The sequence below is a fragment of the Arachis ipaensis genome, chromosome B2, assembly GCF_059453495.1.
Source record: "Arachis ipaensis isolate K30076 ecotype BB chromosome B2, ASM5945349v1, whole genome shotgun sequence".
Classification (NCBI taxonomy): domain Eukaryota; kingdom Viridiplantae; phylum Streptophyta; class Magnoliopsida; order Fabales; family Fabaceae; genus Arachis; species Arachis ipaensis.
Genome location: NC_142437.1, coordinates 8,398,233 through 8,533,279, shown reverse-complemented (window position 1 = coordinate 8,533,279; position 135,047 = coordinate 8,398,233). Strand labels below are relative to the sequence as shown.

Below are 135,047 nucleotides of genomic sequence, written 5' to 3'. Positions count from 1 at the left end.
TAGAAGTCATAATCATCATTAAGTGTTCCGATATCTCCATCATAAACAGGTAATCCAAAGCCAGCATCTTCAGAAATACCATCAAAAGAAGTATTTGAGGATTCAATTACAACATCAGGCATATCCACTTCAACTTCCATGTCTCCACCATCTAATAAAATAGAAAGAAAACTCAATAAGAAATCAATGTTAATGACATGTATCTTTATGGAAGGAAACAAAGTTTGCTATGTCACTCACCATTAGGATACGAAGGCATAGCATTATTAGTGTATATTAAATTTTCAATGCCTTCAACATCTCCATTAGTAAATTCAGGATCATCCTCATTTGCCATTACCCAAAACTCTACTGTGTCAATGCTTTGAATGTCAATTGGATCATAATTCCTCTTCTTTCGATGCAACCTAGATTGAAGGCGTAGGTTATAGGTGACATAAATAATGTCACTTAGCCTTTGATGCTCTAACCGGTTCCTCCTCTTTGGATTTGTTCAAAAAGGCTCCAGTTCCTCTCACATCCAGATGAAGAAGAGGTTTGATGAAGAAGACGGACTGCCATTTTTTGCAAATTAGGAGCACTCCCACCGTGTAGCCTCCACCATTCACCTACGTAGATATAAAAATAAAATACTTTTTAATGTTTATCAATTATCACCCAACATATTAAACTTTGAAACTAAACTGAACTTGGATATGAAATAAGTCAAATAACTTACCAGGTTCGAGTCTTGATTTCGCTCTCTTAGCACTTTCCCTCCCAAAACTTTCTTTACAATCTCGATACAGCTGTATCTCTTGCATTGCAGCAACTGAGTTATCACAAAGTGTTTCAACATCAAGCAAATCAAGTAAAGATCTCAAAACATTTGCCTTATCAACAAAACCCTCACTGTAAAAAATGCCCGGATTTAAAAAGTACGCTGCCGCATGGAGATCACGCTTCAAATGCTTATCCCACCTCATTTTCAAGATACTCGTGTATGGCGTATAAGCAACTTTCCGATTTCTGAACATGGTCTTGATAGCATTTTTTGCTCTTTGCATGCCTTCATACACGATTCTCAAAGAGGGTTTTTCATCAGCATCAACAAGTCTCAACAACTTAATAAGAGGACCAACAATTTTCACAGTGGTAAGACAGTCTTGCCAAAACTTACTGTCCAAGACAATTGAGCTAACAATCTTTTCATTAGCAATTTTGGATAACTTATGAGAAGTAAATTTTGGATAACTAATTAATTAAATTCTAATTAATAAAATAAGAGATTTGTACACTAAAATTAGCCGCTAATGTATTTATGTATAAATACGTGTGATTTGATTTATTTTATTTATTTTCAATGTATATTTATATTTTAACATGTATTTTATACTGGTGTTTGATTTTACTTCCTGACTTTGGTAACTGATTTTGGCGTATACTTAGTGTTACGCCTGGCCCAGACCATTTGCGGGCCGGCCCGACCCGAGGACCACCCGATCCGAACGGTCGGGAGTGAGGCGCTCAGTCACCGACTCGGACACGCGTCCCTGACAGCTCTGCTACAGCTGTGCAAAGGAAGCTTCGAGGAAGGTGGGCCTGCCCTTGTGGGACCCACCTCTAACATGGTATATATGGGGAGGGTCCTACCCCTCCCCCAAGGTATGTCACATACCATTCTCACATCATTCACCTGCACACTTGACTGACTAGAGCATCGGAGTGTCTTTACAGGTGACACCCCCCCTTTTTCAACATAAAGAGCTCAGAACGTCGATTACTCCAACCCAGTAACCCGGAACCAGTCAACCAGGCGAGACTCCCTCTCATCAATCGAAGTATCTACCCGAGTCGTCCGGTACCCGACCTACCGTACATTGGCGTCGTCTGTGGGGAACGCCTGAATGGACGTTGTATTGGACCCAGGAGGAATAGGCCGCGAGACCGAGCGCAGAGGGGAAGCCTCTGTGGCTTCCTCCCGGGAGCGCACGAGGTCCCCTCCACGATGAACCTCACGATCTCAAGAAAGGCGCCCCTTCGGGGGAACTGGCGATAACAACGCCAGAATAATGCAGGAGTTGCGTCACAAGTTGCAGGACCTGGAGCGGCTGGAAGATCGGGAACATCGCCAACAAACTCCCAAATCAAGCTACTCCCGTTCCCCTCCGAGAAACCACTCCCGGCGAACAGCTAGCCCATGATCTGAGCCCGAGAGCGCCAGGGAGGAAGGACGCCCAAGAAGACGCCGCGACCCCATCATCTACACCAGGCGCGAAAAGAGACGCACCACAGATCGAGACCGGGAAGACGGTCGACGGGAAGACGGCGAGGGAAGAACAAGGAGAACGCAGGGACCAGTGATAATGGGCGCAACCCCATTTCATCGTTCCATCCTCGAAGTCCGGCTGCCAAAACACTTTGACAAGCCGACGGACATGAGGTACGACAGAACCCAAGACCCGCAGGAGCACCTTACCGCCTTCGAGGCCAGGATGAACCTGGAGGGAGTGGGAGACGAGGTAAGGTGCCGCGCTTTCCTGATCACTCTCGCGGGACCTGCAATACGATGGTTTAACAGCCTTTCACAGGGCTCGGTGGCCAGGTTTTCGGATATTAGCCACGCCTTCCTAGCCCAATTTACTACCAGAATCGTAAAGGCAAAGCACCCGATCAATCTGCTCGGGGTGACACAGAGGTCCGGCGAACCGACCAGGAAATATCTAGACTGGTTCAACGACGAGTGCTTGGAGATCGACGGGCTGACTGATTCGGTTGCTAGCCTATGCCTGATGAATGAACTCCTAAACGAGGACTTCAGAAAGCACCTCACCACGAAGCCGGTGTGGACAATGCAGGAGATCCAAAGTGTAGCTAGGGAATACATTAACGATGAAGAAGTCAGCCAGGTCGTGGCCGCCAACAAACGGCAGCCCTCCTACAATCAAACCCGGCAGCACGGAAGTGGAGAAAGACAGAAGGAACACGCCAGAGACGGCGGTTCGAGCAAGACACTCAGGCCGTTTCCTCGAGTCAGAAAATTCACCAATTACACCCCCTCACCGTCCCCATCATAGAAGTTTATCAAGAGATAGCAGAGAAGGGAATTTTGTCGAAACCCCGACCTCTGAAGGACTGAACCGGGGGAAACAAGAGCCTCTATTGTGATTATCACAAAGGCTATGGACACAAGACACATGACTGCTTCGACCTGAAGGACGCACTAGAACAAGCGATCCGGGACGGGAAACTGGCCGAATTCTCCCATCTCGTCAGGGAGCCAAGGAGGCGAGATCGCGACCGCGAAGGAGAGGACAAGACCCATGTGGCAAAGCGATGTCACGAGCCGGAGGACAACGAACACGGCCTTACCATAGTGAACGTGGTAACGGCAAGAGACGCACCTCCAAGGTCGAGGTCGGCACACAAGAAAGACGCCAAGGTCCTAGCGGTTTCCTCATCCTCTGTGCGAAGCTCCAAAAGGCTCCCATCCATCTCATTCGGTCCAGAGGACCAATGGATTGATGAGGCCGCGAAAAACCTACCCGTGGTCATCACGGCCAGAGTGGGAACCGGCCTCATCAAACGGATCCTCGTGGACACCGGGGCTGACTCGAATATCATGTTTCGCAACGTGTTCGATGCCTTGGGCCTACAGGATGCCGATTTAAAGATGCACCAGCATGGTGTGGTAGATTTGAGCGACCACTTCATCAAGCCAGATGGGATAATCCCCCTACCAATATCTATAGGATCAGGATAAGGGCAAAGGTCGGTAATGGCCGAGTTCGTGGTTCTACGAGACTCCACGGCCTACAATGTCATCCTAGGGAGGAAGACTATCAACGACCTCGGAGCAATGATTAGCACAAAGATGTTGATAATGAAGTTCACAGCTGACGACGGATCCGTGGGATCCATAAAAGGAGACTTGGAAATGGCAGTCGCTTGCGACAATGCCAGCCTCTCCTTAAGGAAGAAATCTAAAGAGGCATTGGGGGTGTTCCTTGCCGACTTGGACGCCAGAGTCAGCGACAAGCCGAGACCCAAACCGGAAGGAAACTTAGAGAGGTTCAGAGTCGGGGACACTGAGGAGAAGTTCACCTACGTAAACAGAAACCTCCCACATGACCTAAAGGGACCTCTAATGGAAATGATCAGGGCTAACGGCGACCCATCTGCATAGACACCAGCCGACATGCCGGGGATAGACCCCCAACTCATGTCACATCACTTGGCCGTGATGGCCGAGGCCAGACCTGTAACAACCGCCCCTTCTAGAAACAAAATTAAATTTGAAGTTTGAAAATCAGTTAGGAGATAAGTTTAGAATTTTGAAATTTTGGATAGGAACCTGGTAACCACCCTCAGTTTGAAATTTAAAATATCCCAACCACCCCATCCCCAAATGTATATAAATAGGGGAGCACCCATAGGTAGAAAATCACTTCTCTCAAACACTTATCCTCTCCCTTCTCTCTCTACAAAGAAGTAACATTCTGTGGGCAAACACAAGAGGCAAGCTCAAAGAAGCGTTAGAAAAGAAGGTAGGGAATTATGCCTTTCTTACTTATGTTGGCATGTAGTATGCTTTATTTTGTTTTCTTCCATCCATGCATGGCTATCACCTTTCATGTATTTTATGGCATGAATTATTCTTTGCTTATCTCTCATCTACATTGAGCATGATTATCTATTTTGTCAATTATACCCTCTTGAAATCCATTAATATGTATCCCATATCTTTTCTATGTGCATTTACATGACCCTTTAATTATTATTCCTTTTATGTTAAGAGTACATGCCCCTTTATAACATTTTATTAAATTATTTAACATTTCCTAATTTTACTATGTGCCCTTACGTGACCTTTGATACCGTTACCTTATTATTATTCCTTTTATGTTGAGAGTACATGCCCCTTTATAACATTTTATTAAATTATTTAACATTTCCTAATTTTACTATGTGCCCTTACGTGACCTTTGATACCGTTACCTTATTATTATTCCTTTTATGTTGAGAGTACATGCCCCTTTATAACATTTTATTAAATTATTTAACATTCCCTAATTTTACTATGTGCCCTTACATGACCTTTGCTACCGTTATATTATTATTATTCCTTTAATATTGAGAGTACATGCTCCTTTTTATATCTTGTTCAAGGAACCCTATTTTATTATATGCAACTAAGTGACCCCTTATATCATTATTGCTCCTTTATTTTAAAGATCAAGGGTACATACTTTTTATAATATCTAATCCAAGTATTTCAAATACTCACTTTCTTACTATATGCACTTAGATTATACTTTTTACATTATATCATTAATATCTTCTTAGGGTCAAGAGTATATGTTTTCTTATAATTGTTTTATTCAGCTAATTAATATCCTATTTTCTTTAATGTACATTTATTTTATACCCCTCTAGGGACGAGAGTACCTACTTTCGTATAAAATCTTATTCAAACATGCTTATTTTATCATGATATATGCCTCTCCTCTCGCATGGTTCATTCTTGTATATGCCTAAATAACCGTACTTGTTAAAGAACTGAGGGAATGATCCTTCGGTAAGGGAAGGTGACCCCCAAAGACAAGATATCGATATGATCCTTCGGTAAGGGAAGGTGATCGATCGAGATGATCCTTCGGTAAGGGAAGGTGATCGAAAAACGTTTGGGATAAGAACCTTCGGTAAGGGAAGGGGACTATCCCATCAATTTTATATAATAATATACCTTTTTATATGACTCTCTTCTTGTGTATGTCTAAATAACCTTGATTGTAAATTAAACTGAGGGAATGATCCTTCGGTAAGGGAAGGTGACCCCCCAAAGACAAGATATCGATATGATCCTTCGGTAAGGGAAGGTGATCGCCAAAACGTTTGGGATAAAAACCTTCGGTAAGGGAAGGGGACTCCCACTTATACCGGTTTGAGCTCAATACCCTCCATATAAGTTATAAATTAAGAAAGAAAGAAGGCACGGATGAAAGCTTGAGTTCTATGTTTTCCTTAGATTTAATTATGATTATGTTGATGTTACCCTTCTATTTTCCTATATGTTTCCCCTTTCTTTTACACACATGTTTTACAAAAAAAGAAGATACATATTACATGCCATGTTATACGCTTGTTTTTAAAATCCCGCACGTGGGCTGGAGATGGATATGGAGGTGTTACATAGCACTCCTACTGAGACGTTAGGTTCTCACTCCCTTTCTTTTCCCATACTATCTTCAGAGGAACATGGCACAGCGGATAGAGACGACGCAGTGCCCCCTCGAGGGTAACTTCTGAGTATGACCCCTCGAAGTACGCGTGGGTAGTTGCGACCACTACTACCGTGCTCCAAACTATCTACTTAGGTCGAGAACTCGTGGAAGAAGAACCCCAGCTACCCGTCATAACCTTCCTAGATAGGGACGCTTCAACATCTAGGAAGCGGTCATCCAAGGTGGTACACCTTGAGTCCGACCCCGAGACCGAAGAAGAGAAATCCGACAACCCTGGTCAGAAGGAAGACACCATGGAGGAGGACCCAGAGGAGAAGTTGAACCCTTGTGGAGGCCCAAAGGTGGAATACGTGCCCTACTCCCCTATTTCGGCACCCCGTCGAGTTTTGGTTCATCCCACGCAACGGAACCAGGTCTTCACTGTGCGAAAGGGTGTTGGAGGGAGACCCCTGGTACCTCGATTTGTGAATAACTAAAGACTCCTGATCAAGGATAGGATAGGATGCAAGTAGGGGAGCCTCTTCGACGAGATTAGCTTAGAACGTAGTTAGCTTCTTTTCCTGTTTTAGTTCCCTATAAGTATTTTGAAACGTACTCATGGTTAAGATGTTTATTTCACTCTAAATTCAAATTCCAACGTTTTAGCGCTACTCGTTTTCCGCTCTACACGTATTTACTCCTGCCTCGCATAACGATTAAGTCATTCTTTTTCTTGGATCAAGTGTGGCACCTTAGTTTAAAAACCTCCACGATAGTATAAGAACTTAGGGTGTTACATTATTGGTATCAGAGCAAAGTCGATCCTAGGAGATATGACTAATGAAGCCTCTTCCTATGGTTATCCATAAAAAGGGAATGTCCAGCAGTTCCCCCACCCTCTGCCGATGCACCCCAACGTCAAGGACGAGTCTTTGCCCTCAGCAGGTCTGTCAGAGGGTGTGCATCCTCATTTCAGGTAGATCATACCTTGCTAACCTAAGTTTTATGGATGCTTACTCTGGCTATAATCAAATACCGATGCACCGGCCCGACGAAGAGAAAATAGCGTTCATAACGCCGGGAGGGATATATTGCTACAAGGTAATGCCATTCAGCCTGAAGAACGCTGGGGCAACGTACCAAAGGCTAATGAACAAGATATTTAATGACCTCATAGGCAAAACGGTGGAGGTGTATGTAGATGATATCCTCGTTGACCTGAGGACCTCATAAGCGACGTGGGGAATGTGGTCGCCTCCCTCCGACAACACGGCATGAGGCTCAACCCACTCAAATGTGCCTTTGCCATGGAAGCAGGAAAGTTCCTAGGGTTCATGATAACCCAAAGGGGGGGTTGAAGCCAACCCGGAAAAGTGCCAAGCAATACTCTAAATGAAAAGTCCGGGCTGTGTCAAGGACGTTCAGAGGCTGTCAGGTAGACTCACCGCCTTATCCCACTTCCTTGGAGCGTCGGCTGCTAGGACGCTGCCATTTTTCAACCTTATGAAAAAAGGGATAGTGTTTGAATGGACCCTAGCGTGTGAGGAAGCATTTAAGCATTTCAAAGAGATCCTCGCAACATCACCCATGCTCGGGAAGCCCAAAGCTGGGGAACCGCTCTACCTGTACCTGACCATAACGGAGGAAGCGATGGCGGCAGTCCTGGTACGGGAAGAAGGGAAGGTTTAACAACCAATTTACTTCGTGAGTAGAGCATTGCAAGGAGCAGAACTAAGATACAGCAAATTGGAGAAGCTGGCTCTGGCACTGCTAACCTCTTCCCGAAGACTACGGCAATACTTCCAAGGTCACCAAGTGGTCGTGAGAACGAACCAAGGAATTCGACAAGTGCTCCAAAAACCTGACTTAGCGGGAAGAATGATGACTTGGGCCATCGAGTTATCTCAGTACGATTTGTGATATGAGCCCCGACATACGATTAAGGCACAAGCAATGGCAGATTTCTTAGTAGAAGTAACGGGGGACCCAATTGAGGAGGTGGGCATACGGTGGAGGCTCCATGTGGACGGGGCCTCCAACCAAACGTTCGGAGGTGCCGGGATCATTCTGGAAAGCCCTGCTGGGGTTATATACGAACAATCAATCAAGTTCGAGTTTTCTGTATCGAACAACCAAGCGGAGTACGAAGCCCTCCTGGGCGGCTTGATCTTAGCTCGGGAAGTCGGAGCTACGAAGCTGGAAGGGTGCAGTGACTCACAGGTCGTCACCTCGCAAGTAAATGGAAGCTACCAAGCTAGAGACTCGCTGTTGCAGAAGTACTTGGAGAAGGTCAGAGAGCTGAGCAAACAATTCGAGGAGGTCGCGGTCCAACACGTTCCAAGGGAAAGGAACACACGGGCAGACCTCCTATCCAAGCTAGCGAGCACGAAACCGAGAGTCGGCAACCGGTCACTCATTCAAGGCATGATAAAAGAACCAACGATTGTCCTCCACTTGACAAAGATAGGCCCCTCCTGGATGGACCCCATCACTGATTTCCTAGAAAATGACAAACTCTCCGACGACGAAAAGGCAGCCAAGGCGTTGAGAAGGGAGGCAGCCAAATATGCAATCATACAAGGTCAACTGTTTAAAAAAGGGCTCAGTCAGCCCTTACTGAAGTGCCTGCATCCCGATCAAACAGACTACGTACTCAGAGAGGTCCACGAGGGGTGTTGTGGTCACCACATTGGGGGCAAAGCCCTAGCAAAAAAGCTCATCCGAGTTGGATATTACTGGCCATCGATGATGATGGACTCCAAAGAATTCGTAAGGAAATGCGTCAAGTGCCAAGAGAACGCCAACTTCTACAAAGCGCCGGCAACCGAGCTAAGCCTATTGACGTCCTCCCGACCTTTCGCACAGTGGGGAGTCGACCTACTAGGACCTTTCCCGGTCGGCCCGGGGCAAGTCAAATACCTCATAGTTGCTATCAACTACTACACCAAGTGGATAGAGGCTGAACCACTGGCCAGCATATCCTCAGCCAATTGTCAAAAGTTTATGTGGAGGCAGGTGATAACTCGATTCGGCATCTCGGAAGATGTTATCTCTGATAATGGGACACAGTTCGCTGACAAGAAGTTCGCGGAATTCCTCACCGGCCTGGGCATAAAGCAGAAGTTTTCCTCCGTAGAGCATCGCCAGACGAACGGTCAAGTCGAGGTTGCAAACAAGGTCGTCTTACTGGGCCTCAAGAAGCGGCTGGATAACAAAAAAGGTGCATGGGCCAACAAACTCGCATCGGTTCTCTGATCTTATTGAACAACCAAGCAGTCGTCCACAGGAGAAACCCCTTTCCGCCTGACGTACGGGGTGGACGCAATAATACCTGTAGAGATTGGCGAGCCGAGCCCACGGTTACTCCTGAAGGGAGTAGAGGAAGCGGTAGAAAAGGACCTAGCAGATGAGGCTAGGGAGATAGCCCATTTGTCAGAAATAGCACTAAAGCAAAGAATGGCCCTGCGCTACAACACCAAAGTGCTCAAAAGGGAATTTCAACAAAACGACCTCGTCCTGCGGCGCAACGATATTGGGTTACCAACTCAGGGAGAAGGTAAGCTGGCGGCAAACTGGGAAGGCCCCTACAGAGTCAAAAAGGTGATTGGCAAGGGCGCCTACAAATTGGAGAAGCTCGATGGTAAAGAGGTCCCGAGAACATGGAATGCAGGTAACTTGAGAAGATTCTATTCCTAGCTCAACCACGCCGATCAGGCGATCTGATGAGCTCAGTGATTTACTTTTGTTAAGTACTCATTATGACAATAGACTTGTTTAGTTATCGATTAATGTTTTACTTGTTGAAATTACCCTCTCATTTACTTTCGGCCATTTATGCGTCCCACGACAACATGTTCCTTATAACGCATGGTAAATGGGACAACGATACGGTGCCCCGGGACTGATCAACCTGGGAGCCAACTAAATTAAAGGCATAACAAATGGATACAGCAATAGCAAAGCCACGACTTGGCTTCGCCGAGTTACCAACATAACGGTAAACGAACACGAGCGACAAGCCTACACCGACAAACGGTAACAAAACAAAACGAAAATGCTACCAGATAAGCAGAGAAAGATGATAACCACAAGCCCACCAAGTGACTATTAAAGTATAACAAAAGTAAGTTCCACAAAGTTCTACAACATAATCACAGATCCATACAAAAAGTACAAAGAGATCACATTTTGGGCATGTCGATAATCTTGCCATCCTTGATTGTTTAAAAGACCCCAATTGCCAACGTGTCGAAATCAGGAGCCACGATCTTCACCTGGGCTTTGAGATCCTCTTCAGTCATGAAGATCGCGCTTTTTTCCTGTTTCACGGTCTATTTATGCTTCTTCTTAAGTTCCTCGGCCTCAGCTTGAGCAGCCTTAGCTGACGAGACGGCCGCATCGCGTTCCTTCTCCAAAGTGACCACCCGACCTTGCGTGGCATTGAGCTGGCTCTCCAAAGTCATCTCCCGCTCGGTTAGACGGGACATGGTGGCATCAGAGGTCTTCAATTTCTCCTCAACAGACGCAGTTTTCTCCTCGGCAGCCTTAAGCTTCTCCCCCGTCTTGGACAACTACTCCCGAAGCGTTTCAACTTGAGTCTTGAATTCATTATTGGCCTTGGCAACAGATTCGAGCTTCCTGCGCAGTGACTGCATCCCCGACAGCTCGAACTCGGCCTTCCGAGCTATCGCAGCACCACGGAGAAGGGTACGGTACATCCACCTCGCCTGCCCCGCAAGCCCGGTGCCAAGGAAGTGATCCTCCATGCCAGGGAGCAACTGGGAGTCTATGAAGGCCCCAGCATCGAAGTTCCTCTCCATCACGGTGAGAGCTCCTTCAGGGCTGGAGGATGCCCTCTGCCTTTTGGGGGTGGGGATAATCTTCAAGTCATCATCCTCTTGTTGAGTGGAAGACGAATGCCCGATGTGGGCCGTCTCCTCGCAAACAGGAGAAACGTGCGTCCCGTCAGGATTTCTGTCTGACATCTCGGTGTCACGAGGTGAAGGCACCGCCTGATCCTTCTTGTCCTCAGGAGGGTTCTCCGGCTTCCCATCAGCCTTCTCGTCAGCCTTCTCCTTATCGCTGTCCGCCAAGAAAGTCTTGAACAAACCCTCAAGCCCTGTCACTGAAGCAGACATCTCCACTACAACAAATAAGTAAACAAGTTAGTCGTGAAATCGGCATAACCAATCGATGCAACAATGATGCAAGAAATACAAGTCAAAACTACTCACAAATATAATTTCTGGTGACCTCCCGGTCACCCATTAGGAGGTGGGGATTCACATGATTCCTCCCAAAAATGGCCAACAACAAGTCAGCAATCTTTCTGTCCACAACGGACATCCCCTTGTAAGTCACCTTGATAAAGGTGTTGGACCCCGTCCCGAAACTCCAATATGTCGAGATGAGGCGTTCCCCCTCCAACGACAACCAGAAGGGATGGCGACCTTTGACTGGACGCACCTTGAAATACTTGTCCTTAAACCCATGATAAGAGTCCTCAAACAAGCCGAAGATCCTCCGACCCTGGGCAGATCGAAAAGACATGAACCCTTTCCTCGCTTTCCCCTCCTTGGAAGGATTCGTAAAGTTGAAGAAAAAAAGGAAAACGTCGACGGACAGCGGCAACTCTAAATATTCACACACCATCTCAAAACGGTGGATGGAAGCCTAACTGTTCGGATGCAGCTGCGACAGCGCCACGAAGATCCAGTTAAGGAACGCCATTTGAAAAGCAGAAAATGGAATACGAACCCCCACTTGGGTGAACATATATTTATAGAACCAAATCCAATCAGCAACCTGGGGAGAATGGAAATTAAGCTCATATAGTCGTTCGTTGGGGGCAGGAACAAACACGTCGTAGTTGGCCTCCTCGTCAGTCCCGCCGCACAAGTACTCGGCTTGGCGGAACTCGGTAAGCTCCTCCTCGCCCATCTGGTTCGGGGAGTCCTTTACGTCAGAAGTCACCCAAGCGTATGGGTCGTAACCCCCGTCGGAGGTGGAAGCCCGTGAGACGACGCGAGGCATACCTACAGTGGGGGTACCACTCGGTTAGTCTATGAGGTCGGGAGTTCGGAAAAAGCCCAGAAACTACATTTAGCCTATACAATAACTAAGATCAGGCATGGCTAAGGCAGAATCCAAGCAAAAGCCAAAAAAGTTAAAGCCTTGGAATAGTAACCCCCCTAACGCACCTACTTAACACTGAGGTCATCTAGCATGCAAATCAAACAAGCAACATGCATACAAAAGAACTGACAATAAAGATAAAACGAACATAAAGCAGAGAGAAGAGAAAAAGGAGAAGAATGTTTACCTGATTGATTGTGATGGCTAAGAAGAAAGCAGGAAGGGATGAATGCTCAGAAATGCGGGTATTAAAGTGAGAAATTCAACGAGAGAGAAGGAGAAAGCAAGGGGATGAAATAAAGATGAGCAAGGAAATGGAATGAAAATGGGGTGTGAAACTGATCAGGGGATTAAGAAACTGCTTAGAAGCGCGAAAGGAAGGGGGTAAAAGAGTCTTTACTCGCAGGGTTTGAAACAACCCATTATGAGTATTAAATGCTCGGCGCGAAGAACGAGGCGACGAGCGGTTATCCCAGTAGCGAACAGACACACGCGTAAGAGACACGTCCTCTCCACGAGCGGCCGATCTAGCGACAACACTCAAAGAGGGCATAACACGCCACCAATAGTCCTCACGATCATTGCTGGCGCATTGGGGGCACTGTTACGGCCTGGCCCAGACCATTTGCGGGCCGGCCCGACCCGAGGACCACCCGACCCGGACACGCATCCCTGACAGCTCTGCTACAGCTGTGCAAAGGAAGCTTCGAGGAAGTTGGGCCTGCCCTTGTGGGACCCACCTCTGACATGGTATATATGGGGAGGGTCCTACCCCTCCCCCAAGGTACGTCACATACCATTCTCACATCATTCACCTGCACACTTGACTGACTAGAGCGTTGGAGTGTCTTTGCAGGTGACACCCCCCCTTTTTCAACACGAAGAGCTCGGAACATCGGTTACTCCAACCCAGTAACTCGGAACCAGGCGAGACCCCCTCTCATCAATCGAAGTATCTACCCGAGTCGTCCGGTACCCGACCTACCGTACACTTAGCATAACCGACGACTATGTTGTTATCCCAATGAAAAAAGTTCACATTAAAAAAGTGATTAAAAAAATCAACTCAGATTTGTGGAGTAGTCACCTCACTCTTTTGTCGCAGATAAGGAATATTGTGAGGAATAAAAAGTGATTGTTACGTTATATATATATATATACACACATCTATAATCATGTTTACTATCTTAAGATATAAGAGATTCTACGGTTCCTGAAATTTAAATAAAGATAAAAAGATTGAGTTTTAGATAACAAAAAAAAAGATTAGATATCTTAATACTCAACCGTGTTTTTTAATTGATTTTTAAAGGATGATTATGGATACATTGTTTCATAAAAAATAAAAACAGTTCAAAAGGATAAAATATATTATTATCAATTTAAAAAAAATATTTAAATATAAATATATCTTTTTAATTAGTTACAAATATCGTTATCAATTTTTAAAATACCATATCAATCAAATAAATTAAATAAACAAGTATAATTTAATAAAAATATAATATTTATCTCATAAGATTTAAAAAAAATTAAAAATTAAATTAAGACTAATTTAAATATGTTCATAAATAATTTTTTTTGACTTATAAAAAAATAAGTTATTAAAATGAAGTATTTGCATTTCAATTTTACCGGATTATAACATCTTAAGATTATATACGCAAATACAATTTTTACATTATTACGCAAATACGATTTACATTTAAATACAATACAAAAGAAACTGCGACCTTCCAACGATTTTTTTTTTACAAATTCCAAAAATATATAAACCGTGATAGAAGTACAGTGATTTATGGTTGAGTCAGATAAGTTAGTTAATTAGTCGATCCATATAAAGAAGAGGGAGATACCATGGGAGCTTCTGAGGGAGCACAGACTGAAACACGGGCTTTTCTCATGGTGGCTTCAGAAGAGGATTGGTCCATGGTGGGGTTGGGTTTCTGGAGCTTGTTGGGAATGGGACCCCAAGCTTGTGATTGTGAATCTGGACTGTCTTCCCTCTCGTTCTTTCCATTGCTATTATTCCTGATTCCAACTTGGGCGTGAGGTGTGCTGGATCGTGTTCTTTCATCAGAAGAAGAATTTGATACCTGAATCAAGCAACTGTCTGGCTTCCCCTCCCCCCTATTACTTTTCCTTCAACAACCTCATCATCTATTTGTTCTTGTTGCTGTTGTTGCATTAATGTGAACCGTATGAGATCATATAATTAACACATAATTATTATTACCACATAATTAATTATCTTAATTAAATGGGAAAAAACTATGTTAATTAATTAATTACATAAACTTTGTTGACAGAAGGCATATCATCATGGTGAGGAATCTCCTTCTTGACGGAGATGTTGGGCTTAACATGCTGCTGCTCTGTGCCTTGTTAACATAAGTACTTTTTTTTTAACTAAAGATAGGAAGACTCGAACCCACAACTTCTTAATGAATATGAAGAAATTATGTTATTTGAACTAAAATTCATTAGCAGAAAACATAAGTACTTAAAACGAACATAATTAACAACAAAATTAGTATGCATTATAACTATACAACAAATTTTAACTAATGAAAATAGTAAATCTGCCACTTGCAATTTAAGTTATTGAAAAATATTAAAATTCCTAGTGATATCTATTTATGTACAACCATGGTACTGAATTACTGATTCCATGGCTTTCCACAAGCATAGCAGAAGCGATGGCCACACCTACAAAACAAGAAATTAAAAAAATTATATCAAAATATAATAAAATAAAATTAGAGTAATTTGCAAATTAAAGTTAATTCAAATAAAAAATATAGTACTAATTAGATACTATATTGTTAATTAGTCAAGTTCAAAGTATAAAATATAAGATTATGATGTTATAACAAACATGAGCTAAGTTCAAATCTAAAGAATAGCCATTTTTTTTATGAATTATATATTAATTTTAAATTTTATTTTTTTAGACTAAATCATAAATTATAAAACTTATATCCTAATACTAAAGAATAAATTCTAAAAAAATGTTTAAAACATAATTTAACCATATAAAATAATTAACATTAACTAACTAAAAAAATTAACTTCCTACACTTATTCTTAAAACAAACGCCATCATTTTTCATTAGGAATGCTCAATCAACAAATTTTGAACATAAACATAACTAAAAGATATAAAATTGAGAAAAGAGTAACATTAACATTATAAAATTGTGCAAAAAAAAAAAAAAACGATTAATTGTTCATTAGAAATTAATAAACCAAACCTGCAAGAAATGTGTGAACATCCCTAATTTTTTTTAACATAGAATCTGCATTTAGAACACCTTCTCCATCTCTTATCCTTTGCAAGATTCATCACCATAAGATCTTCCTTCTCTCTTTCATTTTCATTCAAACCCATAAACTCACCACATTCCATTCCACCATGCCATGCAATTTTACACTGTGCACAGAACAATCTATGACAATTTGGATACTCAGAACAAGTCACAACTTCATTCCCATCATCATTCACCAACATTGTTGAACAATCCTTGAAAGAGCAATAGAATTTCTTTGATGTTGCAAGAACAAGATTCTCACAAAGTGCATTCTCCCATCTTTCAAACACCTCCTTTGGAATTATTGACATGCAATTCTGAGGCTCCAATATTTCTCTGCATTTTGGTTCAGGACACTTCACATTTGATATATTCTCTTGAATCTTTGCAGCTACATATTTTGCAATGCATTCATCACAGAATGAGTGATTACAGTTTTGGTTGATGAAAATCTCTTGGAATGGTTTTGAATCCATGCAAATAGCACACAAGACTACTTGAAGATCATGAAGATAACTATGGTTTTTATTAATCAAGTCTAATTAAATTAGTCTAACATAACAAAAATCAGTTAATTATGACTAGCATTATTTCAAGTTTTATTGTTTAAGTTGATTGAACTTGTTTTATAAAAAAAAAAAACTTAAATGTGTAACATTACTCTTAACTAAAGATAGATTCTGCCAGTTCCTAAAATTTAAATGAAGACAAGAAAGATTTAGACTTAAATTCTGATAACACAAAAAAAATTAGATATATTAATAGTCAACCATGTTTTCTATCTGATTTTTAAAGGTTAGTTATGGATACATTGTTTCCGTTAAGTTTTTTTTTTTATTTAAAAAATAAAAACTAATTCAAAAAGATAAAATAGATAATACTATCAATTTAAAGGAGAAAATATTTAAATATAAGAGAAAAGGATAAATCGATCATTGATTTTTTGGTTTGCGGACTTTTAAATTTCTAATGATATAAAAATATATTTAAGTCTCTAACTTTTTCAAAATCTGGACATATTGATCTTGAGCAAGGTTGCGAGAACCAGACCGGTCATCGAACCGATCAAGTGACTGGTTCAATGGTTCAATGGTTCAACCGTGGTTGAATCGATTTAATTAAATATAGAGTGAAATTATAAAAAATTCAATACATAATTTTAAAAAGTTAAATTCAATAATTTTTAAACTAATAAGATTCAAAATTTAACAATTTCACAAAATGAACAATACATAATTTATCATTAAAAGGTCATAAACAACTTCAAATGACAATATTCAAAATGTACATAAATGACAAACGACAAACACAATGTTTTGCAACCAAAAGAAACAATATTCAACAAGCAATACTTCAACTAAACAGAGACACTACTCATTAGAAGTCATAATCATCATTAAGTGTTCCGATATCTCCATCATAAACAGGTAATCCAAAGCCAGCATCTTCAGAAATACCATCTAAAGAAGTATTTGAGGATTCAATTACAACATCAGGCATATCCACTTCAACTTTCATGTCTTCACCTTTTATGGAAGGAAACAAAGTTTGCTATGTCACTCACCATTAGGATACGAAGGCATAGCATTATCAGTGTATATTAAACTTTCAATGCCATCAACATCTCCATTAGCAAATTCAAGATCATCCTCATCTGCCATTACCCAAAAATCTACTGTGTCAATGCTTTGAATGTCAATTGGATCATAATTCCTCTTCTTTCGATGCAACCTAGATTGAAGGCGTAGGTTATAGGTGACATAAATAATGTCACTTAACCTTTGATGCTCTAATCGGTTCCTTCTCTTTGGATTTGTTCAAAAAGGCTCCAGTTCCTCTCACATCCAGATGAAGAAGAGGTTTGATGAAGAAGACGGACTGCCATTTTTTGCAAATTAGGAGCACTCCCACCGTGTAGCCTCCACCATTCACCTACGTAGATATAAAAATAAAATACTTTTTAATGTTTATCAATTATCACCCAACATATTAAACTTTGAAATTAAACTGAACTTGGATATGAAATAAGTCAAATAACTTACCAGGTTCGAGTCTTGATGCTGCTCTCTTAGCACTTTCCCTCCCAAAACTTTCTTTACAATCTCGATACAGCTATATCTCTTGCATTGCAGCAACTGAGTCATCACAAAGTGTTTTAACATCAAGCAAATCAAGTAAAGATCTCAAAACATTTGCCTTCTCAACAAAACCCTCACTGTAGAAAATGCCCAGATTTAAAAAGTACGCTGCCGCATGGAGATCACACTTCAAATGCTTATCCCACCTCATTTTCAAGATACTCGTGTATGGCGTATAAGTAGCTTTCCGATTTCTGAACATGGTCTTGATAGCATTTTTTGCTCTTTGCATGCCTTCATACACGATTCCCAAAGAGGATTTTTCATCAGCATCAACAAGTCTCAACAACTTAATAAGAGGACCAACAATTTTCACAGTGGTAAGACAGTCTTGCCAAAACTTACTGTCCAAGACAATTGAGCTAACAATCTTTCCATTAGCAATTTTGGATAACTTATGAGAAGTAAAATATTCGTCTACCATCAATGACTGCAAATCTTCCTTGTGATCATATATACTTTTCAAAGTAATGAAAACAGTGGCAAAACGTGTGATTCCTAGTCGAACAATTTCTGTCCAGCTTTTTCTTTTTCTAAGCCAAGACAATAAGATCATATGATTGTAGACAAACACAGTCACTTTTGAAGCACGGGAAGTAAGGTCAGCTATATGGGGAATACTTGCAATATCTTTCAAAATAAGATTGATACAATGAGCAGCACAAGGAGACCAAAATATATTTGGGTATTTTTCATGAATAAGTTTTCCAGCAGATACATAATTAGCAGCATTATCAGTGACCACATGCACAATGTTACTAGGCCCAACCCACTCAATAACATCAGCAAACAAATTAAACAATGCATTGGCAGTTTTTATCACATCAGAAGCATCAACAGTCTTAACAAATGACATACCAGCAGGACAATAAACTAGAAAGTTAATTAAAGTTTGTTGCCTTTGATCAGTCCATCCATCTACCATCAGTGTACAACTGGTGCTTTTCCATGAGCTACTATACTTTTCAACCAGCAACTGACACTCTCTCTTAAGATCAGCCAGCAAATGAACTCTCATTTCATCATATGACGGTCCCTTAAAACCAGGTCCAATTGCAGCAACACCATCCAATGCAGGTTGAAAGTAAGGTGATTGAATTGCAATAAAAGGAATACGTGCATCAACAATCCATTTGGCAAGTCCCAGCTTAGCCTTGTGCACAATTTCTTTACTAGCCAAAACACTTTTCAAAGTTGGTTGAGATCCTGGAGTAGTTCTTTCTTTAAAGTAACTTCCAATTTGTGTAGCTACTACAGCTCTTCTCTTTCCTTTGTCTCCCGTTGTTGTAGGAACAACAGCTTGTATAGGGTTAGGCGATTCAGCCTCTTGTGCAGGTGCTTCCCCACCATAAGCCTCCTCCTCAAATTTTCTTTTCTCCATCTTATTTTTTTCCCATCAGAATCCTTTTGAATTGAAGTTCAACTTCTTCAGTTACTTTGCTACATACTTTGATTTGTCCAGAAATTTTTGCAAGATGATATTTCATCCTATATATCCCCCTCCATTATAAGTATTCAAACAAAAGATACACGTATATTGTGCCTTATGATTTTTATCATATTTCACAGTGAAATATTCCCAAGCCGGGTCATATTTTCCTCGAGAGGAAGCTGTCTGAGATTCTTGTCCAGTATTATGTTGTTGTTGTTGATCATTTTGTGACTGTTCCATCTAAATTCAGAATGCCACCAACCTAGAATCCAGACCAACATATCAATTCATAGTTCATAGTTCATACAATTCATATGACATTCAACAGAGCAGAATTGAAGAAATAAAAAATTGAACATTGTAGAATTGAAAAGATAAAAAATTAAAGAACAGAACATAGCAGAATTCTCAAATTCAACATACATCAAATTTATTCTCAAATTCAACATACAACAAATTTTTTCACATTTGATTAATCATATAAAAAACAAAAAAAAAGAAGAACGGAAGAACTGAAGTCTGAAGAACACAAGGCTAGAACAAAAAATGAAAACAATGCTAGAAACCCAGAACTTACCCGCGATGGTGAGTGACCCGCGACGTTGAGTGACCCGCGACGGTGAGTGACCAGCGACAGTGAGTGGCCCGCGACGGTGAGTGGCCCGCGACGGTGAGTGACCCGCGACGGTGAGTGGCCCTAGCTCCGGCGTCGGTTTCGATTCAGGTCGGTTGTCCTTCGACAGGGAGTGGGAGTGTTCTTGGATTAGCAGATTAGGGATTAGGGTATGGTAAAGTGGCTGGCTGAATTCATCAATTCAACACGCATTTTTCACCCTTTTTTAAAAGCAAAACGGCGTTGTTTCATTATCAGGAGAGAAAACCGGTACCTGCAGGAACCGGCCCGATTCGCCTGGTTCACCGGTTCGGCCGGTTTTTAAACCATTTTTTGCAGGGCAATTCTGTTGGTGGACCGGACCGACTAGGTGACTAATTTCCGGTTAACCCGGTTGAACCGGCCAAAAAGCCCACCGACGCGCACGCGCACTTGGCGCGCACGCGTACGTGGCGCACACGCGCGACAAGCTGCACGTGACCTCATTAAAGGAAATCGTGCCTGGCGATTTCTGAGGCTCAAGAGGCCCAATTTCAAGCTGGTTCTGCATGAAAAAGACCCAAGGATGCTAGGGGGAAAGGGGGGATCATTCATACACTTAGACATAATTTTTAGCTAGTTTTTGGTTCTTTGTTCTTCTAGAGAGAGAGACCTTTGTTCCTCTCTAGATCTAGCTTTGAATTGATCTTCCCTTGTTGGATTCTGAATTGGATCTTGTTAATTACTAGTTTTAATTGCTTAATTTGAATTCCTTAGTATAATTTTGCTTAGATCTTGTGTTAGTTTTATGATTTCTTGTCAATTGTCATTTTATACCCATTTCATGAATGTTGTGAATCTTGACTTGTTAATGTTACATTGATGATTTTTATGATTAATTGTGTTGTTTGAGTGATTGTATGTTGATAATTGTTAGTGGGTACTTGTTAATTTCAATTTAGTTACAATTTGAATATGTCTTTTGTTAATTCTTACCATGTGTTTGATGAATTGTTTCCTTTAATTATGGAGTAGTTTTCTTTACTCTTGGCATAAGCTAAGGGAATTGAGTGACCTTGAGTTATTGGGTCTCATTGAATTGGTGATTTGAGAGCCCTTGGTGATCAATTTGATACCCATTGACACTAACCCACCACTAATCTAATTAGTAGATAGGTTGGGACTTATGGGTTGATGTGATCAAACCTACTTGACGTACTTCAAGCCTAGGAGTAGACAATACGTACTTAAGGCTTTTGAGAAGTAGACTTAGTGGGTTGGCACCTCACAATTGTCAATATTTGATATGGAGATAAGGATGGCGATCTCAATTCCCATGCTTAGCCAAGAGTTGCTTTTATCATTCATATTTGAAAACCCAAAAATCTTGATTGTTTTGTCTTAGTTATAGTTACTTGTTTAGTTTAGAATAGAATCACATTGGATGTTACTTTGTTAGTTTGGAATTATTTACATCTTGCTTTATTCAATTGAATTAGTTTCTTGCATTTCCAGAATGCTTGCTCATTAAGATTCCTAATTTAACTTCTTGCTCATGACTTGCAACCCCGAATTTCTAACCAATGTTGAAGCACATGTTTGCCCATTCCTTGTGAGACGACCCGAGGTTTAAATACTTCGGTTACTTTTATTGGGGTTGAACTTGTGACAACCAAATTTCCTTTCTAAATTTGATACTCGAGGATTGTTGTTGGGTAGAGCTATACTTGCAACGGGACTTTATTAAGAAATTCCATATCGACATAGTCCACGGGCTCATCAAATTTTTGGCGTCGTTGCCGGAGAATGGTTGCAACATATGCCTTGATATTGGTTGTGAATATGTGAATATTGTAGATAGTTTACTTGCTTTCAATATTTAGCTATAGTTTAGATTTCTTTTGTATTTGTGCTATGACTCTCAAGTTTGATGACTCGGTCTCAACCGAATTCTAGCTTAGCCGAGTTTGACCCTGAGATTGAAAGAACTTTGTTACACACTCGGCAAGCTAGACGGCGGTTGGATTATACGGCTAGTACTTCGGCCTCTTTTGAGGAACATACCGAATCACTAGACGGTGCCGAGAGCGACTTGGAGTCCGTTACTTCCTATTCTTCTGTTGACACTACTAATACATCTTTGCATCCTACAGCTGAGCCATACATGGCGGAGCCATGACGGATCACTTTGCATGAGCAAGGTATCCTAACCTTGATCCAAACTTTGAGTTGAAGAATAGCTTGATAAATCTACTTTCTAAGTATCATGGGTTGCCGGGTCAAGACCCCATCCGACATCTAAAGGATTTTCAAGTTGCTTGTTCTACGGCTCGAAGGCATGGAGCCGATGAGGTGGCTATTATGGTTTTTGCCTTCCCTTTCTCTCTTGAAGGGCAAGCGAAGACATGGTTTTATTCACAACCGGATGAGATTGTGACCAATTGGGATTTCTTGAGAAGAGAGTTTCTTGATAAATTCTTCCCACCGGAGAAGACCGACTACATCCGGAAGGAGATATCGGGTATAATGCAAAAGGACCAAGAGAGTTTGTATGAGTATTGGACTCGGTTCAAGAGGCTATTGGAATCTTGTCCACACCATAGATTGAACACTCACTTGCTCATTAGTTACGTCACCGGAGGTCTTTGTACGGAAGATAGAAGATTGCTCACCGCTTCTAGTGGCGGTTCCCTTTCAAAGAACAAGACGGAAGGAGAAGCTTGGAGTTTGATAAATGATGTTGCTGAAGCTACACAACACGTAAGGGTGACAAGTAATCCTCTTAAGTGTGTGATAGAACCATCACCATCCGAAGCAAGCTTGACTAAAGCGCTTAATCAACAAATTACGAACATAAACATAATTAAAAGAAACAGAACCGAAAAAAAAATTATTAACATTAAAAATTTGTGCCAAAAAAGAGCATTTTCCTAATTAATTAAATCTCTAATCCATAAGATAATAAGACTATGCTGTTATTACAATCAAGCAAGTTCACATTATGAACATCCTTTATCTAATTGTTCATTAGAAATGATATTATATTGATAATTAGTCAAGTTTAAATTATAAAGATAAAATTATGATGGTACAAGAAACATGAGCTGAGAAACAGAACCATGATTTTTCATTAAGGAACGATCAATTAATAAATTGTGAACATAAGTATAATTAAAAGAAACAGAGTTATAATCAGAGAAAAGAGAAACATTAATATTATAAGATTGTGCAAAAAAAAAAAAAGACTAATTGTTCATTAGAAATAAATTAACCAAACCTGCAAGAAATGTGTGAAATCCCTCATTCTTTTCAACATAGATTCTGCATTTAGAACACCTTCTCCATCTCTTAGCCTTTGCAAGATTCATCACCATAAGATCTTCCTTCTCTCTTTCATTTTTATTCAAACTCATAAACTCACCACATTTCATTCCACCATGCCTTCAAATAAAAGAGACCATACCCTATACAAATGAAAAACTATAAGCTTAAAAAAAAAATCCATAAAATTCATAACTCACATATGAAGTAAAAAAGCTAAATTCAGAATATCTTTTTGAAAATTGACCATAGCCTATACAAATTTTAATAAACATTCCTACCACGTTTTTTATTTTTCTTCTTTTTTTTTGTCGACTATATTTTCATAATCAACATCATCATCATCCGATTCAATCACTACTATAGCATCTTCTTTGACATCGTTATTCTCTTCATCATCAGCAACATGAATAGGGTTCTTGTCTAATTGTTTATCCAAAATTGGAGTGTTACAATCTTTGATCACTTTCTGCCATCTCTTGAGCACTTCAAATGGAAGAAGAGAACAAAAGTGTTCAGGTCCATATTTAACCTTGCATTTTGAATCAGGACAAGGCACAATCATAATATTGCTCCTGAGACATGAAGCAACGTATTCATGCATGCAAAACCTACAAAAATTATGGCCACATTTTAGAGTCTCAAACATCTCCCAGGATGGCTTGAAATCACAGCATATTCCACAAAAGGGTAGCTCTATGCCATTCTTCTGTAGTTTCATCATTTTAACTTTTGGATCTTCATTATTAATATTGTGATTATTGCCGTCAATACTTAATGCCATTCTTGACCTTGATGCAAAAAATTGGAATTAAAAAAATCAACTCAGATTTGTGGAGTAGTCACCTCACTCCTCTGTTGCAGATGAGGAATATCGTGAGGAACAAAAAGTGATTCAAGAATTGAAGAAGAGAGAATGCCTATACAAGAACTAAACTAAGAAAGAAAATAATTCACTTGAGTGATTGTTATGTTATATATATACACACATCCATAATCATGTTTATTATCTAAGATATAAGATAGATTCTACCATTCTAAAATTCAAATAAAGATAAAAAGATTTAGATTTAGATAACACAAAAAAATTAGATATATTAATACTCAACCGTATTTTCTAATTCATTTTTAAAGGATGATTATGAATACATTGTTTCATAAAAAATAAAAACAGTTCAAAAAGATAAAACATATTATTATCAATTAAAAAAATATTTGAATATAAATATATTTTTTAATTAGTTACAAATATCGTTATAAATTTTTAAAATACCGTATCAATCAAATAAATTAAATAAACAAGTATAATTTAATAAAAATATAATATTTGTCTCATAAGAACGGGATGGTTGGAGACTCCATACCTAGTTGCGGTTTATGCATTTTTGTAATTTGTAAAGAAATCGCTGGAGGTGTGTGGCGATTTCTTTTTTATTATGTTTGCGGTTTATGTGTGAACCTAATCCGCTAATTTTTTATTGTGATTTTTATAATAATATAAAAATTATATTTGCATATATAATCTTAAAATGTTATAATTTGATAAAATTAAAATGTAAATAATTTATTTTAGAAAATTATTCTTATAAAAAGATAAAGTATAAATTTTTAAAAAATTATTTAATTGTTTATAAAAAAGTTTAAAAAAAATTATTAATTTTTTTATTATTTCTTTTTAAATAAATAATTTTAAAATTAAAAAATTAAATACAAAATAATTTATTTACAAATTATTTTTAATATAAATATTTATTATTTAAGTTATTTTTAAAAAAAATTAATTAAGTTGTTTGTTGGATCTTAGTTAGATAACATATAAGTACTTAAAACGAACATAATTAACAACAAAATTAACATGCATTACAGCTATACAACAAATTTTAACTAATGAAAATAGTTAATCTGCCACCTGCAATCTAAATTGTTGAAAAATATTAAAATTTCTAGTAGAAGTGATGGCCACACCTACAAAATAAGAAATTTAAAAAATAAATCAAAATATAATAAAATAAAACTAAATTAATTTGCAAATTAAAATTAATTTAAATAAAAAAGATAGTACTAATTAGATACTATACGGTTAATTAGTCAAGTTCAAATTATGAAATATAAGATTATGCTAGCTGTAATGAGAAACATGAGTTATTTCTAAGGAAGCACAACTCAAGGAAGCTGAAGTTACATGGGCTCTGGCGGTGGAATCTGCCACTGTGTTATATGATGACGAAGTGGATCTTATGAGTATATTGCAAGCTGAGAATGCAAAAATAGCGGAGAAGCGAAAACTGGCGAAACAAAAAGAAAAGGCAAGAAGGAGTCGTCCAAAGAACAAATGTAAGGTGAGTAATAATTTGATTAAATGATTGTGAGCTGTTGGAATGTTAGGGGATTGGGGGGAGATGGAAAACTGAGCATGTTAAAAACATTAAAGAAAAAATACAATGTGAACATGTCAGGCTTGATTGAAACAAAAAGGGAGGCTATTTCGAAATATGATGTTGCAAGGATTTGGGGAAATAGTACTGTAGGCTGGGAGTTTGTGGGATCTGTTGGAGCAGCCGGTGGACTTTTGTTGATGTGGGATGATATGATGTTTAAACAAAGTAGTTGTTATAAGGGAGAGAGGTGGTTGTGCATTGAAGGTGTGTTAACAAAGAATAATTTTAAGTGTGCCTATTGTTTGGTGTATGGGGCACATGGGAGGGAAGAAAAGCGGTTGGTGTGGGAGGAATTAAGTTATATAGCAGGATTGTGCCAGGTTCCGTTCTGTTTGTTGGGGGACTTTAATGAGATTTTACAAGTTGAGGATCGCAAAGGAGAGATGAGTTTGTCGGTATCAGCGGAAGAGTTTAAAAGTTGGGTTCAAGACATGCAACTAGTAGATTTACCCCTTACTGATAGGAAGTACACATGGTTCAGGGGTCAGTCTTGTAGCAGAATAGATAGGGTGCTGGTTAATATTGAATGGGTGGAAGAATTCCCCGACATTAGGCTGAGAGGTGGTCCAAGGGGCTTGTCTGATCATTGCCCGTTGATTGTGGAGGATACAATGGTAAGAGAGGGTCCTCGACCGTTCAGGAGCTTGGATTCTTGGTTTACTCATGAGGGTTTTCTAAGGACGGTAAAAAATGAATGGCGAAAGTTGGGAGGTACTCCGTTCCTTGGTAAACTGAAGGCCTTGACAACACCTTTGAGGCAATGGCACAAGGATAATTTTGGTGATATGGATAATAGGCTTATGAAGTTTGAAGATGAGATTAGGAAGCTGGATGATCAGGTTAGTGATGGGATCTATGACGGTACAACAGAGGCTAGACGGAAGGCGTTGGTGAGATTTTGCGGAAAGTGGTACGCTAGGAAGGAAATCCATTGGAAGCAGTTGTCTCGGTCCAAACATGCTAGGGATATGGACAGGAATACCCGATATTTTCACAACATTGCCTCAGCTAGAAGGCAGAATAACAGGATTGATGCTCTGATGATCCATGGGAGGCTGGTAAGGAATCAGGTCAGGATAAAGCATGCAATACGGGGATTCTACAAGGAGTTGTATCGACAGGAGTTTGCTCCTAGGATTGGTGTTCGGGATGGGTTGTTAAAGAAAATTGGTAGGGATGAGGCAGACGCTTTGGAGGTTCTACCTTCTGTGGAGGAGATCAGAGAGGCAGTATGGGATTGTGAATCTTCTAAGGCCCCAAGGAGTGATGGGTACAATATGAATTTTATAAAGAAATGCTGGGAAGAGATTGGTCAGGAGTTCACTGAGGCAGTGATGGACTTTTTTGAAAGGGCTAAGTTACCTACAGATGTAAATTTAACTTGGGTGACGCTGCCCCAAAGTTTGTGGGGGCTAAAGAGATCAAGGATTTCCGACCGATTAGCTTGGTGGGTTGTGTGTATAAAGTGGTTTCGAAGGTGCTGGTGAGAAGAATGAGATCGGTTATGCTAGGCTTGGTGGGTGAGACTCAGACTGCATTTGTGAAAGGCAGAAAGATTCATGACGGTGCTCTCATCGCTTGTGAGACAGTCCATTGGCTGAAGTCACGAAGAAAGAAAGCGGCAATTATTAAGCTGGATTTTCATAAAGCTTATGATAGAGTCAGATAGAGCTTCGTGGATATAGTGTTAGAGAAAATGGGATTTGGACAGCGTTGGAGGAATTGGGTGAAGGAGTGTCTTACTACGGCCACTATGTCGATACTAGTAAATGGGTCGCCATCCAAGCCGTTTAATATGGAGCGAGGCCTACGACAAGGGGATCCTCTCTCTCCATTTCTGTTTGTGCTAGTAGTTGATGTGTTGCATCGGATGCTGGGCGAAGCTGTCAGGAATAGCCGCATTGATCCGCTGCTGGTTGGAGGAGAGCATATCGCATTGTCGCATTTACAATTTGCTGATGATACGATATTGTTTTGTCCCCTGGTAACAGAGACAATTGTGAATTATAAGAGACTGTTGCAGTGTTTTGAGTTGATGTCGGGGTTGAGTATTAATTTTGATAAGTCAAGTCTGATAGCGGTGAATTGTGAGCAGGATTGGATAGATCATGCGTGTGGTCTGCTGGGGTGTCAGCAAGCGGTATTACCAGTAAGGTATCTCGGAATTTTCTTGGGGGCAAATCCGCGTTTGGTGAAGACTTAGAAACCGATAATAGATAAGGTGGAAGAGAAACTCAGTCTGTGGAAAGCAAAGGTCTTAAACAAAGCGGGTAAGCTCGTGCTCATAAAATCAGTGCTAAATAGCCTTCCGATATATTACCTTAGTCTGTACAAGATGCCAAAGGCGGTTGCGGATAAGCTGATATCATTGCAAAGAAGATTTATGTGGTGTAAGGGGGATGGTAATGAGGGTATCCCGTTAGTTAAGTGGGAGCTGGTTCAGGCACCGAAAAAAGCTGGGGGCCTGGGGATTGGGGATGCATTGCTTCGAAACACAGCGCTCCTATTTAAGTGGTGGTGGAGGTTTTCAACGGAGGAGTGCCCATTGTGGAAGAAGATTGTATGCTCGTGTAACAACTTGAACCCTGAGATAATGCTCGTAAATCAGCAGTTACCGGTTAAAGGAGGGCCTTGGAAAGATATTTGCCAATTAAACATCATAGAGCAGAGAATAAAAGACAAAATGCTTACTGGCATGGTGATGGAGGTAGGTAACGGAAAGAGGATTCTGTTTTGGGAGGATAACTGGCTGCAAGGTGGACCCCTGAAAGTGGCTTTTCCAAGACTCTATGCTATTTCAAACCAACAAGGAACTATGATAGGGGATTGTGGGTTTTGGGATAGGCTCGAGTGGATTTGGAATTTCCAGTGGCGAAGGCAACTGTTCCAATGGGAGATGGAACTTCTCCGCCAGTTTCATGAGAGGCTAAGGCCGATGAAGTTGGCAGATGGTGCAGAGGATCATGTGGTGTGGAGGTTTGATAGTAAAGGGGTGTTTTCTACCAGATCTGTTATGCAGGTTCTTCAATCAGAGACTCTGTCAGATGAGATCACAAGCTACAGCTTTACAAGTTCAGTCTGGCGAGGTGTGGTACCTTCGAGAATTGAGCTGTTTGGATGGTTTGTGCTGGTTGGTCGAGTGAATACCAAGGAAAGATTGAGTAGGCTAGGCGTTATTATTCCCAATGATAATATATGTGTTCTGTGTAAGAAGGAGATAGAATCGGTCAAACATTTATTCCTTCTATGTGATCTAACATGGCAGGTGTGGTGCAGTTGGTTGAGGAGTTTTGGTGAGGCGTGGGCTATTCCTGGTACCATTAGGGAACTGTTTGAGAGTTGGACTGGTAGGCATAAGCAAAAACAAGAGCAGAAAAAGTGGCTGATTGGGTTTTTCACAGTGATCTGGAATATCTGGGTGGAACGTAATGCTAGGATCTTTAATCATAAGGAAGCAGGTGTTGAGATTATAATAAGGAGGACGTTTCTAAGCTACAAAGAATGGACCGATAGAGATCCTTTTGGCAGTTGACAGGATTTATTTAATTCTATGTAACACTTGTTATTAGAATCCTTTGCTCCACTTTACTGTGTTGAGCTTCTTTTGTTTCAAAAAAAATGAGAAACATGAGTTGAGTTCAAATTTAAAGAATAGAACCGTAATTAATCAAGAGTTCAATTAGTAATCAGCTTCTATCCCACCTCCCATCCTCCAAATAGCCATTTTTTTATAAATTATATATTTTTAACTTTAAATTTCTAAATCTTATATCCTAAGACTAAAGAATAAATCTAAAAAAAAAAGTTTAAAACATAATTTAGCCATCTAAAATAATTAATATTAACTAATTAAAAAATTAACTTCCTATGCTTATTCTTAAAAGAAACAATGCCATCATTTTTTTATTAGGAATGCTCAATCAACAAATTACGAACATAAACATAATTAAAAGAAACAGAATAAAAAAATAAAGAAACATTAACATTAAAAAATTATACCGAAAAAGAGCATTCTCCTAATTAATTAAATCTCTAATCAATAAGATAAAAAGACTTGGCTGTTATTACAATCAAACAAGTTCACATTAAAAACATCTTTTATCTAATTGTTCATTAGAAATGATATTATATTGATAATTAGTCAAATTTAAATTATAAAGATAAATTATGATGATACAAGAAACATGAACTGAAAAACAGAATCATAATTTTTTATTAAGAATCGATCGATCAATAAATTGTGAACATAAACATAATTAAAAGAAATAGAGCCAAAAAAAAAGACTAATTGTTCATTAAAAATAAATTAACCAAATCTACAAAAAATGTGTGAACATCGCTCATTCTTTTCAACATAGATTCTGCATTTAGAACACCTTCTCCGTCTCTTTAGCCTTTGCAAGATTCATCACCATAAATCTTCGTTTGCTCTTTCATTTTCATTCAAACTCATAAACTCCCCACATTCTATTCCACCATGCCATGCAACTTTACACTGGGCACAAAACAATCTATGATAATGTGGTGTCTCTCATATTTTTTGATGTCTGATCTAGGTGATTGTTATGTTATATATATACATATCAATAATTATGTTCATTATTTAAGAAATAATACTACATATTTAAGTTTTTTATTAATAAAGTCTAATTAAATTAGTCTAACGTAACAAAAGTCAATCAATTATGATTAATATTATTTCAAGTTTTATTGTTTAATTTGATTAAACTTGGTTCATAAAAAACTTAAATGTAAAATATTACTCTTATCTAAAATAGATTCTATCGTTCTTAAAACTTAAATAAAGACAAGAAAATTTAGATTTAGATTTAGATAACACAAAAAAGATTAGATATATTAATAGTCACTCATGTTTTCTAACTGATTTTTAAAAGTTAGTTATGGATACATTGTATTTAAAAAATAAAAACTAATTCAAAAAGATAAAGCACTATCAATTTAAAGGAGAAAATATTTAAATATAAGAGAAAAGAATAAATCTATCCTTAATTTTTTGGTATGTGAACATTTGATTTCTGATGATATAAAAATACATTTAAGTTCCTAACTTCTTCAAAATCTAAGTCTAATTTGTTCTATTTTAAAAACTCTCCCACGTGTGTATCCGTATCGATCAGGTCATACAACGGGAGTCACGTTTGATTTTTCTATTAGGTCTGATAGATCCAAGTGAATATGAGGGATCCATATGTCTAGATTTTGAAAATGTCAGGACTTAAGTATATTTTCAAATCCTAGAGAACTCCAATGTCCGCAGATTAAAAGATCAAAGATCTATTTATCGTTTTTTCTAAATATAAATATATCTTATTAATTAATTACAAATATCTTAATTAAATTTTAAAGAATAATACTATAATCCAAGTCTTTTTTATGAACTAAGAGTTCGTACTAGTTTGGATTGGTTTTTTTAGTGAAAAAATATTTTTTTTTTAAATAAAGTACTATTATTCAATTTAAAACATATTTGGATACGTCTTTTAAAAAAGTACTTTTATTAAAAAAAAAGCAAAAACAAAAGCGTTTTTAGGGCTTGCTTGGCACCATTCTCGAAAAAGATCTTTTTTCAAACGATATTTTTTTAAAAGATCTTTTATAAAAGTAAAAGTGATTTTATATTTGGATATCTCATGTAAAAATATCTTTTTATCAATTAATTATGTTTGAGTAAAATAAGATAAAAGTTTTTTTTTGTTCATTTATTATGTGAAAAATATCTTTTTTTAAGGAAGAAAGGTCTTTTAAAAAAGATGTAAATTGTAACTTTTTGAAAAAGATGTTTTTTTTTCTAATACTTTTACTTTTACTATTAGAATTTGTCAAACACACTAAAAAATAAAAAAAAAACTTTTTCATTTATCGATTTAATAGCGTCAAAACAAGTACTTAATACTTAAAAACTCTTTTTAAAAAGTCTGTCCAAATATAAAATAATTTTTGTTGGTTAAAAAAAGATCTTTTTAAAAATAAAAAATAAATATTTTTTTCAAAAGCTAATCCAAACTGACCCTTGGTTTGGGAAGTAGCAAAAGCTATTTTTTTTTTTTTTACTTTTAAATTATGAAAACTCATGTTACGCATGTTTCGTACCATCTTTAAAAAATCCTTTTGACTTTCAAAAAAGTTAATTCAAAATATTTGAAGAAATAGAAAAATATGACTTCTCTCTTTCTTAAAAGTTATTTTTTATCACTTATATTAAAAAAAAATTTACTTCAAAATAAAAGTAAAAGAGACCATGGCCTATGCAAATGAAAAACTATACTAAGCTTAAAAAAAAAAAAAAAAACTAAAATTCACAACTCAAATATGAAATAAAAAAGCTAAATTTATAATATCTTCTTGAAAATTGACCATAACTTATACAAATTCTAATAAACATTCCTATCACATTTCTCTATTCTTCTTCTTTTTCTTGTCGACGATATTTTCATAATCAACATCATCATCATCTGATTCAATCACCACTATAGCATCTTCTTTGACATCGCTATTCTCTTCATCATCATCAACATGAATAGGATTTCATAATCAACATCATCATCATCTGATACAATCATCACTGTAGCATCTTCTTTGACATTGCTATTCTCTTCATCATCATCAACATGATTAGGGTTCTTATTCAATTATTTATCTAAAATTAAAGTGTTACAATCTTTGATCATTTTCTGTCATCTCTTGAACACTTCAAGAAGAAGAAGAAAGCAAAAGTGTTCAAGTCCATACTCAATCTTGTATTTCGAATCAGGACAAGGCACAATGACAATAATGTCCCTAAGACATGAAGCAATGTATTCTTGCATGCAAAACCTACAAAAATTGTGGCTACATTTTAGAGTCTCGAACATCTCTTACGATGGCTTAAAATCATAGCATCTTGAGAGCTCTATGCCTTTATTATGTGGTTTCATCATTTTAACCATTGGATCTTCATTATTAATATTGTGATTATTGCGGTCAATATTTAATGCCATTCTTAAATTTGATGCAAAAATTTAGAATTATAGAAGTAATTAAAGAAACCAACTCAGATTTGTCAGTAGTCACCTCATTCTTCTGCAGATGAGGAATACGTGAGGAAAGAAAATTGATTCAAGAATTGAAGAAGAGAGAGTGCATATACAAGAACTAAACTAAGAAAGAAAACAACTCACCAAATTGATTGTTATGTTATATATATACAGTTATACACATCTATAATCATGTTTATTATCTATGATTTTTTTTCTCAACGGTAATTAAATTTCATTAAGAAAGAGAAAGGTTCAATTAGACTACACACAAAAGGGAAGAAAAGGAAAAGTTCCACCAAAAGACAAAACCTGTGCTATTACAAGGGACTCAATTTTAGGGATTTAACATGTTCTTGGTCTCTCACTTGCTGTCTTTCGAGCTTCTTCAAGACATATCCATGGAGTCTTCCTTCGCTGCTCAAATATCAACTCATTTCTAACTTTCCAGTTCTGCCAGGTAAGATTCACGGCCAATTCCTCCTTCTCCACTGTGTTATTGCCTCCTTTGATGCTGTTTTGAAATTCAAGCCACCATTTCCATGTTTCTACTTCGTGAGTCGGCGATGGAAGTCTAGCTAGTCTCCATGCTTTCCTTCGAGTCCGGGCACATCCATAAACAATGTACCACTGTTTCTTCTTGCTCGTTGCACCGAGGACAAATTAGACTGATTGAAGGGATTCTTGAGTGGAGCTTCACTTTCACAGGTAATCCTTCATGGAGGGCTTTCCATATAAAGGTTTTTGTCTTCGGTTGACTCTTTGAATTCCAGATTTCTAACCATAGCTTTTTGATTTTACACTGTTCAGGTAGAAAATCAATTGGGGGATGATTGAATTGAAAGGCTATATGGTAACCTGAGGACACAGAGTAGCAGCCATTCTTTTCCTTCATCCAAGTAACAGTATTTTTTTCGTTGTGTATATTGGTATGTATAATTGCTTGAGAAATTTCTGGACTGAACCATTCTCTGATTCCATTGTCTGTTTGGTAATATGAGGTCTGAAACCCAAATTAGTCTTGGTTCTGGTCTGACATTAGAATTAGGAGTAATTGTAGTAAATTCCTTGACCTAAGAATCTTCTCTGATCCTTACTGAGATACCTCTTCCAATTTTTCACAGTAGGCCTTTTTCTAAGACTTTTCTTCCTTCTAATACACTTTCCAATCCCATGATGGGTTGTTCCCTGCTTCTCCTCTTAGGAAATCAGTGTATTTATAGTATTTACTTTTGTACATCTTTGATAGCAGGGAGTTTGGCCGCTTTAAAAGTTTCCACCCTTGCTTTGCTAACATTGCAAAGTTGAAGGCCTTTAAATCTTTGAAATTCAGTCCTCCTTGAGCCCGCAGTCTGCATGTAATTTTCCACCCAATGCAATGTATTCTTCTTTCGTCCCTTTTTTGGCCCTACAAAAAATTGAGCATAGAACATTTTATATCTTCCATTAGGGTGTCTGGTAGCTTGAAACAACTCAAAGTGTACAATGGAACCGCTGTGGCTACTGCCTTGATCAAAACCTCTCTGCCACTCGGAGACAAGAGAGCTCTCTTCCAGTGTTGTAGTTTTTGATTTACCTTGTCTCTTATGTAATTAAATGTTGCTCTTTTCGATCTCTGAACAACCAAAGGCAAGCCAAGGTATTTGTTCTGATTACCGACATGGGAAACTTGTAATATCTCTGCTAATCGGTCTCAAGTCCGAATTAGAGTGTTGTTGCTGAAAAAGACTGAAGATTTATCTAAGTTAACCACTTGTCCACTGACTTCTTCATATACTTGCAGAATACTCAGTAAGTTCTGACAATCTCCTTTCGAGGCCCAACTGAATGGGATAGAGTCATCTGTAAAAAATAAATGACTAATTCTAGGGCATCTGTGATTGAGTCTCAATCCAGAAATATTCTGTCTCTGTTCTCCTCTATGGAGCAGATGGGAGAGTCCCTCTGCACAAAATAGAAATAGATAGGGAGAGAGAAGGTCACCTTGTCGCAGCCCTCTACATGGCTTAAAATAGCCATGAGGTTGACCATCCACAGTAACAGAGTAAGAAACCGTCATCATACATTCCTTCTAATACACTTTTCAGTCCCATAATGGGTTGTTTCCTGCTTCTCCTCTTAGGAAATCAGTGTATTTATAGTATTTACTTTTGTACATCTTTGATAGCAGGGAGTTTGGCCGCTTTAAAAGTCTCCATCCTTGCTTTGCTAACATTGCAAGGTTGAAGGCCTTTAAATCTTTGAAATTCAGTCCTCCTTAAGCCCGCGGTCTGCATGTAATTTTCCACCCAATGCAATGTATTCTTCTTTCGTCCCTTTTTTGGCCCTACCAAAAATTGAGCATAGAACATTGTATATCTTCCATTAGGGTGTCTGGTAGCTTGAAACAACTCAAAGTGTATAATGGAATCGCTGTGGCTACTGCCTTGATCAAAACCTCTCTGCCACTCGAAGACAAGAGAGCTCTCTTCCAGTGTTGTAGTTTTTGATTTACCTTGTCTCTTATGTAATTAAATGTTGCTCTTTTCGATCTCTGAACAACCGAAGGCAAGCCAAGGTATTTGTTCTGATTATCGACATGGAAAACTTGTAATATCTCTGCTAACCGGTCCCGAGTCCAAATTAGAGTGTTGTTGCTGAAAAAGACTGAAGATTTATCTAAGTTAACCACTTGTCCACTGACTTCTTCATATACTTGCAGAATACTCAGTAAGTTCTGACAATCTCCTTCCGAGGCCCGACTGAATGGGATAGAGTCATCTGTAAAAAATAAATGACTGATTCTAGGACATCTGTGATTGAGTTTCAATACAGAAATATTCTGTCTCTGTTCTCCTCTGTGGAGCAGATGGGAGAGTCCTTCTGCACAAAATAGAAATAGATAGGGAGAGAGAGAGGGTCACCTTGTCACAGCCCTCTACATGGCTTAAAATAGCTATGAGGTTGACCATCCACAGTAACAGAGTAAGAAACCGTCATCATACACAATAATTTAATACACAATACTTTAGATGGCAATAAAATATTTTATTTTTAAATAATTAAATATAAAATATATAAATACAAAAAATATTACTTTATTTTGGTGTTATTTTATCAATTGCAAAATCTTTCCGGTACCGATTCGTTATTTACCTAAACATAGTGTATATATACTTAAAAAGATGTTTAATTACTTTGTTGGTTCCTATCGTTTCGCAAAATTCCGAATTAGGTCTCCATACTTTTTTTCCTTTTAATAGAGTCCTTGCACCAATTTATTTTTTAATTCGGGTCCCTATACTTTATTTTCCTTTTCATTGGGTTCCTGTACCTATTTCTTTTGTTTTAATTAGATGCCTATACAATTAAGCCAACTACTGTAAAGAGACCTGAATGAAAAAAAAATGGATGCAAAGAGCCAATGACCCAATTAAAAGAAAAAAAAAAAAGTATAGAGTTCTAATTGAAAATTTTTCCAAACTATATGCCTCAACAGAGTAATTAAACCTTAAAAATATTCCGAACGTATAATGCTATGTCTTATTCTCTATTTCCATATTTTCACTGCATTTTTTAAAAGAAGATTTAATTTTTCTGATGGTCTCTATAGTTTTGCAAAATTTGTAACTAAGTCTTTGTACTTTTTTTTAATTGAGTCCTTGCACCGAATTTTTTTTTAATTGGGTCCTTCCTTTTTTTATTTGGGTTCTTGCACTAATTTTTTTTAAGTTCGATACCTAAAATATTAACATAATTACTGCTAAAAAGGACCTACTTAAAAAAAATTATTTGGTGCAAGTCTCCAGTTAAAAGAAAAAAAGATATACACACCTAATTGAAAATTTTACAAATAACAAAATGATTAAACCTTAATAGGATGTTTACAAATTATTAACATTTTCACCACCATAAAAAACGGTCACGTTGACATGGAAGTGTTGAATTTATCATTCCATTTACTTTTTTTTTTTTGGGTTACAGTCCCCTAGCACCAAAATCTCCTAGAGAGTCAACCTAACCCCCGGCCCACCCATAGTATTTCAAGATAAGGGGCCCAAAAAGGCAAGTTTATTCATCATATCCGTTCAACGGATTTCTTCTGCTGACCCGGAATCACCATCCCCCACCAGCTTAGCTACAATCTGGACCAATTTAAACCAGTCCTGCAGCTTCTGCAAGCCGTTCAGTAACGTCAGCGAGCTGCTCCCCCAACTACCGGCAGAGATCCACGCGTCAACTATGTAACGAACCAAAGAGCATATCTGTATCTTCACATTTGTACGCTATAATTTCTCTTTATCTGATTGTTCATTAGTAATGATATTATATTTATAATTAGTCAAGTTTAAATTATAAACATAAATTATGATGGTACAAGAAATACGAACTGAGAAACAGAGCCATGATTTTTAATTAAGGAATGATCAATCAATAAATTGTGAACATAAACATAATTAAAAGAAATAGAGTCATAATCAAAGAAAAGAGAAACATTAACATTATAAGATTGTGCCAAAAAAAAAAAAGAAGACTAACTGTTCTTTAGAAATAAATTAACCAAACCTGCAAGAAATGTGTGAGCATCCCTCATTATTTTCAATATAAATTCTGCATTTAGAACACCTTCTCCATCTCTTAGCCTTTGCAAGATTGATCACCATAAGATCTTCTTTCTCTTTCATTTTTATTCAAACTCATAAACTCACCACATTCCAATCCACCATGCCATGCAACTTTACACTGTGCACAGAACAATCTATGATAATGTGGACACTCAGAACAAGTCACAACTTCATTCCCATCATTATTCACCAACATTGCTGAACAATCCTTGAAAGGGCAATAGAATTTCTTTGATGTTGCAAGAACAAGATTCTCACAAAGTGCATTCTCCCATCTTTCAAACACTTCCTTTGGAATTATTGACATGCAATTCTGAGGCTCCAATATTCCTCTGCATTTTGGTTCAGGACACTTCACATTTTATATATATTCTCTTGAATCTTTGCAGCTACATATTTTGCAATGCATTCATCACAGAATGAGTGGTTACAGTTTTGGTTGATGAAAATCTCTTGGAATGGTTTTGAATCCATGCAAATAGCACACAAGACTACTTGAAGATCATGAAGATAACTATGATTTTTATTAATCAAGTCTAATTAAATTAGTCTAACATAAAAAAAATCAGTTAAGAGTAAAGTATCGTTTTTGTCTCCAATGTTTGGGGTAAGTCCTATTTGTGTCCCTAACGTTTAAATCGTCCTATTTGTATCCCTAACGTTTATAAAAGTTATTCAATGTTATCCTACTATCAATTATACTAACAAATCAGATTATATTTTTCAATTATTCTCATTTGGATGTATTCATTTTCAATTAGGCCTCACTTAGATGTGTTCGATTTTAATATTATACCTACTATTTGTGTTTAGATTCAATTATGTCCCTAAAAGAGTGAATTATGTAAATGTTGTAGGAATTAGTTTTAACTTTTAATGAGTTATTTTTCGGAGTGGATCATCGATTCTATCCCAGACATTTGTATTCTAAGTTCAAGAAGTGATTTTTAAAACTCAAACTAAAGCGTTCATGATGTGTAATTGACGGCAGGATAACATTGAATCACTTTTACAAACGTTAGGGATAAAAATAGGACGATTTAAACGTTAGGGATACAAATAGGATTTACCCCAAACGTTGAGGACAAAAACAATACTTTACTCATCAGTTAATTATGACTAGCATTATTTCAAGTTTTATTGTTTAAGTTGATTGAATTTGTTTTATAAAAAAAACTTAAATGTGTAACATTGCTCTTAATTAAATATAGATTCTGCCGTTCCTAAAATTTAAATAAAGACAAGAAAGATTTAGATTTAAATTTAGATAACACAAAAAAAATTAGATATATTAAATTATTAATAGTCAACCATGTTTTCTATCTGATTTTTAAAGGTTAGTTATGGATACATTGTTTTCGTTAAGTTTTTTCTTTTATTTTAAAAAATAAAAACTAATTCAAAAAGATAAATCAGATAGTACTATCAATTTAGTTAGATAATATAAATACTTAAAAGAGCATAATTAACAACAAAATCAGCATGCATTACAACTTCACAAAAACTTCTAACTTCTGAAAATAGTAAATCTGCTACTTCCAATCTAAGTAGTTGATTAAATATTAAAATTGCTAGTGATATCTATTTATATACAACCATGGTACTTATTCCATGGCTTTCCACAAACATAGCAGAAGTGATGGCCACACCTACAAAACAAGAAATTTAAAAAATTAAATCAAAATACAATAAAACAAAACTTGAGTAATTCACAAATTAAAATTAATTCAAATAAAAAAGACAGTACTAATTAGATACTATACCATTAATTAGTCAAGTTCAAATTATGAAATATAAGATTATGCTATTATAAGAAACATGAGCTAAGTTAAAATTTAAATAATAAAACCGTAATTAAATCAAGAGTTCAAAACACGCCCCTCCTTCCATTAGCCAATTTTTGATGAATTATATATTTTTTATTTTAAATTCCATTTTTTTAAACTAAATCTTAAATTATAAATATTATATCCTAAGACTAGAATATAGAGAGTTACCAAAAAAAAAAGTTACCAAAAAAAATATCCTAAGACTAAAGAATCAATTCTAAAAAAAGTCTAAAAAAAATTTTAAAAATTTAAAATAATTAATATTAACTAATTAAAAAATTAACTTCCTATACTTATTCTTAAAACAAACAATGCCATTATTTTTCATTAGGAATGCTTAATCAACAAATTACGAACATAAACATAATTAAAAGAAACAGAACCGAAAAAAAATTATTAACATTAAAAAATTGTGCCAAAAAAGAGCATTTTCCTAATTAATTAAATCTCTAATCAATAAGATAATAAGATTATGCTGTTATTACAATCAAGCAAGTTCACATTATGAACATCCTTTATCTAATTGTTCATTAGAAATGATATTATATTGATAATTAGTCAAGTTTAAATTATAAAGATAAAATTATGATGGTACAAGAAACATGAGCTGAGAAACAGAACCATGATTTTTCATTAAGGAACGATCAATTAATAAATTGTGAACATAAGCATAATTAAAAGAAACAGAGCTATAATCAGAGAAAAGAGAAACATTAACATTATAAGATTGTGCCAAAAAAAAACTAATAGTTCATTAGAAATAAATTAACCAAACCTGCAAGAAATGTGCGAAATCCCTCATTCTTTTCAACATAGATTCTGCATTTAGAACACCTTCTCCATCTCTTAGCCTTTGCAAGATTCATCACCATAAGATCTTCCTTCTCTCTTTCATTTTCATTCAAACTCATAAGCTCATAAACTCACCACATTTCATTCCACCATGCCATGCAACTTTACACTGTGCACAGAACAATCTATGACAATGTGGACACTCGGGACAAGTCACAACTTCATTCCCATCATCATTCACCAACATTGCTGAACAATCCTTGAAAGGGCAATAGAATTTCTTTGATGTTGCAAGAACAAGATTCTCACAAAGTGCATTCTCCCATCTTTCAAACACTTCCTTTGGAATTATTGATATGCAATTCTGAGGCTCCAAGATTCCTTTGCATTTTGGTTCAGGACATTTCCTTTACATTGTAACCGCCCTTATTAGACATCTCATTTGTAGTTGTATGTCAACTCGGCCATAACCCATGATTGCTATGGTATACTGCCAAAAAGGGAAGAAGAGAAGCCATTAAAATATCAGAGTGAAGCAAACACAGAACAGGTTGATTCAAGAGCAACATTGAACCTTACAACAGCTTAGAATTCAAAAGCACAATAAACATAAATAAGTAATTGATCCAAAAAGAAAATAAGATACAAGACTATAAACCAACATGAAATTGCATAAGATTCGATGGATCGATTAAGATCACCCACTCGAAGCATTAAAGGTTCGTGAGAGAGAACCCTTTCCAGAAGTTCAAATTTATAACCATCAGGATCTTCAATGAATGCAATTATTATTATCTCTTACAATGTCCACTATGCTTGAAATCTAGTAACAAATGAGATGACATCATCATAAAGATTGGCCAAAAGACAATAGAGAGGATAATCAAATTATTAATCAAAACAATCAAATTATTATGCAAAGATGTTTATAAAAATCACAGCACATGGTAGTTGACACAAAAGTTAGGCAAACTTACATCACCAAAATGGCCAAATCCATTTCCAATGTCATAAATCTGAAAGAGAGAGAGTTGCACTGGAGCAAGCTCCTAGTGATTTTGGATTGCACAATAAGGATGTTGAACATTTTAAATCAGACAGATTAATTAGAAGATTAGATAATATGATTTTTCACCAAGACATGAATGCCATGTATGAGATTATTGTATTCCAGTCTCACCAAATTTTGAAAGGGATTCAACAAGGTCATAGAGAGCCTTGTAAATATCAAAGATCAGGAAGTTGCTTTTGGAGATTTTTTGCAGCTGAGTTGATTTTCTTGTTAAATCCTTGGGCATCATTGTTGATTCTCGAGACACAACCGTTCTCATGGAATCCGAACAAGGTTCTTGCAGCAAGTAGGCAACCCAATGGTGGAAGGGAAGTCACTCCAATTTTTTATTAATTAAGTCTAATCAAATTAGTCTAATATAACAAAAATCAGTTAGTTGTGACTAGCATTATTCTAAGTCTTATTGTTTAACATGAATGAACTTGATTCATAAAAAAACCTTAAATGTGTAACAATACTCTTATCTAAGATAGATTCTTCGGTTCTTAAAATTTAAATAAAGACAAACAAGATTTAGCTAACAAATCACTAACAAATTGTAGCCAAGGTTCAATCACTAACAAATTCAAGGTTCAATCATTAACAAATTCAACTCAGTGATGATTTTCAACAACAAAAAGATTTAGCTAAGTAATTATTTGAGTAAAACAGTAACAAAATCAAAGTTCAGTTACGATAATTAGGAACCAATTCATCTCAGTGATGAGTCTCAGCAACAAAAAATCTATCTCAGTGATATTTTCAACAACAAATTATGGATGGTTCAGTGATAATCAGTAACAAATTCACGTCGGTGATTATTTTCAGCAACAAAAAGAGTAGTTCAGTGATATTTTCAGCAGCAAAATCAAACCCAGCAACAAAACAGGAAAGGAAAGAACAGGGGAATTTGTTGGGACTCACCAAATCGGGACCAGCTTCTGGTTGCGCTAAGCAAGCTGACGGCGAGAGTTGCTGACAGCGAGGAGGAAGCCCCGGGACCTGCTGCTTCTGCCGCCGGCAACGACGAGCGCAACGAAGGCGTGGGACTGACTGCGAGACGGTGACGAGACAGGGAGAGACGATGACGACCAGTCCCGGGATCTGCTGCTTCTGCCGTCGGTGACGACGAAGGCAGGGAAGGCGAGCGAGCGAGACTGAGTGGGAGACCAGAGACCGTGAGAGAGACCGGAGCCGAGAGAGCAACGATGAGCTTGAGTGCCAGTCCGGAGACAGTGAGGGAGACCGGAGACGAGAGAAGGAGAGAGCTGGGTGCGAGAGCAATGAGCGACAGCGAGAGAGATGAGAGAGCTCGAGAGCTTCAGTGAAGAGTGACGTTGAGGGAGGAGAAGGTAGAGTTTAGGATTGCTGAACGACGTCGTATCAGCAATTTAAAAAAAAATTAAGCATGATCCGGTTCGGTTTATGTGAACCAAACAGAGTTAAACAGAATTTTCACGCTTCACTTTTTAAAATAAGCTTCACTTTTTAAAATAAAATTCAAATTTTAGAGGATCCAAATTCTTTATGCAAGTATTTTCCATTCGAAAAAGTAGAAAAATATGACTTATCTCTTTTTTAAAAATTATTTTATCACTCCTATTAAAAAAAATTGACTTCAAAATAAAAAAAGATTATGACTTATACAAATGAAAAACTGTAAGCTTAAAAGCATCTTCTTTGACATCGTTATTCTCTTCATCATCAGCAACATGAATAGGATTTTTGTCTAATTGTTTATCTAAAATTGGAGTGTTACAATCTTTAATCACTTTCTGCCATCTCTTGAACACTTCAAATGGAAGAAGAGAGCAAAAGTATTCAGGTCCATACTTAACCTTGCATTTTGGATCAGGACAAGGCACCATGATGATATTGTCCCTGAGACATGAAGCAACGTATTCATGCATGCAAAACCTACAAAAATTATCGCCACATTTTAGAGTCTTAAACATCTCCCACGATGGCTTGAAATCACAGCATCTTCCACAAAAGGGTAGCTCTACGTCATTCTTCTGTGGTTTCATCATTTCAACTTTTGGATCTTCATTATTAGTATTGTGATTATTGCCGTCAATACTTAATGCCATTCTTGACCTTGATGCTAAAAATTGGAATTAAAAAAATCAACTCAGATTTGTGGAGTAGTCACCTCACTCCTCTATTGCAGATGAAAAATATTATAAGGAACAAAAAATGATTCAAGAATTGAAGAAGAGAGAGTGCCTATACAAGAACTAAACTAAGAAAGAAAATAACTCACTTGAGTGATTGTTATGTTATATATATACACACATCCATAATCATATTTATTTTCTAAGATATAAGATAGATTTTACCATCCTAAAGTTCAAATAAAGATAAAAAGATTTAGATTTAGATAACACAAAAAAAGATTAGATATATTAACACAAAAAAGATTTAGATAACTGTTTTCTAATTGATTTTTAAAAGATGATTATGAATACATTGTTTCATAAAAAATAAAAACGGTTCAAAAAGATAAAACATATTATTATCAATTAAAAAAAATATTTGAATATAAATATACTTTTTAATTAATTACAAATATCGTTATAAATTTTTAAAATACCGTATCAATCAAATAAATTAAATAAACAAGTATAATTTAATAAAAATATAATATTTATCTCATAAGATTTTTAAAAAAATTAAAAATTAAATTAAGACTAATTTAAATAAGTTTATAAATAGTTTTTTTAACTTATAAAAAAATAAGTTATTAAAATAAATTATTTGCATTTTAATTTTATCGGATTCCAATATCTCAAAATTACATACGCAAATACAATTTTTACATTATTATAGAAATCGTGATAAAAGATCACCAAATTAGGTTCATATTTAAATTGCTAGAGAGATGCAGTAATTTACGTTTAAACACAATAAAAAAAAACTGCGACACCTCTCCAATAATTTTTTTACGAATTCCAAAAATACATAAATTGTGATAGGAGTATAGCGATTTATGCTTGAGTCAGACAAGTTAGTTAATTAGTTGATCCATACGAATAAAAAGAGGGAGATACCATGGGAGCTTCTGAGGGAGCACGGACTGAAACACGGGCTTTTCTTATGGAGGCTTCAGAAGAGGATTGGTCCATGGTGGAGTTGGGTTTCTGGAGCTTGTTGGGAACGGGACTCCAAGCTTGTGATTGTGAATCTGGACTGTCTTCCCTTTCGTTCTTTCCTGATTCCAACTTGGGCGTGAGGTGTGCTGGATCGTGTTCTTTCATCGGAAGAAGAATCTGATGCTTGAAGCTTGATCGTTTTCTGAATCAAGCAACTGTCTGGCTTCCCCTTCCCCCTACTACTTTTCCTTCAACAACCTCATCATCTACTTGTTATTGTTGCTGTTGTTGCATTAATGTAACCGTATGAGATCATATAATTAACACATAATTATTATTATTACCACATAATTAATTATCTTAATTAAATGAAAAAAAAACTATGTTAGTTAATTAATTAATTACATAAACTTTGGTGACAGTCATCATGGTGAGGAATCTCCTTCTTGACGGAGATGTTGGGCTTAACATGCTGCTGCTCTTGTGCCTTTTTTCTGTTATCGGAGAAGAAGTCAACAACCACCTTGCTGTTACTGTCATCGTTGTTATGATCATCGGTGGGGCGAGTAAGGTTGACGGAAGCAGCAGCGGCGGAAGAAGAATGAAAGAATAGGATGGTTGGAGACTCCATACCTAGTTGCGGTTTATGCATTTTTGTAGTTTGTAAAGAAATTGCGGCAGGGGTGTGGCGATTTCTTTTTTATTATGTTTAAATGACATGTCAAGAAACTATTCATCTCAAAAGCTGACAAAAAAATGTAACACTAATGGTTATATTTCTAGAATAAATCTCTATTGTACATATTGTACAAAATTTTCATTAGCTCCCTATACTCGTAAATCATTATATCCCTGTGGCGGTTTATGTGTGAACCTAATTCGCTAATTTTTTATTGTGATTTTTATAAAAATATAAAAATTGTATTGGCGTATATAATCTTAAATGTTGTAATTCGATAAAATTAAAATATAAATAATTTATTTTAAAAAATTGTCCTTATAAAAAGATAAAGTATAACTTTTTAAAAAGTTATTTAATTGTTTATAGAGAAATTTAAAAAAAAATTATTAAATTTTTTTTATTTTTTTTAAATAAATAATTTTAAAACTAAAAAATTAAATATAAAATAATTTATTTATAAATTATTTTTAATATAAATATTTATTATTTAAGTTATTTTTTTTAAAATTTAATTAAGTTGTTTGTTGGGTCTTAGTTAGATAACATATAAGTACTTAAAACGAACATAATTAACAACAAAATTAGCATGCATTACAGCTATACAACAAATTTTAACTAATGAAAATAGTTAATCTGCCACCTGCAATCTAAATTGTTGAGAAATATTAAAATTTCTAGTAGAAGTGATGGCCACACCTACAAAATAAGAAATTTAAAAAATTAAATCAAAATATAATAAAATAAAACTAAATTAATTTGCAAATTAAAATTAATTTAAATAAAAAAGATAGTACTAATTAGATACTATACGGTTAATTAGTCCAGTTCAAATTATGAAATATAAGATTATGCTAGCTGTTATGAGAAACATGAGTTGAGTTCAAATTTAAAGAATAGAACCGTAATTAATCAAGAGTTCAATTAGTAATCAACTTCTATCCCACTTCCATCCTCCAAATAGCCATTTTTTTATAAATTATATATTTTTAACTTTAAATTTCTAAATCTTATATCCTAAGACTAAAGAATAAATCCTAAAAAAAAAAAAGTTTAAAACATAATTTAACCATCTAAAATAATTAATATTAACTAATTAAAATTTTAACTTCCTATGCTTATTCTTAAAAAAAACAATGCCATCATTTTTCTATTAGGAATGCTCAATCGACAAATTACGAACATAAACATAATTAAAAGAAACAAAATAAAAAATAAATAAAGAAACATTAACATTAAAAATTTGTACCGAAAAAGAGCATTCTCCTAATTAATTAAATCTCTAATCAATAAGATAAAAAGACTTGGGCTGTTATTACAATCAAACAAGTTCACATTAAAAAAATCTTTTATCTAATTGTTCATTAGAAATGATAGGTTTAATTATTCTGTTGGTCTCTATAGTTTTACGAAATTTTCAATTAGGTCCCTATACTTTTTTTTCCTTTTAATTGAGTCCTTTGCACCAAATTTTTTTTTAATTGGATCCCTACACTTTTTTTTCCTTTTATTTAGGTCCCTATACCAATTCTTTTTTTTTTAGTTGGGTCCCTATAAAATTAAGCTAATTACTACTAAGAGGGACTTAATTGAAAAAAAAAATTAGTGTAGAGATCCAATTAAAAAGAAAAAAAGTATAGAGACCTAATTGAAGGACTAACAGAGTAATTAAACCGAAATGATATTATAATGATAATTAGTCAAGTTTAAATTATAAAGATAAATTATGATGATACAAGATGAACTGAAAAACAGAATCATAATTTTTCATTAAGAATTGATCGATCAATAAATTGTGAACATAAACATAATTAAAAGAAATAGAGCCATAAAAAAAAGACTAATTGTTCATTAAAAATAAATTAACCAAATCTACAAAAAATGTGTGAACATTTCTCATTCTTTTCAACATAGATTCTGCATTTAGAACACCTTCTCCGTCTCTTTAATCTTTGCAAGATTCATCACCATAAATCTTCCTTTGCTCTTTTATTTTCATTCAAACTCATAAACTCCCCACATTCCATTCCACCATGCCATGCAACTTTACACTGGGCACAAAACAATCTATGATAATGTGGTGTCTCTCATATTTTTTGATGTCTGATCTAGGTGATTGTTATGTTATATATATAGTTATATACATATCAATAATTATATTTATTATTTAAGAAATAATACTACATATTTAAGTTTTTATTAATTAAGTCTAATTAAATTAGTCTAACATAACAAAAGTCAATCAATTATGATTAATATTATTTCAAGTTTTATTGTTTAATTTGATTAAACTTGGTTCATAAAAAACTTAAATGTGTAATATTACTCTTATCTAAAATAGATTCGGTCGTTCCTAAAATTTAAATAAAGACAAGAAAATTTAGATTTAGATTTAGATAACACAAAAAAGATTAGATATATTAATAGTCACTCATGTTTCCTAACTGATTTTTAAAAGTTAGTTATGGATACATTGTATTTAAAAAATAAAAACTAATTCAAAAAGATAAAGCACTATCAATTTAAAGGAGAAAATATTTAAATACAAGAGAAAAGAATAAATCGTTTCTTAATTTTTTGGTCTGTAAATATTTGAATTCCTGATGATATAAAAATACATTTAAGTTCCTAACTTCTTCAAAATCTAAGTCTAATTTGTTCTATTTTAAAAACTCTCCCACGTGTGCATCTGTATAGAACTTCAATGTCCGCATATTAAAAGGTCAAAGATCTATTTATCCTTTTTTCTAAATATAAATATATCCTATTAATTAGTTACAAATATCTTAATCAAATTTTAAAGAATAATACTATATATCCGAGTCATTTTTATGAACTAAGAGTTCGTACTAGTTTGGATTGACTTTTTTAGTGAAAAAGTATTTTTTTAATAAAGTACTTTTATTCAATTTAAAACATATTTGCATACATCTTTTAAAAAAAATACTTCTATTAAAAAAGCAAAAGTAAAAACGTTTTTAATACTTAAAAACTCTTTTTAAAAAGTCTATCTAAATGTGAAATAATTTTTGTCGATTAAATAAGATCTTTTTTAAAAACTTAAAAAAAAAAGTACTTCTTTTAAAAGTCAATCCAAACTTACCCTTTATTTAAGAAGTAACAAAAGCTATTTTTTATTTTTAAATTATAAAAAGTCAGATTACGTGTGTTTAGTACCATTTTAAAAAAATGCTTTTGACTTTTAGAAAAGTTAATTCAATATATTTTAAAAAGTATAAAAATATGGCTTCTTTCATTTTTAAAAGTTATTTTATCACTCTTATACAAAAAAAAAAAAATTTGGCCTCAAAATAAAAAAGACCATGGCTTATGCAAATGAGAAACAATACTAAGCTTATAAAAAAAATAAAAAAAAATCTAAAATTCATAATTCATATATGAAGTTAAAAAAGCTAAATTCAAAATATCTTTTTAAAAATTGATCACGGCCTATGTAAATTCTAATAAACATTCTTACCCCAATTTTTATTTTTTTATTTTTTTTATATATTTTCATAATCAACATCATCATCATTTGATTCAATCACCATTATAGCATCTTCTTTCACATCGCTATTCTCTTCATCATCATCAACATGAATAAGGTTCTTATTCAATTGTTTATCTAAAATTGGAGTATTACAACCTTTGATCACTTTCTGTCATCTCTTGAACACTTCAAGTGAAAGAAGAGAACAAAAATATTAAGGTCCATACTCAACCTTGCATTTTGAATCATGGTAAGACACAATGACAATATTGTCCCTGAGACATGAAGCCACAAATATCTCCCACAATGACTTGAAATCCCAGTATCTTCCACAAAAAAGTAACTCTATGCCATTGTTATGTGCTTTCATCATCTTAACCTTTGGATTTTCATTGTTAAAATTAATTATTGCCATCAATACTTAATGTCATCCTGACTTTGATGCAAAAAGTTGGAATTAAAGAAGTGATTAAAGAAAACAACTCAAGTTTATCGAGAATTTAGATTCTTTAAATTTTGAATTTAATTTTAGAGGATAAAATATGATCTATCACCATTTATTTTTTAGGTCAAGAGAATATATAAAAAAAAAAAATTCAATGATAAGAGATCAAAGATTCAAAATCGTTTATCGAATAGTCACCTCACTAGTTTGAGGTAGATGTAAAATACCACGAAGGATAAAAAAAAATGATTCAAGAATTGAAGAGAAAGTGACTATACAAGAACTAAACTAAGAAATAAAACAACCTAGATAATTGTTATGTGATATATATACACATCAATCATATTTATTATCTAAGATAAATTCTACTGGTTCTAAAATTTAAGTAAAGATAAGAAATGTTTAGATTTAGATTAAAAAAAATTAGATATATTAATAGTCAACAATGTTTGGTAACTAATTTTTAAAGGTTCCGGATCCAATGTTTCAGTTAAGGTTTTTTTTTTTCTTTAAAAAAAAAACTGATTCAAAAACATAAAACAGATTATATTATTAATTTAAAAGAAAAAAACTTTAAATATAAATATATCTTATTAATTAGATACAAATATCTTAATTAAAATTTAAAATACCATATCAAAAAAATAAATTAAATAACCAAATATGATATCTTGTGAGATTTAAAAATGACAGAGTCAAATTAGTTAGATAATATAAGTACTTAAAAGAGCATAATTAACAACAAAATCATTATGCATTACAACTTCACAAAAACTTCTTAACTTCTGAAAATAGTAAAACTGTCACTTGTAATCTAAGTAGTTGATGAACTATTAAAATTCTTAGTGATATCTATTTATGTACAACCATGGTACTGATTCCATGGCTTTCCACAAGCATAACAGAATTGATGGCCACACCTACAAAACAAGATATTTAAAAAATTAAATCAAAATATAATAAGATAAAACTTGAGTAATTTGCAAATTAAAATTAATTCAAATAAAAAAGACAGTACTAATTAGATATTATATTCTTAATAATTATTCTTCACATACAAGTTATTTACACATACAAGTTTATACAAGTCATTTATATTATATTGTTTAAAAATTTTTGGTGTATGTGTATTGATAAGTTTTGTATAATTCAAAATTCTTCTTCTTCTTTCTTGCATTATAAAAGTGAATTTTATTAAGTTAGGGTTAACTTGTATAAACTTGTATGCCAAAAAGACTTGTATGTGTAGCAAGTCTCTATTCTTAATTAGTCAAGTTCAAATTATGAAATATAAGATTATGCTGTAATAAAAAAAACATGAACTAAGTTCAAATCTAAATAATAAAACCGTAATTAAATCAAGAGTTTAAATCTAAACAGTTTAGACCGTAATTATACTGTTTTATGAATTATATACTTTTAACTTTAAATTCCATTTTTTTGGAACTAAATCTTATATTATAAATCTTATATCCTAAGACTAAAGAATAAATTCTAAAAAAAAAGCTTAAAAAATAATTTAAAATTTAAAATAATTAATATTAACTAATTAGAAAATTAACTTCCTATACTTATTCTTAAAACAAACAACGCCATTATTTTTCATTAGGAATGCTCAATCAACAAATTATAAACATGAACATAACTAAAAGTGCAACATTAACATTATAAGATTGTGCCAAAAAAGAAGACTAATTGTTCATTAGAAATTAATTAACCAAACCTGCAAGAAATGTGTGAACATCCCTGATTTTTTTCAACATAGAATCTGCATTTAGAACACCTTCTCCATCTCTTATCCTTTGCAAGATTCATCACCATAAGATCTTCCTTCTCTTTCATTTTCATTCAAACTCATAAACTCACCACATTTAATTCCACCATGCCATGCAACTTTACACTGTGCACAGAACAATCTATGACAATGTGGACACTCGGGACAAGTCACAACTTCATTCCCATCATCATTCACCAACATTGCTGAACAATTCTTGAAAGGGCAATAGAATTTCTTTGATGTTGCAAGAACAAGATTCTCACAAAGTGCATTCTCCCATCTTTCAAACACTTCCTTTGGAATTATTGATATGCAATTCTGAGGCTCCAAGATTCCTTTGCATTTTGGTTCAGGACATTTCCTTTACATTGTAACCGCCCTTATTAGACATCTCATTTGTAGTTGTATGTCAACTCCAGAACAGCATTTTCATCTTCTGGGCCATAACCCATAATTGCTATGGTATACTGCCAAAAAGGGAAGAAGAAAAGCCATTAAAATATCAGAGTGAAGCAAACACAGAACAGGTTGATTCAAGAGCAACATTGAACCTTACAACAGCATAGCATTCAAAAGCACAATAAACATAAATAAGTAATTGATCCAAAAAGAAAATAAGATACAAGACTATAAACCAACATGAAATTGCATAAGATTCGATGGATCGATTAAGATCACCCACTCGAAGCATTAAAGGTTCGTGAGAGAGAACCCTTTCCAGAAGTTCAAATTTATAACCATCAGGATCTTCAATGAATGCAATTATTATTATCTCTTACAATGTCCACTATGCTTGAAATCTAGTAACAAATGAGATGACATCATCATATAGATTGGCCAAAAGACAATAGAGAGGATAATCAAATTATTAATCAAAACAATCAAATTATTATGCAAAGATGTTTATAAAAATCACAGCACATGGTAGTTGACACAAAAGTTAGGCAAACTTACATCACCAAAATGGCCAAATCCATTTCCAATGTCATAAATCTGAAAGAGAGTTGCACTGCAGCAAGCTCCTAGTGATTTTGGATTGCACAATAAGGATGTTGAACATTTTAAATCAGACAGGTTAATTAGAAGATTAGATAACATGATTTTTCACCAAGACATGAATGCCATGTATGAGATTATTGTATTCCAGTCTTACCAAATTTTGAAGGGGATTCAACAAGGTCATAGAGAGCCTTGTAAATATCAAATACAACAATCTTAAGATCAGGAAGTTGCCTTTTGGACATTTTTTGCAGCTGAGTTGATTTTCTTGTTAAATCCTTGGGCATCATTGTTGATTCTCGAGACACAACCGTTCTCATGGAATCCGAACAAGGTTCTTGCAGCATGTAGGCAACCCAATGTTGGAAGGGAAGTCACTCCAATTTTTTATTAATTAAGTCTAATCAAATTAGTCTAATATAACAAAAATCAGTTAGTTATGACTAGCATTATTCTAAGTCTTATTGTTTAACATGAATGAACTTGTTCATAAAAAAACCTTAAATGTGTAACAATACTCTTATCTTAGATAGATTCTTCCGTTCTTAAAATTTAAATAAAGACAAAAAAAGATTTAGCTAACAAATCACTAACAAATTGTAGTCAAGGTTCAATCACTAACAAATTCAAGATTCAATCACTAACAAATTCAACTCAGTGATGATTTTCAACAACAAAAAGATTTAGTTAAGTAATTATTTGAGTAAAACAGCAACAAAATCAAAGTTCAGTAACGATAATTAGGAACCAATTCATCTCAGTGATGAGTCTCAGCAACAAAAAATCTATCTCAGTGATATTTTCAACAACAAATTATGGATGGTTCAGTGATAATCAGTAACAAATTCACGTCGGTGATTATTTTCAGCAACAAAAAGAGTAGTTCAGTGATATTTTCAGCACCAAAATCAAACACAGCAACAAAACAGGAAAGGAAAGAACAGGGGAATTTGTTGGGACTCACCAAATCGGGACCAGCTTCTGGTTGCGCGAAGGAAGCTGACGGCGAGAGTTGCTGACAGCGAGGAGGAATCCCCGGGACCTGCTGCTTCTGCCGCCGGCAACGACGAGCGCAACGAAGGCGCGGGACTGACTGCGAGACGGTGACGAGACAGGGAGAGACGATGACGACCAGTCCCGGGATCTGCTGCTTCTGCCGTCGGTGACGACGATGGCAGGGAAGGCGAGCGAGCGACCGAGACTGAGTGGGAGACCAGAGACCGTGAGATAGACCGGATCCGAGAGAGCAACGACGAGCTTGAGTGCCAGTCCGGAGACAGTGAGGGAGACCGGAGACGAGAGAAGGAGAGAGCTTGAGTGCGAGAGCAATGAGCGACAGCGAGAGAGATGAGAGAGCTCGAGAGCTTCAGTGAAGAGTGACGTTGAGGGAGGAGAAGGTAGAGTTTAGGATTGCTGAACGACGTCGTATCAGCAATTTAAAAAAAAAAATTAAGCATGATCCGGTTTGGTTTATGTGAACCTAACAGAGTTAAACTGAATTTTTAAACCGAGTTTAAAGAATAATTTATTAATTAGTTTTTTAGATACAACCAATTAAAATGTGACATATCAATAACTTAAAAAAAGATGTTTGGAATATTTTTATGGGAGGATTTGAATCTTTTAAAGTTTGAATTTCACTTTAGAAAATAAAGTTTGATCTTTCACCATTTATTTTATAGATGGGACTAAAAATAAATATGAAAGAGAAACTAATCAAGAGTAGAAGATCACACTTCACTCTCTAAAGTAAAATTCAAACTTTAGAGGATCCAAATCGTTTATAGGAGTATCCCCCATTCGAAGAAGTAGAAAAATATGACTTCTCTCTTTTTTAAAAGTTATTTTATCACTACTATTAAAAAAAATTTGACTTCAAAATAAAAGAGACCATGACTTATACAAATGAAAAACTATAAACTTAAAAAAAATAAAAAACCCACAAAATTCATAACTAATATATGAAGTAAAAAAGCTAAATTTAGAATATCTTCTTGAAAATTGACCATAGCCTAGGCAAATTCTAATAAACATTCCTACCACGTTTTTTATTTTTCTTCTTTTTTTTGTCGACTATATTTTCATAATCAACATCATCATCATCCGATTCAATTACTACTATAGCATCTTCTTTGACATCGCTATTCTCTTCATCATCAGCAACATGAATAGGGTTCTTGTCTAATTGTTTATCCAAAATTAGAGTGTTACAATCTTTGATCACCTTCTGCCATCTCTTGAACACTTCAAATGGAAGAAGAGAACAAAAGTATTCAGGTCCATACTTAACTTTGCATTTTGAATCAGGACAAGACATAATGATAATATTGCTCCTGAGACATGAAGCAACGTATTCATGTATACAAAATCTACAAAAATTATGGCCACATTTTAGAGTCTCAAACATCTTTCAGGATGGCTTGAAATCACAGCATATTCCACAAAAGGGTAGTTCTATGCCATTCTTATGTGGTTTCATCATTTTAACTTTTGAATCTTCATTATTAATATTGTGATTATTGTCGTCAATACTTAATGCCATTCTTGACCTTGATGCGAAAAATTGGAATTAAAAAAATTAACTCAGATTTGTGGAGTATAGGGCTGGAAGTGAGCCGAGTTGAGCCGAGCTAGACCAAGCTCAAGCTCGGCTCACGAAAATTGAGCTTGGCTCACGGCTCGACTCATTAACAATCGAGCTTATTTCTTAAGCTCAAGCTCGGCTCACTAAAAACTCACGAGCTGGCTCGAGCTCACGAGCTGGCTCAAATAAGAGAAACATAAATACATAATCTATAATTCTATATTAATAAATTATAACTTATATATTTTAAAAAATATTTGAAAAGATCAATTTTATATATTGTTTATCTATCAATAAATTATAAATTTTTTATTTATGTCCTATATTAAAATTATATGTAAAAAATAAATATAAATATTAAATAATTAAGATTCTTATTATATATATATATATATATATAATCGAGTCAGCTCACGAGCTAATGAGCTGAGCTTATCCAAGCTCAAGCTCGGCTCATTTAATTTATGAGCTCAATTCCAAGCTCAAGCTTGGCTCACCAGCTCACGAGCTTAGCTTATCGAGCTGTTAACGAGTCGAGCTCGAGCTGGCTCATGAGCTGGCTTGACTCACTTCCAGCCCTAGTGGAGTAGTCACCTCACTCCTCTGTTGCAGATGAGGAATATTGTGAGGAACAAAAAGTGATTCAAGAATTGAAGAAGAGAGAATGCCTATACAAGAACTAAACTAAGAAAGAAAATAATTCACTTGAGTGATTGTTATGTTATATATACACACATCCATAATCATGTTTATTATCTAAAATATAAGATAGATTCTACCATTCTAAAATTCAAATAAAGATAAAAAGATTTAGATTTAGATAACACAAAAAAAATTAGATATATTAATACTCAACCGTGTTTTTTAATTGATTTTTAAAGGATAATTATGAATACATTGTTTCATAAAAAATAAAAACGGTTCAAAAAGATAAAACATATTATTATCAATTAAAAAAAATATTTGAATATAAATATATTTTTTAATTAGTTACAAATATCGTTATAAATTTTTAAAATACCGTATCAATCAAATAAATTAAATAAAAAAGTATAATTTAATAAAAATATAATATTTGTCTCATAAGAATGGGATGGTTGGAAACCCATACCTAATTGCGATTTATGCATTTTTGTAGTTTGTAAAGAAATCGCTGTAGGTGTGTGGCGATTTCTTTTTTATTATGTTTGTGGTTTATGTGTGAACCTAATCCGCTAATTTTTTATTGTGATTTTTATAATAATATAAAAATTGTATTTGCATATATAATCTTAAAATGTTATAATTTGATAAAATTAAAATGTAAATAATTTATTTTAGAAAATTATTCTTATAAAAAGATAAAGTATAACTTTTCAAAAAATTATTTAATTGTTTATAAAAAAGTTTAAAAAAATTTATTAGTTTTTTATTATTTCTTTTTAAATAAATAATTTTAAAATTAAAAAATTAAATATAAAATAATTTATTTACAAATTATTTTTAATATAAATATTTATTATTTAAGTTATTTTTTTAAAAAAATTTAATTAAATTTTTTGTTGGGTCTTAGTTAGATAACATATAAGTACTTAAAACGAACATAATTAACAACAAAATTAGCATGCATTACAGCTATACAACAAATTTTAACTAATGAAAATAGTTAATCTGCCACCTGCAATCTAAATTGTTGAGAAATATTAAAATTTTTAGTAGAAGTGATGGCCACACCTACAAAATAAGAAATTTAAAAAATAAATCAAAATATAATAAAATAAAACTAAATTAATTTACAAATTAAAGTTAATTTAAATAAAAAAGATAGTACTAATTAGATACTATACGGTTAATTAGTCAAGTTCAAATTATGAAATATAAGATTATGCTAGCTGTTATGAGAAACATGAGTTGAGTTCAAATTTAAAAAATAAAACCGTAATTAATCAAGAGTTCAATTAGTAATCAGCTTCTATCCCACTTTTCATCCTCCAAATAGCCATTTTTTTTATAAATTATATATTTTTAACTTTAAATTTCTAAATCTTATATCATAAGACTAAAGAATAAATCCTAAAAAAAAGTTTAAAACATAATTTAACCATCTAAAATAATTAATATTAACTAATTAAAAAATTAACTTCCTATGCTTATTCTTAAAAGAAACAATGCCATCATTTTTTTATTAGGAATGCTCAATCGACAAATTACAAACATAAACATAATTAAAAGAAACAGAATAAAAAAAAATAAAGAAACATTAACATTAAAAAATTGTACCGAAAAAGAGCATTCTCCTAATTAATTAAATCTCTAATCAATAAGATAAAAAGACTTGGCTGTTATTACAATCAAACAAGTTCACATTAAAAACATCTTTTATCTAATTGTTCATTAGAAATGATATTATATTGATAATTAGTCAAATTTAAATTATAAAGATAAATTGTGATGATACAAGAAACATGAACTAAAAAACAGAATCATAATTTTTCATTAAGAAACGATCAATCAATAAATTGTGAACATAAACATAATTAAAAGAAATAGAGCCATAAAAAAAGACTAATTGTTCATTAAAAATAAATTAACCAAATCTACAAAAAATATGTGAACATCGCTCATTCTTTTCAACATAGATTCTGCATTTAGAACATCTTCTCCGTCTCTTTAGCCTTTGCAAGATTCATCACCATAAATCTTCCTTCGCTCTTTCATTTTCATTCAAACTCATAAACTCCCCACATTCTATTCCACCATGCCATGCAACTTTACACTGGGCACAAAACAATCTATAATAATGTGGTGTCTCTCATATTTTTTGATGTCTGATCTAGGTGATTGTTATGTTATATATATACATATCAATAATTATGTTCATTATTTAAGAAATAATACTACATATTTAAGTTTTTTTATTAATAAAATCTAATTAAATTAGTCTAACGTAACAAAAATAAATCAATTATGATTAATATTATTTCAAGTTTTATTGTTTAATTTGATTAAACTTGGTTCATAAAAAATTTAAATATAAAATATTACTCTTATCTAAGATAGATTCTATCGTTCCTAAAACTTAAATAAAGACAAGAAAATTTAGATTTAGATTTAGATAACACAAAAAAATTAGATATATTAATAGTCACTCATGTTTTCTAACTGATTTTTAAAAGTTAGTTATGGATACATTGTATTTAAAAAATAAAAACTAATTCAAAAAGATAAAGCACTATCAAGTTAAAAGAGAAAATATTTAAATATAAGAGAAAAAAATAAATCTATCCTGCCTTAATTTTTTGGTCTGTGAACATTTGAATTTCTGATGATATAAAAATACATTTAAGTTCTTAACTTCTTTAAAATTTAAGTCTAATTTGTTCTATTTTAAAAACTCTCACACGTGTGCATTCGTATCGATCAGGTCATACAACGGGAGTCACGTTTGATTTTTCTATTAGGTCTGACAGACCCAAGTGAACATGAGGGGTCCATATGTCCAGGTTTTAAAAATGTCAGGACTTAAATGTATTTTCAAATCCTAGAGAACTTCAATGTCCGCAGATTAAAAGGTCAAAGATCTATTTGTCATTTTTTCTAAATATAAATATATCTTATTAATTAATTACAAATATCTTAATTAAATTTTAAAGAATAATACTATATATCCAAGTCTTTTTTATGAACTAAGAGTTCAAGTTTGGATTGGTTTTTTTAGTGAAAAAGTATTTTTTTAAATAAAGTACTATTATTCAATTTAAAACATATTTGGATACGTCTTTTAAAAAAGTACTTTTATTTATAAAAAAAAAGCAAAAACAAAAGCGTTTTTAGGGCTTGCTTGGTGCCATTTTCGAAAAAGATATTTTTTCAAACGATATTTTTTTAAAAGATCTTTTACAAAAGTAAAAGTGATTTTATATTTGGATATCTCATGTAAAAAGATCTTTTTATCAATTAATTATGTTTTAGTAAAATAAGATAAAAGTACTTTTTTGTTCATTTATTATGTGAAAATATCTTTTTTAAGAAAAAAAGATCTTTTAAAAAAAGATGTAAATGATAACTCTCTCGAAAAAGATGTTTTTTTTCTAATACTTTTACTTTTACTATTAGAATTTGTCAAACACACTAAAAAATAGAAAAAAAAAACTTTTTCATTTATTGATTTAATAGTGTCCAAACAAACACTTAATACTTCAAAACTCTTTTCAAAAAGTCTATCCAGATATAAAATAATTTTTGTTGGTTAAAAAAAGATTTTTTTAAAAATAAAAAATAAATATTTTTTTCAAAAGTTAATCCAAACTGACCCTTGGTTTGGGAAGTAGCAAAAGATATTTTTTACTTTTAAATTATGAAAAATCACATTACGCGTGTTTGGTACCACTTTTAAAAAATACTTTTGACTTTCAAAAAAGTTAATTCAAAATATTTGAAGAAATAGAAAAATATAACTTCTCTCTTTCTTAAAAGTTATTTTATCACTTCTATTAAAAAAAATTTACTTCAAAATAAAAGTAAAAGAGACCATGGCCTATGCAAATGAAAAACTATACTAAGCTTAAAAAAAAAAACTAAAATTCACAACTCAAATATGAAATAAAAAAGCTAAATTTATGATATCTTCTCAAAAAATTGATCATAGCCTATGCAAATTCTAATAAACATTCCTATCACGTTTCTTATTCTTCTTCTTTTTCTTGTCGACGATATTTTCATAATCAACATCATCATCATCCGATTCAGTCACCACTGTAGCATCTTCTTTGACATCGCTATTCTCTTAATCATCATCAACATGAATAGGATTTCATAATCAACATTATCATCATCTGATTCAATCACCACTGTAGCATCTTTTTTGACATTGCTATTCTCTTCATCATCATCAACATGATTATTAGGGTTCTTATTCAATTATTTATCTAAAATTAAAGTGTTACAATCTTTGATCATTTTCTGTCATCTCTTGAACACTTCAAAAAGAAGAAGAAAACAAAAATATTCAGATTCATACTCAATCTTGTATTTTGAATTAGGGCAAGGCACAATGACAATAATGTCCCTAAGACATGAAGCAATGTATTCTTGCATGCAAAACCTACAAAAATTGTGGCTACATTTTAGAGTCTCGAACATCTCTCACGATGGCTTAAAATCACAGCTTCTTGATAGCTCTATGCCTTTATTATGTGGTTTCATCATCTTAACCATTGGATCTTCATTATTAATATTGTGATTATTAATATAGAAGTAATTAAAGAAACCAACTCAGATTTGTCAGTAGTCATCCCATTCCTCTGCAGATGAGGAATACGTGAGGAAAGAAAATTGATTCAAGAATTGAAGAAGAGAGAGTGCGTATAGAAGAACTAAAGTAAGAAAGAAAATGAATTGAAGAAGAGAGAGTGCGTATAGAAGAACTAAAGTAAGAAAGAAAACAACTCACCAAATTGATTGTTATGTTATATATACATTTATACACATCTATAATCATGTTTATTATCTATGATTTTTTTTCTCAACGGTAATTAAATTTTATTAAGAAAGAGAAAAGTTCAATTAGACTACACACAAAAGAAAAGAAAAGGAAAAGTTCCACCAAAAGACAAAACCTATGCTATTACAAGTGACTCAATTTTAGGGATTTAACATGTTCTTGGTCTTTCACTTGCTGTCTTTCGAGCTTCTTCGAGACATATCCATGGAGTCTTCCTTCGCTGCTCAAATATCAACTCATTTCTAACTTTCCAATTCTGCCAGGTAAGATTCATGGCCAATTCTTTATATTGGTCTGTATAATTGCTTGAGAAATTTTTGGACTGAACCATTCTCTGATTTTATTCTGATTCCATTGTTTGTTTGGTAATATGAGGTTTGAAACTCAAATTGGTATTGGTTCTGGTCTAACATTAGAATTAGGAGTAATTGTAGTAAATTTCTTGACCCAAGAATCTTTTCTGATCCTTACTGAGATACCTCTTCCAATTTTTCATAGTAGGCCTTTTTCTAAGACTTTTCTTCCTTCTAATACACTTTTCCAGTCCCATGATGGGTTGTTCCCTGCTTCTCCTCTTAGAAAATTAGTTTATTTATAGTATTTACTTTTGTACACCTTTGATAGCAGGGAGTTTGGCCGCTTTAAAAGTCTCCACCCTTGCTTTGCTAATATTGCAATGTTGAAGGCCTTTAAATCTTTGAAATTCAGTCCTCCTTGAGCTAGCGGTCTGCATGTAATTTTCCACCCAATGTAATGTATTCTTCTTTCATCCCTTTTTTGGCCCTACCAAAAATTGAGCATAGAACGTTGTATATCTTCCATTAGGGTGTCTGGTAGCTTGAAACAACTCAAAGTGTACAATGGAACCGCTGTGGCTACTGCCTTGATCAAAACCTCTCTGCCACTCGGAGACAAGAGAGCTCTCTTCCAGTGTTGTAGTTTTTGATTTACCTTGTCTCTTAGGTAGCGTTTGGTGGAGAAATAGAGACGGAAAGGCTGAGACTGAGAGACAAAGACTAAGAGACAGAGATTGGAATAAATCTCAGTATTCTGTTTGATGCAAAATGGGAGACAGAAATTGAAACAAGAATGAAACTCTAATTTAATGTGCACAAAGGGTAAAATTGGAATTAATTAGTTGAAATGAGGGTATTTTAAGTATAAAATGTTATTAAAGTTTTGGTCTCCATCTCAAAAAAATTTAGTCCCCTGTGTCCCTACTTCTTGGAGGTACTGAAATACTGAAATTGTAGAGACAGAGACAGAAATTTTAGTACCAGTCTCTGAACCAACAAACATGATACTGAGTCTCAGTCTCCCAGTCTCTGTCTCAATACCTCAAAACAAACGCTACCTTATGTAATTAAATGTTGCTCTTTTCGATCTCTGAACAATCGAAGGCAATCCAAGGTGTTTGTTCTGATTACCGACATGGGAAACTTGTAATATCTCTGCTAACCGGTCCCGAGCCGAATTAGAGTGTTGTTGCTGAAAAAGACTGAAGATTTATCTAAGTTAACCACTTGTCCACTGACTTCTTCATATACTTGTAGAATACTCAGTAAGTTCTGACAATCTCCTTCCGAGGCCCGACTGAATGGGATAGAGTCATCTACAAAAAATAAATGACTGATTCTAGGGCATCTGTGATTGAGTCTCAATCCAAAAATATTCTATCTCTGTTCTCCTCTGTGGAGCAGATGGGAGAGTCCCTCTGCATAAAATAGAAATAGATAGGGAGAGAGAGGGTCGCCTTGTCGCAGCCCTCTACATGGCTTAAATTAGCCATGAGGTTGACCATCCACAGTAACAGAATAAGAAACCGTCATCACACATTCCTGAATCCAATCTAACCATTTTTTATAGAAACCCAACTTCTTCATGACATTCCAAACAAAAGACCATTCCACCCTATCATATGCTTTGCTCATGTCCAGCTTCAGAGCTAAATCCCATTCTCTATACCTCTTATTTTTCAGAGAGCTATAAGAACATTGTCGCTTATTAACCTTCCTTTAACAAAAGCACTTTAATTGTCACTGATTATTCTGTTCATAACAAACTGCATTCTATATACTAGAATCTTAGAGATGATTTTATAAAAGACACTACTAAGACTAATAGACCGAATTTGCTTCGTACATCTAACATTAGGAATAAGAGTATAAGACATATGTGTATGGTTAAAAGCCTTTAACAATTTATCGTTTCAAAAATCTAAATAAAGATAAAAAAAGATTTAGATTTAGATAATACAAAAAAAGATTAGATATATTAATACCCAACCGTGTTTTCTAACTAATTTTTAAAGGTTGGTTATAAATACATTATTTCATAAAAGATAAAAACTTATTCAAAAAAATAAAATATATTATTATCAATTTTAAAAAAAATATTTAAATATAAATATATGAATTAGTAACAAATATCTTAATGAATTTTTAATATTCCGTATCAATCAAATAAATTAAATAAATAAATATAATATAATAAAAATATAATATTTATCTCATGAGTTTAAAAAAAAACTAAAAATTAAATTAAGACCAATTTGAATAGGTTCATAAGTAACATTTTTTTCTAACTTATAAAAAGGTATAATATTTACGTTTGGTACCACTTTCAAAATTAAAGTGTAACTTCTTAAAAAATTATTTAATTGCTTATAGAGAAGTTAAAAAACAAAGAATTCTTATAATAAAATTTTTTTTTATCTTTTTTTTTTTAAATAAAGACTCTTAAAACTAAAAAATTAAATATAAAATAATTTATTTATAAATTATTTTTCATATAAATATTTATTATTTAAATTATTTTTTTAAAAAAAGTTTAATTAAATTGTTTACAGAGCCTTACTTAAATAACAGAAATACTTACGACGAACATGATTAACAACAAAGTATGTGTTTGGATTACAGTTTACAAACGGGAGTTTGTATAAAATTGATTTTGCAAACTTGATTTCGATGAAAAGTAAGTTTGTGTTAAAGTATTTTATGCTTAGTAATCTTTATATCAAAATGGATTATAGTAAAATAAATGTTGTTTGAATTACACTACTTAAAATCACTTTTAGATAAAAAAAATTACTAAAATAGACATAGACTTAAATAATTTTCTTATATTATTCTATCATTTTAATTTAGATATTTGAATAGATCTTATTAATTAATTATATAATAAAATTAATATTTATTTACTAAAATAAAAATAACATATCAAAAAATTAGTAAATATATTTTTAATTTAAATTATAAAAATATAAATTTTAGATATATATATATATATATATATATATATATTATATTTTTCTTAAATTTTAAGTATTAACATCAAAATATTAATTTAGTATTCTTTTACATCATACTCTTATTCTAATACTCTCAATAATCTTAATATTATTTTAGAATTCAATATTTATGATTTTATTATTACCTATGATTAATTTTTTTATTTAATTTGTCTTTTTTAATGAGATTATAATTTATATTATACAAAAATTACACTAAAATATAGTACACATAGTACACGAGAATTACAACTACAAAAGAGAGTACTAAAAATAATAAAAATTAAATATTATCTTGATAGTGATGGAAATAAATCTAAAAAATTTTTTATATTGTTTTTAGGAAAAATATAGGGGCCAGCAACTTTTGTGTTTTCTGGCCAGCACTTAACCATAAAAATAAAAGTGAGTGATCTCCCGCCATTAGATGTAATCTCACACCATTAAAAATATTATTGATGGTCAATTGATGGTTACAAAACACCAATATTGCTGGCTCCCTAACATTCCTTTTGTTTTTATATAGTTATTCTGAGTACTCTTAGTACTTTTTGTAGTACGCTATAATTTTATTATTATTATTCCATACAAAAATAACAAGTAAAAAATTTATATAAACAAAAAATAATAAGAATTCTATAAAGAGTAATAATGCCCATGAGAGAGTATTAGAAAAAAAATATTATAAAAAAAATAATAAAATTGATCATATTATAAAAAAATAATAAAATTGATCATATGAACAATGAAGAATAAAATTGGTAAATAGAAAATAAATTTTAATCTAACATAAAAATATAAACACAAAAGTTATAATTTTTAGTTTTGGCTAAATTTAAATTGGAGAGTATGTTTAGAAGAAAAAATAGTCAAACTACAAAGTGAAACTTTCAAAAAAACTAAATATACGTTTGAAATAAACACACCCAAAATCAGCATGCATTCCAGCTATACAACAAATTTTAACTAATGAAAATAGTAAATCTGCCACTTGCAATCTAAGTTGTTGATAAAATATTAAAACTCCTAGTGATATCTATTTATGTACAACCATGGTACTGATTCCACGGCTTTCCACAAGCATAGCAGAAGTGATGACCACACCTACAAAACAAGAAATTTAAAAAATTAAAACAAAATATAATAAAATAAAATGAGTAATTTTCAACATTTTTTTAAGAATGCTCAATCAACAAATTATGAACATAAATAATTATTCTAATTAATTAAATTCTAATTAATAAAATAAGAGATTTGTACACTAAAATTAACCGCTAATGTATTTATGTATAAATACGTGTGATTTGATTTATTTTATTTATTTTCAATGTATATTTATATTTTAACATGTATTTTATATTGGTGTCTGATTTTAGTTCCTGACTTTGGTAACTGATTTTGGCGTATACTTAGTGTTACGGCCTGGCCCAGACCATTTGCAGGCCGGCCCAACCCGAGGACCACCCGACCCGAACGGTCGGGAGTGAGGCGCTCAATCACCGACCCGGACACGCGTCCCTGACAGCTCTGCTACAGCTGTGCAAAGGAAGCTTCGAAGAAGGTGGGCCTGCCCTTGTGGGACCCACCTCTGACATGGTATATATGGGGAGGGTCCTACCCTTCCTCCAAGGTACGTCACATACCATTCTCACATCATTCACCTGCACACTTGACTAACTAGAGCGTCGGAGTGTCTTTACAGGTGACACCCCCCTTTTTCAACACGAAGAGCTCGGAACGTCGGTTACTCCAACCAGTAACCCGAAACCAGTCAACCAGGCGAGACTCCCTCTCATCAATCGAAGTATCTACCCGAGTCGTCTGGTACTCGACCTACCGTACATTGGCGCCGTCTGTGAGGAACGCCTGAATGGACGTTGTATTGGACCCAGGAGGAATAGGCCGCGAGACCGAGCGCAGAGGGGAAGCCTCTGTGGCTTCCTCCCGGGAGCGCACGAGGTCCCCTCCACGACGAACCTCACGATCTCAAGAAAGGCGCCCCTTCGGGAGAACTGGCGACAACAGCGCCAGAATAATGTAGGGACTGCGTCACAGGATACAGGACCTAGAGCGCCGCCTGGCAGATCGGAAACATCGCCAACAAACTCCCGAATCAAGCTACTCCCGTTCCCCTCCGAGAAGCCACTCCCGGCGAACAGCTAGCCCACGATCTGAGCCCGAGAGCGCCAGGGAGGAAGGACGCCCAAGAAGACGCCGCGACCCCATCATCTACACCAGGCGCGAAAGGAGACGCACCACAGATCGAGACCGGGAAGACGGTCGACGGGAAGACGGCGAGGGAAGAACAAGGAGAATGCGGGGACCAGTGATAATGGGCGCAACCCCATTTCATCGTTCTATCCTCGAAGTCCGGCTGCCAAAATACTTTGACAAGCCGACAGACATGAGGTACGACGGAACCCAAGACCCGCAGGAGCACCTTACGGCCTTCGAGGCCAGGATGAACCTGGAGGGAGTGGGAGACGAGGTAAGGTGCCGCACTTTCCCGGTCACTCTCGCGGGACCTGCAATACGGTGGTTTAACAGCCTCCCGCAGGGCTCGGTGGCCAGGTTTTCGGATATTAGCCACACCTCCCTAGCCCAATTTACTACCAGAATCGCAAAGGCAAAGCACCCGATCAATCTGCTCGGGGTGACGCAGAGGTCCGATGAACCGACCAGGAAATATCTAGACCGGTTCAACGACGAGTGCTTGGAGATCGACGGGTTGACTGATTTGGTTGCTAGCCTATGCCTGACGAATGGACTTTTAAACGAGGACTTCAGAAAGCACCTCACCACGAAGCCGGTGTGGACAATGCATGAGATCCAAAGTGTAACCAGGGAATACATTAACGATGAAGAAGTCAGCCAGGTCGTGGCCGCCAATAAACGGCAGCCCTCCTACAATCAAACCCGGAAGCACGGAAGTGGAGAAAGACAGAAGGAACACGCCAGAGACGGCGGTCCGAGCAAGACACCCAAGCCGTTTCCTCGATCGGGAAATTCACCAATTACACCCCCTCACCGTCCCCATCATAGAAGTTTATCAAGAGATAGCAGATAAAAGAATTTTGTCGAAGCCCCGACCTCTGAAGGACCGAACCGGGGGAAACAAGAGCCTCTATTGTGATTATCACAAAGGCTATGGACACAAGACAAGGATTGCTTCGACCTGAAGGATGCACTGGAACAAGCGATCCGGGACAGGAAACTGGCCGAATTCTCCCATCTCATCAGGGAGCCAAGGAGGCAAGATCGCGACCGTGAAGGAGAGGACAAGACCCATGTGGCAAAGCGACGTCACGAGCCAGAGGACAACGAACACATCCTTACCATAGTGAACGTGGTAACGGCAAGAGACGCACCTCCAAGGTCGAGGTCGGCACACAAGAAAGACGCCAAGGTCCTGGCGGTTTCCTCATCCTCTGTGCAAAGCTCCAAAAGGCTCCCACCCATCTCATTCGGTCCAGAGGACCAATGGTTTGATGAGGCTGCGGAAAACCCGCCCATGGTCATCACGGACAGAGTGGGAACCGGCCTCATCAAACAGATCCTCGTGGACACCGGGGTTGACTCGAATATCATGTTTCGCAACGTGTTCGACGCCTTGGGCCTATAGGATGCCGATTTAAAGACGCACCAGCATGGTGTGGTAGGTTTGGGCGACCACTTCATCAAGGCAGATGGGATAATCCCTCTACCAATATCTGTAGGATCAGGATATGGGCGAAGGTCGGTAATGGCCGAGTTCGTGGTTCTACAAGACTCCACGGCCTACAACGTCATCCTAGGGAGGAAGAATATCAACGACCTCGGAGCAGTGATCAGCACAAAGATGTTGATAATGAAGTTCACAGCTGACGACGGATCCGTGGGATCCATAAAAAGAGACTTGGAAACGGCAGTCGCTTGCAACAATGCCAGCCTCTCCTTAAGGAAGAAATCTAAAGAGGCATCGGGGGTGTTCCTTGCCGACTTGGACGCCAGAGTCAGCGACAAGCCGAGACCCGAACCAGAAGGGAACTTAGAGAGGTTCAGAGTCGGGGACACTGAGGAGAAGTTCACCTACATAAACAGAAACCTCCCACATGACCTAAAGGGACCTCTAATGGAAATGATAAGGGCTAACGACGACCTATCTGCATGGACGCCAGCCGACGTGCCGGGGATAGACCCCCAACTCATGTCACATCACTTGGCCGTGATGGCCGAGGCTAGACCGGTAGCTCAAAGGAGAAGGAAAATGTCGCAAGAGCGAGCAGAGGAGGTGGCCAGGCAGACGGCTAGCCTCCTCGAAGCAGGATTTATTCGAGAACTCGACTACTCGACATGACTGTCGAATGTAGTTCTAGTGAAAAAGCACAATGGTAAATGGAGGATGTGTGTGGATTACTCTGACCTCAACAAAGCATGCCCCAAGGATTGCTACCCCCTACCCAACATTGATGCACTCGTTGACGCAGCGGTAGAATATCGGTACCTAAGCTTTATGGATGCTTACTCTAGCTATAATCAGATACCGATGCACCGGCCCAATGAAGAGAAAACAACGTTCATAACACCGGGAGGGATATATTGCTACAAGGTAATGACATTCGGCCTGAAGAACGCTGGGGCAACGTACCAAAGGCTAATGAGCAAGATATTTAATGACCTCATAGGCAAAAGGGTGGAGGTGTATTTAGATGATATCCTCGCAAAGACCACCTGACCTGAGGACCTCATAAGCGACCTGGGGAATGTGTTCGCCTCCCTCCGACAACACGGCATGAGGCTCAACCCACTCAAATGTGCCTTTGCCATGGAAGCAGGAAAGTTTCTAGGGTTCATGATAACCCAAAGGGGGGTCGAAGCCAACCCGGAAAAGTGCCAAGCAATACTCCAAATGAAAAGTCCGGGCTGTGTCAAGGACGTTCAGAGGTTGTCAGGTAGACTCACCGCCTTATCCTGCTTCCTTGGAGCGTCGGCTGCTAGGACGCAGCCATTTTTCAACCTTATGAAAAAAGGGATACTGTTTGAATGGACCCCGGCGTGTGAGGAAGCATTTAAGCATTTCAAAGAGATCCTCGCAACACCACCCATGCTCGGGAAGCCCAAAGCCGGGGAACCGCTCTACCTGTACCTGGCCATAACGGAGGAAGCGATGGCGGCAGTCCTGGTACGGGAAGAAGGGAAGGTTCAACAACCAATTTACTTCGTGAGTAGAGCATTGCAAGGAGCAGAACTAAGATACAGCAAATTGGAGAAGCTGGCTCTGACACTGCTAACCTCTTACCGAAGACTACGGCAATACTTCCAAGGTCACCAAGTGGTCGTGAGAACGGACCAAGAAATTCGCCAAGTGCTCCAAAAACCTGACTTAGCGGGAAGAATGATGACTTGGGCCATCGAGTTATCTCAGTACGATTTGCGATATGAGCCCCGACATGCGATTAAGGCACAAGCAATGGCAGATTTCTTGGTAGAAGTAACGGGGGACCCAACCGAGGAGGCGGGCATACGGTGGAGGCTCCATGTGGACGGGGCCTCCAACCAAACGTCCGGAGGTGCCGGGATCATCCTGGAAAGCCCTGCTGGGGTCATATACGAACAATCAATCAAGTTCGAGTTTTCCGTATCGAACAACCAAGCGGAGCACGAAGCCCTCCTGGGCGGCTTGATCTTAGCTCGGGAAGTCAGGGCTACGAGGCTGGAAGGGTGCATTGACTCACAGGTCGTCACCTCGCAAGTAAATGGAAGCTACCAAGCCAGAGACTCGCTGTTGCAGAAGTACTTGGAGTAGGTCAGAGAGCTGAGCAAACAATTCGAGGAGGTCGCGGTCCAACACGTTCCAATGGAAAGGAACACACGGGTAGACCTCCTATCCAAGCTAGCGAGCACGAAACCGGGAGTCGGCAACCGGTCCCTCATTTAAGGCATGATAAAAGAACCAACGGTTGCCCTCCACTTGACAAAGATAGGCCCCTCCTGGATGGACCCCATCACTGATTTCCTAGAAAACGACAAACTCCCCGCTGACGAGAAGGTAGCCAAAGCGTTGAGAAGGGAGGCAGCCAAATATGCAATCATACAAGGTCAACTATTTAAAAAAGGGCTCAGTCAGCCCTTACTGAAGTGTCTGCATCCCGATCAAACGGACTACGTACTCAAAGAGGTCCACGAGGGGTGCTGTGGTCACCACATCGGGGGCAAAGCCCTAGCAAAAAAGCTCATCCGAGCTGGATATTATTGGCCATCGATGATGGTGGACTCCAAAGACTTCGTAAGGAAATGCGTCAAGTGCCAAGAGAACGCCAACTTCCACAAAGCGCCGGCAACCGAGCTAAGCCTATTGATGTCCTCCGGACCTTTCGCACAGTGGGGAGTCGACCTACTAGGACCTTTCTCGGTTGGCCCGGGGCAAGTCAAATACCTCATAGTTGCTATCGACTACTACACCAAGTGGATAGAGGCTGAACCACTGGCCAGCATATCCTCAGCCAATTGTCGAAAGTTTATGTGGAGGCAGGTGATAACTCGATTCGGCATCTCGGAAGTCGTTATCTCTGATAACGGGACACATTTTGCTGACAAAAAGTTCGCGGAATTCCTCACCGGCCTGGGCATAAAGCAGAAGTTTTCCTCTGTAGAGCATCCTCAGACGAACGGTCAAGTCGAGGCTGCAAACAAGGTCGTCTTACTGGGCCTCAATAAGCGGCTGGATAACAAAAAAGGTGCATGGGCCGACGAACTCGCATCGGTTCTCTGGTCTTATCGAACAACCAAGCAGTCGTCCACAAAAGAAACCCCTTTCCGCCTGACGTACGGGGTGGACGCAATAATACCTATAGAGATTGGCGAGCCGAGCCCACGGTTACTCCTGAGGGGAGTAGAGGAAGCGGTGGAAAAGGACCTAGTAGATGAGGCTAGGGAGATAGCCCATTTGTCAGAAATATCACTAAAGCAAAGAATGGCCCTGCGCTACAATACCAAAGTGCTCAAAAGGGAATTTCAGCAAAACGACCTTGTCTTGTGGCGCAACGATATCGGGTTACCGACTCAGGGAGAAGGTAAGCTGGCGGCAAACTGGGAAGGCCCCTACAGAGTCAAAGAGGTGATTGGCAAGGGCGCCTACAAATTGGAGAAGCTCGATGGAAAGAAGTCCCGAGAACATGAAATGCAGGTAACTTGAGAAGATTCTATTCCTAGCTTAACCACGCCGATCAGGCAATCTGATGAGCTCAGTGATTTACTTTTGTTAAGTACTCATTATGACAATAGACTTGTTTAGTTATCGATTAATGTTTTACTTGTTGAAATTACCCTCTCATTTACTTTCGGCCATTTATGCGTCCCACGACAACATGTTCCTTATAACACATGGTAAACGGGACAACGATACGGTGCCTCGGGACTGATCACCCTGGGAGCCAACTAAATTAAAGCCATAACAAACGGCTACAGCAATAGCAAAGCCACGACTTGGCTTCGCTGAGTTACCAACATAACGGTAAACGAACACGAGCGACAAGCCTACACCGACAAAACGGTAGCAAAACAAAACGAAAATGCTACCAGATAAGCAGAGAAAGATGATAACCACAAGCCGACCAAGTGACTATTAAAGTATAACAAAAGTAAGTTCCACAAAGGTCTACAACATAATCACAGATCCATACAAAAAGTACAAAGAGATCACATTTTGGGCATGTCGACAATCTTGCCATCCTTGATTGTTTAAAAGACCCCAATTGCCGACGTGTCGAAATCAGGAGCCACGATCTTCACCTGGGCTTTGAGAGCCTCTTCAGTCATGAAGATCGCGCTTTTTTCCTGTTTCACGGTCTCTTTATGCTTCTTCTTAAGCTCCTCGGCCTCAGCTTGAGCAGCCTTAGCCGACGAGACGGCCGCATCGCGTTTCTTCTCCAAAGTGACCACCCAACTGATACGTGAGCATCTTTCCTATATTTTCCTAGTGAATTTGCACCTAAATTGTTGAATTTAATTAAGAATTAATTAAGAATTAATTATATTTTAGCCACTATGGATGCTATTTTGAGTTTTGTGCAATTTTATTTATTTTAGGTAGCATTCGGATGGATTTGATGAAGTTTCTGCAGAGAAAGAGAAGAAGCCAAGGAGATGACCAGCGAATACTGACGCGGACGCATGGCTCATGCGACCGCGCAGAATGGAGGAAATCGCAATAACACGATCGCATGCCTGACGCGAATGCATGGACTGGAATCTGCACAAATGACGTGAACGCGTGGACGACGCGGATGCGTCACATGCGCCACGTGCAGAAAATGCAGAAAAACGTTGGGGGCGATTTCTGGGCTGTTTTAACTCAATTTTCAGCCCAGAAAACACAGATTAGAAGCTACAGAATGGACAGAACAAGTGGTCCCCACCCATCAACTGAAGATCTGTTAATTAATTCAAATTTAAATTCAAATCTTAAATTAGGAAAATATATTATTTTAATTTTTAGTTTTAGATATTAGATTTTAAATTTATTAAGATTAGTTATAAAAGGAAGAAGCTTTCCTTCCTTTGAGAGGTCCTGGGGAGGATCCCATTCCATTCCCAATTAGAATCCTTATTTTTCTACTCTGAACCATGAGCAACTAATCCTCCACTGTTAAGGTTAGGAGCTCTGTCTATTGTATGGATTGGTAATATTATTTTTCTATTTTAATTCATGTTTTGATTTATATTTCAATAATTGTTTTCGTTCTCTATTTTATGAATTTGGGTGGAACGGAAGTATGACCCATGTTCTAATTGAGCTCTTGTATAACTTGGAAAAGCTCTTTACTTGAACAATAGCTTGAAAACATATTATCTTGAATTTCTAATTTTTTGTATTTAACGGGATACGTGACATATAATCTCTTTATTTTTGGATAATTAGAATTCTTGTGGCATATAAACTGGAAATTTGATCATCACCCTCTAATAGGAATTAATTGACCAAGGAATTGGCAATTGATGAATTTTAGAGGAGACTAGGAAGGTCTAAGGAGTTAGGGTCTAGTCACAAATAGTTTGCTATGAAATTAAATTCTACATTATTAAAATAGTTAATAAGAAAAGTCAATCCAGAAAATAGATAACTCTGAAGCCTTAACTGTTTCTCCATATTTTATTCCCAAATTAATCATTTCCCTGTCTTCTATTTAATGCTCTTTGAATATTCAAACACTCTTTTCAGTTTGTCTAACTAATCCTATCAAACACTATTGTTGCTTAATCCATCAATCCTCGTGGGATCGACCCTTACTCACGTAAGGTATTACTTGGTACGACCCAGTACACTTGCCGGTTATTTTGTGGTTAGAAATTCCGCACCACTGACCTTGCGCGGCATTGAGCTGGCTCTCCAAATTCATCTTTCGCTCGGTTAGACGGGACACGGTGGCATCAGAGGTCTCTTCAATTTCTCCTCAATAGACGTAGTTTTCTCCTCGGCAGCCTTAAGCTTCTCCCCCGTCTTGGACAACTACTCCCGAAGCGTTTCAACTTGAGTCTTGAATTCATTATTGGCCTTGGCAGCAGATTCGAGTTTCCTGCGCAGCGACTGCATCCCCGACAACTTGAACTCGGCCTTCTGAGCTATCACAGCACCATGGAGAAGGGTACGGTACATCCACCTCACCTGCCTCGCAAGCTCGGTGCCAAGGAAGTGATCCTCCATGCCAGGGAGCAACTGGGAGTCTATGAAGGCCCCAGCGTTGAAGTTCCTCTCCATCACGGTGAGTGCTCCTTTAGGGCTGGAGGATGCCCTCTGCCTTTTGGTGGTGGGGATAATCTTCAAGTCATCATCCTCTTGTTGAGTGGAAGACGAATGGCCGATGCCGGCCGTCTCCTCGCGAACAGGAGAAACGTGCGTCCCGTCAGAATTTCTGTCCGACATCTCGGTGTCACGAGGTGAAGGCACTGCCTGATCCTTCTTGTCCTCAGGAGGGTTCTCTGACTTCTCGTCAGCCTTCTCGTCAGCCTTCTCCTCATCGCTGTCCGCTAAGAAAGTCTTGAACAAACCCTCAAGCCCTGTCACTGAAGCAGACATCTCCACTGCAACAAATAAGTAAACAAGTTAGTCGTGAAATCGACATAACCAATCGAAGCAACAATGATGCAAGAAATGCAAGTCAAAACTACTCACAAATATAATTTCTGGCGACCTCCTGGTCACCCATTAGGAGGTGGGGATTCACATGATTCCTCCCAAAAACGGCCAACAAGTCGGTAATCTTTCTGTGCACAGCGGACATCCCCTTGTAAGTCACCTTGATAAAGGTGTTGGACCCCGCCCCGAAACTCCAATACGTCGGGATGAGGCATTCCCCCTCCAACGACAACCAGAAGGGATGGCGAACTTTGACTGGACGCACCTTGAAATACTTGTCCTTAAACCCATGATAAGAGTCCTCGAACAAGCCGAAGATCCTCCGACCCTGGGCAGATCGGAAAGACATGAACCCTTTCCTCGCTTTCCCCTCCTTGGAAGGATTCGTAAGGTTGAAAAAAAAAAGGAAAACGTCGACGGACACCGGCAACTCTAAATATTCACACACCATCTCGAAACAGCGGATGGAAGCCCAACTGTTCGGATGCAGCTGCGACGGCGCCACGGAGATCTGGTTAAGGAGCGCCATTTGAAAAGCAGAAAACGGAATACGAACCTCCACTTGGGTGAACATATATTTATAGAACCAAATCCAATCGGCAACCCAGGGAGAATGGAAATTAAGCTCATATAGTCGTTCGTTGGGGGCAGGAACAAACACGTCGTAGTTGGCCTCCTTGTCAGTCCCGCCGCACAAGTACTCGGCTTGGCGGAACTCGGTAAGCTCCTCCTCGCCCATCTGGTTCGGGGAGTCCTTTACGTCAGAAGTCACCCAAGCATATGTGTCGTAGCCCGTATCGGAGGTGGAAGCCCGTGAGACGACGCGAGACATACCTACAGTGGGGGTACCACTCGGTTAGTCTATGAGGTCGGGAGTTCGGAAAAAGCCCAGAAACTACATTTAGCCTATACAATAACTAAGATCGGGCATGGCTAAGGCAGAATCCAAGCAAAAGACTAAAAAGTTAAAGCCTTGGAATGGTAACCCCCCCTAACGCACCTACTTAACACTAAGGTCATCTAGCATGCAAATCAAACAAGCAACATGCATACAAAAGAACTGACAATAAAGATAAAACGAACATAAAGCAGAGAGAAGAGAAAAAGGAGAAGAATGTTTACCTGATTGATTGTGATGGCTGAGAAGAAAGCAGGAAGGGATGAATGCTCAGAAATGCGGTATTACAGTGAGAAATTCAACGAGAGAGAAGGAGAAAGCAAGGGGATGAAATAAAAATGAGCAAGGAAATGGAATGAAAATAGGGTGGGGTGTGAAACTGATCAGGGGATTAAGAAACTGCTTAGAAGCGCGAAAGGAAGGGGTAAAAGAGTCTTTACTCGCAGGGTTTGAAACAACCCATTATGAGCATTAAATGTCCGGCGCGAAGAACGAGGCGACGAGCGGTTATCCCCAGTAGCGAACAGACACACGCGTAAGAGACACGTCCTCTCCACGAGCGGCCGATCTAGCAACAACACTTGAAGAGGGCATAACACGCCACCAATAGTCCTCACGATCATTGCTGGCGCGTTGGGGGCACTGTTACGGCCTGGTCCAAACCATTTGCGGTCCGGCCCGACCCGAGGACTACCCGACCCGAACGGTCGGGAGTGAGGCGCTCAGTCACCGACTCGGACACGCGTCCCTGACAGCTCTGCTACAGCTGTGCAAAGGAAGCTTCGAGGAAGTTGGGCCTGCTCTTGTGGGACCCACCTCTGACATGGTATATATGGGGAGGGTCCTACCCCTCCCCCAAGGTACGTCACATACCATTCTCACATCATTCACCTGCACACTTGACTGACTAGAGCGTTGGAGTGTCTTTGCAAGTGACGCCCCCCCTTTTTCAACACGAAGAGTTCGGAACGTCGGTTACTCCAACCTAGTAACCCGGAACCAGGCGAGACCCCCTCTTATCAATCGAAGTATCTACCCGAGTCGTCCGGTACCCGACCTACCGTACACTTAGCATAACCGACGACTATGTTGTTATCCCAATGAAAAAAGTTCACATTAAAAAAGTGATTAAAAAAAATCAACTCAGATTTGTGGAGTAGTCACCTCACTCTTTTGTCGCAGATAAGAAATATTGTGAGGAATAAAAAGTGATTGTTACGTTATATATATACACACATCTATAATCATGTTTACTATCTTAAGATATAAGAGATTCTACGGTTCTGAAATTTAAATAAAGATAAAAAGATTGAGATTTAGATAACAAAAAAAAAATTAGATATCTTAATACTCAACCATATTTTTTAATTGATTTTTAAAGGATGATTATGGATACATTATTTCATAAAAAATAAAAACAGTTCAAAAGGATAAAACATATTATTATCAATTTAAAAAAATATATTTAAATATAAATATATCTTTTTAATTAGTTACAAATATCGTTATCAATTTTTAAAATACCGTATCAATCAAATAAATTAAATAAACAAGTATAATTTAATAAAAATATAATATTTATCTCATAAGATTTAAAAAAAATTAAAAATTAAATTAAGACTAAGTTTTAAAAATGATCGAAAATGTTTAAATTTTTTTAAAAAAATAAAAAAGAAAAAATGTTAAGACGGTCGTGCCTATCGAGCTGTTTGTCAAATATAATAACTATGTATCTTATTTATATATATACTTTACAAATTATGAACATTGATACTTATACAGAATGACTTGATGCTTAATTTTTGTTATTTTACATATACAAAAAGTATAGGAAGAAATTTATGTCGCATACAACATTTTATTTCTTAGCAATTAGACTTGATCGCTGAAATTCTTTTTGGAATTCCATAAAGAAATAAAAAACCAATATTGTATTGCAAGCACGGGGTGCCACGTCATGTGCTTTATTTGGTGCTATGATGCTGCTGCTTTCAATGCTTTCTGCTGTGCTTGCTGCAGTTACAAATAAATTACTTATTTTCGTATATACAAAGTCTAATAAATTAAAATGAAAGTTTAAAGCACAGTTATGTTTTCTTTTATGACCAAAGCATACTTATATAAAAAGTTAATAAAAATATAGAATTAATAAATAATAGTGTTTCTTAAATAAAATTAGTGAATTTGTTTTACTTCTATATTATGAGTATATTTTCAAATATAAAGTGGTAAATTTGTGTTGGTATAAAATAGAAGTTTTATTTATACCTCATGTTATAATAAACTTGAGGAAGAAAAGGAATTTACTGTTTTGGAATCCCCCTCCCCAAAAAAAGAGAGAAAAAAAAAATTGACAGAAAATGGTGGACAAAGACAATTTGTTGTGTGTATGTTTCTAATCATTGCTATCCAAAATTTAAATTAGACCTACCCATTTTAAGAACAAGAGTTGAACCACTTAAATTAACTCACCATAAATAAAAATTTATGTGCATCGTCACTCATGTAATTTCTCGGTGTGACTAATATATTTACAATATTACAAAGGTAGAAATTCAGTGCAGTCGATTTTACGTAAAGTTGATAGTTGAGAACTGTTAGATGATTTGATTAATTTGACTATATTTTCATCTAATGGCTCTCAACTATCAACTTCACGCAAAATCGACTGCACCTAAGTTTTTACCTATTACAAATCAGATGTATATATCCAAATTCTAAATCAAATATATTGTGAGCTTGGAAATAATTGCAGCATGGTGGGGTGGCTATGGTGGGTAATGCAAATTTAATGCACCTTGTGATAGGAGTACAGTGATTTATGGTTTAGTCAGATAAGTTAGTTAATTAGTCGATCCATATAAAGAAGAGGGAGATACCATGGGAGCTTCTGAGGGAGCACAGACTGAAACACGGGCTTTTCTCATGGTGGCTTCAGAAGAGGATTGGTCCATGGTGGGGTTGGGTTTCTGGAGCTTGTTGGGAACGGGACCCCAAGCTTGTGATTGTGAATCTGGACTGTCTTCCCTCTCGTTCTTTCCATTGCTATTATTCCTGATTCCAACTTGGGCGTGAGATCGTGTTCTTTCATCAGAAGAAGAATTTGATACCTGAATCAAGCAACTGTCTGGCTTCCCCTCCCCCCTATTACTTTTCCTTCAACAACCTCATCATCTAACCGTATGAGATCATATAATTAACACATAATTATTATTACCACATAATTAATTATCTTAATTAAATGGGAAAAAACTATGTTAATTAATTAATTACATAAACTTTGTTGACAGAAGGCATATCATCATGGTGAGGAATCTCCTTCTTGACGGAGGAGATGTTGGGCTTAACATGCTGCTGCTCTGTGCCTTGTTAACATAAGTACTTTTTTTTTTTTTAACTAAAGATAGGAAGATTCGAACCCACAACTTCTTAATGAATATGAAATAATTATGTCATTTGAACTCAAATTTATTAGCAGATAACATAAGTACTTAAAACGAACATAATTAACAATAAAATTAGCATGCATTATAACTATACAACAAATTTTAACTAATGAAAATAGTAAATATGCCACTTGCAATTTAAGTTATTGAAAAATATTAAAATTCCTAGTGATATCTATTTATGTACAACCATGGTACTAAATTACTGATTCCATGGCTTTCCACAAGCATAGCAGAAGCGATGGCCACACCTACAAAACAAGAAATTAAAAAAATTAAATCAAAATATAATAAAATAAAATTAGAGTAATTTGCAAATTAAAGTTAATTCAAATAAAAAAGATAGTACTAATTAGAAACTATATTGTTAATTAGTCAAGTTCAAAGTATAAAATATAAGATTATGATGTTATAACAAACATGAGCTAAGTTCAAATCTAAAGAATAGCCATTTTTTTATGAATTATATATTAACTTTAAATTTTATTTTTTTAGACTAAATCATAAATTATAAATCTTATATCCTAAGACTAAAGAATAAATTCTAAAAAAATGTTTAAAACATAATTTAACCATATAAAATAATTAACATTAACTAACTAAAAAAATTAACTTCTTACACTTATTCTTAAAACAAACGCCATTATTTTTCATTAGGAATGCTCAATCAACAAATTTTGAACATAAACGTAACTAAAAGAAATAGAACTGAGAAAAGAGTAACATTAACATTATAAGATTGTGCCAAAAAAAAAAACGATTAATTGTTCATTAGAAATTAATAAACCAAACCTGCAAGAAATGTGTGAACATCCCTGATTTTTTTTCAACATAGATTCTGCATTTAGAACACCTTCTCCATCTCTTATTAGCCTTTGCAAGATTCATCACCATAAGATCTTCCTTCTCTCTTTCATTTTCATTCAAACCCATAAACTCACCACATTCCATTCCACCATGCCATGCAACTTTACCCTGTGCACAAAACAATCTATGACAATTTGGACACTCAGAACAAGTCACAACTTCATTTCCATCATCATTCACCAACATTGTTGAACAATCCTTGAAAGAGCAATAGAATTTCTTTGATGTTGCAAGAACAAGATTCTCACAAAGTGCATTCTCCCATCTTTCAAACACCTCCTTTGGAATTATTGACATGCAATTCTGAGGCTCCAATATTCCTCTGCATTTGGTTCAGGACACTTCACATTTGATATATTCTCTTGAATCTTTGCAGCTACATATTTTGCAATGCATTCATCACAGAATGAGTGGTTACAGTTGTGGTTGATGAAAATCTCTTGGAATGATTTTGAATCCATGCAAATAGCACACAAGACTACTTGAAGATCATGAAGATAACTATGGTTTTTATTAATCAAGTCTAATTAAATTAGTCTAACATAACAAAAATCAGTTAATTATGACTAGCATTATTTCAAGTTTTATTGTTTAAGTTGATTGAACTTGTTTTATAAAAAAATTTAAATGTGTAACATTACACTTAACAAAAGATAGATTCTGCCAGTTCCTAAAATTTAAATGAAGACAAGAAAGATTTAGATTTAAATTTTGATTACACAAAAAATAGATATATTAATAGTCAACCATGTTTTCTATCTGATTTTTAAAGGTTAGTTATGGATACATTGTTTCCGTTAAGTTTTTTCTTTTATTTAAAAAATAAAAACTAATTCAAAAAGATAAAACAGATAATACTATCAATTTAAAGTAGAAAATATTTAAATATAAGAGAAAAGGATAAATCGATCATTGATTTTTTGGTTTGCGGACTTTTAAATTTCTAATGATATAAAAAAATATTTAAGTCTCTAACTTCTTCAAAATCTGGACATATTGATCTTGAGCAAGGTTGCGAGAACTGGACCGATCATCGAACCGGTCAAGTGACTGGTTCAATGGTTCAATGGTTCAACCGTGGTTAAACCGATTTAATTAAATATAGAGTGAAATTATAAAAAATTCAATACATAATTTTAAAAAGTTAAATTCAATAATTTTTAAACTAATAAGATTCAAAATTTAACAATTTCACAAAATGAACAATACATAATTTATCATTAAAAGGTCATAAACAACTTCAAATGACAATATTCAAAACGCACATAAATGACAAACGACAAACACAATGTTTTGTAACCAAAAGAAACAATATTCAACAGGCAATACTTCAACTAAACAAAGACACTACTCATTAGAAGTCATAATCATCATTAAGTGTTTCGATATCTCCATCATAAACAGGTAATCCAAAGCCAGCATCTTCAGAAATACCATCAAAAGAAGTATTTGAGGATTCAATTACAACATCAGGCATATCCACTTCAACTTCCATGTCTCCACCATCTAATAAAATAGAAAGAAAACTCAATAAGAAATCAATGTTAATGACATGTATCTTTATGGAAGGAAACAAAGTTTGCTATGTCACTCACCATTAGGATACGAAGGCATAGCATTATCAGTGTATATTAAACTTTCAATGCCATCAACATCTCCATTAGTAAATTCAGGATCATCCTCATCTGCCATTACCCAAAAATCTACTGTGTCAATGCTTTGAATGTCAATTGGATCATAATTTCTCTTCTTTCGATGCAACCTAGATTGAAGGCATAGGTTATAGGTGACATAAATAATGTCACTTAGCCTTTGATGCTCTAACCGGTTCCTCCTCTTTGGATTTGTTCAAAAAGGCTCCAATTCCTCTCACATCCAGATGAAGAAGAGGTTTGATGAAGAAGACGGACTGCCATTTTTTGCAAATTAGGAGCACTCCTACCGTGTAGCCTCCACCATTCACCTATGTAGATATAAAAATAAAATACTTTTTAATGTTTATCAATTATCACCCAACATATTAAACTTTGAAACTAAACTAAACTTGGATATGAAATAAGTCAAATAACTTACCAAGTTCGAGTCTTGATGCCGCTCTCTTAGCACTTTCCCTCCCAAAACTTTCTTTACAATCTCGATACAGCTGTATCTCTTGCATTGTAGCAACTAAGTCATCACAAAGTGTTTCAACATCAAGCAAATCAAGTAAAGACCTCAAAACATTTGCCTTCTCAACAAAACCCTCATTGTAGAAAATGCCCGGATTTAAAAAGTACGCTGCCGCATGGAGATCACGCTTCAAATGCTTATCCCACCTCATTTTCAAGATACTCGTGTATGGCGTATAAGCAGCTTTCCGATTTCTGAACATGGTCTTGATAGCATTTTTTGCTCTTTGCATGCCTTCATACACGATTCCCAAAGAGGGTTTTTCATCAGCATCAACAAGTCTCAACAACTTAATAATAGGACCAACAATTTTCACAGTGGTAAGACAATCTTGCCAAAACTTACTGTCCAAGACAATTGAGCTAACAATCTTTCCATTAGCAATTTTGGATAACTTATGAGAAGTAAAATATTTGTCTACCATCAATGACTGCAAATCTTCCTTGTGATCATATATACTTTTCAAAGTAATGAAAACAGTGGCAAAACGTGTGACTCCTGGTCAAACAATTTCTGTCCAACTTTTTCTTTTTCTAAGCCAAGACAATAAGATCATATGATTGTAGACAAACACAGTCACTTTTGAAGCACGGGAAGCAAGGTCAGCTATATGGGGGAATACTTGCAATATCTTTCAAAATAAGATTGATACAATGGGCAGCACAAGGAGACCAAAATATATTTGGGTATTTTTCATGAATAAGTTTTCCAGCAGATACATAATTAGCAGCATTATCAGTGACCACATGCACAATGTTACTAGGCCCAACCCACTCAATAACATCAGCAAACAAATTAAACAATGCATTGGCAGTTTTTATCACATCAGAAGCATCAACAGTCTTAACAAATGACATACCAGCAGGACAATAAACTAGAAAGTTAATTAAAGTTCGTTGCCTTTGATCAGTCCACCCATCTGCCATCAGTGTACAACCGGTGCTTTTTCATGAGCTCCTATACTTTTCAACCAGCAACTGACACTCTCTCTTAAGATCAGCCAGCAAATGAACTCTCATTTCATCATATGACGGTCCCTTAAAACCAGGTCCAATTGCAGCAACACCATCCAATGCAGGTTGAAAGTAAGGTGATTAAATTGCATTAAAAGGAATACGTGCATCAACAATCCATTTGGCAAGTCCCAACTTAGCCTTGTGCACAATTTCTTTACTAGCCAAAACACTTTTCAAAGTCAGTTGAGATCCTGGAGTAGTTCTTTCTTTAAAGTAACTTCCAATTTGTGTAGCTACTACAGCTCTTCTCTTTCCTTTGTCTCCCGTTGTTGTAAGAACAGCAGCTTGTATAGGGTTAGGCGATTCAGTCTCTTGTGCAGGTGTTTCCCCACCATAAGCCTCCTCCTCAAATTTTCTTTTCTCCATCTTATTTTTTTTGTTTTCCATCAGAATCCTTTTGAATTGAAGTTCAACTTCTTCAGTTACTTTGCTACATACTTTGATTTGTCCAGGAATTTTCGCAAGATGATATTTCATCCTATATATCCCCCTCCATTATAAGTATTCAAACAAAAGATACACGTATATTGTGCCTTATGATTTTTATCATATTTCACAGTGAAATATTCCCAAGCTGGGTCAGATTTTTCTCGAGAGGAAGCTGTCTGAGATTCTTGTCCAGTATTATGTTGTTGTTGTTGATCATTTTGTGACTGTTCCATCTAAATTCAGAATGCCACCAACCCAGAATCCAGACCAACATATCAATTCATAGTTCATAGTTCATACAATTCATATGACATTCAACAGAGCAGAATTGAAGAAATAAAAAATTGAACATTGCAGAATTGAAAAGACAAAAAATTGAAGAATAGAGCGTAGCAGAATTCTCAAATTCAACATACATCAAATTTATTCTCAAATTCAACATACAACAAATTTATTCACATTTGATTAATCATATAAAAAATAAAATAAAAAAATAAAAAAAAGAAGAACAGAAGAACTGAAGTCTGAAGAACACAAGGCCAGAACAAAAAATGAAAACAATGCTAGAAACCCAGAACTTATCCGCGATGGTGAGTGACCCGCGACGTTGAGTGACTCGCGACGGTGAGTGACCAGCGACGGTGAGTGGCCCGCGACGGTGAGTGACCTGCGACGGTGAGTGGCCCGCGACGTTGAGTGACCGCGACGGTGAGTGGCCCTAGCTCCAGCGTCGGTTTCGATTCAGGTCGGTTGTCCTTCGACGGGGAGTGGGAGTGTTCTTGGATTAGCAGATTAGGGATTAGGGTATGGTAAAGTGGCTGGCTGAATTCATCAATTCAACACGCATTTTTCACCCTTTTTTAAAAGCAAAACGGTGCCGTTTCATTATCAGAAGAGAAAACCGGTACCTGTAAGAACTGGCCCGATTTGCCTGGTTCACCGGTTTGGCCGGTTTTTAAACCGATTTTTTGCAGGGGGTTCTGTTGGTGGACCGGACCGACTAGGTGACCAATTTTCGGTTAACCCGGTTGAACCGGCCAAAAAGCCCACCGATGCGCACACGCACTTGGCGCGCACGCGTACGTGGCGCGCACGCACGACAAGCTGCACGTGACCTCATTAAAAGAAATCGTGCCTGGCGATTTCTGAGACTCAAGAGGCCCAATTTCAAGCTGGTTCTGCATGAAAAAGACCCAAGGATGCTAGGGGGAAAGGGGGGATCATTCATACACTTAGACATAATTTTTAGCTAGTTTTTGGTTCTTTGTTCTTGTAGAGAGAGAGACCTTTGTTCCTCTCTAGATCTAGCTTTGAATTGATCTTCCCTTGTTGGATTCTAAATTGGATCTTGTTAATTACTAGTTTTAATTGCTTAATTTGAATTCCTTAGTATAATTTTGCGTAGATCTTGTGTTAGTTTTATGATTTCTTGTCAATTGTCATTTTATATCCATTTCATTAATGTTGTGAATCTTGACTTGTTAATGTTATATTGATGATTTTTATGATTAATTGTGTTGTTTGAGTGATTGTATGTTGATAATTGTTAGTGGGTACTTGTTAATTTCAATTTAGTTACAATTTGAATATGTCTTTTGTTAATGCTTACCATGTGTTTAATGAATTGTTTCCTTTAATTATGGAGTAGTTTTCTTTACTCTTGGCATAAGCTAAGGGAATTGAGTGACCTTGAGTCATTGGGTCTCATTGAATTGTGATTTGAGAGCCCTTGGTGATCAATTTGATATCCATTGACACTAACTCACCACTAATCTAATTAGTAGATAGGTTGGGACTTATGGGTTGATGTGATCAAACCTACTTGACGTACTTCAAGCCTAGGAGTAGACAATACGTACTTAAGGCTTTTGAGAAGTAGACTTAGTGGGTTGGCACCTCACAATTGTCAGTGTTTGATATGGAGGCATGGATGGCGATCTCAATTCCCATGCTTAGCCAAGAGTTGCTTTTATCATTCATATTTGAAAACCCAAAAATCTTGATTGTTTTGTCTTAGTTATAGTTACTTGTTTAGTTTAGAATGGAATCACATTGGATGTTACTTTGTTAGTTTGGAATTATTTACATCTTGCTTTATTCAATTGATTTAGTTTCTTGCATTTCCAGAATGCTTGCTCATTAAGATTCCTAGTTTAACTTCTTGCTCATGACTTGCAACCCCAGATTTCTAACCAATGTTGAAGTACATGTTTGCCCATTCCTTGTGAGACGACTCGAGGTTTAAATACTTCGGTTACTTTTATTGGGGTTGAACTTGTGACAACCAAATTCCCTTTCTAAATTTGATACTCGAGGATTGTTGTTGGGTAGAGCTATACTTGCAACGGGACTTTATTAAGAAATTCTATACCAACATAGTCCATAGACTCATCAATTTTTTGGCGTCGTTGCCGGGGAATGGTTGCAACATATGCCTTGATATTGGTTGTGAATATGTGAATATTGTAGATAGTTTACTTGCTTTCAATATTTAGCTATAGTTTAAATTTCTTTGTATTTGTGCTATGACTCTCAAGTTTGATGACTCGGTCTCAACCGAATTCTAGCTTAGCCGAGTTTGACCCTGAGATTGAAAGAACTTTGTTACACACTCGGCAAGCTAGACGGCGGTTGGATTATACGGCTAGTACTTCGGCCTCTTTTGAGGAACATACCGAATCACTAGACGGTGCCGAAAGCGACTTGGAGTCCGTTGCTTCCTATTCTTCTGTTGGCACTACTAATACATCTTTGCATCCTACAGCTGAGCCATACATGGCGGAGCCACGACGGATCACTTTGCATGAGCAAGGAGCTCCGGATATCATACTTCAACCTTTGCAAGCAAGGTATCCTAACCTTGATCCAAACTTTGAGTTGAAGAATAGCTTGATAAATCTACTTCCTAAGTATCATGGGTTGCCGGGTCAAGACCCCATCCGACATCTAAAGAATTTTCAAGTTACTTGTTCTACGGATCGAAGGCATGGAGCCGATGAGGTGGCTATTATGGTTTTTGCCTTCCCTTTCTCTCTTGAAGGGCAAGCGAAGACATGGTTTTATTGACAACCGGATGAGATTGTGACCAATTGGGATTTCTTGAGAAGAGAGTTTCTTGATAAATTCTTCCCACCGGAGAAGACCGACTACATCCGGAAGGAGATATCGGGTATAATGCAAAAGGACCAAGAGAGTTTGTATTAGTATTGGATTCGGTTCAAGAGGCTATTGGAATCTTGTCCACACCAAGGATTGAACACTCACTTGCTCATTAGTTACTTCACCGGAGGTCTTTGTGTGGAAGATAGAAGATTGCTCACCGCTTCTAGTGGCGGTTCCCTTTCAAAGAACAAGACGGAAGGAGAAGCTTGGAGTTTGATAAATGATGTTGCTGAAGCTACACAACATGTAAGGGTGACAAGTAATCCTCTCAAGTGTGTGATAGAACCATCACCATCCGAAGCAAGCTTGACTAAAGCGCTTAATCAACAAATTACGAACATAAACATAATTAAAAGAAACAGAACCGAAAAAAAATTATTAACATTAAAAATTGTGCCAAAAAAGAGCATTTTCCTAATTAATTAAATCTCTAATCCATAAGATAATAAGACTATGCTGTTATTACAATCAAGCAAGTTCACATTATGAACATCCTTTATCTAATTGTTCATTAGAAATGATATTATATTGATAATTAGTCAAGTTTAAATTATAAAGATAAAATTATGATGGTACAAGAAACATAAGCTGAGAAACAGAACCATGATTTTTCATTAAGGAACGATCAATTAATAAATTGTGAACATAATCATAATTAAAAGAAACAGAGCTATAATCAGAGAAAAGAGAAACATTAACATTATAAGATTGTGCCAAAAAAAAGACTAATTGTTCATTAGAAATAAATTAACCAAACCTGCAAGAAATGTAGGAACATCCCTCATTCTTTTCAACATAGATTCTGCATTTAGAACACCTTCTCCATCTCTTAGCCTTTGCAAAATTCATCACCATAAGATCTTCCTTCTCTCTTTCATTTTTATTCAAACTCATAAACATACCACATTTCATTCCACCATGCCTTCAAATAAAAGAGACCATAACCTATACAAATGAAAAACTATAAGCTTAAAAAAAATCCATAAAATTCATAACTCACATATGAAGTAAAAAAGCTAAATTCAGAATATCTTTTTGAAAATTGACCATAGCTTATACAAATTCTAATAAACATTCCTACCACGTTTTTTATTTTTCTTCTTTTTTTTTGTCGACTATATTTTTATAATCAACATCATCATCATCCGATTCAATTACTACTATAGCATCTTCTTTGACATCGTTATTTTCTTCATCATCAGCAACATGAATAGGGTTCTTGTCTAATTGTTTATCCAAAATTGGAGTATTACAATCTTTGATCACTTTCTGCCATCTCTTGAGCACTTCAAATGGAAGAAGAGAACAAAAGTGTTCAGGTCCATACTTAACCTTGCATTTTGAATCAGGACAAGGCACAATGATAATATTGCTCTTGAGACATGAAGCAACGTATTCATGCATACAAAATCTACAAAAATTATGGCCACATTTTAGAGTCTCAAACATCTCCCAGGATGGCTTGAAATCACAGCATATTCCACAAAAGGGTAGCTCTATGCCATTCTTATGTGGTTTCACCATTTTAACTTTTGGATCTTCATTATTAATATTGTGATTATTGCCGTCAATACTTAATGCCATTCTTGACCTTGATGCGAAAAATTGGAATTAAAAAAATCAACTCAGATTTGTGGAGTAGTCACCTCACTCCTCTGTTGCAGATGAGGAATATTGTGAGGAACAAAAAGTGATTCAAGAATTGAAGAAGAGAGAATGCCTATACAAGAACTAAACTAAGAAAGAAAATAATTCACTTGAGTGATTGTTATGTTATATATATACACACATCCATAATCATGTTTATTATCTAAGATATAAGATAGATTCTACCATTCTAAAATTCAAATAAAGATAAAAAGATTTAGATTTAGATAACACAAAAAAATTAGATATATTAATACTCAACCGTGTTTTCTAATTGATTTTTAAAGGATGATTATGAATACATTGTTTCATAAAAAATAAAAACGGTTCAAAAAGATAAAACATATTATTATCAATTAAAAAAATATTTGAATATAAATATATTTTTTAATTAGTTACAAATATCGTTATAAATTTTTAAAATACCGTATCAATCAAATAAATTAAATAAACAAGTATAATTTAATAAAAATATAATATTTGTCTCATAAGAATGGGATGGTTGGAGACCCCATACCTAGTTGCGGTTTATGCATTTTTGTAGTTTGTAAAGAAATCGCTGAAGGTGTGTGGCGATTTCTTTTTTATTATGTTTGCGGTTTATGTGTGAACCTAATCTGCTAATTTTTTATTGTGATTTTTATAATAATATAAAAATTATATTTGCATATATAATCTTAAAATGTTATAATTTGATAAAATTAAAATGTAAATAATTTATTTTAGAAAATTATTCTTATAAAAAGATAAAGTATAACTTTTCAAAAAATTATTTAATTGTTTATAAAAAAGTTTAAAAAAATTTATTAATTTTTTTATTATTTCTTTTTAATCAAATAATTTTAAAATTAAAAAATTAAATAAGTTGTTTGTTGGGTCTTAGTTAGATAACATATAAGTACTTAAAATGAACATAATTAACAACAAAATTAGCATGCATTACAGCTATACAACAAATTTTAACTAATGAAAATAGTTAATCTGTCACCTGCAATCTAAATTGTTGAGAAATATTAAAATTTCTGGTAGAAGTGATGACCACACCTACAAAATAAGAAATTTAAAAAATAAATCAAAATATAATAAAATAAAACTAAATTAATTTGCAAATTAAAATTAATTTAAATAAAAAAGATAGTACTAATTAGATACTATACGGTTAATTAGTCAAGTTCAAATTATGAAATATAAGATTATGCTAGCTGTTATGAGAAACATGAGTTGAGTTCAAATTTAAAGAATAGAACCGTAATTAATCAAGAGTTCAATTAGTAATCAGCTTCTATCCCACTTTCCATCCTCCAAATAGCCATTTTTTTATAAATTATATATTTTTAACTTTAAATTTCTAAATCTTATATCCTAAGACTAAAGAATAAATCCTAAAAAAAAAAGTTTAAAACATAATTTAACCATCTAAAATAATTAATATTAACTAATTAAAAAATTAACTTCCTATGCTTATTCTTAAAAGAAACAATGCCATCATTTTTTTATTAGGAATGCTCAATCGACAAATTACGAACATAAACATAATTAAAAGAAACAGAATAAAAAAAATAAAGAAACATTAACATTAAAAAATTGTACCGAAAAAGAGCATTCTCCTAATTAATTAAATCTCTAATCAATAAGATAAAAAGACTTGGCTGTTATTACAATCAAACAAGTTCACATTAAAAACATCTTTTATCTAATTGTTCATTAGAAATGATATTATATTGATAATTAGTCAAGTTTAAATTATAAAGATAAATTATGATGATACAAGAAACAGCAAAACGACCTCGTCCTGCGGCGCAACGATATCGGGTTACCGACTCAGGGAGAAGGTAAGCTGGCGGCAAACTGGGAAGGCCCCTACAGAGTCAAAGAGGTGATTGGCAAGGGCGCCTACAAATTGGAGAAGCTCGATGGAAAGAGGTCCCGAGAACATAGAATGCAGGTAACTTGAGAAGATTCTATTCCTAGCTCAACCACGCCGATCAGGCGATCTGATGAGCTCAGTGATTTACTTTTGTTAAGTACTCATTATGACAATAGACTTGTTTAGTTATCGATTAATGTTTTACTTGTTGAAATTACCCTCTCATTTACTTTCGGCCATTTATGCGTCCCACGACAATATGTTCCTTATAATGCATGGTAAACGGGACAACGATACGGTGCTCCGGGACTGATCATCCTCGGAGCCAACTAAATTAAAGCCATAACAAACGGCTACAGCAATAGCAAAGCCACGACTTGGCTTCGCCGAGTTACCAACATAGCGGTAAACGAACATGAGCGACAAGCCTACACCGACAAAACGGTAGCAAAATAAAACGAAAATGCTACCAGATAAGCAGAGAAAGATGATAACCACATGCCGACCAAGTGACTATTAAAGTATAACAAAAGTAAGTTCCACAAAGGTCTACAACAGAATCACAGACCCATACAAAAAGTACAAAGAGATCACATTTTGGGCATGTCGACAATCTTGCCATCCTTGATTGTTTAAAAGTCCCCAATTGCCGACGTGTCGAAATCAGGAGCCACGATCTTCACCTGGGCTTTAAGAGCCTCTTCAGTCATGAAGATCACGCTTTTTCCCTGTTTCACAGTCTCTTTATGCTTCTTCTTAAGCTCCTCGACCTCAGCTTGAGCAGCCTTAGCCGACGAGACGGCCGCATCGCGTTCCTTCTCCAAAGTGACTACCCGACCTTGCGCGGCATTGAGCTGGCTCTCCAAAGTCATCTCCCACTCGGTTAGACGGGACACGGTGGCATTAGAGGTCTTCAATTTCTCCTCAACAGACGCAGTTTTCTCCTCGGCAGCCTTAAGCTTCTCCCCCGTCTTGGACAACTACTCCCGAAGCGTTTCAACTTGAGTCTTGAATTTGTTATTGGCCATGGCAGCAGATTCGAGCTTCCTGCGCAGCGACTGCATCCCCGACAGCTCGAACTCGGCCTTCCGAGCTATCACAGCACCACGGTAAAGGGTACGGTACATCCACCTCGCCTACCCCGCAAGCTCGGTGCCAAGGAAGTGATCCTCCATGCCAGGGAGCAACTGGGAGTCTATGAAGGCCCCAGCGTCGAAGTTCCTCTCCATCACGGTGAGAGCTCCTTCAGGGCTGGAGGATGTCCTCTGCCTTTTGGGGGTGGGGATACTCTTCAAGTCATCATCCTCTTGTTGAGTGGAAGACGAATACCCGATGCCGGCCGTCTCCTCGCGAACAGGAGAAACGTGCGTACCATCAGAATTTCTGTCCGACATCTCGGTGTCACGAGGTGAAGGCACCGCCTGATCCTTCTTATCCTCAGGAGGGTTCTCCGGCTTCCCATCAACCTTCTCGTTAGCTGGTGCACGAAATTACGATCACACTCTTGCAACTCTGCACAACTAACCAGCAAGTGCACTGGGTCGTCCAAGTAATACCTTACGTGAGTAAGGGTCGAATCTCACGGAGATTGTCGGCTTGAAGTAAGTTATCGTTATCTTGCAACTCTTAGTCAGGATAATAATAAATCTCAGTTTTAATTGATAGTAAATAAAAAGCATGGATTAAATAGTACTTGTTATGCAGTAAAGGAGAATATGTTGGAGTTTTGGAGATGCTTTGTCTTCTGAGCCTCTGCTTCCCCCTGTCTTCTTCTTCACGCACGCAAGGTTCCTCCTATGTCAAGCTGTGTGTTGGTGGATCACCGTTGTCAATGGCTACCATCCGTCCTCTCAGTGAAAATGGTCCAATGCGCTGTCACTGCATGGCTAATCATCTGTCGGTTCTCGATCATACTGGAATAGAATTTACTATCCTTTTGCGTCTGTCACTACGCCCAGCACTCGCGAGTTTGAAACTCGTCACAGTCATTCAATCCTTGAATCCTACTCCGAATACCACAGACAAGGTTTAGACTTTCCGGATTCTCAAGAATGCTGCCAATAGATTCTAGCTTATACCACGAAGATTTTGATTAAGGAATACAAGAGATATTCATTCAATCAAAGGTAGAATGGAGGTGGTTGTCAGGCATGCGTTCATAGGTTGAGAATGGTGATGAGTGTCATGGATCATCACATCCATCATATTGAAGTGCGAATGAACATCTTAGATACAAACAAGCGTGTTTGAATAGAAAACAGAAATAATTGCATTAATTCATCGAGACATAGCAGAGCTCCTCACCCCCAACAATGGAGTTTAGAGACTCATGCCGTCAAAGAGTACAAAGTTCAGATCTATAATGTCATTCGGTACATAGTAAATCCCTAAAAGTTGTTTAAATACTAGACTAGTAACCTAGGTTTACAGAAAATGAGTAAATTATGACAGATAGTGCAGAAATCCACTTCTGGGGCCCACTTGGTGTGTGCTGGGGCTGAGACCTGAGCTTTACACGTGCCTAGGCTGTTTCTAGAGTTAAACGCCAGTTTGTAACCTGTTTTGGGTGTTGAACTCCAACTTGTAACCTGTTTCTGGCGTTTAACGCCAGAATAGGGCAGAGAATTGGCGTTGAACGCCAGTTTGCGTCATCTAAACTTGAGCAAAGTATGGACTATTATATATTGCGGGAAAGCCCTAGATGTCTACTTTCCAACGCACTTAAGAGCGCGCCAATTGGACTTCTGTAGCTCCAGAAAATCCACTTTGAGTGCAGGGATGTCAGAATCCAACAGCATCAGCAGTCCTTTTTTAGCCTGAATCAGATTTTTGCTCAGCTCCCTCAATTTCAGCCAGAAAATACCTGAAATCACAGAAAAACACACAAACTCATAGTAAAGTCCAGAAATCTGATTTTTATTTAAAAACTAATAAAATTATACTAAAAACTAACTAAATCCTACTAAAAATTATGTAAAAACAATACCAAAAAGTGTATAAATTATCCGCTCATCACAACACCAAACTTAAATTGTTGCTTGTCCCCAAGCAACTGAAAATCAAATAGGATAAAAAGAATAAAATATACAATGAATTCCAAAAGCATCTATGAAGATCAGTCTTAATTATATGAGCGGGGCTTTTAGCTTTTTGCTTCTGAACAGTTTTGGCATCTCACTTTATCTCTTGAAGTTCAGAATGATTGGCTTTAATAAGAACTCAGAATTCAGATAGTGTTATTGATTCTCCTAGTTAAGTATGTTGATTCTTGAACACAGCTACTTTATGAGTCTTGGCCGTGACCCTAAGCACTTTGTTTTCCAGTATTACCACCGGATACATAAATGCCACAGACACATAACTGGGTGAACCTTTTTAGATTGTGACTCAGCTTTGCTAGAGTCCCCAATTAGAGGTGTCCAGAGCTCTTAAGCACACTCTTTTTGCTTTGGACCACGACTTTAACCGCTCAGTCTCAAGTTTTCACTTCACACCTACACGCCACAAGCACATGGTTAGGGACAGCTTGGGTTAGCCGCTTAGGCCAGGATTTTATTCCTTTAGGCCCTCCTATCCACTGATGCTCAAAGCCTTGGATCCTCTTTATTACCCTTGCCTTTTGGTTTTAAGGGCTATTGGCTTTTTCTGCTTGCTCTTTCTTTTTCTCTCTTTTTTTTTTTGCTATTTTTTTTTCTGCAAGCTTTTCACTGCTTTTTCTTGCTTCAAGAATCAATTTTATGATTTTTCAAATTATCAAATAACATTTCTCCTTTTTCATCATTCTTTCAAGAGCCAACAATTTTAACATCATGAATCAACAATATCAAAAACATGCACTGTTCAAGCATTCATTCAAAAAGACAAAAGTATTGCCACCACATCAAAATAACTAAACTATTTTAAAATTCGAAATTCATGAATTTCTTTTTTTTTCTTTTTCAATTGAAAACAGTTTTCTTTTAAGAGATGTGATGGATTCATAGGACATTCATAGCTTTAAGGCATAAACTCTAATCTTTATTTATTATTTAATGGAAATAATATAAATTAAGCATAAAAGCATACTCTTAGCAATAAAAGAAAAGAAACTAAGGACATAAAGACAATTGACTCTAAATTGAATACTCATATACTCTAAAATAGATAAAAGGTTATCACAGAGTTAGGACTCAACAACCTTTGCTTTGGGAGGTAGATGCTTCTTTAGTCTGTGGGGTGCTTGGCCCTTCAAGAGATAGCTTCTGACGCTTTAGTTCCTTCAGTTCACGCCCTTGCTCCTCTTGTTCCCTCAGTAGTTTGCAGAGCATGCTGTTTTAATTTTGCTGTTCTTCTTTCAGTTGATCCACAGCTTCTTGCAACTTGGTAACAGATGCTTCTAGGCGCTCCCAGTATTTAATTTGAGGGATTTCTGGGAGGAACTCCTGTGCTCTCCTCTTGATGGGGTCGTCCTGTACTTGTTGTCCTTCCATTGACTTTTTAGTGATTGGTTGCTCAACTGATACATACTCATCTACTCCCATCTTTACCCCAGCATCTTTACATAGCATAGAGATTAGGCTTGGATAGGCCAACTTGGCATCTTTAGAGTTCTTGTTTGCAATTGTGTAGCCTTTTTTGGGCGTTTAACGCCCAGCTGTTGCTTCTGGCTGGTATTAAACGCCAGAAATCTCTCGTCACTGGGCATTTTTCTGAACGCCCAGGATGCTGCAAAATTGGCGTTTAACGCCCAGAAAGGCACCATAACTGGCGTTAAACGCCCAGTAGATGCTTCTTTTGGGCGTTTAACACCCAAATATGCCTCTTACTGGCGTTTTCTTGCCAGTGAGCTCCTTTTTTTTGTTTTGTACTCTGAATCCTTCTGTAACCCTGTGAACTTATGCAATTGATTCTTTACCTTGAAGATTTAAAATTAAACTTGCATAATAAATAAAATAAAGAATAGAATAAAATAAAATAAAGTAACAGAAAAACTCTGCTAATGGCTGGGTTGCCTCCCAGCAAGCACTTCTTTATTGTCTTTAGCTGGACCTGGCTGAGCTCTTAATTTAGCTTCAGCCTTGAGCACTCTTGCTCAACATTGCCTTCAAGATAATGCTTGATTCTTTGTCCATTAACAATATATTTCTTATCAGAATCAATGTCTTGAAGCTCCACATAGCCATATGGTGACACACTTGTAATCACATATGGTCCCCTCCACCGGGATTTCAGTTTTCCGAGAAATAGCCAGAGCCTAGAGTTAAACAGCAGAACCTTCTATCCTAGTTCAAAGACTCTAGATGACAGCCTTCTATCATGCCACCTTTTTGCTTTCTCTTTGTAAAGCTTTGCATTTTCGAAAGCAGTGAGTCTGAATTCCTCTAGCTCATTTAGCTGGAGCAATCTTTTTTCTCCAGCTAATTTGGCATCAAAGTTTAGGAATCTGGTTGCCCAGTAGGCCTTATGTTCCAGTTCCATGGGCAGATGACAGGCCTTACCATACACAAGCTGGTATGGAGAGGTCCCTATAGGAGTCTTAAATGCTGTTCTGTAAGCCCACAGAGCATCATCCAAGCTTCTCGCCCAATCCTGTCTACGGGTACTTACAGTCCATTCCAGGATTCTTTTTAGTTCTCTATTAGAGACTTCAGCTTGTCCATTTGCCTGTGAATGGTATGGAGTTGCCACCTTGTGACTAATTCCATACCGGACCATAACGGAGTATAGCTGTTTGTTGTAGAAGTGAGTGCCCCCATCACTAATTATTGCTCTGGGAACCCCAAACCTGCTGAAGATATGTTTCTGGAGAAACTTTAGCACTGTCTTAGTATCCTCCACCCATTTGGATACGTAGTCAACTGCTACCAGAATATAAGTGTTTGAGTATGATGGTGGGAAAGGTCCCATGAAGTCAATACCCCATACATCAAACAACTCAATCTCCAAGATCCCTTGTTGAGGCATGGCATAGCCATGAGGCAGATTGCCAACTCTCTGGCAGCTGTCACAGTTACGTATAAACTCTCGGGAATCTCTATAGAGGGTAGGCCAGTAGAAGCCACATTGGAGGACCTTGGTGGCTGTTCGCTCACCTCCGAAGTGGCCTCCATATTGTGATCCATGGCAATGCCATAAGATCTTCTGTGCTTCATCTCTAGGCACACACCTACGGATTATTCCGTCTGCACATCTCTTAAAGAGATAGGGTTCATCCCACAAGTAGTACTTTGCATCGGTAATTAATTTTTTCTTTTGTTGCCTGCTGTACTTTTTGGGTATGAACCTTGCAGCTTTATAGTTTGCAATGTCTGCAAACTATGGTGTTTCCTGAATGGCAAACAAGTGCTCATCCGGAAAGGTCTTAGAGATCTCAATAGAGGGGAAGGATGCCCCTTCTACTGGTTCTATCCGGGACAGATGGTCAGCCACTTGGTTTTCTGTCCCTTTTGTCTCTTATTTCTATATCAAACTCTTGCAGAAGCAACACCCATCTTATGAGCCTGGGTTTTGAATCCTGCTTTGTAAGTAGATATTTAAGAGCAGCATGGTCAGTGTACACAATCACTTTTGATCCTACCAAGTACGATCTAAACTTGTCAATGGCATAAACCACTGCAAGCAATTCTTTTTCCGTGGTTGTGTAATTTTTCTGGGTATCATTTAAAACACGGCTAGCATAATAAATGACATGCAGAAGTTTGTCATGCCTCTGCCCCAGTACTGCACCAATGGCATGGTCACTGGCATCACACATTAGTTCGAATGGTAATGTCCAGTCTGGTGCAGAAATTACTGGTGCTGTGACCAGCTTAGCTTTCAGAGTTTCAAATGCCTGCAGACACTCTGTATCAAACATAAATGGCATATCAACAGCTAGCAGGTTGCTTAGAGGTTTTGTGATTTTTGAAAAATCCTTTATAAACCTCCTATAAAATCCTGCATGCCCTAGAAAGGTTCTGATTGCCTTAACATTGGCAGGTGGTGGCAATTTTTCAATTACCTCTACCTTAGCTTGATCCACATCTATTCCCTTGTTCGAGATCTTGTGCCCAAGGACAATCCTTTTAGTCACCATAAAGTGACATTTTTCCCAGTTTAAAACCAGGTTAGTCTCTTGGCATCTTTTCAGAACCATTGTCAGGTGATCAAGGCAGGAGCTGAATGAGTCTCCATATACTGAAAAGTCATCCATGAAGACTTCCAGAAATTTTTCCACCATATCAGAGAAAATAGAGAGCATGCACCTCTGAAAGGTTGCACGTGCATTACACAGTCCAAATGGCATCCTTCTGTACGCAAATACTCCAGATGGACATGTGAATGCTGTTTTCTCTTGATCCTAGGGATCTACTGCGATTTGGTTGTGGCCTGAATAGCCATCCAGAAAGTAGTAATAATCATGACCCGCTAGTCTTTCTAGCATCTGGTCTATGAATGGTAAAGGAAAATGATCCTTTCGGGTGGCTGTATTGAGCCTTCTGTAGTCAATATACATGTGCCACCCTGTAACTGTTCTTGTAGGAACCAGTTCATTTTTTTTATTATGAACTACTGTCATGCCTCCCTTTTTGGGAACAACTTGGACAGGACTTACCTAGGGGCTATCAGAAATAGGATAAATAATCCCAGCCTCCAGTAACTTGGTGACCTCTTTCTGCACCACTTCCTTCATGGCTGGATTTAGCCGCCTCTGTGGTTGAACCACTGGCTTAGCATCATCCTCCAATAGGATCTTGTGCATGCATCTAGCTGGGCTTATGCCCTTAAGGTCACTTATGGACCACCCAAGAGCTGTCTTGTGCATCCTTAGCACTTGAATTAGTGCTTCCTCTTCCTGTGGATTTAAAGCAGAGCTTATGATCACCGGAAAAGTGTCACCTTCTCCCAGAAACACATATTTCAGGGATGGTGGTAGTGGTTTGAGCTCGGGTTTAGGAGGTTTTTCCCCTTCCTGAGGAATTTTCAGAGGCTCTTTTATTTCCTCTGAATCCTCCAAATCAGGCTAAGTATCTTTAAAGATGTTTTCTAGCTCTGATTCGAGACTCTCAGTCATGTTGATCTCCTCTACTAAAGAGTCAATAAGATCAACTTTCATGCAGTCTTTTGGTGTGTTTGGATGCTGCCTGGCTTTGACAGCATTTAACTTGAACTCATCCTCATTGACCCTCAGGGTTACTTCCCCTTTTTGGACATCGATGAGAGTTCGTCCAGTTGCTAGGAAAGGTCTTCCTAGAATGAGAGTAGCACTCTTGTGTTCCTGCATTTCCAACACCACAAAGTCAGTGGGAAAGGCGAATGGCCCAACCCTGACAATCATGTCTTCAATCACGCCTGATGGGTATTTAATGGAGCCATCAGCAAGTTGAAGACATATCCTGGTTGGTTTAACTTCTTCAATTAAACCAAGCTTTCTGATAGTAGACGCAGGTATTAGGTTAATGCTTGCCCCAAGATCACATAAAGCTGTCTTAGTGCAATTACTCTCTAATACGCATGGTATCAGAAAGCTCCCGGGGTCTCTAAGCTTTTTTGGAAAGCTTTTCAGAATGACTGCACTACATTCTTCAGTGAGGAGAACTCTTTCAGGTTCTCTCCAATCCTTCTTATGACTCAAGATCTCTTTCATGAACTTGGCATAAGAGGGTATTTGCTCAAGTGCCTCTGCAAACGGGATCTTTATTTCAAGAGTCCTGAGATAGTCTGCAAAGCAAGCAAATTGCTTATCCTGCTCCTCTTGGTGGAGTTTTTGAGGATAAGGCATCTTGGCTTTGTATTCCTCAACCTTGGTTGCTGCAGGTTTAATTCCTACAGAAGTGGTTGAAGAAGCCTTTTTAGAGGGGTTGCTATTAGCACTTGTATGTGTCTGATTCCTCACTAGCATTTGAATGCCAGGATTGGAAGCTGAATTGGCGTTTAACGCCCAATTCCTACCTGTTTCTGGCGTTTGAACGCCAGAACTGAGCTCCCTTTGGGCGTTTGACGCCAACTCCTTGCCTGTTTCTGGCATTTGAATGCCAGAACTGAGCATGGGTTGGGCGTTTAACGCCAGATTTTCACCCTTTTCTGGCGTTTGAACGCGAGAATTATTCCTCTCTGGGCTCTTACTGTCCTAAGAGGGATTTTGGGTGGCAGTTTGTTCATCTTCTGTTAGTTGTTCTTTTCTTAGCTTCCTGCTGCTTTGAAGCAGGGTATTTAATGTTTTTCCACTTTTTAATTGGACTACTTGGCACTTTTCTGTTATCTGTTTTGATAACTGTTGTTTTGTTTGCCTCAACTGTACTTCTATATTCATGTTGGCCATTCTTGTGTCTTGCAGCATCTCCTTGAATTTGGCCAGCTGTTTTGTTAGAACATCCAATTGCTGATTGTATTCAGTAACTTGTTCTACAGGACTGGGTTCCACAGTTACTGTTTTAGCTTCTTCTTTCATGAAAGACTCACTTCTTAAGTACAGATGCTGATTTTTGGCAACTGTATCAATGAGCTCTTGAGCTTCTTCAATTGTCTTTCTCATGTGTATAGATCCACCAGCTGAGTGGTCTAGAGAAATCTGGGCTCTTTCTGTAAGCCCATAGTAAAAGATGTCTAACTGCACCCACTCTGAAAATATTTCAGAGGGACATTTTCTTAGCATCTCTCTATACCTCTCCCAGGCATCATAAAGGGATTCATTATCTCCTTGTTTAAAGCCTTGGATGTCCAGCCTTAGCTGTGTCATCCTTTTTGGAGGGAAATACTGATTCAGGAATTTTTCAGACAGTTGTTTCCATGTCCTTATGCTGGCCTTGGGTTGGTTATTTAACCACCTCTTAGCTTGATCTTTTACAGCAAATGGAAACAGTAATAGTCTGTAGACATCCTGATCTACCTCTTTATCACGTACTGTGTCAGCAATTTGTAAAAACTGTGCCAGAAACTCTGTAGGTTCTTCCTGTGGAAGACCGGAATACTGGTAACTTTGCTGCACCATGATAATGAGCTGAGGATTCAACTCAAAACTACTGACTCCGATGGAGGGTATACAGATACTACTCCCATATGAAGCAGTAGTGGGGTTAGCATATGACCCCAGAGTCCTTCTGGACTGTTCATTTCCACTTAAATCCATGATGGAGAAAGGGAGATGATGTGAATTTCAAGTAAAATATATTTTTAAATTTTTATTTTATTAAATTCAAAATAACAAAAAAAAATGAAATAAAATAGAGTAAAATAATTAGAAAATAAAATATAGATTTCGAAAATTAAAAGGAAAGGAAAATAAAAAGAAATTTGAATGTTGAATTGACTAATTAATTGAGAAGATTCGAAAAATTTTTTTTTTTTGAATATGATTTTTGAAAAAGATTTGAATTTTGAATTTTTAAAACTAAGATAAGATAAAATAGAAAGTTTTTAAAATAAAAATCTGAATTTTTGAAAGAAAATTTCGAAAATTAATTAAAATAAAGAGAAAAGATATTTTTGAATTTAATGAAGAAAGAGAAAAACACACAAAAGACACACAACTTAAAATTTTTAGATCTAATGCTCCTTATTTTCGAAAATTTTGGAGGGAAAATACCAAGGAACACCAAACTTAAAAATTTTAAGATCAAACACAAGGAAGACTCAAGAACACCTTGAAGACTCACAAGAACAACAAGAACATGGAGATAGAACACCAAACTTAAAATTTTTAGCAAACCACAATGAAATTTTCGAAAACTAAAGGAAAATTAACAAGAGAACACCAAACTTAAAAATTGACACAAGATTTAATCAATGAAAAATTATTTTTGAAAAATTTTTAAAAGGAAGATAGCCAATTACCAAGAACATAAGCACAACGCTCTAGCCAATTGAGCTATAAATTTAAAGTGTTTTAATAAGGTACTTAATAAATAAAAATTTTTTGAAAACTGATATTTTGAAAAAGCACAAGAAAAACAAGAAAAGACACAGAACAAGAAAACTAAAGATTAAACAAGAAAGATTGACAAGAACAACTTGAAGATCAAAGAAGAACAAGAACATACAATTCGAAAATTGAAAGACAAATAAAAGCATGCAATTGACACCAAACTTAAAACATGACACTAAACTCACAGAAAAACTAAAAATAAAGAAAATAATATTTTTGAAAAATTTTTGAAAAGAAAATAAAAGACTCTGACTCAAAAGACAAAAATTTCCTAATCTAAGTAACAAGATTCACCGTCAGTTGTTCAAACTCAAACAATCCCCGGCAACGGTGCCAAAAACTTGGTGCACGAAATTACGATCACACTCTTGCAACTCCGCACAACTAACCAGCAAGTGCACTGGGTCGTCCAAGTAATACCTTACGTGAGTAAGGGTCGAATCCCACGGAGATTGTCGGCTTGAAGCAAGCTATGGTTATCTTGCAACTCTTAGTCAGGATAATAATAAATCTCAGTTTTAATTGGTAGTAAATAAAAAGCATGGATTAAATAGTACTTGTTATGCAGTAAAGGAGAATATGTTGGAGTTTTGGAGATGCTTTGTCTTCTGAGCCTCTGCTTTCCCCCTGTCTTCTTCTTCACGCATGCAAGGTTCCTCCTATGGCAAGCTGTGTGTTGGTGGATCACTGTTGTCAATGGCTACCATCCGTCCTCTCAGTGAAAATGGTCCAATGCGCTGTCACTACATGGCTAATCATCTGTCGGTTCTCGATCATACTGGAATAGGATTTACTATCCTTTTGCGTCTGTCACTACGCCCAGCACTCGCGAGTTTAAAACTCGTCACAGTCATTCAATCCCTGAATCCTACTCGGAATACCACAGACAAGGTTTAGACTTTCCGAATTCTCAAGAATGCTGCCAATGGATTCTAGCTTATACCACAAAGATTCTGATTAAGGAATCCAAGAGATATTCATTCAATCGAAAGTAGAACGGAGGTGGTTGTCAGGCACACGTTCATAGGTTGAGAATGGTGATGAGTGTCACGGATCATCACATCCATCATATTGAAGTGCGAATGAACATCTTAGATAGAAACAAGCGTGTTTGAATAGAAAACAGAAATAATTGCATTAATTCATCGAGACACAGCAGAGCTCCTCACCCCCAACAATGGAGTTTAGAGACTCATGCCATCAAAGAGTACAATGTTCAGATCTATAATGTCATTCGGTACATAGTAAATCCCTAAAAGTTGTTTAAATACTAGACTAGTAACCTAGGTTTACAGAAAATGAGTAAACTATGACAGATAGTGCAGAAATCCACTTCTGGGGCCCACTTGGTGTGTGCTGGGGCTGAGACCTGAGCTTTACACGTGCCTAGGCTGTTTCTGGAGTTAAACGCCAGTTTGTAACCTGTTTTGGGCGTTGAACTCCAACTTGTAACCTGTTTCTGGCGTTTAACGCCAGAATAGGGCAGAGAACTGGCGTTGAACACCAGTTTGCGTCATCTAAACTTGAACAAAGTATAAACTATTATATATTGCTGGAAAGCCCTGGATGTCTACTTTCCAACGCAATTGAGAGCGTACCAATTGGACTCCTGTAGATCCAGAAAATCTACTTTGAGTGTAGGAAGGTCAGAATCCAATAGCATCAGCAGTCCTTTTTCAGCCTGAATAAGATTTTTGCCCAGCTCCCTCAATTTCAGCCAGAAAATACCTGAAATCACAGAAAAATACACAAACCCATAGTAAAGTCCAGAAATGTGATTTTTATTTAAAAACTAATAAAATTATACTAAAAACTAACTAAATCCTACTAAAAACTATGTAAAAATAATGCCAAAAAGCGTATAAATTATCCGCTCATCATCAGCCTTCTCCTCATCGCTGTCCACCAAGAAAGTCTTGAACAAACCCTCAAGCCCTGTCACTGAAGCAGACATCTCCACTGCAACAAATAAGTAAACAAGTTAGTCGTGAAATCGGCATAACCAATCGAAGCAACAATGATGCAAGAAATGCAAGTCATAACTACTCACAAATATAATTTCTGGCGACCTCTCGGTCACCCATTAGGAGGATGGAATTCACATGATTCCTCCCAAAAACGGCCAACAACAAGTCGGCAATCTTTCTGTCCACAGCGGACATCCCCTTGTGAGTCACCTTGATAAAGGTGTTGGACCCCGCCCCGAAACTCCAATACGTCGGGATGAGGCGTTCCCCCTCCAACGACAACCAGAAGGGATGGCGACCTTTGACTGGACGCACCTTGAAATACTTGTCCTTAAACCCATGATAAGAGTCCTCGAACAAGCCGAAGATCCTCCGACCCTGGACAGATCGGAAAGACATGAACCCTTTCCTCGCTTTCCCCTCCTTGGAAGGATTCGTAAGGTTGAAGAAAAAAAGAAAAACGTCGACGGACACCGGCAACTCTAAATATTCACACACCATCTCGAAACAGCGGATGGAAGCCCAACTGTTCGGATGCAGCTGCGACGGCACCATGGAGATCCGTTTAAGGAGCGCCATTTGAAAAGCAGAAAACGGAATACGAACCCCCACTTGGGTGAACATATATTTATAGAACCAAATCCAATCGGCAACCCGGGGAGAATGAAAATTAAGCTCATATAGTCGTTCGTTGGGGGCAGGAACAAACACGTCGTAGTTGGCCTTCTCGTCAGTCTCGCCGCACAAGTACTCGGCTTGGCGGAACTCGGTAAGCTCCTCCTCGCCCATCTGGTTCGGGGAGTCCTTTACGTCAGAAGTCACCCAAGCGTACGTGTCGTAACCCGCGTCGGAGGTAGAAGCCCGTGAGACGACGCGAGGCATACCTACAGTGGGGGTACCACTCGGTTAGTCTATGGGGTCGGGAGTTCAGAAAAAGCCCAGAAACTATATTTAGTCTATACAATAACTAAGATCGGGCATGGCTAAGGCAAAATCCAAGCAAAAGACTAAAAAGTTAAAGCCCTGGAATGGTAACCCCCCCTAACGCACCTACTTAACACTAAGGTCATCTAGTATGCAAATCAAACAAGCAACATGCATACAAAAGAACTGACAATAAAGATAAAACGAACATAAAGCAAAGAGAAGAGAAAAAGGAGAAGAATGTTTACCTGATTGATTGTGATGGCTGAGAAGAAAGCAGAAAGGGATGAATGTTCAGAAATGCGGGTATTACAATGAGAAATTCAACGAGAGAGAAGGAGAAAGCAAGGGGATGAAATAAAGATGAGCAAGGAAATGGAATGAAAATGGGGTGTGAAACTGATCAGGGGATTAAGAAATTGCTTAGAAGCGCGAAAGGAAGGGGGTAAAAGAGTCTTTACTCACAGGGTTTGAAACAACCCATTATGAGCATTAAATGCCCGACGCGAAGAACGAGGCGACGAGCGGTTATCCCCAGTAGTGAACGGACACACGCGTAAGAGATACGTCCTCTCCACGAGCGGCCGATCTAGCGACAATACTCGAAGAGTGCATAACACGTCACCAATAGTCCTCACGATTATTGCTGGCGCGTTGGGGGCACTGTTACGGCCTGACCCAGACTATTTGCGGGCCGGCCCGACCCGAGGACCACCCGACCCGAACGGTCGGGAATGAGGCGCTCAGTCACCGATCCGGACACGCGTCCCTGACAGCTCTGCTACAGCTGTGCAAAGGAAGCTTCGAGGAAGTTGGGCCTGCCCTTGTGGGACCCACCTCTGACATGGTATATATGGGAAGGGTCCTACCCCTCCCCCAAGGTACGTCACATACCATTCTCACATCATTCACCTGCACACTTGACTGACTAGAGCGTTGGAGTGTCTTTGCAGGTGACACCCCCCTCCCCCCCTTTTTCAACACGAAGAGCTCGGAACGTCGGTTACTCCAACCCAGTAACTCGGAACTAGGCGAGACCCCCTCTCATCAATCGAAGTATCTACCCGAGTCGTCCGGTACCCGACCTACCGTACACTTAGCATAACCGACGACTATGTTGTTATCCCAATGAAAAAAGTTCACATTAAAAAAGTGATTAAAAAAAATCAACTCAGATTTGTGGAGTAGTCACCTCAGTCTTTTGTCGCAGATAAGGAATATTGTGAGGAATAAAAAGTGATTGTTACGTTATATATATATATATATACACACATCTATAATCATGTTTACTATCTTAAGATATAAGAGATTCTACGGTTCCTGAAATTTAAATAAAGATAAAAAGATTGAGATTTAGATAACAAAAAAAAAGATTAGATATCTTAATACTCAACCGTGTTTTTTAATTGATTTTTAAAGGATGATTATGGATACATTGTTTCATAAAAAATAAAAACAGTTCAAAAGGATAAAACATATTATTATCAATTTAAAAAAATATATTTAAATATAAATATATCTTTTTAATTAGTTACAAATATCGTTATCAGTTTTTAAAATACCGTATCAATCAAATAAATTAAATAAACAAGTATAATTTAATAAAAATATAATATTTATCTCATAAGATTTAAAAAAAATTAAAAATTAAATTAAGACTAATTTAAATATGTTCATAAATAATTTTTTTTAACTTATAAAAAGAATAAGTTATTAAAATAAAGTATTTGCATTTCAATTTTACTGGATTATAACATCTCAAGATTATATACGCAAATACAATTTTTACATTATTATAGAAACTGCGATAGAGGATCACCGAATTAGGTTCATGCTTAAACTGCTAGAGAGATATAACGATTTACATTTAAACACAATACAAAAGAAACTGTGACACCCTCCAGCGATTTTTTTTTTTACAAATTCCAAAAATATATAAACTGTGATAGAAGTACAGTGATTTATGGTTGAGTCAGATAAGTTAGTTAATTAGTCGATCCATATAAAGAAGAGGGAGATACCATGGGAGCTTCTGAGGGAGCACAGACTGAAACACGGGCTTTTCTCATGGTGGCTTCAGAAGAGGATTGGTCCATGGTGGGGTTGGGTTTCTGGAGCTTGTTGGGAACGGGACCCCAAGCTTGTGATTGTGAATCTGGACTGTCTTCCCTCTCGTTCTTTTCATTGCTATTATTCCTGATTCCAACTTGGGCGTGAGGTGTACTGGATCGTGTTCTTTCATCAGAAGAAGAATTTGATACCTGAATCAAGCAACTGTCTGGCTTCCCCTCCCCCTATTACTTTTCCTTCAACAACCTCATCATCTAACCGTATGAGATCATATAATTAACACATAATTATTATTACCACATAATTAATTATCTTAATTAAATGGGAAAAAACTATGTTAATTAATTAATTACATAAACGTTGTTGACAGAAGGCATATCATCATGGTGAGGAATCTCCTTCTTGACGGAGATGTTGGGCTTAACATGCTGCTGCTCTGTGCCTTGTTAACATAAGTACTTTTTTTTTAACTAAAGATAGGAAGACTCGAACCCACAACTTCTTAATGAATATGAAAAAATTATGTCATTTGAACTAAAATTTATTAGCAGATAACATAAGTACTTAAAACGAACATAATTAACAATAAAATTAGCATGCATTATAATTATACAACAAATTTTAACTAATGAAAATAGTAAATCTGCCACTTGCAATTTAAGTTATTGAAAAATATTAAAATTCCTAGTGATATCTATTTATGTACAACCATGGTACTGAATTACTGATTCCATGGCTTTCCACAAGCATAGCAGAAGCGATGGCCACACCTACAAAACAAGAAATTAAAAAAATTAAATCAAAATGTAATAAAATAAAATTAGAGTAATTTGCAAATTAAAGTTAATTCAAATAAAAAAGATAGTACTAATTAGAAACTATATTGTTAATTAGTCAAGTTCAAAGTATAAAATATAAGATTATGATGTTATAACAAACATGAGCTAAGTTCAAATCTAAAGAATAGCCATTTTTTTATGAATTATATATTAACTTTAAATTTTATTTTTTTAGACTAAATCATAAATTATAAATCTTATATCCTAAGACTAAAGAATAAATTCTAAAAAAATGTTTAAAACATAATTTAACCATATAAAATAATTAACATTAACTAACTAAAAAAATTAACTTCTTACACTTATTCTTAAAACAAACGCCATTATTTTTCATTAGGAATGCTCAATCAACAAATTTTGAACATAAACGTAACTAAAAGAAATAGAACTGAGAAAAGAGTAACATTAACATTATAAGATTGTGCCAAAAAAAAACGATTAATTGTTCATTAGAAATTAATAAACCAAACCTGCAAGAAATGTGTGAACATCCCTGATTTTTTTTCAACATAGATTCTGCATTTAGAACACCTTCTCCATCTCTTATTAGCCTTTGCAAGATTCATCACCATAAGATCTTCCTTCTCTCTTTCATTTTCATTCAAACCCATAAACTCACCACATTCCATCCCACCATGCCATGCAACTTTACCCTGTGCACAAAACAATCTATGACAATTTGGACACTCAGAACAAGTCACAACTTTATTCCCATCATCATTCACCAACATTGTTGAACAATCCTTGAAAGAGCAATAGAATTTCTTTGATGTTGCAAGAACAAGATTCTCACAAAGTGCATTCTCCCATCTTTCAAACACCTCCTTTGGAATTATTGACATGCAATTCTGAGGCTCCAATATTCCTCTGCATTTTGGTTCAGGACACTTCACATTTGATATATTCTCTTGAATCTTTGCAGCTACATATTTTGCAATGCATTCATCACAGAATGAGTGGTTACAGTTTTGGTTGATGAAAATCTCTTGGAATGGTTTTGAATCCATGCAAATAGCACACAAGACTACTTGAAGATCATGAAGATAACTATAGTTTTTATTAATTAAGTCTAATTAAATTAGTCTAACATAACAAAAATCAGTTAATTATGACTAGCATTATTTCAAGTTTTATTGTTTAAGTTGATTGAACTTGTTTTATAAAAAAAACTTAAATGTGTAACATTACTCTTAACTAAAGATAGATTCTGCCAGTTCCTAAAATTTAAATGAAGACAAGAAAGATTTAGATTTAAATTTTGATAACACAAAAAAAAATTAGATATATTAATAGTCAACCATGTTTTCTATCTGATTTTTAAAGGTTAGTTATGGATACATTGTTTCCGTTAAGTTTTTTCTTTTATTTAAAAAATAAAAACTAATTCAAAAAGATAAAACAGATAATACTATCAATTTAAAGGAGAAAATATTTAAATATAAGAGAAAAGGATAAATCGATCATTGATTTTTTGGTTTGCGGACTTTTAAATTTTTAATGATATAAAAATATATTTAAGTCTCTAACTTCTTCAAAATCTGGACATATTGATCTTGAGCAAGGTTGCGAGAACCGGACCGGTTATCGAACCGGTCAAGTGACTGGTTCAATAGTTCAATGGTTCAACTGTGGTTGAACCGATTTAATTAAATATAGAGTGAAATTATAAAAAATTCAATACATAATTTTAAAAAGTTAAATTCAATAATTTTTAAACTAATAAGATTCAAAAATTTAACAATTTCACAAAATGAACAATACATAATTTATCATTAAAATGTCATAAACAACTTCAAATGACAATATTCAAAACACACATAAATGACAAACGACAAACACAATGTTTTGCAACCAAAAGAAACAATATTCAACAAGCAATACTTCAACTAAACAAAGACACTACTCATTAGAAGTCATAATCATCATTAAGTGTTCCGATATCTCCATCATAAACAGGTAATCCAAAGCTAGCATCTTCAGAAATACCATCAAAAGAAGTATTTGAGGATTCAATTACAACATCAGGCATATCCACTTCAACTTCAATGTCTCCACCATCTAATAAAATAGAAAGAAAACTCAATAAGAAATCAATGTTAATGACATGTATCTTTATGGAAGGAAACAAAGTTTGCTATGTCACTCACCATTAGGATACGAAGGCATAGCATTATCAGTGTATATTAAACTTTCAATGCCTTCAACATCTCCATTAGTAAATTCAGGATCATCCTCATTTGCCATTACCCAAAAATCTATTGTGTCAATGCTTTGAATGTCAATTGGATCATAATTCCTCTTCTTTCGATGCAACCTAGATTGAAGGCGTAGGTTATAGGTGACATAAATAATGTCACTTAGCCTTTGATGCTCTAATCGGTTCCTCCTCTTTGGATTTGTTGAAAAAGGCTCCAGTTCCTCTCACATCCAGATGAAGAAGAGGTTTGATGAAGAAGACGGACTGCCATTTTTTGCAAATTAGGAGCACTCCCACCGTGTAGCCTCCACCATTCACCTACGTAGATATAAAAATAAAATACTTTTTAATGTTTATCAATTATCACCCAACATATTAAACTTTGAAACTAAACTGAACTTTGATATGAAATAAGTCAAATAACTTACCAGGTTCGAGTCTTGATTCCGCTCTCTTAGCACTTTCCCTCCCAAAACTTTCTTTACAATCTCGATACAGTTGTATCTCTTGCATTGCAGCAACTGAGTCATCACAAAGTGTTTCAACATCAAGCAAATCAAGTAAAGATCCAAAACATTTGCCTTCTCAACAAAACCTTCACTGTAGAAAATGCCCGGATTTAAAAAGTACGCTGTCGCATGGAGATCACGCTTTAAATGCTTATCCCACCTCATTTTCAAGATACTCGTGTATGGCGTATCAGCAGCTTTCCGATTTCTGAACATGGTCTTGATAGCATTTTTTGCTCTTTGCATGCCTTCATACACGATTCCCAAAGAGGGTTTTTCATCAGCATCAACAAGTCTCAACAACTTAATAAGAGGACCAACAATTTTCACAGTGGTAAGACAGTCTTGCCAAAACTTACTGTCCAAGACAATTGAGCTAACAATCTTTTCCTTAGCAATTTTGGATAACTTATGAGAAGTAAATTTTGGATAACTAATTAATTAAATTCTAATTAATAAAATAAGAGATTTGTACACTAAAATTAGCCGCTAATGTATCTATGTATAAATACGTGTGATTTGATTTATTTTATTTATTTTCAATGTATATTTATATTTTAACATGTATTTTATACTGGTGTTTGATTTTACTTCCTGACTTTGGTAACTGATTTTGGCGTATACTTAGTGTTACGCCTGGCCAAACCATTTGCGGGCCGGCCCGACCCGAGGACCACCCGATCCGAACGGTCGGGAGTGAGGCGCTCAGTCACCGACTCGGACACGCGTCCCTGACAGCTCTTCTACAGCTGTGCAAAGGAAGCTTCGAGGAAGGTGGGCCTGCCCTTGTAGGATCCACCTCTAACATGGTATATATGGGGAGGGTCCTACCCCTCCCCCAAGGTATGTCATATACCATTCTCACATCATTCACCTGCACACTTGACTGACTAGAGCGTCGGAGTGTCTTTACAGGTGACACCCCCCCCTTTTTCAACACAAAGAGCTCGGAACGTCGATTACTCCAACCCAGTAACCCGGAACCAGTCAACCAGGCAAGACTCCCTCTCATCAATCGAAGTATCTACCCGAGTCGTCCGGTACCCGACCTACCGTACATTGGCGCCGTCTGTGGGGAACGCCTGAATGGACGTTGTATTGGACCCAGGAGGAATAGGCCGCGAGACCGAGCGCAGAGGGGAAGCCTCTGTGGCTTCCTCCCGGGAGCGCACGAGGTCTCCTCCACGATGAACCTCACGATCTCAAGAAAGGCGCCCCTTCGAGGGAACTGGCGATAACACCGCCAGAATAATGCAGGAACTGCATCACAGGATGCAGGACCTGGAGCGCCGGCTGCAAGATCGGGAACATCGCCAACAAACTCCCAAATCAAGCTACTCCCGTTCCCCTCCGAGAAGCCACTCCCGGCGAACAGCTAGCCCATGATCTGAGCCCGAGAGCGCCAGGGAGGAAGGACGCCCAAGAAGACGCCACGACCCCATCATCTACACCAGGTGCGAAAGGAGACGCACCACAGATCGAGACCGGGAAGACGGTCGACGGGAAGACGGCGAGGGAAGAACAAGAAGAACGCAGGGACCAGTGATAATGGGCGCAACCCCATTTCATCGTTCCATCCTCGAAGTCTGACTGCCAAAACACTTTGACAAGCCGACGGACATGAGGTACGACGGAACCCAAGACCCGCAGGAGCACCTTACCGCCTTCGAGGCCAGGATGAACCTGGAGGGAGTGGGAGATGAGGTAAGGTACCACGCTTTCCTTATCACTCTCGCGGGACCTGCAATACGATGGTTTAACAGCCTTCCGCAGGGATCGGTGGCCAGGTTTTCGGATATTAGCCACGCCTTCCTAGCCCAATTTACTACCAGAATCGTAAAGGCAAAGCACCCGATCAATCTGCTCGGGGTGACGCAGAGGTCCGGCGAACCGACCATGAAATATCTAGACCGGTTCAACGACGAGTGCTTGGAGATCGACGGGCTGACTGATTTGGTTGCTAGCCTATGCCTGACGAATGGACTTCTAAACGAGGACTTCAGAAAGCACCTCACCACGAAGCCGGTGTGGACAATGCAGGAGATCCAAAGTGTAGCCAGGGAATACATTAACGATGAAAAAGTCAGCCAGGTCGTGGCCGCCAACAAACGGCAGCCCTCCTACAATCAAACCCGGCAGCACGAAAGTGGAGAAAGACAGAAGGAACACGCCAAAGACGGCGGTCCGAGCAAGACACTCAGGCCGTTTCCTCGAGTCGGGAAATTCACCAATTATACCCCCCTCACTGTCCCCATGATAGAAGTTTATCAAGAGATAGCAGAGAAGGGAATTTTGTCGAAGCCCCGACCTCTGAAGGACCGAACCGGGGGAAACAAGAGCCTCTATTGTGATTATCACAAAGGCTATGGACACAAGACACAGGATTGCTTCGACCTGAAGGACGCACTAGAACAAGCGATCCGGGACGGGAAACTGGCCGAATTCTCCCATCTCATCAGGGAGCCAAGGAGGCGAGATCGCGACCGTGATGGAGAGGACAAGACCCATGTAGCAAAGCGATGTCACGAGCCGGAGGACAACGAACACGGCCTTACCATAGTGAACGTGGTAACGGCAAGAGACGCACCTCCAAGGTCGAGGTCGGCACACAAGAAAGACGCCAAGGTCCTGGCGGTTTCCTCATCCTCTGTGCGAAGCTCCAAAAGGCTCCCATCTATCTCATTCGGTCCAGAGGACCAATGGATTGATGAGGCCGCGAAAAACCTGCCCGTGGTCATCACGGCCAGAGTGGGAACCGGCCTCATCAAACGGATCCTCGTGGACACCGGGGCTGACTCGAATATCATGTTTCGCAACGTGTTCGACGCCTTGGGCCTACAGGATGCCGATTTAAAGATGCACCAGCACGGTGTGGTAGATTTGAGCGACCACTTCATCAAGCCAGATGGGATAATCCCCCTACCAATATCTGTAGGATCAGGATAAGGGCAAAGGTCGGTAATGGCCGAGTTCGTAGTTCTACGAGACTCCACGGCCTACAACGTCATCCTAGGGAGGAAGACTATCAACGACCTCGGAGCAGTGATCAGCACAAAGATGTTGATAATGAAGTTCACAGCTGACGACGGATCCGTGGGATCCATAAAAGGAGACTTGGAAACGGCAGTCGCTTGCGACAATGCCAGCCTCTCCTTAAGGAAGAAATCTAAAAAGGCATTGGGGGTGTTGCTTGCCGACTTGGACGCCAGAGTCAGCGACAAGCCGAGACCCAAACCGGAAGGAAACTTAGAGAGGTTCAAAGTCGGGGACACTGAGGAGAAGTTCACCTACATAAACAGAAACCTCCCACATGACCTAAAGGGACCTCTAATGGAAATGATCAGGGCTAACGGCGACCTATCTGCATGGACGCCAGTCGACATGCCGGGGATAGACCCCTAACTCATGTCACATAACTTGGCCGTGATGGCCGAGGCCAAACCGGTAGCTCAAAGGACAAGGAAAATGTCGCAAGAGCGAGTAGAAGAGGAGGCCAGGCAGACGGCTAGCCTCCTCGAAGCAGGATTTATTCGAGAACTCGACTACTCGACATGACTGTCGAATGTAGTTCTAGTGAAAAAGCACAATGGTAAATGGAGGATGTGTGTGGATTACTCTGACCTCAACAAAGCATGCCCCAAGGATTACTACCCCCTACCCAACATTGATGCACTCGTCGACGCACCGGCGGAATATCGGTACCTAAGTTTTATGGATGCTTACTCTGGCTATAATCAAATACCGATGCACCGGCCCGACGAAGAGAAAACAGCGTTCATAATGCCGGGAGGGATATATTGCTACAAGGTAATGCCATTCAGCCTGAAGAACGCTGGGGCAACGTTCCAAAGGCTAATGAACAAGATATTTAATGACCTCATAGGAAAAACGGTGGAGGTGTATGTAGATAATATCCTCGCTGACCTGAGGACCTCATAAGCGACGTGGGGAATGTGTTCGCCTCCCTCCAACAACACGGCATGAGGCTCAACCCACTCAAATGTGCCTTTGCCATGGAAGCAGGAAAGTTCCTAGGGTTCATCATAACCCAAAGGGGGGGGTCGAAGCCAACCTGGAAAAGTGCCAAGCAATACTCTAAATGAAAAGTCCGGGCTGTGACAAGGACGTTCAGAGGCTGTCAGGTAGACTCACCGCCTTATCCCACTTCCTTGGAGCGTCGGCTGCTAGGATGCTGCCATTTTTCAACCTTATGAAAAAAGGGATAGTGTTTGAATGGACCCTAGCGTGTGAGGAAGCATTTAAGCATTTCAAAGAGATCCTCGCAACATCACCCATGCTCGGGAAGCCCAAAGCCGGAGAACCGCTCTATCTGTACCTGGCCATAACGGAGGAAGCGATGGCGGCAGTCCTGGTACGGGAAGAAGGGAAGGTTCAACAACCAATTTACTTCGTGAGTAGAGCATTGCAAGGAGCAGAACTAAGATACAGCAAATTGGAGAAGCTGGCTCTGGCACTGCTAACCTCTTCTCGAAGACTACGGCAATACTTCCAAGGTCACCAAATGGTCGTGAGAACAAACCAAGGAATTCGCCAAGTGCTCCAAAAACCTGACTTAGCGGGAAGAATGATGACTTGGGCCATCGAGTTATCTCAGTACGATTTGCGATATGAGCCCCGACATGCGATTAAGGTACAAGCAATGGCAGATTTCTTGGTAGAAGTAACGGGGGACCCAACTGAGGAGGCGGGCATACGGTGGAGGCTCCATGTGGACGGGGCCTCCAACCAAACATTCGGAGGTGCCGGGATCTTCCTGGAAAGCCCTGCTGGGGTCATATACGAACAATCAATCAAGTTCGAGTTTTCCGTATCAAACAACCAAGCGGAGTACGAAGCCCTCCTGGGCGGCTTGATCTTAGCTCCGGAAGTCGGGGCTACGAGGCTGGAACGGTGCAGTGACTCACAGGTCGTCACCTCGCAAGTAAATGGAAGCTACCAAGCGAGAGACTCGCTGTTGCAGAAGTACTTGGAGAAGGTCAGAGAGCTGAGCAAACAATTCGAGGAGGTCGCGGTCCAACACGTTCCAAGGGAAAGGAACACACGGGCAGACCTCCTATCCAAGCTAGCAAGCACGAAACCGGGAGTCGGCAACCGGTCCCTCATTCAAGGCATGATAAAAGAACCAACGGTTGTCCTCCACTTGACAAAGATAGGCCCCTTCTGGATGGACCCCATCACTGATTTCCTAGAAAACGACAAACTCCCCGACGACGAGAAGGCAGCCAAGGCGTTGAGAAGGGAGGCAGCCAAATATGCAATCATACAAGGTCAACTGTTTAAAAAAGGGCTCAGTCAGCCCTTACTGAAGTGCCTGCATCCCGATCAAACAGACTACGTACTCAGAGAGGTCCACGAGGGATGTTGTGGTCACCACATCGGGGGCAAAGCCCTAGCAAAAAGCTCATCCGAGCTGGATATTACTGGCCATCGATGATGATGGACTCCAAAGAATTCGTAAGGAAATGCGTCAAGTGCCAAGAGAACGCCAACTTCTACAAAGCGCCGGCAACCGAGCTAAGCCTATTGACGTCCTCCTGACCTTTCGCATAGTAGGGAGTCGACCTACTAGGACTTTTCCCGGTTAGCCCGGAGCAAGTCAAATACCTCATAGTTGCTATCGACTACTACACCAAGTGGATAGAGGCTGAACCACTGGCCAGCATATCCTCAGCCAATTGTCAAAAGTTTATGTGGAGGCAGGTGATAACTCGATTCGGCAACTCGGAAGATGTTATCTCTGATAACGGGACACAGTTTGCTGACAAGAAGTTCGCGGAATTCCTCACCGGCCTGGGCATAAAGCAGAAGTTTTCCTCCGTAGAGCATCCCCAGACGAACGGTCAAGTCGAGGCTACAAACAAGGTCGTCTTACTGGGCCTCAAGAAGCGGCTGGATAACAAAAAAGGTGCATGGGTCAACAAACTCGCATCGGTTCTCTGTTCTTATCGAACAACCAAGCAGTCGTCCACAAGAGAAACTCCTTTCCGCCTGACGTACGGGGTGGATGCAATAATACCTGTAGAGATTGGCGAGCCGAGCACGGTTACTCCTGAAGGGAGTAGAGGAAGCGGTAGAAAAGGACCTAGCAGATGAGGCTAGGGAGATAGCCCATTTGTCAGAAATAGCACTAAAGCAAAGAATGGCCCTGCGCTACAACACCAAAGTGCTCAAAAGGGAATTTCAACAAAACGACCTCGTCCTGCGGCGCAACGATATCGGGTTACCGACTCAGGGAGAAGGTAAGCTGGCGGCAAACTGGGAAGGCCCCTACAAAGTCAAAGAGGTGATTGGCAAGGGCGCCTACAAATTGGAGAAGCTCGATGGTAAAGAGGTCCCGAGAACATAGAATGTAGGTAACTTGAGAAGATTCTATTCCTAGCTCAACCACGCCGATCAGGCGATCTGATGAGCTCAGTGATTTACTTTTGTTAAGTACTCATTATGACAATAGACTTGTTTAGTTATCGATTAATGTTTTACTTGTTGAAATTACCCTCTCATTTACTTTCGGCCATTTATGCGTCCCACGACAACATGTTCCTTATAACGCATGGTAAACGGGACAACGATACGGTGCCCCGGGACTGATCAACCTGGGAGCCAACTAAATTAAAGCCATAACAAATGGATACAGCAATAGCAAAGCCACGACTTGGCTTCGCCGAGTTACCAACATAACGGTAAACGAACACGAGCGACAAGCCTACACCGACAAAACGGTAACAAAACAAAATGAAAATGCTACCAGATAAGCAGAGAAAGATGATAACCACAAGCCCACCAAGTGACTATTAAAGTATAACAAAAGTAAGTTCCACAAAGTTCTACAACATAATCACAGATCCATACAAAAGTACAAAAAGATCACATTTTGGGCATGTCGACAATCTTGCCATCCTTGATTGTTTAAAAGACCCCAATTGCCAACGTGTCGAAATCAGGAGCCACGATCTTCACCTAGGCTTTGAGAGCCTCTTCAGTCATGAAGATCGCGCTTTTTTCCTGTTTCACGGTCTATTTATGCTTCTTCTTAAGCTCCTCGGCCTCAGCTTGAGCAGCCTTAGCCGACGAGACGGCCGCATCGCGTTCCTTCTCCAAAGTGACCACCCGACCTTGCGTGGCATTGAGCTGGCTCTCTAAAGTCATCTCCCGCTCGGTTAGACGGGACATGGTGGCATCAGAGGTCTTCAATTTCTCCTCAACAGACGTAGTTTTCTCCTCGGCAGCCTTAAGCTTCTCCCCCGTCTTGGACAACTACTCCCGAAGCGTTTCAACTTGAGTCTTGAATTCATTATTGGCCTTGGCAACAAATTCGAGCTTCCTGCACAGCGACTGCATCCCCGACAGCTTGAACTCGGCCTTCCGAGTTATCGCAGCACCACGGAGAAGGGTACGGTACATCCATCTCGCCTGCCCCGCAAGCCCAGTGCCAAGGAAGTGATCCTCCATGCCAGGGAGCAACTGGGAGTCTATGAAGGCCCCAGCGTCGAAGTTCCTCTCCATCACGGTGAGAGCTCCTTCAGGGCTGGAGGATGCCCTCTGCCTTTTGGGGGTGGGGATAATCTTCAAGTCATCATCCTCTTGTTGAGTGGAAGACGAATGCCCGATGCGGGCCGTCTCCTCGCAAACAGGAGAAACACGCGTCCTGTCAGAATTTCTGTCTGACATCTCGGTGTCACGAGGTGAAGGCACCGCCTGATCCTTCTTGTCCTCAGGAGGGTTCTCCGGCTTCCCATCAGCCTTCTCGTCAGCCTTCTCCTCATCGCTGTCCGCCAAGAAAGTCTTGAACAAACCCTCAAGCCCTGTCACTGAAGCAGACATCTCCACTGCAACAAATAAGTAAACAAGTTAGTCGTGAAATCGGCATAACCAATCGAAGCAACAATGATGCAAGAAATACAAGTCAAAACTACTCACAAATATAATTTCTAGTGACCTCCCGGTCACCCATTAGGAGGTGGGGATTCACATGATTCCTCCCAAAAACGGCCAACAACAAGTCGGCAATCTTTCTGTCCACAGCGGACATCTCCTTGTAAGTCACCTTGATAAAGGTGTTGGACCCCGCCTCGAAACTCCAATACGTCGAGATGAGGCGTTCCCCCTCCAACGACAACCAGAAAGGATGGCGACCTTTGACTGGACGCACCTTGAAATACTTGTCCTTAAACCCATGATAAGAGTCCTCGAACAAGCCGAAGATCCTCCGACCCTGGGCAGATCGGAAAGACATGAACCCTTTCCTCACTTTCCCCTCCTTGGAAGGATTCGTAAGGTTGAAGAAAGAAAGGAAAACGTCGACGGACACCGGCAACTCTAAATATTCACACACCATCTCGAAACGGCGGATGGAAGCCTAACTGTTCGGATGCAGCTGCGACAGCACCACGGAGATCTGGTTAAGGAGCGCCATTTGAAAAGCAGAAAATGGAATACGAACCCCTACTTGGGTGAACATATATTTATAGAACCAAATCCAATCGGCAACCCGGGGAGAATGGAAATTAAGCTCATATAGTCGTTTGTTGGGGGCAGGAACAAACACGTCGTAGTTGGCCTCCTCGTCAGTCCCGCCGCACAAGTACTCGGCTTGGCGAAACTCGGTAAGCTCCTCCTCTCCCATCTGGTTCGGGGAGTCCTTTACGTCAGAAGTCACCCAAGCGTACGGGTCGTAACCCGCGTCGAAGGTGGAAGCCCGTGAGACGACGCGAGGCATACCTATAATAGGGGTACCACTCGGTTAGTCTATGAGGTCGGGAGTTCGGAAAAAGCCCAGAAACTACATTTAGCCTATACAATAACTAAGATCTGGCATGGATAAGGCAGAATCCAAGCAAAAGCCTAAAAAGTTAAAGCCCTGGAATAGTAACCCCCCTAACGCACCTACTTAACACTAAGGTCATCTAGCATGCAAATCAAACAAGCAACATGCATACAAAAGAACTAACAATAAAGATAAAACAAACATAAAGCAGAGAGAAGAGAAAAAGGAGAAGAATGTTTACCTGATTGATTGTGATGGCTGAGAAGAAAGCAGGAAGGGATGAATGCTCAGAAATGCGGGTATTAAAGTGAAAAATTCAACGAGAGAGAAGGAGAAAGCAAGGGGATGAAATAAAGATGAGCAAGGAAATGGAATGAAAATCGGGTGTGAAACTGATCAGGGGATTAAGAAACTGCTTAGAAGCGCGAAAGGAAGGGGGTAAAAGAGTCTTTACTCGCAGGGTTTGAAACAACCCATTATGAGCATTAAATGCTCGGCACGAAGAACGAGGTGACGAGCGGTTATCCCCAGTAGCGAACAGACACATGCGTAAGAGACACGTCCTCTCCACGAGTAGCCGATCTAGCGACAACACTCAAAGAGGGCATAACACGCTACCAATAGTCCTCACGATCATTGCTGGCGCGTTGGGGCACTGTTACGGCCTGGCCCAGACCATTTACGGGCCGGCCCGACCCGAGGACCACCCGACCCGGACACGCGTCCCTGACAGCTCTGTTACAGCTGTGCAAAGGAAGCTTCGAGGAAGTTGGGCCTGCCCTTGTGGGACCCACCTCTGACATGGTATATATGGGGAGGGTCCTACCCCTCCCATAAGGTACGTCACATACCATTCTCACATCATTCACCTGCACACTTGACTGACTAGAGCGTTGGAGTGTCTTTGCAGGTGACACCCCCATCCCCCCCCCCCTTTTTCAACACGAAGAGCTCGGAACGTCGGTTACTCCAACCCAGTAACTCGGAACCAGGCGAGACCCCCTCTCATCAATCGAAGTATCTACCCGAGTCGTCCGGTACCCGACCTACCGTACACTTAGCATAACCGACAACTATGTTGTTATCCCAATGAAAAAAGTTCACATTAAAAAAGTGATTAAAAAAATCAACTCAGATTTGTGGAGTAGTCACCTCACTCTTTTGTCGCAGATAAGGAATATTGTGAGGAATAAAAAGTGATTGTTACGTTATATATATATATATATATATATATACACAAATCTATAATCATGTTTACTATCTTAAGATATAAGAGATTCTACGGTTCCTGAAATTTAAATAAAGATAAAAAGATTGAGATTTAGATAACAAAAAAAAAAAGATTAGATATCTTAATACTCAACCGTGTTTTTTAATTGATTTTTAAAGGATGATTATGGATACATTGTTTCATAAAAAATAAAAACAGTTCAAAAGGATAAAACATATTATTATCAATTTAAAAAAAATATTTAAATATAAATATATCTTTTTAATTAGTTACAAATATCATTATCAATTTTTAAAATACCGTATCAATCAAATAAATTAAATAAACAAGTATAATTTAATAAAAATATAATATTTATCTCATAAGATTTAAAAAAAATTAAAAATTAAATTAAGACTAATTTAAATATGTTCATAAATAATTTTTTTTAACTTATAAAAAGAATAAGTTATTAAAATAAAGTATTTGCATTTCAATTTTACCGGATTATAACATCTAAAGATTATATACGCAAATACAATTTTTACATTATTATAAAAACTGCGATAGAGGATCACCGAATTAGGTTCATGCTTAAACTGCTAGAGAGATATAACGATTTACATTTAAATACAATACAAAAGAAACTGCGACACCCTCCAGCGATTTTTTTTTTACAAATTCCAAAAATATATAAACCGTGATAGAAATACAGTGATTTATGGTTGAGTCAGATAAGTTAATTAATTAGTCGATCCATATAAAGAAGAGGGAGATACCATGGGAGCTTCTGAGGGAGCACAGACTGAAACACGGGCTTTTCTCATGGTGGCTTCAGAAGAGGATTGGTCCATGGTGGGGTTGGGTTTCTGGAGCTTGTTGGGAACGGGACCCCAAGCTTGTGATTGTGAATCTGGACTGTCTTCCCTCTCGTTCTTTCCATTGCTATTATTCCTGATTCCAACTTGGGCGTGAGGTGTGCTGGATCGTGTTCTTTCATCAGAAGAAGAATTTGATACCTGAATCAAGCAACTGTCTGGCTTCCCCTCCCCCCTATTACTTTTCCTTCAACAACCTCATCATCTAACCGTATGAGATCATATAATTAACACATAATTATTATTACCACATAATTAATTATCTTAATTAAATGGGAAAAAACTATGTTAATTAATTAATTACATAAACTTTGTTGACAGAAGGCATATCATCATGGTGAGGAATCTCCTTCTTGACGGAGATGTTGGGCTTAACATGCTGCTGCTCTGTGACTTGTTAACATAAGTACTTTTTTTTTTAACTAAAGATAGGAAAGCTCGAACCCACAACTTTTTAATGAATATGAAAAAATTATGTTATTTGAACTAAAATTCATTAGCAGATAACATAAGTACTTAAACGAACATAATTAACAACAAAATTAACATGCATTATAACTATACAACAAATTTTAACTAATGAAAATAGTAAATCTGCCACTTGCAATTTAAGTTATTGAAAAATATTAAAATTCCTAGTGATATCTATTTATGTACAACCATGGTACTGAATTACTGATTCCATGGCTTTCCACAAGCATAGCAGAAGCGATGGCCACACCTACAAAACAAGAAATTAAAAAAGTTAAATCAAAATATAATAAAATAAAATTAGAGTAATTTGCACATTAAAGTTAATTCAAATAAAAAAGGTAGTACTAATTAGATACTATATTGTTAATTAGTCAAGTTCAAAGTATAAAATATAAGATTATGATGTTATAACAAACATGAGCTAAGTTCAAATCTAAAGAATAGCCATTTTTTTATGAAGTATATATTAATTTTAAATTTTATTTTTTTAGACTAAATCATAAATTATAAATCTTATATCCTAAGACTAAAGAATAAATTCTAAAAAAATGTTTAAAACATAATTTAACCATATAAAATAATTAACATTAACTAACTAAAAAAATTAACTACCTACACTTATTCTTAAAACAAACGCCATCATTTTTCATTAGGAATGCTCAATCAACAAATTTTGAACATAAACATAACTAAAAGAAATAAAACTGAGAAAAGAGTAACATTAACATTATAAGATTATGCCAAAAAAAAACGATTAATTGTTCATTAGAAATTAATAAACCAAACCTGCAAGAAATGTGTGAACATCCCTAATTTTTTTCAACATAGATTCTGCATTTAGAACACCTTCTCCATCTCTTATTAGCCTTTGCAAGATTCATCACCATAAGATCTTCCTTCTCTCTTTCATTTTCATTCAAACCCATAAACTCACCACATTCCATTCCACCATGCCATGCAACTTTACCCTGTGCACAAAACAATCTATGACAATTTGGACACTCAGAACAAGTCACAACTTCATTCCCATCATCATTCACCAACATTGTTGAACAATCCTTGAAAGAGCAATAGAATTTCTTTGATGTTGCAAGAACAAGATTCTCACAAAGTGCATTCTCCCATCTTTCAAACACCTCCTTTGGAATTATTGACATGCAATTACGAGGCTCCAATATTTCTCTGCATTTTGGTTCAGGACACTTCACATTTGATATATTCTCTTGAATCTTTGCAGCTATATATTTTGCAATGCATTCATCACAGAATGAGTAGTTACAGTTTTGGTTGATGAAAATCTCTTGGAATGGTTTTGAATTCATGCAAATAGCACACAAGACTACTTGAAGCTCATGAAGATAACTATGGTTTTTATTAATCAAGTCTAATTAAATTAGTCTAACATAACAAAAATTAGTTAATTATGACTAGCATTATTTCAAGTTTTATTGTTTAAGTTGATTGAACTTGTTTTATAAAAAAAAAAAACTTAAATGTGTAACATTACTCTTAACTAAAGATAGATTCTGCCAGTTCCTAAAATTTAAATGAAGACAAGAAAGATTTAGATTTAAATTTTGATAACACAAAAAAAATTAGATATATTAATAGTCAACCATTTTTTCTATTTGATTTTTAAAGGTTAGTTATGGATACATTGTTTTCGTTAAGTTTTTTCTTTTATTTAAAAAATAAAAACTAATTCAAAAAGATAAAACAGATAATACTATCAATTTAAAGGAGAAAATATTTAAATATAAGAGAAAAGGATAAATCGATCATTGATTTTTTGGTTTGCGGACTTTTAAATTTCTAATGATATAAAAATATATTTAATTCTCTAACTTCTTCAAAATCTGGACATATTGATCTTGAGCAAGGTTGCGAGAACCGGACCGGTCATCGAACCGATCAAGTGACTGGTTCAATGGTTCAATGGTTCAACCGTGGTTGAATCGATTTAATTAAATATAGAGTGAAATTATAAAAAATTCAATACATAATTTTAAAAAGTTAAATTCAATAATTTTTAAACTAATAAGATTCAAAATTTAACAATTTCACAAAATGAACAATACATAATTTATCATTAAAAGGTCATAAACAACTTCAAATGACAATATTCAAAATGCACATAAATGACAAACGACAAACACAATGTTTTGCAACCAAAAGAAACAATATTCAACAAGCAATACTTCAACTAAACAGAGACACTACTCATTAGAAGTCATAATCATCATTAAGTGTTCCGATATCTCCATCATAAACAGGTAATCCAAAGCCAGCATCTTCAGAAATACCATCTAAAGAAGTATTTGAGGATTCAATTACAACATCAGGCATATCCACTTCAACTTCCATGTCTCCACCATCTAATAAAATAGAAAGAAAACTCAATAAGAAATCAATGTTAATGACATGTATCTTTATGGAAGGAAACAAAGTTTGCTATGTCACTCACCATTAGGATACGAAGGCATAGCATTATCAATGTATATTAAACTTTCAGTGCCTTCAACATCTCCATTAGTAAATTCAAGATCATCCTCATCTGCCATTACCCAAAAATCTACTGTGTCAATGCTTTGAATGTCAATTGGATCATAATTCCTCTTCTTTCGATGCAACCTAGATTGAAGGCGTAGGTTATAGGTGACATAAATAATGTCACTTAGCCTTTGATGCTCTAACCGGTTCCTCCTCTTTGGATTTGTTCAAAAAGGTTCCAGTTCCTCTCACATCCAGATGAAGAAGAGGTTTGATGAAGAAGACGGACTGCCATTTTTTGCAAATTAGGAGCACTCCCATCGTGTAGCCTCCACCATTCACCTATGTAGATATAAAAATAAAATATTTTTTAATGTTTATCAATTATCACCCAACATATTAAACTTTGAAATTAAACTGAACTTGGATATGAAATAAGTCAAATAACTTACCAGGTTCGAGTCTTGATGCCGCTCTCTTAGCACTTTCCCTCCCAAAACTTTCTTTACAATCTCGATACAGCTATATCTCTTGCATTGCAGCAACTGAGTCATCACAAAGTGTTTCAACATCAAACAAATCAAGTAAAGATCTCAAAACATTTGCCTTCTCAACAAAACCCTCACTGTAGAAAATGCCCGGATTTAAAAAGTACGCTGCCGCATGGAGATCACGCTTCAAATGCTTATCCCACCTCATTTTCAAGATACTCGTGTATGGCGTATAAGCAGCTTTCCGATTTCTAAACATGGTCTTGATAGCATTTTTTGCTCTTTGCATGCCTTCATACACGATTCCCAAAGAGGGGTTTTCATCAGCATCAACAATTCTCAACAACTTAATAAGAGGACCACCAATTTTCACAGTGGTAAGACAGTCTTGCCAAAACTTACTGTCCAAGACAATTGAGCTAACAATCTTTCCATTAGCAATTTTGGATAACTTATGAGAAGCAAAATATTCGTCTACCATCAATGACTGCAAATCTTCCTTGTGATCATATATACTTTTCAAAGTAATGAAAACAGTGGCAAAACGTGTGACTCCTGGTCTAACAATTTCTGTCCAGCTTTTTCTTTTTCTAAGCCAAGACAATAAGATCATATGATTGTAGACAAACACAGTCACTTTTGAAGCACGGGAAGCAAGGTCAGCTATATGGGGAATACTTGCAATATCTTTCAAAATAAGATTGATACAATGAGCAGCACAAGGAGACCAAAATATATTTGGGTATTTTTCATGAATAAGTTTTCCAGCAGATACATAATTAACAGCATTATCAGTGACCACATGCACAATGTTACTAGGCCCAACCCACTCAATAACATCAGCAAACAAATTAAACAATGGATTGGCAGTTTTTATCACATCAGAAGCATCAACAGTCTTAACAAATGACATACCAGCAGGACAATAAACTAGAAAGTTAATTAAAGTTCGTTGCCTTTGATCAGTCCACCCATCTACCATCAGTGTACAACCGGTGCTTTTCCATGACTCCTATACTTTTCAACCAGCAACTGACACTCTCTCTTAAGATCAGCCAGCAAATGAACTCTCATTTCATCATATGACGGTCCCTTAAAACCAGGTCCAATTGCAGCAACACCATCCAATGCAGGTTGAAAGTAAGGTGATTGAATTGCATTAAAAGGAATACGTGCATCAACAATCCATTTGGCAAGTCCCAGCTTAGCCTTGTGCACAATTTCTTTACTAGCCAAAACACTTTTCAAAGTCGGTTGAGATCCTGGAGTAGTTCTTTCTTTAAAGTAACTTCCAATTTGTGTAGCTACTATAGCTCTTCTCTTTCCTTTGTCTCCCGTTGTTGTAGGAACAGCAGCTTGTATAGGGTTAGGCGATTCAGCCTCTTGTGCAGGTGCTTCCCCACCATAAGCCTCCTCCTCAAATTTTCTTTTCTCCATCTTATTTTTTTTCCATCAGAATCCTTTTGAATTGAAGTTCAACTTCTTCAGTTACTTTGCTACATACTTTGATTTGTCCAGGAATTTTTGCAAGATGATATTTCATCCTATATATCCCCCTCCATTATAAGTATTCAAACAAAAGATACACGTATATTGTGCCTTATGATTTTTATCATATTTCACAGTGAAATATTCCCAAGCCGGGTCAGATTTTCCTCGAGAGGAAGCTGTCTGAGATTCTTGTCCAGTATTATGTTGTTGTTGTTGATCATTTTGTGACTGTTTCATCCAAATTTAGAATGCCACCAACCTAGAATCCAGACCAACATATCAATTCATAGTTCATAGTTCATACAATTCATATGACATTCAACAGAGCAGAATTGAAGAAATAAAAAAATTGAACATTGTAGAATTGAAAAGATAAAAAATTAAAGAACAAAACAGAGCAGAATTCTCAAAGTCAACATACATCAAATTTATTCTCAAATTCAACATACAACAAATTTATTCACATTTGATTAATCATATAAAAAACAAAAAAAAAAAGAAGAACAGAAGAACTGAAATCTGAAGAACACAAGGCCAGAACAAAAAATGAAAACAATGCTAGAAACCCAGAACTTACCCGCGATGGTGAGTGACCCGCGACGTTGAGTGACCCGCGACAGTGAGTGACCCGCGACGGTGAGTGGCCCACGACGTTGAGTGACCCGCAACGGGGAGTGACCCGCGACGGTGAGTGGCCCTAGCTCCGGCGTCGGTTTCGATTCAGGTCGGTTGTCCTTCGACGGGGAGTGGGAGTGTTCTTGGATTAGCAGATTAGGGATTAGGGTATGGTAAAGTGGCTGGCTGAGTTCGTCAATTCAACACGTGTTTTTCACCCTTTTTTAAGAGCAAAACGGCGTCATTTCATTATCAGGAGAGAAAACCGGTACCTGCAAGAACCGGCCCGATTTGCCTGGTTCACCGGTTCGGCCGGTTTTTAAACCATTTTTTGCAAGGCAATTCTGTTGGTGGACCGGACAGACTAGGTGAATAATTTCCGGTTAACCCGGTTGAACCGGCCAAAAAGCCCACCGACGCGCACGCGCACTTGGCGCGCACGTGTACGTGGCGCGCACGCGCGACAAGCTGCACGTGACCTCATTAAAGGAAATCGTGCCTGGCGATTTCTGAGGCTCAAGAGCCCCAATTTCAAGCTGGTTCTGCATGAAAAAGACCCAAGGATGCTAGGGGGAAAGGGGGGATCATTCATACACTTAGACATAATTTTTAGCTAGTTTTTGGTTCTTTGTTCTTCTAGAGAGAGAGACCTTTGTCCCTCTCTAGATCTAGCTTTGAATTGGTCTTCCCTTGTTGGATTCTGAATTGGATCTTGTTAATTACTAGTTTTAATTGCTTAATTTGAATTCCTTAGTATAATTTTGCTTAGATCTTGTGTTAGTTTTATGATTTCTTGTCAATTGTCATTTTATACCCATTTCATGAATGTTGTGAATCTTGACTTGTTAATGTTACATTGATGATTTTTATGATTAATTGTGTTGTTTGAGTGATTGTATGTTGATAATTGTTAGTGGGTACTTGTTAATTTCAATTTAGTTATAATTTGAATATGTCTTTTGTTAATTCTTACCATGTGTTTGATGAATTGTTTCCTTTAATTATGGAGTAGTTTTCTTTACTCTTGGCATAAGCTAAGGGAATTGAGTGACCTTGAGTCATTGGGTCTCATTGAATTGGTGATTTGAGAGCCCTTGGTGATCAATTTGATACCCATTGACACTAACCCACCACTAATCTAATTAGTAGATAGGTTGGGACTTATGGGTTGATGTGATCAAACCTACTTGACGTACTTTAAGCCTAGGAGTAGACAATACGTACTTAAGGCTTTTGAGAAGTAGACTTAGTGGGTTGGTACCTCACAATTGTCAATGTTTGATATGGAGACAAGGATGGCGATCTCAATTCCCATGCTTAGCCAAGAGTTGCTTTTATCATTCATATTTAAAAACCCAAAAATCTTGATTGTTTTGTCTTAGTTATAGTTACTTGTTTAGTTTAGAATAGAATCACATTGGATGTTACTTTGTTAGTTTAGAATTATTTACATCTTGCTTTATTCAATTGAATTAGTTTCTTGCATTTCCAGAATGCTTGCTCATTAAGATTCCTAATTTAACTTCTTGCTCAGGACTTGCAACCCCGAATTTCTAATCAATGTTGAAGCACATGTTTGCCCATTCCTTGTGAGACGACCCGAGGTTTAAATACTTCGGTTACTTTTATTGGGGTTGAACTTGTGACAACCAAATTTCCTTTCTAAATTTGATACTCGAGGATTGTTGTTGGGTAGAGCTACACTTGCAACGGGACTTTATTAAGAAATTCTATACCGACATAGTCCACGGGCTCATCAAATTTTTGGCGTCGTTGCCGGGGAATGGTTGCAACATATGCCTTGATATTAGTTGTGAATATGTAAATATTGTAGATAGTTTACTTGCTTTCAATATTTAGCTATAGTTTAGATTTCTTTTGTATTTGTGCTATGATTCTCAAGTTTGATGACTCGGTCTCAACCGAATTCTAGCTTAGCCGAGTTTGACCCTGAGATTGAAAGAATTTTGTTACATACTCGGCAAGCTAGACGGCGGTTGGATTATACGGCTAGTACTTCGGCCTCTTTTGAGGAACATACCGAATCACTAGACGGTGCCGAGAGCGACTTGGAGTCCGTTACTTCCTATTCTTCTGTTGGCACTACTAATACATCTTTGCATCCTACAGCTGAGCCATACATGGCGGAGCCACGACAGATCACTTTGCATGAGCAAGGTATCCTAACCTTGATCCAAACTTTGAGTTGAAGAATAGCTTGATAAATCTACTTCCTAAGTATCATGGGTTGCCGGGTCAAGACCCCATCCGACATCTAAAGAATTTTCAAGTTACTTGTTCTACGGATCGAAGGCATGGAGCCGATGAGGTGGCTATTATGGTTTTTGCCTTCCCTTTCTCTCTTGAAGGGCAAGCGAAGACATGGTTTTATTGACAACCGGATGAGATTGTGACCAATTGGGATTTCTTGAGAAGAGAGTTTCTTGATAAATTCTTCCCACCGGAGAAGACCGACTACATCCGGAAGGAGATATCGGGTATAATGCAAAAGGACCAAGAGAGTTTGTATGAGTATTGGACTCGGTTCAAGAGGCTATTGGAATCTTGTCTACACCATGGATTGAACACTCACTTGCTCATTAGTTACTTCACCGGAGGTCTTTGTGCGGAAGATAGAAGATTGCTCACCGCTTCTAGTGGTGGTTCCCTTTCAAAGAACAAGACGGAAGGAGAAGCTTGGAGTTTGATAAATGATGTTGCTGAAGCTACACAACACGTAAGGGTGACAAGTAATCCTCTTAAGTGTGTGATAGAAGCATCACCATCCGAAGCAAGCTTGACTAAAGCGCTTAATCAACAAATTACGAACATAAACATAATTAAAAGAAACAGAACCGAAAAAAAATTATTAACATTAAAAATTTGTGCCAAAAAAGAGCATTTTCCTAATTAATTAAATCTATAATCCATAAGATAATAAGACTATGCTGTTATTACAATCAAGCAAGTTCACATTATGAACATCCTTTATCTAATTGTTCATTAGAAATGATATTATATTGATAATTAGTCAAGTTTAAATTATAAAGATAAAATTATGATGGTACAAGAAACATGAGCTGAGAAACAGAACCATGATTTTTCATTAAGGAACGATCAATTAATAAATTGTGAACATAAGTATAATTAAAAGAAACAGAGCTATAATCAGAGAAAAGAGAAACATTAACATTATAAGATTGTGCCAAAAAAAAAGACTAATTGTTCATTAGAAATAAATTAACCAAACCTGCAAGAAATGTGCGAACATTCCTTATTCTTTTCAACATAAATTCTGCATTTAGAACACCTTCTCCATCTCTTAGCCTTTGCAAGATTCATCACCATAAGATCTTCCTTCTCTCTTTCATTTTTATTCAAACTCATAAACTCACCACATTTCATTCCACCATGCCTTCAAATAAAAGAGACCATAACCTATACAAATGAAAAACTATAAGCTTAAAAAAAAAACCCATAAAATTCATAACTCACATATGAAGTAAAAAAGCTAAATTCAGAATATCTTTTTGAAAATTGACCATAGCCTATACAAATTCTAATAAACATTCCTACCACGTTTTTTATTTTTCTTCTTTTTTTGTCGACTATATTTTCATAATCAACATCATCATCATCCGATTCAATTACTACTATATCATATTCTTTGACATCGTTATTCTCTTCATCATCAGCAACATGAATAGGGTTCTTGTCTAATTGTTTATCCAAAATTGGAGTGTTACAATCTTTGATCACTTTCTGCCATCTCTTGAGCACTTCAAATGGAAGAAGAGAACAAAAGTGTTCAGGTCCATACTTAACCTTGCATTTTGAATCAGGACAAGGCACAATGATAATATTGCTCCTGAGACATGAAGCAACGTATTCATGCATGCAAAACCTACAAAAATTATGGCCACATTTTAGAGTCTCAAATATCTCCCAGGATGGCTTGAAATCACAGCATATTCCACAAAAGGGTAGCTCTATGCCATTCTTCTGTGGTTTCATCATTTTAACTTTTGGATCTTCATTATTAATATTGTGATTATTGCCGTCAATACTTAATGCCATTCTTGACCTTGATGCGAAAAATTGGAATTAAAAAAATCAACTCAGATTTGTGGAGTAGTCACCTCACTCCTCTGTTGCAGATGAGGAATATTGTGAGGAACAAAAAGTGATTCAAGAATTGAAGAGAGAATGCCTATACAAGAACTAAACTAAGAAAGAAAATAATTCACTTGAGTGATTGTTATGTTATATATATACATACATCCATAATCATGTTTATTATCTAAGATATAAGATAGATTCTACCATTCTAAAATTTAAATAAAGATAAAAAGATTTAGATTTAGATAACACAAAAAAATTAGATATATTAATACTCAACCGTATTTTCTAATTGATTTTTAAAGGATGATTATGAATACATTGTTTCATAAAAAATAAAAACGGTTCAAAAAGATAAAACATATTATTATCAATTAAAAAAATATTTGAATATAAATATATTTTTTAATTAGTTACAAATATCGTTATAAATTTCTAAAATACCGTATCAATCAAATAAATTAAATAAACAAGTATAATTTAATAAAAATATAATATTTGTCTCATAAGAATGGGATGGTTGGAGACCCCATACCTAATTGCGGTTTATGCATTTTTGTAGTTTATAAAGAAATCGCTGGAGGTGTGTGGCGATTTTTTTTTTATTATGTTTGCGGTTTATGTATGAACCTAATCCGCTAATTTTTTATTGTGATTTTTATAATAATATAAAAATTGTATTTGCATATATAATCTTAAAATGTTATAATTTGATAAAATTAAAATGTAAATAATTTATTTTAGAAAATTATTCTTATAAAAAGATAAAGTATAACTTTTCAAAAAATTATTTAATTGTTTATAAAAAAGTTTAAAAAAAATTATTAATTTTTTTATTATTTCTTTTTATATAAATAATTTTAAAATTAAAAAATTAAATACAAAATAATTTATTTACAAATTATTTTTAATATAAATATTTATTATTTAAGTTATTTTTAAAAAAAATTAATTAAGTTGTTTGTTGGGTCTTAGTTAGATAACATATAAGTACTTAAAACGAACATATATAATTAACAACAAAATTAGCATGCATTACAGATATACAACAAATTTTAACTAATGAAAATAGTTAATCTGCCACCTGCAATCTAAATTGTTGAGAAATATTAAAATTTTTAGTAGAAGTGATGGCCACACCTACAAAATAAGAAATTTAAAAAATAAATCAAAATATAATAAAATAAAACTAAATTAATTTGCAAATTAAAATTAATTTAAATAAAAAAGATAGTACTAATTAGATACTATACGGTTAATTAGTCAAGTTCAAATTATGAAATATAAGATTATGCTAGCTGTTATCAGAAACATGAGTTGAGTTCAAATTTAAAGAATAGAACCGTAATTAATCAAGAGTTCAATTAGTAATCAGCTTCTATCTCACTTTCCATCCTCCAAATAGCCATTTTTTTTATAAATTATATATTTTTAACTTTAAATTTTTAAATCTTATATCCAAGGCTAAAGAATAAATCCTAAAAAAAAAAGTTTAAAACATAATTTAACCATCTAAAATAATTAATATTAACTAATTAAAAAATTAACTTCCTATGCTTATTCTTAAAAGAAACAATGCCATCATTTTTTTATTAGGAATGCTCAATCAACAAATTACGAACATAAACATAATTAAAAGAAACAGAATAAAAAAAATAAAGAAACATTAACATTAAAAAATTGTACCAAAAAAGAGCATTCTCCTAATTAATTAAATCTCTAATCAATAAGATAAAAAGACTTGGCTGTTATTACAATCAAACAAATTCACATTAAAAACATCTTTTATCTAATTGTTCTAGAAATGATATTATATTGATAATTAGTCAAGTTTAAATTATAAAGATAAATTATGATGATACAAGAAACATGAACTGAAAAACAGAATCATAATTTTTCATTAAGAATCGATCGATCAATAAATTGTGAACATAAACATAATTAAAAGAAATAGAGCCATAAAAAAAGACTAATTGTTCATTAAAAATAAATTAACCAAATCTACAAAAAATGTGTGAACATCGCTCATTCTTTTCAACATAGATTCTGCATTTAGAACACCTTCTCCGTCTCTTTAGCCTTTGCAAGATTCATCACCATAAATCTTCGTTTGCTCTTTCATTTTCATTCAAACTCATAAACTCCCCACATTCTATTCCACCATGCCATGCAACTTTACACTGGGCACAAAACAATCTATGATAATGTGGTGTCTCTCATATTTTTTAATGTCTGATCTAGGTGATTGTTATATTATATATATACATATCAATAATTATGTTCATTATTTAAGAAATAATACTACATATTTAAGTTTTTTATTAATAAAGTCTAATTAAATTAGTCTAATGTAACAAAAGTCAATCAATTATGATTAATATTATTTTAAGTTTTATTGTTTAATTTGATTAAACTTGGTTCATAAAAAACTTAAATGTAAAATATTACTCTTATCTAAAATAGATTCTATCGTTCCTAAAACTTAAATAAAGACAAAAAAATTTAGATTTAGATTTAGATAACACAAAAAAGATTAGATATATTAATAGTCACTCATGTTTTCTAACTGATTTTTAAAAGTTAGTTATGGATACATTGTATTTAAAAAATAAAAAATAATTCAAAAAGATAAAGCACTATCAATTTAAAGGAGAAAATATTTAAATATAAGAGAAAAGAATACATCTATCCTTAATTTTTTGGTCTGTGAACATTTGATTTCTGATGATATAAAAATACATTTAAATTCCTAACTTTTTCAAAATCTAAGTCTAATTTGTTCTATTTTAAAAATTCTCCCACGTGTGTATCCGTATCGATCAGGTCATATAACGGGAGTCACGTTTGATTTTTCTATTAGGTCTGACAGATCCAAGTGAATATGAGGGATCTGTATGTCTAGATTTTGAAAATGTCAGGACTTAAATATATTTTCAAATCCTAGAGAACTTCAATGTCCGCAGATTAAAAGATCAAAGATCTATTTATCATTTTTTCTAAATATAAATATATCTTATTAATTAATTACAAATATCTTAATTAAATTTTAAAGAATAATACTATAATCCAAGTCTTTTTTATGAACTAAGAGTTCGTACTAGTTTGGATTGGTTTTTTTAGTGAAAAAGTATTTTTTTTTAAATAAAGTACTATTATTCAATTTAAAACATATTTGGATACGTCTTTTAAAAAAGTACTTTTATTAAAAAAAAAAAGCAAAAACAAAAGCGTTTTTAGGGCTTGCTTGGCGCCATTCTCGAAAAAGATCTTTTTTCAAACGATATTTTTTTAAAAGATCTTTTACAAAAGTAAAAGTGGTTTTATATTTGGATATCTCATGTAAAAAGATCTTTTTATCAATTAATTATGTTTGAGTAAAATAAGATAAAAGAATTTTTTTGTTCATTTATTATGTGAAAAATATCTTTTTTTAAGGAAGAAAGGTCTTTTAAAAAAAGATGTAAATTGTAACTTTTTGAAAAAGATGTTTTTTTTCTAATACTTTTACTTTTACTATTAGAATTTGTCAAACATACTAAAAAAAAACTTTATTTAATAGCGTCCAAACAAGCACTTAATACTTAAAAACTCTTTTTAAAAAGTCTGTCCAAATATAAAATAATTTTTGTTGGTTAAAAAAAGATTTTTTTAAAAATAAAAAATAAATATTTTTTTCAAAAGCTAATCCAAATTGACCCTTGGTTTGGGAAGTAGCAAAAGCTATTTTTTTTTTTACTTTTAAATTATGAAAACTCATGTTACGAATGTTTCGTACCATCTTTAAAAGATCTTTTTGACTTTCTAAAAAGTTAATTCAAAGTATTTGAAGAAATAGAAAAATATGACTTCTCTCTTTCTTAAAAGTTATTTTTTATCACTTATATTAAAAAAAAATTTACTTCAAAATAAAAGTAAAAGAGACCATGGCCTATGCAAATGAAAAACTATACTAAGCTTAAAAAAAAAAAAACTAAAATTCACAACTCAAATATGAAATAAAAAAGCTAAATTTATAATATCTTCTTGAAAATTGACCATAACTTATACAAATTCTAATAAACATTCCTATCACGTTTCTTATTCTTCTTCTTTTTCTTGTCGACGATATTTTCATAATCAACATCATCATCATCCGATTCAATCACCACTATAACATCTTCTTTGACATCGCTATTCTCTTCATCATCATCATCTGATACAATCACCATTGTAGCATCTTCTTTGACATTGCTATTCTCTTCATCATCATCAACATGATTAGGGTTCTTATTCAATTATTTATCTAAAATTAAAGTGTTATAATCTTTGATCATTTTCTGTCATCTCTTGAACACTTCAAGAAGAAGAAGAAAGCAAAAGTGTTCAAGTCCATACTCAATCTTGTATTTCGAATCAGGGCAAGGCACAACGATAATAATGTCCCTAAGACATGAAGCAATGTATTCTTGCATGCAAAACCTACAAAAATTGTGGCTACATTTTAGAGTCTCGAACATCTCTTACGATGGCTTAAAATCATAGCATCTTGAGAGCTCTATGCCGCTATTATGTGGTTTCATCATTTTAACCATTGGATCTTCATTATTAATATTGTGATTATTGCGGTCAATATTTAATGCCATTCTTAAATTTGATGCAAAAATTTAGAATTATAGAAGTAATTAAAGAAACCAACTCAGATTTGTCAGTAGTCACCTCATTCCTCTGCAGATGAGGAATACATGAGGAAAGAAAATTGATTCAAGAATTGAAGAAGAGAGAGTGCGTATACAAGAACTAAACTAAGAAAGAAAACAACTCACCAAATTGATTGTTATGTTATATATATACAGTTATACACATCTATAATCATGTTTATTATCTATAATTTTTTTTCTCAACGGTAATTAAATTTCATTAAGAAAGAGAAAGGTTCAATTAGACTACACACAAAAGGGAAGAAAAGGAAAAGTTCCACCAAAAGACAAAACCTATGCTATTACAAGGGACTCAATTTTAGGGATTTAACATGTTCTTGGTCTCTCACTTGCTGTCTTTCGAGCTTCTTCAAGACATATCCATGGAGTCTTCCTTCGCTGCTCAAATATCAACTCATTTCTAACTTTTCAGTTCTGCCAGGTAAGATTCACGGCCAATTCCTGCTTCTCCACTGTGTTACTGCCTCCTTTGATGCTGTTTTGAAATTCAAGCCACCATTTCCATGTTTCTACTTCGTGAGTCGGCGATGGAAGTCTAGCTAGTCTCCATGCTTTCCTTCGAGTCCGGGCACATCCATAAACAATGTACCACTATTTCTTCTTGCTCGTTGCACCGAGGACAAATTAGACTGATTGAAGGGATTCTTGAGTGGAGCTTCACTTTCACAGGTAATCCTTCATGGAGGGCTTTCCACATAAAGGTTTTTATCTTCGGTTGACTCTTTGAATTCCAGATTCCTAACCATAGCTTTTTGATTTTACACTGTTCAGGTAGAAAATCAATTGGGGGATGATTGAATTGAAAGGCTATATGGTAACCTGAGGACACAGAGTAGCAGCCATTCTTTTCCTTCATCCAGGTAACAGTATTTTTTTCGTTGTGTATATTGGTCTGTATAATTGCTTGAGAAATTTCTGGACTGAACCATTCTCTGATTCCATTGTCTGTTTGGTAATATGAGGTCTGAAACCCAAATTAGTCTTGGTTCTGGTCTGACATTAGAATTAGGAGTAATTGTAGTAAATTCCTTGACCCAAGAATCTTCTCTGATCCTTACTGAGATACCTCTTCCAATTTTTCACAGTAGGCCTTTTTCTAAGACTTTTCTTCCTTCTAATACACTTTCCAATCCCATGATGGGTTGTTCCCTGCTTCTCCTCTTAGGAAATCAGTGTATTTATAGTATTTACTTTTGTACATCTTTGCTAGCAGGGAGTTTGGCCGCTTTAAAAGTCTCCACCCTTGCTTTGCTAACATTGCAAGATTGAAGGCCTTTAAATCTTTGAAATTCAGTCCTCCTTGAGCCCGCAATCTGCATGTAATTTTCCACCCAATGCAATGTATTCTTCTTTCGTCCCTTTTTTGGCCCTACAAAAAATTGAGCATAGAACATTGTATATCTTCTATTAGGGTGTCTGGTAGCTTGAAACAACTCAAAGTGTACAATGGAACCGCTGTGGCTACTGCCTTGATCAAAACCTCTCTGCCACTCGGAGACAAGAGAGCTCTCTTCTAGTGTTGTAGTTTTTGATTTACCTTGTCTCTTATGTAATTAAATGTTGCTCTTTTCGATCTCTGAACAACCGAAGGCAAGCCAAGGTATTTGTTCTGATTACCGACATGGAAAACTTGTAATATCTCTGCTAACCGGTCTCGAGTCCGAATTAGAGTGTTGTTGCTGAAAAAGACTGAAGATTTATCTAAGTTAACCACTTGTCCACTGACTTCTTCATATACTTGCAGAATACTCAGTAAGTTCTGACAATCTCCTTTCGAGGCCCAACTGAATGGGATAGAGTCATCTGTAAAAAATAAATGACTAATTCTAGGGCATCTGTGATTGAGTCTCAATCCAGAAATATTCTGTCTGTTCTCCTCTGTGGAGCAGATAGGAGAGTCCCTCTGCACAAAATAGAAATAGATAGGGAGAGAGAAGGTCACCTTGTCGCAGCCCTCTACATGGCTTAAAATAGCCATGAGGTTGACCATCCACAGTAACAGAGTAAGAAACCGTCATTATACATTCCTTCTAATACACTTTTCAGTCCTATGATGGGTTGTTCCCTGCTTCTCCTC

The 135,047-nt window shown here is 36.6% G+C and overlaps 4 protein-coding genes and 7 pseudogenes across 4 annotated transcripts; 1 reads left to right on the top strand and 10 right to left on the bottom strand.

The window, feature by feature from the left end:
• Positions 1-14,998: 14,998 nt before the first annotated feature.
• Positions 14,999-17,310, bottom strand: LOC107626738 (E3 ubiquitin-protein ligase RSL1-like; annotated as a pseudogene).
• A 451-nt stretch (positions 17,311-17,761) lies between these two features.
• Positions 17,762-19,168, bottom strand: LOC107626737 (uncharacterized). The gene has a single exon (XM_016329640.1). It carries the CDS (start codon positions 19,166-19,168, stop codon positions 17,762-17,764), a length of 1,407 nt encoding a protein of 468 aa, XP_016185126.1.
• A 17,971-nt stretch (positions 19,169-37,139) lies between these two features.
• Positions 37,140-40,841, bottom strand: LOC148572970 (E3 ubiquitin-protein ligase RSL1-like; annotated as a pseudogene).
• A 9,735-nt stretch (positions 40,842-50,576) lies between these two features.
• Positions 50,577-65,065, bottom strand: LOC148572969 (uncharacterized). The gene is made up of 7 exons (XM_088505602.1): positions 64,974-65,065; positions 53,455-53,695; positions 53,254-53,258; positions 52,327-52,775; positions 51,517-51,699; positions 51,318-51,385; positions 50,577-50,830 (listed from the first exon to the last, which is right to left on the bottom strand). Exons 1-7 carry the CDS (start codon positions 65,063-65,065, stop codon positions 50,756-50,758), a joined length of 1,113 nt encoding a protein of 370 aa, XP_088361728.1. The 3' UTR covers positions 50,577-50,755.
• A 10,638-nt stretch (positions 65,066-75,703) lies between these two features.
• LOC148572968 (E3 ubiquitin-protein ligase RSL1-like) lies at positions 75,704-79,076 on the bottom strand (annotated as a pseudogene).
• A 320-nt stretch (positions 79,077-79,396) lies between these two features.
• On the bottom strand, positions 79,397-81,710 carry LOC148572966 (uncharacterized). Its single transcript, XM_088504445.1, has 3 exons — positions 81,599-81,710; positions 79,638-79,778; positions 79,397-79,548 (listed from the first exon to the last, which is right to left on the bottom strand). The coding sequence occupies exons 1-3, from the start codon at positions 81,702-81,704 to the stop codon at positions 79,397-79,399; spliced, it is 399 nt and encodes a 132-aa protein (XP_088360571.1). The 5' UTR covers positions 81,705-81,710.
• LOC148572967 (uncharacterized) lies at positions 79,863-81,593 on the bottom strand (annotated as a pseudogene).
• A 23,186-nt stretch (positions 81,711-104,896) lies between the features above and the next one.
• On the bottom strand, positions 104,897-107,258 carry LOC148572965 (E3 ubiquitin-protein ligase RSL1-like; annotated as a pseudogene).
• A 2,082-nt stretch (positions 107,259-109,340) lies between these two features.
• LOC148572964 (uncharacterized) lies at positions 109,341-110,666 on the top strand. The gene is made up of 2 exons (XM_088505600.1): positions 109,341-109,676; positions 109,761-110,666. Exons 1-2 carry the CDS (start codon positions 109,341-109,343, stop codon positions 110,664-110,666), a joined length of 1,242 nt encoding a protein of 413 aa, XP_088361726.1.
• Positions 110,667-119,265: 8,599 nt separating this feature from the next.
• LOC148572963 (E3 ubiquitin-protein ligase RSL1-like) lies at positions 119,266-121,628 on the bottom strand (annotated as a pseudogene).
• Positions 121,629-122,079: 451 nt separating this feature from the next.
• Positions 122,080-123,485, bottom strand: LOC148572962 (uncharacterized; annotated as a pseudogene).
• Between the last annotated feature and the right edge of the window lie 11,562 nt (positions 123,486-135,047).

Bases quoted from the DNA above. Each gene is read 5' to 3' on its own strand.
- LOC148572969 (XM_088505602.1), bottom strand. From the start codon at position 65,065: ATGGGGTTGCGCCCATTATCACTGGTCCCCGCATTCTCCTTGTTCTTC. The intron at 53,696-64,973 runs GTGCGTCTCCTT...TTCATGTCTCAG, and splicing joins CTTCCCGGTCTCGATCTGTG to GAGCAATATTATCATTATGT. The intron at 50,831-51,317 runs GTAAGTTTGCCT...CCTTTTTGGCAG, and splicing joins GATTTGGCCATTTTGGTGAT to TATACCATAGCAATTATGGG.
- LOC148572964 (XM_088505600.1), top strand. From the start codon at position 109,341: ATGAGGTACGACGGAACCCAAGACCCGCAGGAGCACCTTACCGCCTTC. The intron at 109,677-109,760 runs GTTGCTAGCCTA...TGGACAATGCAG, and splicing joins TCGACGGGCTGACTGATTTG to GAGATCCAAAGTGTAGCCAG.
- LOC148572966 (XM_088504445.1), bottom strand. From the start codon at position 81,704: ATGAAATATCATCTTGCGAAAATTCCTGGACAAATCAAAGTATGTAGC. The intron at 79,779-81,598 runs ATAAGATGGAGA...AGAGAAATTATG, and splicing joins TCTGATGGAAAACAAAAAAA to ATCCAATTGACATTCAAAGC. The intron at 79,549-79,637 runs GTGAGTGACATA...CTATTTTATTAG, and splicing joins TATGCCTTCGTATCCTAATG to ATGGTGGAGACATGGAAGTT.
- LOC107626737 (XM_016329640.1), bottom strand. From the start codon at position 19,168: ATGGAGAAAAGAAAATTTGAGGAGGAGGCTTATGGTGGGGAAGCACCT.